The sequence below is a fragment of the Delphinus delphis genome, chromosome 20 (genome assembly GCF_949987515.2).
Source record: "Delphinus delphis chromosome 20, mDelDel1.2, whole genome shotgun sequence".
Taxonomy (NCBI): Eukaryota; Metazoa; Chordata; class Mammalia; order Artiodactyla; family Delphinidae; genus Delphinus; species Delphinus delphis.
Genome location: NC_082702.1, coordinates 30,300,074 through 30,432,962, shown reverse-complemented (window position 1 = coordinate 30,432,962; position 132,889 = coordinate 30,300,074). Strand labels below are relative to the sequence as shown.

Sequence of the window (132,889 nt, the reverse complement as noted above, 5' to 3'; positions counted from 1 at the left end):
CTGACCTCTGACTACGGGAAGAGAGCGAGACTCTCAGAAATAGTATCTAAGTCGCGGGGACGGGGAAAAGACTGGGGAGATCAACGACGGTTCAGTACCAGCTCTGTCATCCGCCGCAGGCCACTTAAACCACCTGGCCAGAGTTTCTCCACCAACAAAATGGGAATGTTCTGTTCAGTGCCTAGGAAGGCACACTGAGGGCCTGCAGGCCATTGGGTGGGTTTTGTTTAGCTGGCTCGAATTGAAAGGTCACAACTGGGCACTTACTCCTTCGTCTGTTTGTTATGGGCAGGCTAGCAAGGGATTTGAGGTTGTGACCCCTGTTGTATGAGGCTTAGAGTCGCTATTCATTCATCTATTCACCCATTCATGCACCCCTTTGCTCACGTGTTCCTACATATGCCTTTTATGTGCCAGGCACTGTTCTAGGCTCTTGAGACACACTAGTGGACAACTCAGTCAAAAATCTCTTAAAAAAAAAAATCCCTGACATGATGGTGTTTACAATCTGTCATAGGGAGTCAGGGGAAAACAAGAAACATAACAAGTAAACACATTATCATATAGTATATCAGAAGGTGATCTGTACTATGAGAGGATAGGGAGTGCTGTGTGGGGGGAGGGTGCAGTTGTAGTGTGACCAGGGAACTTGAGAAGGCGAGTTTAAACAAGTAAAGGAGTGAGCCATTTGGACCTGATATTCATTCATTCGTTTACCTGTTGGTTAATTTATTCATTCATCAGTAGATGCTGATCACCTGCTATATGCCTGAAGCGTGCTGGCTGGTGGAGCTATGGAGATAGTCCCTGGCTTTAAGGAGCTCTCAGTCCAGTGTGCAAAGAGTTGATCACAAATCAGCGTGGTCAGAATTAGTTGTGACCACAAGGGTGTGGAAATTGGGCGCAGCTGAATTAGCGAGTAAGGGGTGGGGTGGTGATCCAAGAAGGCCTCACAGAGGTGACAACTCTTAAGCAGGATAGGCAGGAGTTTGAATAAGCCCAGGCACACTGACCTTTCTTTTGTTTAAACATTCCAAGCTCAAACCCACCTCAGGACCTTTACACTTGCTGTTTCCTCTGCCTGAGTTGTTCAGGTCTCAGTTCAGTGGTCCCTTCCTGACCACTCAAATTTAAAGTGTATGCCCACTCTCTATCACATCACCCTATCATCCTATTTTATTCCTTTCATTACATCACTATCCAAATTTTAAAATTTGTTTATCTATTATATGTCTCCTCTTGGTGGCTTTTGAGCTCCATGGGGGCAGGGATCTTGGCTGTCCTATACACTACCATATTCCTAATATCTGGAACATACTAGGGCATCAGTTATATAAGGTGAATGAATTAATGGTGGTGCATGAGGGTGTTTAGAGCATTTTCATCAGGGTGACCAGCATGAGAGATGTCCTCTGTGAAGGATTCAGAGAGAAGAGAAAGGGAAAAATAGTGGGGTGGTGGGTCAGCCTTGGCCTTCTGGAGGCTGATGGTCAGAGAAAGGAGGAGGTTTCAGGAGGAAAGCCTGGAACCACACCCATCAAGGACGTTCATCTCCTCTGACCCGCAGACCATTTTGATAAGCCTGTGAGGAAAGCAGGAATGGAATCATCTTTCCAATCTGGGGGTCAGGAAACTGTGGCTGTGAAGTCTCACAGGTTGGAAGTGACAGAGTTGAAATGAGAACCCAGGTCTCCTGGCTCCCAGCCTGTGTCTCCTCCACCAGCTTATGGATGGAGACACTCAGAATCTCTCTGGGAGTCATGTTCCCCTCCTCTCTTCTACTCCATGTCCCATCCAACTGGTCCTGAGAATCCCACCTTTAAATCTGCTACGAAGCCCCATTCCCACTGCTGCAGCATCCCCACAGAGGGTCCCCACCCATCGCCTTCCACTGTAGCAGCCTCCTCGCTGGTTACCCTGTGTCCGGTATCTTTCCAGCCACATGATATTCACCAGCTGCCAGAGCCTTTTCTAAAACTCATCTGATCACCTCACTCTTCTGCATAAAACTCCTCTGAGAGACAACAACACATCAACGTGATTTAATTAACCCTGGATTTGAGGTAATTTTATTTTCTTCTTTATACTTCTCTTTATCTGACAACTTTTCTACAATGAGCATTTGATACTTATGCAATCAGAAAAAAGATAATTTCTTAAAATCTTCCAATCTTTCCAAGATAATATCAAAACACCTTCAGCTGTTCAGACAAGATTCTGCCTGCCTATTTAACCACATCTCTTGCTATTCCAATTCTCTCCTCATTCTTCTTAAAATTCCTTTACCATCTCCAAATTGTGCTTTATTCTCCAGCAACATGAGAGATACTCAACTATTAATGGTTCCTTGGACACCTTGTGCCTTTTTACACTTCTGGATTTTTAAGTAGGCTGTCCATCTTCCTCTTGTCTACCTGGAGAACTCCTATTCATCCTTTAAAACCTCAGATGTCACCTCCACTGTAAAGCCTTCCCCGATAACCACCTCCCACAATAGAGTAAACTCCCCCATTATATTGCTTTGTATTTTTGCCTAGTACTTTATCTGTGTGACTTCCCTACTAGGGAAAAGGACAGTACCTGATATATCCTGTTACATAGCTTGCACTCCAGAAATGTGTGCACAACAGAACTAGGTGAGATCTCAATTGTTGGCTGGGTTTGGTTGGGGTTTTTTCTGTTGGTTCTTCCAGAAACAGAACCTGAAACAAAGAATTGAATTCAAGACGTTTATTTAGGAGGGGATACTGGAAGCACTGATAGAGGAGGGGGGAGGTAAGAAAGGGAAGGAACCCAACAGAGGGGACGTTAAAAAGCAGTCACTACCAAATATAAAATCGATAGCTAGTGGGAAGCAGCCACATAGCACAGGGAGATCAGCTCGGTGCTTTGTGACCACCTAGAGGGATGGGATAAGGAGGGTGGAAGGGAGACACAAGAGGGAGGAGATATGGGGATATATGTATATGTATGGCTGATTCACCTTGTTATAATGCAGAAACTAACACACCATTTGTAGAGTAATTATACTCCAATAAATATGTTAAAAAAACAAAAAAGCAGTTACGGCTGTGGGCCGCTGTTGGTCAGTCTGCTGGGAACTTCTGGGAGACAGCATTGACCGTGCCTCGGAGTTGTCCCATCCCCGGGCAAGGAAGCTGGAGTATTTATCCATGAAGGCTGCTCCCTTCAGCCTTCTCTGGAAGGGTGCTAACTTCCCAGCATTCCCAGCCTGTCTGGTGTGTGGGCTGAGCGAGCTCCTGTTGCCAGAAAAAGTCTCCCATCAGAGTCCCAGGTACGGGCAGTAGGAAGCTTGTGGGTCAGGTCTGCGTTGGCAGGAATAGAGGATGACGAGTGGTGTTGGTGAGGCAGTGGAAGTGTTCACTACAGAGATGGAGGGAGACACCCTCCCATACATGCATATCACTGGAGGGGCCGCCAGCAAGTCCTGAGGGTTCCACTTTGTGGTTTCAGAGACTTCTGGAGGACAGCAGTGAGGATACCAGCCCGCGGCTGTGCTGAAGGGGAAGACATCTCTCTCCATCTCTGGCCCAGACTCCCTGCCCTCAGTTCCAAGAGCCATGGGGCCATGTGGCTTCTCTCTGTGCCCTGCCTCCTGCCCCTCCAGGTGGCCTGAGGGCAAGTGGGTGGGCAGGCGACTGGAGCATTATCAGAGCTACCGGGATCCCTGGGGAGGCGTCACTTCCACTTACCACGGCACTTGGTGACACAGGCCATGGGCACAAGGTGATGGCTGGTGCTGTCAGCCCAGCTCTGGCCATCTCCCTGCAGACACCAAGACCCTGACACACAAAGGCTGGTCTGGAGGTTATTTGGAATCCAAGTGGCTCAGTCCTGGAAGTGTCCTGAGGATACTATCAGAACCTGCACCTCTATTGCACTGATGAGGAAAATAAGGCCAGAGAGGAGGAGAGGTTCGTCTGTACATTTCCTCCCTTCCTTCTTTCCTCCTTCGCTCCTTCCTTCCCACCTTCCTTCCCTCCCTCCCTCCCTCCCTCTCTCTCTCTCTCTTTCTTTCCTTCTGTTTCTGTTTTTCTTTTTTTTCATCTTTTGATCAGGGGCGTTAGACTGATGTCCTTGCCACTGACCTGCCCTGCGTCATTGGTCATGGATATAGGTTAAACTGCATTTACAAATAGCAAAAAAGTGTCCTCAGTAAAAGACCCCTAGGAGCTGAAATCAGTCTCCTTCAGGACACCTCCCACTAAAGTCCCCCAGGTGTCCCTGAGGCTTCTAACCTACCCCGATGGGACTCATCTGGGTTAGAAGAGTCTAAGGACTCTTCTCTACGGAACTCCTACCCAACCTGGGACCACATCTGGGCACAGGCATTAAAGAGCGTCTATCCATTATTGACGATGGATACAACCATTTACATCCCCTGCCTGGATCTAAATACAGACCGACATCTCCACACGGGTAGTAAACGGCACCTGGAACTCCCATGTCCAAGATAGAATTCTTGGTGCCCCCTTGCTGACCTGCATGCACACCTGTTCCTCCTCACCTCCCTCATTCCAGGCGATGGCATATTTTTCCTTGTAGAGCCTCAGAGGCCAAAAACCTTGGAGTCCTGTTTCTCACGTTCCCACAACCAATCCTACTGCAAACTCTGTTGGCTCCGAATCAGATCCCACCTCCACACCTCCAAGGTCGCCACCTTGTTCCAGGCTATGTCATCCCTCACCTGGATTACTGTGGCAGCCTCTGAATGGCCTCCCTCACTTCTCCCTTTGCCCCCTGAAGTTTAAGCTCTACACAGCCACCAGGAAGACCTTTTGGAAGCGAGTTCAGATCCTATTCCTCCCTCTCTCCAGTGGCTCCCATCTCATTCAGAATAGAATCTGAAGCCCTTCCATGGGTGAGATGGATGAATGAGTAAACCATCCTTTTATGGATTTGCCAACACAAGCCCGGCCAAGCCTCGTGACCCTCTATGGGATGGACAGAGGCACTGGCAGGTGGGGTGGCAGAAAAAGCACAAGGCTGGGAGTCAGCACCCTGGGTTCTGACTCCTGCTCTGCTGCTTTCGGGCTTTTTGGTGAGGGCCAAGTCCATCAGCAAGATGGGGAGGGACAGTAGGAAGAAGAAAGACAGACAGAAGTTATGTCAGGACTGGAACTGCAGAAGGAGAAAGGAAAGGAGATGTTCGAGGCAAAGGAACTCAGTCTCCTGGGAGGAAAGGAGGACCTCCCTCTTCTGCATGAGCCACCAAATACATCCTTTGGCCTGAGGTGGTCACGTGAGTTATGGGGACAGAGGACTCACACCTGGTTTATATCCTGTTCCAAGGCAGAGAGGGGTTGAGGTCAGCTGACCAGGATGAGCCATAATCAGGCTGACACAAGGCCTCTGTCCGTCATGGGGATGAATATCAGAGCAGGATGGGACCACAGAAATCTTCATGCCCAGTTGTACTCTGTTAGAAGACCAGACACTCCTTAGATAACCCGATGAATGTGGACTCTCCCAGAAATATGCACGCACACACGGTATTTTAAAATTTAGTGTGAAATTTCTCATACATAAGAAAAAGTGTACAAAAATATATGAGCAATTTATAGTTTAAGTATCAATAATATGAACATACAAGAACCCACCCTGTTGGATTAAGAAATAGACCATTTCCGATACCCTATGAGCCCCTGTGTGCCCCACTCCAAGGTAAACCACTTTCCTGTATTTAGCAACTCATCAATTTCTTTGTTTTTCTTCACAGTATTGTCACCTATGAATCTATTCCTAACAATATATTGTTTAGTTTTATCCTTCTTTGAACTTTATCTAAAAGGAATCATACTACAGATACTGTTCTGTGACTCCTTTGGCTTGAATACAATATTTTTGAGATTCATCCATGATGATGGAGTTAGCTGTAGTTCACTCATTTTCACTGTTATATATATTCATTCTATTGTCTGAATTATAACAATTTGTTTATTCATTCAGCTAAGGACATTTGGATTGTTTCCAGTTTTTTAAATATTTTGAACAATGCTGCCTAGAAATTTTGCACAGACAGCTCCTACGCCCATGTGTAAGTTTCTCTAGGCTCTATACTTAGTGAAGTGCTGGAGGGCAGAGTATGTGTCTGTTCAGCTTCATCAAATAATGTCAAACTATTTTCTAAAGTGGTACCAGCTGAAACTCTAACACTGTTATTTCTTCACTTGCAATTTCTTTACATCCTCGCCAACCCTTGGCATTATCTGCCTTTTATTTTTTACCAATCTTTAAGATGTGATTTTGGGAATTCCCTGGTGGACCAGTGGTTAAGACTTGGCACTTGCACTGCAGTGGCCCAGGTTCAATCCCTGGTCAGGGAACGAAGATACTGCAAGCCGCACGGCACAGCCAAAAAACAAAAAAAAGATGTGATTTTAACATGCATTTCTCTGACTTCCAATGACCTGGACCATCTTTTCACATACGTGTGGGTCATCTGTGTTTCTTTTCTTCTGTGACATGATGACATGTTGTCTGTACAATTTTGTGTTGGCTTGTTTTTTTCTTATTGATTCACAGTAGTTCTTAATATACTGGGCCCAAATCTTTGTCACTTGTCACTTACGTTGCAAACATCTTGTCTTGGTTGTGTAAGTCTTTTTTCTCTATATGGTGATTTTGATAGAGGTTATTCATTTTAATGTATTTTAATGCAGCAATGCATTAAAATACATTATGTATTTATTTCAGAAACACTTCCCTACCTGATTTTTTCCTAAACTATAAATTTTGATAGTTTTTCCCTTCATATTTATATCGTTAATCCACATGGAGTTGATTTTGTGTAGGGTGTGAGGTAGGGATTCCACTTCACTATTTTTCATATGAATCACTGATAAACTGTCATGGCCCATTCATTAAGTACTTCTATCTTTCCTGCTCTGATTGGCAGAGAATGCTCACTCACCAACCAAGTCTCCTTGTACAGTTGCGTTTGTTTCTGGGCTCTTCATTCTGCCCCATTGGTCGGTTTTCTGTGTCCAAGCAATACCACATTGTCTTAATTAACATTGTTTTCCAGGTACAAACTTTCAGTCATAAGGTGACTAAGTTCTAGGGCTCTAAAGTATGGCATGGTGACTATAGCTAACAACACTCTATTGTATATTTGAAATTTGCAGAGAGTAGATCTTACATATTTCATCGCACACACACAAAAGGTAACTATGTGAGGTGATGGATGTGTCAATTAACTTAATTATGGTAACCATATCATGTTGTATGTGTATATCAAACCATCGCGTTATACACTTTAAATATATACAACTTTTTGTGAATTATACCCCAATAAAGCTGGGAAAACAAACAAACAACTTTGCCATATAATAAGTTTTTCCATCTGATGGGGCAAGACTCTCCAGCTCTTTTTCTTTGGAAGTGTCTTGGCAAACTCTTCTCTGCAAATTTCAGAATCAGCTTGTTGAGTTCCATGAAAAATCCCATTGGAATTTCAACTGTGATTACATTGAATCTATAAATCAATTTGGGGAGAATTGACATTTTTTTTTTACAGTATTCAGTATTCCTATCCAAGGTAAGTATTCCTTATCTCTGTGTATTTGTCATTTTTAATGTACACAGCATTTTAAATAGAGGTTTAGGGGACTTACAGATTCCTGCATGGACTCCATCTCAGAATCCCTGACATGACTGCCCACTAGTCTCTGTGTTCTGTTTTCTTTTCCATCAGGAAACACTCCCCAGTGGTGTCACTAGTCATACATAATACATACACATACAGCTACCTTCCCACCCCCTCCCCGCTTGTCTTTCTGGCCCTCTGATATCTATTCCTCAGAAACTTACCAAGTTAACCTTTTTCTGCAGTCTGGAGAGGGAGAATGGGTAAAAGCAGGAACTTAGGAGCCATATTGCATGAATTTTAATCTTGTCTCCACACTTATCTGTGAAATCTTGGTCAAGTTCTCCTTGTCTCAGTTTCCTCGTCTGTAAAATGGATAAGATGGTGATGCCAAATAGGACTTACCTCATAGAACTGTTGAGAGGATTAAATGAATAAATACATGCAAAGCACTTAGAACAGTGCCTGGTATAGCATATGTGTTACTGCTTCTTGCTGTTGTTTCAAAAACTTTAATGTTGGGCTTCCCTGGTGGCGCAGTGGTTGAGAGTCCGCCTGCCGATGCAGGGGACATGGGTTCGTGCCCTGGTCCGGGAGGATCCCACATGCCGCAGAGCGGCTGGGCCCGTGAGCCATGGCCGCTGAGCCTGCGCATCCGGAGCCCGTGCTCCGCAACGGGAGAGGCCACAACAGTGAGAGGCCCGCGTACCAAGGAAAAAAAAAAAAAAAAAAAAAAAAAAAAAAAACCTTTAATGTCTCCACATCTGTGGGAGGCGGGGATCATCTTCAGAATTTTAAGTTAGGTCTATCTGACTTCAAATTCCGAGGCTGGGGGACTTCCCTGGTGGTCCAGTGGTAAAGAATCTGCCTTACAATGCAGGAGATGCGGGTTCCATGCCTGGTCAGGGAACTAAGATCCCACATACTGTGGGGCAACCGGCACACGGCAACTACTGAGCTAGCGCGCCTCATCTAGAGCCCGCCGTACTGCAAACGCTCTGGAACCCGCGCACTACAACTACAGAGCCCACACACCTTGGAGCCTGTGCGCCACAACTAGAGAAGAGGAAAAACCCGTGCACCACAACTAGAGAGAAGCCTGCGCACGACAGGGAAGAACTTGCGCGCTACAACGAAAGATCCCACGTGCCTCAACTAAGATCCAATGCAGCCAAAAAAAAAAAAAAAAAAAAAAAAAAAATTCTGAGACTGGGATGAAGTAGCAAATATGGGTTGGTATAACAACTATGAGTGTGGATTTGCAGTTTAAAAAAAAAAAGCTGGGTGGGTTCAAAACTTGCTTCACCATTTGCCTGCTGAGTGACTTTGGTTTCTGAGCCTCAGGTTTCCCACCTGTAAAATGGAGATAACACAACTATTAAATAAAACAATCAATGGGATTGTTTTATTATTGTCCCACTACAGGAAGGGACTCGTTTATCAACGCTCTGTGACGTCAGTTACAGTCATGTCCTTGAAAGTAATCTGCTTCTTCCTAGAGTTCTGTTGCCTCTTTGCCACTTTCCCAGTTCACATTAGTCTAGCAGATTGTTTAAAGTGCAGATTCCTGGGCCTGCCCCAGAAATTTAGATTCAGTGGATCTGCATCTGCCTGTCTGTGGCATGTTTAATTCCTGTTAAAAAAATATATAATTCCAGTATTAGTGATATGTTTCATAAGCACAGTCCCAGTTTGAGAGTGGCTATAGCGATTCACACTGGCTTTGCCCTACCTGAGTGCCGTCTTTCCCGAGCACTGGGGCTTCTTCCCTTTGCTCTGGCTACACTTAGCAAAAAACTCGCAACCACTTCCTGGCCGAGCTGTCTTCTCCCTGGGAGGGGTGAACGGGTGCCCTCTAGGGCATGGAAGGAGAAGAGCTGCTTCCTGCTCACTGTCTAAGGGACAGTTGTAGAGGTACCAGGAGCAGCCATAGAACCCCCAGAGCAGGTGTGTGGGATGGGCAAGGGGATGGAGGTGGGAACTGCACCCTCATCAAGGTGATTGTCAGGAGGCCTCAGCCCAAGGAAGCCAAGGGCTGTGGGATCTGCCCCCAGCCTGGGCTGGTCCTGCTCCGCCCTCGTGCCCAGGAACCTGAATCTAATAAGCCACTTAGTGACGGCAGCACAAGCAGTAGCCACACTCTGTGCACCACAGACAGAAAACACCAGCCTGAGGCACGCCCTTACGAAGCCCGTCTCCTCCTCTGCCTGTACCCTTGACCCCCAAGATGAAAGTTGAGTGGTTTTAGGGCAAGGGCAGGGGAACTAGAGAGCAGGGCTCAGGGTAGTGATTTTCTGCCCCTCTTTATGGTAAACACCATCACCCTCCCCTCCTAGTTTCTCGGGAGACCCCTGACACACTGGCCTCCTTTATGTGACAAGCAGGCAGAGTGGCACTCAGCTTTCATACTAACTGCTTGGGGCTTCAAATCCTGGCTCTGTTCTTACTAGTTGTGTCAGCCTGGGCTGATGCGTGCCTCAGTGTTCTATACAATGGTACTCATCATAGTACTTACCTCACAGGGTACTCGTAAGGCTTAAATGCACCATGACTGCCAAATGCTTCGTGTTGGGCACATACTAAATACACAAAAGACATTTGCTATATATTTGGCAGTCTTTCCATTCATTGGTTTTAGGTACCACGCTAAGTATTATTTCATATAATACTCACTATTATTATCCCCATTTTACAGATTAAAGAATTAATGGTATTAACCAATAAAATTTTTAAAAATTTTCCAAAAAGAACAATAATGGTGAAAGTGGTTAAATGCCTTGCCCAGGGTCACATGGGTAGGGTGGGACAGAGGGTGGGATTTGAACCTAGAACTAGGCTGGCTCCAGGGCACACGTTCTTAACCATTGTTCTATCCTGGTGGCTCAGGGTCTCCCTCTTTGGTCCCCACCTTCTTCATCCTCCTCACCTTCTCACCTTCCCCCTTCCCCACTCAAGCTTCCCATTCTCAGCAGGGCTCCTCTCGCTTTTTGCCTGGGAACCCGGAGGCTGTGGCTGATGCAGTTCTGAACCCCAGCATTGTCTGTTTGCAGCCACCATCTTCTCTGGCCCTTTCTCCTCAGAGCTGGAGTCCTTCCCTCTCCAAGGCTTACCTCCTCTCCACTCCAGTCCCTTATGTCCCCCCACCTCTGGGACCTGCCCCAACACCATCCTGTTTCTCTTCTACTTCTCTTCTCTCCTCCCCTTCCCTCTGTCCTACCCAGGTCTTCTCCACCTGATGGCATCCCCCCTCCTTAGTGCTGTATCACGCTCCTTTCCCTTCCTCCCAGGTAACTCGAAGAAGAACCCCCCACTCACAGCTTCCGTGCCTCACCCCCAACCCCCAGGGTCACACAGAACAAGCGCTCAGACTCTGACTCCTGACATGTGGTCCAGGGCTCTTCCCACACGCCACATCTTCTCTGTGGAGCATTTATCAGACTAGGTAGTCTGGGCACACCCTGAAGGGATGAAACAAGGGACGGGGAAGCTGAGATGAGGAGGCTGGCGAGACTTTGAGGTCTCGGTGGAGGAGGGTCCAGGCTGGGCAGAATTCTGGGTGACAGAGTCGAACACAGGTCATCATTAGGTCATCCCTGCTTATTCCAGGGGACACAGAAATGCACATACTAACCCTCCAATGCACTGCTTTCCTTGTGAGGAGACCGGGTAGCCAGTTCATACTGCCCAGGCATAGATGGGGGCTGTTGAGTTGAAGTCAGTGCAGACACTCGGACACCCCCGCAAATATACTGCATATTTCTGCTTGCGTGTGTGCCGGGGAGTGTGAGGAGAGGGGGTGGTAGAGGGGCTTGTGGCCTTAGGAGACTGAGGGACAGACCTGCTGTCCTCATGGGGGACATGCAGTCAGAGAGGGGAGGTGGCAGTTATATTCTCTGTGACCCAAGAGCAGGATCAAAGCCCATAAACACACACTGCAGGGAGTCAGCCCCCAGCTCCCCGGAGCACAGGAGGGGGCTTAAAGAGCTGTACCGGGGTGGACGAGGCCCCCTTCCCAGGTGTGAGGGCCCGGCTCCCAGAGGCGTCCAGGCTGAGCCCCAGCGTGAGAACAAATCACATGGTGGGGACTGTTTGCCTGACAGTTTTCCAGGCACTCATGAGGCCTGGGAAGGGGGTCGCAGGAGGAAGGGGGCTCTTCCTCAAGGCTTTCCCAATTCTGCCAATCATTGCTAATCATTTTACTAATAATAATCCCTCCACTTTTGCCTCCCTGTCTCCCAGCCCACTCCTAACAAGACCTACTCCACTCCCCAAACCACTTAGAAGGCAGGACAGCCAGGGCTTAGAGGGACCTCGCTACCCTTTCCTGAAGTAGAGCAGCACAATGGGTCGTGAGATGTTGATGATTTAGGCCCATGCAGCCCCTGCTTTAAGTGGCTTTGCCTCTATAGGAAGAAAGTGTGACCCCCTTCCCACTGTAATAGAGAAGAACAAATCTGACTCCATATTAGATCTGTTTCTTCTGTTTTAACCTTTGTATTCTATTGCTTTTGCTTCCAGTTAAGAATGTTGCCTATAGCCTGAAATATACAGCACAGCCCATTCTCAAGGTCGTGACCTTTAAGGGTATAATACTTTCCCATTCATATAGAGATAAAAAGTTGCAGAACAGAGAGAATAACATTTTCTTCCTTGGAGGTTTACAGGAACATCCTGACCTGACCTACATGGACAGCTACAAGAACAAACGATTCTGACACCAAGAAGTTTGCAAGAACAAGCCACGCTCCTCCCTCACCTTGTCTTTAAAAATGCTTTGCTGAAACCCTTCGAGGAGTTTGGGGTCTTTTCAGGCATGAGCCACCTGTTCTCCTTGCATGGCCCTGCAATAAACCTTTCTCTGATCCGAACTCCAACGTTTCGTTTGGTAACACCATGTCCTTTTAACCCTGACTATTGAAGTAGCACCTCTCTCTCCTTCACTGATCCCCATTTCAACAGAGGGAAGTGGGGCTCAGGATCAGACCCTTCTAGCCCAAACAGTGTCAAAGTACAATTGAATAACAGTGTTTCATCTCATTGCATATCTATTGTTACGCTTACCATCTATTTATAGCATGTGGTAGTGGTTTTCGATTTCTGATATTATATAAAGTTTCTTTCATTATTTATTACTTAATGATTTTAAACTTATGACATATCTCAGACTTACATAAAATTATAGACACTCCTATAACAAACAACTAACTAACTTAAGAAATAAAAACATTAGAAATATGGTCGAAGTTCCTGAGTCTCTTTCCCAATTGTATTCCTCTCCCTCCCACCTGCCCTGGCCTGCCGCCATCCTTATATAATATTGATTATTCCCAAGCATGTATCTATGTTTTCACTAGATGGATGATAGATTGATAGGTAGATGGATGGATGGATGGATAAAGACAGAGACAGATATAGGGATATATAACTAAAATTGTATGTGTATACTCCTAAAATTATCTTACATATATGTGTGTGTGTCTATGAGGCTTAACACACACAGAAAAATACAGAAAAGTGCAATAATTATGAGTGCATTTTTTACATAATGAATATACTTTAAAAAAAATGACCAGCACCCCAGAATTCCCCTTTGTACCCCCTCTCCGTCACCATCTCCTCCCTCCTCCCCTCTAATGGCATGGACTAGTTTTGCCTGTCTAAACAACAGAAAGTATCGTTTTGCATTTTTTTTTAGTTTCTGCTTTATAGCAAAGTGAATCAGCTATACATATACATATATCCCCATATCTCCTCCTTCTTGCGTCTCCCTCTCACCCTCCCTATCCCACCACTCTAGGTGGTCACGTAGCACCGAGCTGATCTCCCTGTGCTACGTGGCTGCTTCCCACTAGCTATCTATTTCACATTTGGTAGTGTATATATGTCCATGCCACTCTCTCACTTTGTCCCAGCTTACCCTTCCCACTCCCTGTGTCCTCAAGTCCATTCTCTACATCTGCATCTTTATTCCTGTCCTGCCCCTAGGTTCTTCAGAACCATTTTTTTTTTTTTGCTAGCTGATTTTCCATGAATGGTTGCTAATATAGGGTCTAGCTCAAGAACAAACATTTTAGAACCAATTATATCTTTTTTTTCTTTTTTTTTTTAGATTCCATATATATGTGTTAGTATACGGTATTTGTTTTTCTCTTTCTGACTTACTTCACTCTGTGTGACAGACTCTAGGTCCATCCACCTCACTACAAATAACTTTGTAGCTTTTTATGACTGAGTAATATTGCATTGTATATATGTGCCACATCTTCTTTAACCATTCATCTGTCGATGGACACTTAGGTTGCTTCCATGTCCTGGCTATCGTAAATGGAGCTGCAGTGAACATTGTGGCACATGACTCTGCTTTTTTTGCGGTACGCGGGCCTCTCACTGTTGTGGCCTCTCCTGTTGCGGAGCACAGGCTCCGGACGCGCAGGCTCAGCGGCCATGGCTCACGGTCCCAGCCGCTCCACGGGATCCTCCCGGACCGGGGCACAAACCCGTGTCCCCTGTATCGGCAGGCGGACTCTCAACCACTGCACCACCAGGGAAGCCCCACATGACTCTTTTTGAATTATGGTTTTCTCAGGGTATATGTCCAGTAGTGGGATTGCTGGGTCATATGGTAGTTCTATTTTTAGTTTTTAAAGGAACCTCCATACTGTTCTCCATATGGCTGTATCAATTTACATTCCCACCAACAGTGCAAGAGGGTTCCCTTTTTTCCACACCCTCTCCAACATTTATTGTTTGTAGATTTTTTGATGATGGCCATTCTGGCTGGTGTGAGGTGATACCTCATTATAGTTTTGATTTGCATTTATCTAATAATTAGTGATGTTGAGCATCCTTTCATGTGTTTGTTGGCAATCTGTATATCTTCTTTGGAGAAATGTCTATTTAGGTCTTCTGCCCATTTTGGGATTGGGTTGTTTTTTTTATTACTGAGCTGCATGAGCTGCTTGTAAATTTTGGAGATTAATCCTTTGTCAGTTGCTTCATTTGAAAATATTTTCTCCCATTCTGAGGGTTGTCTTTTGGCCTTGTTTATGGTTTCCTTTGCTGTGCAAAAGCTTTTAAGTTTCATTAGGTCCCATTTGTTTATTTTTGTTTTTATTTCCATTTCTCTAGGAGGTGGGTCAAAAAGGATCTTTCTGTAATTTATGTCAAAGAGTGTTCTGTCTATGTTTTCCTCTAATAGTTTGATAGTGTCTGGCCTTACATATAGGTCTTTAATCCATTTTGAGTTTATTTTTGTGTATGGTGTTAGGGAGTGTTCTAATTTCATTCTTTTACATGTAGCTGTCCAGTTTTCCCAGCACCACTTATTGAAGAGGCTGTCTTTTCTCTATTGTATATTCTTGCCTCCTTTATCAAAGATAAGGTGACCATATGTGCATGGGTTTATCGCTTGGCTTTCTATCCTGTTCCATTGATCTATATTTCTGTTTTTGTGCCAGTACCATAGTGTCTTGATTACTGTAGCTTTGTAGTATAGTCTAAAGTCTGGGAGCCTGATTCTTCCAGCTCCGTTTTTCTTTCTCAAGATTGCTTTGGCTATTCAGGCCTTTTGTGTTTCCATACAAATTGTAAATTTTTTTGTTCTAGTTCTGTGAAAAATGCAAGTGGTAGTTTGATAGGGATTGCATTGAATCTGGAGATTGCTTTGGGTAGTAGAGTCATTTTCACAATGTTAATTATTCCAATCCAAGAACATGGTATATCTCTCCATCTGTTCATACCATCCTTAATTTCTTTCATCAGTGTCTTATAGTTTTCTGCGTACAGGTCTTTGTCTCCTTAGGTAGGTTTATTCCTAGTTATTTTATTCTTTTTGTTGCAATGGTAAATGGGAGTGTTTCCTTAATTTCTCTTTCAGATTTTTCATCATTAGTGTATAGGAATGCAAGAGATTTCTGTGCATTAATTTTGTATCCTGCTACTTTATCAAATTCATTGATTAGCTCTAGTAGTTTTCTGGTAGCATCTTTAGGATTCTCTATGTATAGTATCATGTCATCTGCAAACAGTGACAGCTTTACTTCTTCTTTTCCCATTTGGATTCCTTTTATTTCTTTTTCTTCTCTGATTGCTGTGGCTAAAACTTCCAAAACTATGTTGAATAATAGTGGTGAGAGTGGGCAACCTTGTCTTGTTCCTGATCTTAGAGGAAATGGTTTCAGTTTTTCACCATTGAGAACGATGTTGGCTGTGGGTTTGTCATACATGGCCTTTATTATGTTGAGGTAAGTTCCCTCTATTCCTATTTTCTGGAGGGTTTTTACCATAAATGGGTGTTGAATTTTGTCAAAAGCTTTTTCTGCATCTGTTGAGATGATCATATGGTTTTTCTCCTTCAATTTATTAGTCTGGTTTATCACATTGATTGATTTGTATATATTGAAGAATACTTGCATTCCTGGGATAAACCCCACTTGATCATGGTGTATGATCCTTTTAATGCGCTGTTGGATTCTGTTTGCTAGTATTTAGTTTTGCATGTTTAACATTTATACAAATGGCATCATTCTGCATGAATCTTTCTGCAAATGTTCTTGAGATTTTTTCATATTGATACTTGAGTTCCTTTCTAAAACAAATGTATTTAATTTAGAAGAGTGAGTTGATTTAAAGGAAAACATCAAGGGCACACAAGGACGAGTTGAACTTGGACGGCCAGAGGAACAATGGCTCTAACTCCACTGCCTTCCCCCCTTACAGATGTGAAAACTGAGGAGAGTAAAAGTCATACCCTCAGGTCACTTTGCAAGTTCGGGACACAACTGGGATGAGTGCCCCAGCTCCAAATGCTAGAGGCCAGAGATCTTTTCTACTGTGTCATGTTGGCAAGAACTGTCTCCCTCACCCCACCCCACGGCAAAAGATACCAACACTATTTTCTAGCCAGGGTTAGTTCTTAACCTTGAACTGCAGAAAGTAAACTGTTTTTGTGAGTTGATTGTTTGAGAATTAAGCCTGGGATTGGGGTGTGTCGTGTGGGGGGAACAAGACAGCTGTCCAGCCTTCAAAGTTATGACAAGGCTTCCACTTGGCAGCCCACCTCGGTGACCTATATTTTAATATGTGCTATTAGATTATTGCTAATGAGACATCTTAGGGATAAAAGAATTATGCTCGCTGCCTGGGCTGTGGTAAAAGTAGAATTGAATTAAGGGCTGAAATCGTTTAGGACTCTGCTAGACAACCTGTCCCCCAGGCTGGGCCTGAATGGAGATATTAAGCTTTGGAAATTACACAGGAAAAATAAGTATAATTGATCTAAGGTAACTTCACTCGTCTAAATTAAATAATGTGATTGTCACAGGCAGAAAGGATGGGGATGAGGAGCCGGACAGAAAAGGCTCACTATCTGCAAACAAAGTTATAAGTAAAAGCCGTAGGGAATTGACTTTCCCCTGATGAGCTGAGCACCCTCCCGATGGCTCCGAGTGTCCACTTGGGCATCAGCGGGAAATGGATCTAGTCTGGGCATCATAGAATAATCTGTGGTGTGGCAGGGACTCAGACCACCGTCTTTACCATCTCCTACCTAACACCTGAGCACTTCTTCCTCTCCTCGGCCTCCAGTGTGGGAAGCTCCTGCCCGCTCCAGCCCCCTAGTCAAGCTGTCCAGTGTCTGTGCTCTCGGTTAAAAGAGATTTCTCTGCTGGTGGCCAGCCAGCTGCTTTTGTGTAGCATGTGTCCAGCCACATGAGTCCTGCCCTCTGGAACACCAAAGGTTGGTGCAATGCCACCTCCCTGGAACAAGGTCCCACCCCCTCCTGAGCCACCTTCATCATAGCTCAGTTGTGTGTGCAGTGCCCACCTGAGGCCAGGTCTTGAGTGACATACTTCATTTGCATAACTTCAGAAGACCTGGGTCCCGTCTCCAAGGACCTCATGGGCTGAAGGAGGGAAATAAATTATATTCCTCGCTCTGACCTAAATATTTGCATTCCACCAGCTCTTTCATTGATTCTACGTTATTTGAGGGCAAGGCTGGTCCTAATGCTGTTTATACAATGGCAGATGCTACCATCACATGCCTGCCAGGCAGGGCCGATCCTGCCCACCTGTGAGGGCGGAGACTTCTCCCCTCCTCCATCCACTCCATCCAACCATCGCGCCCCACTGGCAGCTCCCTTTACCTCCCCAGCTCCTGTCTGTCCTCCCCTGGACCACAGAGCTGGCTGCCTGGAAGGTGAGACTGAGGGCTCCCCACCCCCAATCTGCCCCCCAATATTGCTGCTTATAATGCATTAAAACCCACAGTTAATCCTTTTGTTTTAGCTACTACCCTCTTCAAGCTAGACACCAACTAGTATATGTAGATATAAGAGGCTTCCTTTATCCTTTCTCTTTTTCTTCTCCCATTCTTCCACCCTCCCTCTTTCCTTCCTTCCCACAAGTATTTCTTGAGCAACTATTACACATCAGGAACGGTTCTATGAGCCAGGATTGTAATAATAAAGAAAACAGATGAGGTCCCTCTTAAACTCAAGCAGGGGGAAGACTAGAAAGAAATAAACAAGTAACTAAATCAGCTATCAACAGATACTGACAAAGCCTTGCAGACAATACCAGAGCAGTGGGTTAACTCAGAAAACCTGGGAAGGGCCCTTTAGTTGGGTGCTCGGGAACGCCTTCTCCAAGCCCTCCCCAATGAGACCAAAAGGTGAGAGGGACCTAGGTCGGCAGGGAGCAGGGAGGGATGACTCAGGTAGACGAAGCACCGTGTGGGTTGGAGGGAGCTAGCAGCAAGGGGCAGTGCCTCCCAGGGGTGTGGCCAAGGGCAAGGGAGAGGAAGTGGAGAGGTGGGCGGTGGCCTAATTTTAATCTGCTTCTTGGCCACCCTGAAGAGGATGGCATTTACTCAATGCAGTGAGAAAGCCACTGAGGCCTTTATACAGTGAGCAGCACAATCAAAATTGTATTGAAAGGGTCTGTCCAACACTGTGTGCAGAGTGCCGGGCAGGGATGGGGCAGAGGCCTGGTCAGGAGGTCCTGGAGTCACCGGAAGAGAAGAGGGGGCAGTGTGGAAGGGGGGCTGAGCCCTTCCTCACAGGCAGGAGAAGGAGGACAGCAGGCGCAAAGGGTGGTTTTAACGACGAGTCTAAATCACACCCCAAAAGAACAGTCTGGGGACATTTTCTGATCCTGAAAAAAGGTAAAGAAATACTGAAAGAGTAAATGGACCTGCTCTCTCTAGTTCCTTACACACGTGACCACCCTGGCTCAGAAAACTGCCTAACCTTCCCAGTCCTGCTGGGAACCCTGCTGGGCCTCTCTGTGTCTTTCAAAGTGGGCCAAACAGGTTCCATGCCCCTGAACCACCCAGGGATGGGCCTGCTCTCTGGGTGGGTCTGTGAACAGGGCAGAACACAGAGCCTGGTGGTACTTAAGAACATCCCCAAACCTCACCCTGTCAACAAAAACGTGACTTTTAGTGTGTGGGACAGGAGAAATCTCTACTTCTCAAAAGCCAGTTATTGAGTTGGAGAGACTCCCATATTAATCTCCAGAGATGATGTTTTTTAACGCAGAAGCGTGAGCTCTATCTTCAGTGCTGTGAACTTCTTTTCTATTAAGTTAGGAGAGAACATGAAGCGGCTCTTGCACATCTCAATCTTCCCTGTCGCACTTGGTACAGGGACCGTTCTTTGGGCCTCCGCTTTCCCTTCTGTACGATGCATGCAGTGTTTCCCAACATCTAGTCTACTTCTGTTCTGATGTTCTGCGTCCTTACTGAGGGGGAGTGATGAAATGGACTGCTCAACACTATAACTGGACGTGAAGAAGATCACTTGCGCAAATGGTGAGCCCCTGGTCTCGTTGGGTCCTGGGGTGGGTGTGAGGGCTGCTATTGACCGGGAAGGAATCCAGTGATAGGCGAAGGCCGGAGCAGGACGTCTGGCTGCCGTGAAGGACTCCCCTAGCAGGGTGTAATTAACTTTTCCTGACTTCTCCTGTTGTGTTCGTCACCAGGGGTCTCTGGAAAGCCTTCATTACTCTCCAAGTGTCGATTTTCTTTTTTCCATTTCTTATTTTTTCCTGTTACCTTCAGACTTGGAAATTATCTCAGTGACTCAGCCATTTGACTTCTTATTAATTCCAGGATTCCATGTCCTATCTGCCCATTTTCCTTCCTGTTTCTCAGAAGCCTGGCTTGTACTTTAGTTCTTCCCGGCAGCCACAAATTAAGGCACTGTCAGTGACTCCCTGCTACCTTCGCCTCGAAAGTGTCACGGTCCAGGGTCACTTTCCACTCCTCATAGTTCCTGTGCTGAGAGTTCTAAGTCCCATTTCTAGAGTGGAAAGAGAATTCTGAAGTTTCTGCATATCTTCTAAAACAAAACAAAATCAAATCCCAAACAAACAAAAAACAAGACCCCAAATAAAGCAGGTCAATTGAACTGTGACTAGTAAGATAAATCACAGAATTTCTAGGATGGATGGAACTCCAGAGTCTGTCCAAAGTGATGCTTCTCTCCACCATATAATCTCCAAACGGTGGGCACTGAACGTGTGCTTGGATGCCTCCCACGACGGAGTGCTCATTTCTTCCAAAGGCAAGCGACTCCACCTTTAGACCTCTGATTGCTAGGGAGTTGTTTCCCTATAACTTCCACCTGCTGGCCCTGGGTTTAACTCTTGGATCCTCACAAAAGAAGCTACTTCCCTCCAACTGTAACAACCGGCGGGTATTTGAGGACAGGGATAACTACTCCCTCTCCCTCCGTTTCACCACGCCCTCGCACCTTGGGTTTTCTCTTCTCTGGGCCAGGCATCCAGCCTCAATGCCTTTAAGTGTGTCTTAAGAGACTGATTCCTAATCATAGCTTCTGGAATTGCCTCTGGAATTCAGCAGCTGCTAGGGACATCAACGCTAATTGCTTAAGAGGCCACACGACACATTTCTTCCCCTCCTAGCCCTTGACTTTCTCAGGTTTCCTTGATCTGGTTTGTAATGATCGCATCCCAGTGAAATGCAAACATTCACACTGTTTCACTGCCCCAGAGAGACCTGCCCATTCTCCGCACCAGAGAAGGCCATAACCCTTTGTGATCACTTAGGAATGTGCCTAAGGGCCACTAAAGCAGCTGTGGCCACGCACAGCCAGATGTCAGGGTGGATGGTGGAAGGAGTTAGCCTCTGTTACAGAGCATCACCAACCAGTGCCTTTATGGGCCCACCTTGAGGTCCCAGTGTTTTACTTGGCCCACCCAGTGCTTTATAGATCAGGAAATTTCACATAAAAATCTAGGTCTCTGCAGAGAAAACAAACTTATTGTTATCAAAGGGGAAGGGATGTGGGGGGAGGGATAAATTGGAAGTATGGGATTGATAAGATGCACACTCCCATATATAAAATAGATATACAACAAGGATTTACTGTACAGCACAGGAATTATATTCAGCATCTTGTAATTCAGTATAATGGAAAAGAATAGAAAAAGAATTTGGATAACTGAATCACTTTGCTGTACACCTGAAACGAACACAATATTGTAAACAAACTATACTTCAATTAAGAAAAAAATCTTGGTCTCTGGCTTCCCATAAAGCTTGGGGAGTTATGTCTGGCCACCCTGAGTCTTGGAGAGGGCAGGAGCTCTCCAGATCACTCCAGACCCCTTATATCTTGACAGCCGTACTCACTTCCCTCTCTGCCGAGCCTCCGTGGCTTTTGAGTTTGCAACCACGGCCCTCGGCCCTTCCACTCCTTTGTCACCAGTGTTGCCCCCGCGATGTGGTGCTGCCTGGGAAAGAGTTATCGCTTTGCCTCTACACGGGGCTTTCCATGTGCACTGACCTCCCCAGCCATCGCTGGCCCTCTGTCTGAATTCCTACCTATGTCAGTGTTGCCAGGTGATTCCTGACCAGATCAGGTGCCTTTGGGCCATCCTCCTGGTCTAGCATTTGAACCTGATCAGATGTTCGGCTGAAATAGGCAGGAGGGATAGGGAAAGAACCATGGGTTACCAGGCTAATCTGAGTGTTAATTAACCAGTTGCCCTGAGAATGTGTGGTCACATGCTTCTCTGGTGGAGGCCTGGGAATCTGAAGGGCTGTTGCTGAATCTTGTTCAGCGCCATCTTTGGAAACAATACATTTACCAGAAAGGACTGTATGAATTTCCTAGGGCTGCTGTAACAAAGTACCACAAACTGGTGGCTTTAAACAACAGTTACTGTCTCATGATTCTGGAGGCTGGAAGTCTCAAATCAAGGTTTCTGCTGGGCCTTGCCCACTCTGAAGGCTCCAGGAAAGAATCCTTCCTTGCCTGAGGAAGTATGGGCCTTAGGTGTGGCTCAAGGGCTGCCATGTGAGGGATCAAAGCAAAGGAGGTCTCTTCAAGGTACCACTTCTACCCTTATGTGGACTTCACGAGCATCCTGAGCCCTCTCCCATCTCTTGTCGCGTCAGCTTTCTCCAAAGGCCCTGTGTGGTCGACAAAGCCATGATGATGATTTCCTTTTAGAGAGGCAGAAATTGAGCTCAGAGAGATGAAAGTGGCTTCTTGGTGGTGTGTGGGAATCAGAGTGGACCTGCGAGTTAGAGGACTTGGAACACTAAGCCAGCTTGGTCCCCAGAACTCTGCCCCCAGAGCTGGATCCGGCAGTGACTTCGCCTCATGGGGTCTCAGCTTCCTCATTTGTAAAGGAGGCCTAATGCTTCTTTTGAGACACTGCTAGTAGGACCCAAATAGGTAGCTTCATTTTGATAGTACCTTGAGGATCATTAAAAAAAAACCCCCAACTTTCTGGACCCATCATTCAAATGATCTACTGATTCAATGAATGAATGGAGACAAAGTTAAGGTATATGTGTGACTATTAGGAGTGAGCTCAAGGCAGAAAACAAAATCATTCTCCAAAAATGTCCTCTGAGGGTCAGGACCCCATGATCTGGTTCCTTCACTTCTGAGCCATTTATGGTTTACATTTGAATGTTCCCACAACTGTTCTGCATTTGCCAACATTTAATGCAGGCATTGCAGGGTGATGATGGGGAAAGGGGCAGTTCTGGCAGATTTAAAAGCAGCTTACTAGCAGGTTGGGTTTCTGTTTACACACAATTTAAACAAAGAGTCAAATTGTCACTGGGGAAAGTGACAGTGCTTCTCTCTCAGGATTTCTGTGTTTTGTTTCTTCACCAAGAAACTCTGAGGTTGAGAGTATTCAGTTACTTATTTGTCCAGAAATATCATGGCAGAGTTGAGGAGATAATGCGAGGCCCATAAATGTGGCAGAATTTGGATGAAGAGGAAATGTGCTATGTAAAGATGACACTGATACGGTATGGTAGGGTTGGGAGATTACTGAACAAATGTTGCATTCTATGGCAGGTTGAATCTATTGCCTGAGAAAACACCTTTGTTCAAATAAATTTCCTGTATCGGAAATCCGTTTTAGCCTCCTAAAATTTTCCCTGTTCATTTTATTTGACAAATCATTTGTTCTCCTCCACCCTGTGCATCTGAAAGGAAAGTAACCCTGAATGGAGTGAAAAGTGATTTCAGCAGGCCCCGTCAGTGCTGTTCATAAGGCCTGTGTTTACCTTTCAAAGGAAATTCCTTTTCCGTAACCCGTAACAATTGTGCAGAGCACAGAGATTTTGCTTCAATTATCTCAATTTAATTTGGAGCGCCTTCTAGTTTAAAACACTGACAAGTAGGTGATTGAATCTAAGAAACCTGGAAAAATTTGCAAGTTTATATTATGAATGTTTTTCACTGGAGAAAACTCTGTGTGTGTGTAAAATAAATTTAGGGGAAACTTTGGGCTTTTCTACTATAGAGAAGTGGATTACAATTCAGCAATGCTATTCAAACAACCACTTTGTAAGGGATTCTTTCCTTCCCCCACCTCCAGTTCCCCAAATTATCACTCACTCGAACTTTCTCCATCGGACACATATGCTTCATCTTTCTATATGGCAAAAATGCATCCAACAACTTGTGAAGCTATCTACTGGGAAAATCAGTCTGGGTTAAAACTTACTAATGTTAAGAATAAGAAAGTATATCATTAAGATTGTACAGACATCAAAAGGATAACACAGGAATATTAAGAACAAATTTATTGTAATAAATTCAACAACTTAAGTAAAATAAATAAATTCCTTGAAAAATGCAACTTATACTGACTCCACCAAATGCTAGTGAGAATGTAGAGCCTTCAGGGTTCTTATCTATTGCTGATGGAATGTAAACTGGTACAGCTACTTTGGGAAAAACGTCTTATAGTCTTATGCTTTTGGTGTCAAGTCTCAAAACTCTTTGCCTACCCACAGAGCCCAAAGATTTTCTCACACATTTTCCTCTGAAAGTTTTATAGTTTTTCATTTTACATTTAAATCTGTGATCATTTTGAGTTATTCTTTGTATAGGGTGTAAGGTTTAGGTTGAAGTTCATGTGATACTCTGCAAGTAAATTAACTACCTGGCAGAACAAAACTCAAAACTCTGTTAAGGATGATAGCCAAATCTAGACACTCAATACAGTGGCATCTATAATGTACAGGATATAGTACAAAATTACTTTCATAAGTAAACTGTACACATTTGTGTACAAAATAATTTGTATAAAGACACGTGAAGAAGGAAAATATGACCCATTACCAGGAGAAGAATCAGCCAATATAGACCCAGGAATGACAGAGATGATGAAATAGGAAACAAGGACTTTAAAACTACTATTATAAGTATATTCCAAAAGGTTAAGAAATCTATGAACATAATGAGGGAAAGAAATACGGATTTCTCATTAGCCAGGTAGAAACTAAGAACCAAATGAAAATTCTAGAAGCAAAAGTTGCAGTATCTGAAATGAAACATCTGCTGTGCAGATTAGATGAAGAAGAATCAGTGAACCTGAAATAAGAGCAACAGAAATGACCAAAATTAAAGTACACTGAGAAAGACTGAAAAAAAATCCCACCATTTGAGGTCCCACTCAGTGACCTGTGGGATAATCCAAGCAGTCTAACATATGTGTAATTGGAGGAGAGAAAAGAGAAATATGAGGGGCAGAAAAGTTATTTGAAAAATATAATAGCTGAAAAATTTTCCAATATGATGAACTCTAAACCTATAGATCCAAGAAGTTCAATAAACCCCTAGAGGATAGCATAAAGAAAATCACACCAAGGCAAATCACAATAAAATTTCTCAAAAATTTCTCAACAGTAATAAAGAAAAAAATGTTAAAAGTAGCCTGATGGTGAAAATACATTATATACAAGAGAGCTATGAAAAGAAATATTTCTAACTTTCATCAGAGACAATAAAAGGAAGAAGACAATGGGATCTTTAAAGTACTGAAAGGAAAAAAAATGTTAACCTAGAATTCTGTATCCAGCAAAAATATTCTTCAAAAAGGAAGGCAAAATAAAGACACATTTAGACAAAAGAAAGCTGAAAGAATTTATTGTCAGGAGACTTGCACTACAGGAGTTGTTTAAGGACATTCTCCAGGCTTAAGAAAAATGATGGAAAGGTGGAATTAGAATGCCAGGGACAGTAAATATGTAGATAAATAGACCTTTTTTTCTAAATTTTTAACTTGACTATTCAGAGCAAAAATGATAAAAGTGTCTTGTGGGATTTAAAACACACAGAAGATATATTACAATAGCACAAATGATGGGATGGAGTGAATTGGAAATATATTTGTAAGGTTCCTATGTTATAAGTGAAAAGTATACTATTATTTGAAAGTAAACCATATTAATTTAAAGATATCTATTGTAAGCTCTGGAGAAACCACTAAAAATAAATAAGTACAGCTAAGAAGGCAAAAGAAAATAAGATAATAAATGACCAAAAAATATTGATTAATCCAAAATAAATCAGGAAAGGAGGAAAAAAGATCAAAGAAAGTCAGACAAGATATAAAAGCAAGACCCAAACAGACCACAAAACACTCACTTAAGAGATGCATATTAAATATAAAGTAAAAAGATAGAAAAAGGTAAACATGCAAACACTAAGAAAGTTGGTATGGTTGAAGTGGCTATGTTAACAGAACAAGTATTACTGGAATTAAAGAGGAATATTCATGATGATAAAAAGGTTATTTTATCAAAACTATATAACAATTGAAAATGATTATAAACCAATGGCAAACTCCAGACAAACTGACAGTTGCTAAAACCACAATTACAGTTGGAGATTTCAACATCCCTCTTCAATAATTAATAGAACAAGTAGACAAAAAACAGTAAGAATAAAGGGGAGTTATACAACACTATCAAATAACTGGATCTAACTTATGTTTCTAAAACATTACACCCAACAACTGCAGAATACACATTCTTTTCTAGTACACATGGGATATTCACCAAGATATATCATAGGCTGGGCCATAAAATGAGTCTCAAAACATTTAAAAGAATTGAAAGTTTTAAAAAAGTTATCAGAGGAGGAGTTTTTCCCCCAAGCTAGAACCCAGGCCAGGACAGAAAACTTCCTCAGAGTCTTCCTTTACCAGAAGATGAATTTTCGCAGTTCATTATTTTACTGAGGGTGTAGCCCTTCAAGTGTCTTTTTTTTTTTTTCCTCCCCTGAGATCTCAGTTCCAAATCCCCACATCATATAAAAACCTTGTCTTTTGTTTCCCATAGCCACAAAATACAACCCTCTTTGTTACTAAGATTGATGAATATCCCCAGGTCAACTATAACTTATGCCTTCACACAGTGCTGGGGTCCAGCTCCCTTTTCATTTTTGGCCTTTGAGCATTTCCCTTAGTATTGTGCATGCTCAGCTACACATTTCAAATATGTTGGTGATATTTTGTTCAACATTCTAGGGGTTTTGTGGCCAGAGGGTTCTCAGATTATCTAGTTTCCACGTTTCTGGAACCTGAAGCTTGTCATATAAGTTTTTACTTACTTTATGGGTTCAGGTTACCTTGGCCTAATCAAAAGTCCCTTCACTTAGAGCCAGGCAGCCTTGGGTTTGAATTCCAGCCCTGGTACTCACCAATTATGTAACTCTGAGCAAGTGACAAAACCTCTCTGAGTCTTATTTTCTATATTAGTTTTAGGGATCATAATCCCAGGTTTTCAAGTTTGTTGTAAAGATGATCTCTATTCTAAATACAATACAAGGCACAGTAAGTGAAAGATAATGTTATCATTATTCATTCTTCAAATACTGAGTGTTCACTGTCAGGTACACCCTCTTAGTGCTATGAAAAAAAGACAATAAATACACGAATAATACATTATATAAACATATTTTAATATATAAATATATATTTGTTATATATATATATAAAACAATAACAACAAACCCCCCAGAAGTTTAAGTGCACTACCAAAAAGGATAATGGGATTGAGACTGCCCATAGAGACAGAGTGAGCTTTTTGATTAGGTGATAGGAGATTCCCATTTGATGGTGTGACATTTGATTTAAAATCTGAATGAAGTCAAGAATAAAAAATTTAGATGAGAGGTGATGGTTGCACAACTCTGTGAATATGCTAATAAAGCTGAATTGTAGGGCTTCCCTGGTGGTGCAGCGGTTGAGAGTCCGCCTGCCGATGCAGGGGACACGGGTTCGTGCCCCGGTCCGGGAAGATCCCACATGCCACAGAGCGGCTGGGCCCGTGAGCCATGGCCGCTGAGCCTGCGCATCTGGAGCCTGTGCTCCGCAACGGGAGAGGCCACAACAGTGAGAGGCCCGCGTACCGCAAAAAAAAACAAAAAAAAGCTGAATTGTATACGTTACATGGGTGAATTGTATGGTGTGTGAATCATATCTTGATGAAGCTGTGTTTCTTTAAGACTGAAGGAAGAAGAGAAAACAAGGTGAAAATCTTTGGGAAAGAGCACTCCAGCTAGAGGGAACGGCAGTACAGAGACCATGAGGTTGGAAGGGACTTTCATCAGTTGGAGGAAAAGAAAGATTGGGTGGTGGGAGTTTAGTTAGGGAGGAGATTGGAGATGGTGGAGATCTAGACTATGGTAGGGGACAGACCAGGCAGGGCCTTGTAGATCATGTTGAATACTTGAGATTTTATCCAAAGTGCAATGGGTAGCCCTTGAAAACATTTAACTGGAGAAGTGATATCTGGTTTATGCTTTCAAACAATAAACTTGTGCTTTCTGTATGGCAAGAGGATATATAGGAGGGCAAAAATATAAGCAGGGAGAGCAGCAAAGGGAATGCTTCACAATAGTTAGAACGCAGGTCCTAGATATTGCAATTCTGGCTTTGTCCTCGGTCCCTCAGACTCTCCTTTATTGATCATAAACTTTATTCTGAGAGCAGAGATGTGACAGAAAAGGCCACTGCAGCAGAGGGACCCATGAGAAGTAGAGAATTCATGCTCCACCACTACCCACAAAGGAAAAAGGTTACTGTAGTACCCTGGCATTCACCTCACCTTTGGTTTACAGTAACTTGTACTATTTCTACAGGAAGGTTTCAGGGTTTTCAGCTGATCTATCCTGGGCCACAATGAAGAGGGTCAGGAGGGTTCACTTTTCTAGGCTGGGGTTGGCCAATCTTTTTCCCCATCTCAGCCACTGCTTGGAACCATTCTGAACTACCTCTGTCTCTCTTTAAGAACTAAGTCAAGGGCTTCCCTGGTGACACAGTGGTTAAAAATCCACCTGCCAATGCAGGGGACACGGGTTTGATCCCCAGTCCAGGAAGATCCCACATGCCGTGGAACAACTGTGCGCCACAACTACCGAGCCTGAGCTCTAGAGCCCGTGAGCCACAACTGCTGAGCCCCCATGCCACAACTACTGAGGCCCGTGTGCCTAGAGCCCATGCACCTCAACAAGAGAAGCCACCGCAATGAGACGCCTGCACATCGCAACGAAGAGTAGCCCCCACTCGCCACAACTAGAGAAAGCCCACGTGCAGCAACAAAGACCCAATGCAGCCAAAAGATAAATACATAAAAAATAAAAAAAGAACTAAGTCAAAATTTCCCACAAGTAGAAAAATACACGGGCAGATGCTCAATCTATAAATTTTATAAATCAGGCAGCTTTGCTGCTTTATATAAATGATTAGAAGCATGGCCTTTGGAATCAGACAAAATTAGGTTTAATTGCAAGCTCTGCCACTTAATGAGTAACTTAGGGATAGTTCTAAATTTTGTTTAGTAAAACTAGGGACAACAATACCTATGCTTCATTGAGTGTTTAAATGTGTTGATGTCTGTAAATCACTTAGTACAATGCCTGATACATAGTAAGGATGCCAGATTGGTAGTATTATTATTATTACTTATTGTAATAATTAGTAAGTCTGTTACTTTTACAAAGGGAAAAATACCTTCAAAAAGATGAAGTCTACTTACCTTTAAAAGACATGAACCTGTTAACTACTACATGAGGTTAAAACTATGGAATCAAAAATAATCATTTCAATTTTTTCCTGTAATAAAATTAATTTAAAATAAAGTTAATAATTATAAAATCTTTAGCCAAAAAATTTTTCATTTTGGAATTCAGTAAGTATAAATAAGCCCCTTAGCAAACTATTCATAATTATAAACTATTATGGAGTATGGAGTTGATTATTTTTAATAGTCCCAAAATGAAAATCAAACTCACAGTTTCAATATTTGAAGAAAGATCACATATATACGATGTTATAGCTATATACTATGTTATAGCTATATACTATGTTATACTCTGAAGGAGTATTAGGTATACTTTTAAAAATTTACATTTCCAGGTAATTTTAATGATACTGGAAAATGTTATATTGCAAGTGAAAAAGCAGTATATAAATACCATCTACATTGTTTATGATATGTATACGTGATATGTATGTTGGATATAGGTCAAGAACTTTGTGAGGGCCTTCGCCTCTATCAACTCACAGCATGGCATCGATGGAATACTCTGGTATAACAATTTACCAAAAATGGAAAAGTCCATTCAAGTGAACAGAAAAGAAAAAAAGAATTATAAACATGTATGCTTTCCTAGGGGATGGCTTCTTACTAGTGTCTTTTAATCCTCTTTAGTGATTCCTTTATAAGAATTCCACAAGGACCTTTGTGGTCGAGAGCCCACTTGTTCCAATACAGGCAATGGTGTATCAATTAACTGGCATCAACTAACCACCTTGCATCTGTAACAGTCTGAAAGGGAGAGCTCCTGAGTCTGGGAGTCAGATATCTGTACTGCTGTGCCTCATGCAGACAGCAGACCATGTGTCTTCTAAAAGGGGCTCTTTTAAATATCCATTAGAGGTAGCACTACTAGCGATCACACTCAGCCTTCCAACACTCTAAAAGCATTGGCAAAGGAGAATTAAATATGCATAATGCAAGCAACTTGTTCTATAAGCATTCAGTATGTCGTTATCCTTCAATAGAACTGTTCTGATGGAAATTTTTATGGTCTTTATAGGTCTTAGGATCTAGTATTTCTCATTTCAAGGAGTAACCTCGTTTTTTCAAACTATTATATAAAACCACAGTGCATTTAACTGATTTAGTTAAATTTAATTTCTTACTTTAAATTCTAAGAGGAGAAAAAACTCTTTGAAGGAAATCTTTGTTTAGATGGCATAAAAGTAGAGGCCTCGTTGGTAGTAGTACTGACAGTCATGACTTGTGTTATTACATACACCCTACCAGTCAAAAGTCAACTTCTTTAGGAATAATAACTATTGCTGCTTTGGCTAAAATTTGAGTCTTTCATTAGAGTAAAATTATGTCTGACATTTCATAAAGCTTAAATGCAAACAAAAATGATTAATCACATTCATAAATATGCAAACTTACGTTCAAACCATGATATTAAAAAGGTATATTACATTTGAGACAAAATGGCAAAACCAGAATTTTTAATTGCCAAGAATTTTATGTAGCAAGTTTGTTCAGTAACATAATAAAATAGGAATATTACATTGGCAGAAGTGGAATTAAAGAACATAAAATATTACTTTAAAACAGGAAAACAATGGGATCACTTTCAAGAGCCTCACAGCAAGCTTATAATTTAAAATGCTACCTTTTCATGATTAATGGGATTAATATGTGGGTTTTCTGTGATAAAAATCATGGTACCTGAGTAATACATACATTCAATTGCATATGACAACCAATATTATAAAGATGTACTTTCCTAATTACTTAAGAAATTGTTTTCAGCTTATTCAATGCTCTGTCTAAATAGCTTAAGATATGTAAAAAGCAAACAATCATACTGTTTCATCCTTCATACTTAAGGATGAAACTTTTTAGTAAGCATGTGTGACTATAATAAAATAGCACTTGAGGGAAATTATTGCTTAACCTAAAGGAAAAAAATATCACCGTTAAATTCCTGCCTGGGGGTTAAATTGTGGTCTTGCATTAATAAAGTAGGTTTTTGGATTCCTTAGCTTTCGGTGATAATTTGGAACCTTTCGTATTTTCCCTGTAGATATTTCAGGCAAGCTCTAAAATTTGAGAGGACACAATAAAATAAAACTCCCACTTAGATGATAAAATATATTAATTCTAATAATATATAAATAAAGTAAATTTGATTCATTTACTGGGCAAGGGCTACATTCTAAACTACCCAACTCAAATTAAACTAAACTCTGTGGCAAACAATTTTTCTCGTTAGGCAATTAATGTTACCTTCGATAAGGCAATTCCCACACAGCCTTTGGCCATAGCTGTTGTCTTTAAAACAAAGTTCTAAATCTGTAGATCATGCAAAAGGTTATGATCTCCTTAGCAGGTGGTTAAGGAAATCTACAATAGGGATGCATGGTCAAGAGAATATGAGTTTTTAAGAAGTCTCATCTAATTAGCGGAGCTCTCCCTTCCAATCCCCCCATGTTTAGTGATCCAAGAAACTGAAATGCAAATGGAAAAAATGAATCTGTGAAGTTAAAGGTATAAAATTCTGCAACGTTCCTCAGACTCTTCATTCTTATTTCTAGAATGGGAAGGGATTAAAGCTAACCTTATTTCTTTAGAGGAAAGTAAATGAAAAATTATTTATACTTTTAAAACTTTTTGCAGCGTTGATTAATGCTCATCAGTAAATAAGGGAGACCATTTCATTCATTTGGATATGCAAATTAACCTGGAAAATCCATAAAAACATCTTTATTGCCAATAAGCCCATCAGTATAGCAAAATATAATGTAAAAGAAAATGAATATTACTTGATAAACACATGTGAATAGAAGCATTTCAATAAGAAAATCTATCATTTTTTTATAAAAAAGCTTTCTATTTTAAACATCATTACTCAATCACAAATAAAATACTATGAGTAAATGCCTTTGAAATTTCAAGTAAAAGCCACCGCATTTTCCTTATTAGGAATGTTTGCTTTCAGTCGTCCTTTTTGTCTGAGGTACTCTCTTCACGACTTTCAGGGCTGACTTTATTACTTACGACTGAGGGAGTTGCTTGGACTTCTTCTGGTAATGAAAACACATGGCACGTCTGGAGGTCTAAGTAGGTTGTAAATATCTTAGCATATTCTGGATGCTTTAGGGCAAAACTTTTAAATTCCTCTAAAAGAGGAAAAAAAACAAAATCCAATAAATTGAGGTGAATCTTCTTTTGGCATGATGCAGATTAACATATGATCTTAATAATACAATGATCGTAAAAGTCTATTACTCAACCCCTTTAAATTATACAACCACTTTGGAAGATAGTTTTTTCCATTAGCTAGTCAAGTTGAAGATATGCATACTTTACTCCAGGGTATATAAGTGAGAGAATTTGTGCGTATTGTGCTCTGGGAGACAGGTATGAGAATGTTCATAGCAACATTATTCATAATAGGTAAAAAATGGAAACAATTCACATGTTTGTCAACAGTTGGAATGGCTAAGTAAATCATGGCATATTTGTGGAACAAAGTGCTACACAGCAATGAAGATGAATGAATAGCTGTGTTGTAACAATGTGGATGAATCTTAAAACCATAATGTTGAATGAAAAAAGCCAGATGCAAAGGAACACATATTGTATGAGACCATTATGTAAAGTTCAAAAACTTAGGCAAAACTAAAATATATTTAAAGATGTGTACTTTTGTGGTGAAATGCTAAAACAGAGCAGGCAAAGATTCCTTTTTAAGTCAGGTCAGCAGTTCCCTCCTTTAAGACAGAAGAAGGGGTTCTATTTGGGAATAGGCACATGGAGGCTTCTAGAGTTATTGAAAAGCTCTATTCCTTGACCTGAGTGGTAGTTACACAAGGGTTCATTTGTAAAACTTTGTTGTGCTCTATGTTTATGTTTTATGTAATTTTATTATTTTTTTGTAATAGAAAATGTTAACAAAATTTATTACCCAGGACTCTCTATCACTGGCTTTTAAAACTATTTTAACCTTTAACTCTGGTAAAGAAATAAACCATCTTGAAAAGCTGAGCCCTGACTTATGATCAGTAAGGGCAAGTAGCGTGTACAATATTCACTAATCATATCACAAGACCCCTGAGTAGTAGGCCTCCTTTTATCTCAGGTGTTTGAGATTTAGGAAGTGAGGTAGAGTATAGAAGGCTTACAAAATTAACCATCAGAATTTGAACCCAAGCCTCCGGTAACCTGGAGTTTCTGAAATATGATGCTACCCTCAAGTTTGACATTTCTCTCTCCTCTTCTGTTTGGATGGAGAAAACTTTATTGAGCTTATATAGCAAAGTGAGCTTGGTCTTTGAATCAGCTTGCTATTTGACTCTATAATAAAAGGTTTTTAACCCAATATCCTATTTCTATCCATTCACTAAAAAAAAAAATCCTCTGATAACCAAGTGTCTACTTCATGGCACATTAGACTATCTAGCAACTCTTGAAGATAAAAACAGGTCTTAGTGATGAGGAAGTCACCAGATAGAGCCCAGATCATTCTTTGCAATTACAACATTATTTTGCATTGACAGAGCACTTTATATTTCCAAATCAGGCAAGCTATTAATTGTTCTTTCTTAACATCCAAAATAAAGATTTATCTGAATGAGTCTATTTCAATGACAAAGATACAGAGGACATAAGTGACTTCTAAGATACGTGGGCAGGAGTGTTGATCTACTGAAACCACGAGCTTTAATTTTAAGACTTGTGCTCTGGTCAAAAGATCAAGGCTCTCTGTCCTCTTTGGGGATGCTAGTGGCATTAAAGAGTAACTCATTTCTAGAAGTGCTGAGAGCTGGCAATAAGTAGAATTTGGGCATTAATTTGGCTAAAGGAAAACCAAGAATGAAAACAATTTAAACTACCACATTTAAATAATGTAAATGGATACATTCATGATACATTTCTATACCTATTCTTTCATAAAATCATACTTAAATACCTCAAACATTCCTGCAAAAAAAAGTGGGCTTGCATAATATTGGGGAAAGGGAAATATTCTGTGTATTCTAAAAAGAAAAAGGTTGAACTCCAAAAAACAGAGTAGATTTCCCTAAAAACATACTAAAACTGACAGGTAAAAATATGACTACCTACAAATAATTCTTAGTATTAGTTTCCATTGAAATAGCTATTCCAAATACTTTTTCAAAATTTGTAGTTTGGAGTAATACAGAGTATTAACTATGCAATGAAATGGTCAGCGAATTAGTACACATGGGGTTTTTGACTCTTAAGTTTTTTTTTTTTTTTTTTGTGTGTGTGTGGTATGCGGGCCTCTCACTGTTGTGGCCTCTCCCATTGCGGAGCACAGGTTCCGGATGCGCAGGCTCAGCGGCCATGGCTCACGGGCCCAGCCGCTCCGCAGCAATGTGGGATCTTCCCAGACCGGGGCACGAACCCGTGACCCCTGCATCGGCAGGCATACGTCAACCACTGCACCATCAGGGAAGCCCAGACTCTTAAGTTTTATATCAGTATCTACTTGCCATTTTATCTTTTTTTTTTTTAAATGAACTTAATAGATAAGTACACTTAATTACCTAAAATAGAATAAGGACAGCCAAAATGACAGTAATTAAAAACAGGAGAGTAGGGCTTCCTTGGTGGCACAGTAGTTGAGAGTCCGCCTGCCGATGAGGGGGACACGGGTTCATGCCCCGGTCCGGGAGGATCCCGTATGGGGCCCGTGAGCCATGGCCGCTGAGCCTGCGCATCCGGAGCCTGTGCTCCGCAACGGGAGAGGCCACAACAGTGAGAGGCCCGCATACCGCAAAAAACAAAACAAAACAAAACAAAAAACAGAAGAGTAAGAGAAGTCTATGAACTAATTCCCCCATCCCATGAAAGTTATCGGGTTGAAACTCTTTGAACACCAGAAGGAAAAAGGCATTCAAGAGGAATCCCCCTCTGGCCCATGAGAGAAGACTGGGGAAGATAAGCCACGCTGACAACTACGACCATATCAAAACTAAGGCAGAGGCCTCTCCACTGAGGTGTGTTTCCCAAGGACACTGTGAAACTGATGAACCATCCCTTCAGCCCTTAGGGGACTTGTCTTCATGTGTGGACTCGAGCCATCAGGAGAAAGGCTGGTCACTGGTGGACGGACCTGCCACTTGGCCACAAGGTCTTCCTCCACGATAGTCCCTACCTCACAGGGGTGCCATCAACATGATGTGAGATAATGAACGTGAAAGCTCATCTAAGCCACTAACAGGAAACATTAATAGATGGTTTAGCTACTGTTATTACTGTGGGTGCCTCAGTCCATATCCCTCTACTGTGGCTACAACTCTGACATTCTCTAGTAGATGATCTTAGGTAAGTCACCTAAATTCTTTGCATCTCAGTAACATAAGAATAATGAAGAGTACTGATTGAATAGGCTTGCTATAAAGAATAAATGAATTAATACATATAAAATGTGTGAAGAGTGCTTAGCATACGGTAAGTCCTCAATAATTAGCTTCTACCATTACACCACTACTACTATTATTACTATCATCATCATTGTTACTATTACTTCTATTGTTAACGTATTAGTGGGGGGAAACAACACTCTTGTATGAGGGTCAGTCATAGTCTGGATGTACACTGTATACTGTACAGTACACCGAACCAGGAGCCAAACTGCCTACTCACCATATGAAACAGAATCCCCCTGGGCTATTTCCTTGAAGAGACCAGAAACATCAAGGTCAGGCACTCCAAGGGAAGCCTGCATAATGGTGGCGAACTCTTCCTCTGTTATGAAGCCATCCTCGTCAACATCAAAGAGCTGAAGGAAAAAGAAAATAAAGCCTAAGAATGAGCTCCTCCAGAGCAATGGTGGTATGTAATAATCTTAAAAAATAAACTGTTTAGTAATTCAGACATTCATTGTGTGGGGGGTTAGGGATATATGTCCATAAGTATGGTATCTGCTGCCTTCACAATACTTATAGTTTAGTGGTAGAAAGAGATAGGATTAAAATAGGGGCTATAGGGACTTCCCTGGTGGTCCAGTGGTAAAGAATCTGCCTTATAATTCAGGGGTGCAGGTTCGATCCCTGGTGAGGGAACTGGGATTCCACATGCCGCAGGGCAACTAGGCCCGCACGCCACAACTACTGAGCTCTCGCGCCTTAACTAGAGAGACCCCATGCCACAAACTACAGAACCCACGCTCCCTGGAGCCTGTGTGCCACAACTAGAGAGAAGCCCGTGCGCTGCAACAAAAGATCTTGTGTGCCGCAGCCAAAAATAAATAAAATAATAAATAAATCTTTAAAGAAAAATATGGGCTACGACCATAGTAAGTACAAAAGCACATGGAAAAAATAGGGGATATAACCATAGTAAGTACAAAAGCACATGGGAGTCCTGTGTAAACAAGATGAATCCTACCCGGAGAGGTCAGGGAAGGCTTTATGACATTTGAGTTGGGTCTTAAAACATGAAGAGATGTTCCCAGAACATACAAGTACTGGCAGGCAATTGCCTGGGGCTCAAGTCAGGAGAGAGAAAGACAAGCAAGGATCAGATCATGATGGCCATATAAGCCCTCATCTACCCCTGCAGGATTATGATGGGAAGGGCTGTGGGGTGATTGCCTGTGAACTGAGGGAGCTCTGAGGCAAAGTGTGGAGGATGGAGAGAGGGCAGAAAGTTGAAAGGACTAGAGGCATGAAAAACAATTAAGAGTCTGGGGTGGAGAAGCAGGAAGGGCAGGAAGAGACAGAATTTATAAGGAAGCAAAGACAGGACTTACATATCAGTTAGAGGTCTGTAGTGATGGAAAAAAAGGAGCTAAAGACGGCTGAGGGATTCTAGCTTGGGCAAATGGGTGAAGGAGGGTTATGTTACCAAGAGTGGGAAAACAGGTTCCCAATGAGATCAAGGGTTAGACCTGGAGAGCTTAAATTTGAGTCAGAAGTGCCAGGAGGAAGTTAAGATTGAGCACATCAGCTCAGGAGAGTGATGAGGCTTCAGATATGAATTCAGGTAAAGATTGAAACTACAAGTGTGTTTGAGCTTCTCTGTGGAAAGTGCACAAAGTAAGGCAGAGCCCTGGGAACAGCAAGAGTTGAGGTGTGTGCAGGGAAGAGGAACCGGCCAGAAAAACTCAGAAGCAGCAGCCAGAGACATGGAGAAGCAGAAAGAAAGAGCATGCATCTTGGAAGCTACGGAAGGTTTTCAGCAAAGAGGAAGAAACTCTGAGTGTGGTAATGGCCAACAGAGTAAAATGGCATAGGAAGGCCAAGCAAGAAGCAAGAAGGTTTGCTGGATTTGGCAATTAGGAGATCCTGGCGACGGATGGTAACAGGAATCAAGCAATGATTAGAGAGGTGAGGCATGGAGGCAACAGGCATGGCTCTTCTTTTAAGAAATTATGGAATAAAGCACAGGAGATAAATGGGGTAATAACCACGTACAAAAGGAGGCTGCCTTCAGGAAGGGAGAGACAATATGTTTATAGGCAGAGGGGAAAGGGTGGGATAGTCTGAAAGTCAAGCAGCAATGCAGGGGTAACTGATAGATAATTAATATGCCATATTCATAATCCTCTCCAGGGTATTAACATTTTTTCATGATATCAACACTGACTCTTTGCAGGCACTGATCCAACATGTTCAAATCACTTTACACACTCATTGAACCCTAATAATAGTCTTATGTAAGGGGGGGTGTTGTTATTAGCCCTATCTCACAGATGAGAAAGCTGAGCAACAAGGAAGCCAGGTAACTTTCCCAAGGTCACACAGCTTGTAAATGGTCAAGCTGTCGCCCAAATGCAGGCAAATATCTACAGTTCCTGCTGTTAAGGTATCCACTTCTGACCAAATACACGATCAAAAACAGGCATTGGATGAGGTGTGATAATCATGAAAAGAACAATAAGCAAATACTGAATAGTGTTTTAATTGTTCACTAGGGTGGGGGGAGAAGAATATAATTCGAAGTTGTGATTTGCTGCTCCCAGATAAGAAGGCACTGGGACGCCTAGTCCATTTTCTACTACTCAGCCCCTAAATGGACGATAAGATAGCTGGAAAGCGCAAAGTGAATTAGCTAGCATTTGTTTTCACAACAGTAGCCCCGGGGCTCTTTATGGGCCTTGGACTTCAGGCGCTAACTGCCAGGATTCAGTCACAACCTCCCCCCACCTTCTCACAAACTCTAATTTTTCTGTAAAAGTCTTCCATTCCTAAAGAATTCTCACCAACTTATCAAATCATCTAAATTTGGTCCTTTGATGGCTCTTCCGTCTGTGTAAGTTTCCTTCACACGTCCATTCTGGGGACTTTTACTTCCTCTCCATTTGTCCTTTGTCACAACTACCCCACGAAAACCCCTCCATTTCTCTCAATTCCTCATCGCTCCCAATAGCCTCCCTACTACAGAGTTCCCAGATCTAAGGTAAATCTCATGATCTGGGCTCTGGTAGAAGTTTTAACACCCCATTTTCCTTGGAGAATGGGGGAGCGATATCTCCCCAGTGCACGGAATGCTGTGGGACTCTGCATCAAAACATCCTGTCTTTCCTAGCAAGCACATGGTCCAAGACCATTTGGACTCTGCCTGGAATTTGAATGATGAACAGCGTTGGAGTTTGCTCACTCTAACAGCAGTGCCCAAGGGAGATGTAGAGCAGCTCCCGCAGCTGGGACCTCTGGAGCTGCCTGCTTTGGAGTATTCCCTGGAGCCTGCTTGCTGTCCTCACAACTGATTCCTCCACCAGAGTCTATGCCGACTGCTTACAACTGAAGAATGCTGACTAATATTCTACCTCTAAAGGTCACCGTGATGATGAAATATGATCAAAGATGGGAAGTTAACTGTGAAGTGTTACCCAAATAAAAGGATGTGAATGCATTCTGTATATATACAAAATGATACTACTAAATGAAAAATAGAAGCATGCCAAAATAATTTTCAAAAACATCATACAGGGACTTCCCCGGTGGCACAGTGGTTAAGAATCTGCCCGCCAATGCAGGGGTCACTGGTTCGATCCCTGGTCCGGGAAGATCCCACATGCCGTGGAGCAACTAAGCCCGTGCGCCACAACTACTGAGCCTGCGCTCTAGAGCCCATGAGCCACAACTACTGAAGCCCACATGCCTAGAGCCTGTGCTCCACAACAAGAGAAGCCACTGCAGTGAGAAGCCCGTGCACCGCAACGAAGAGTAGCCCCTGCTCGACGCAACTAGAGAAAGCCTGCACACAGCAACGAAGACCCAACATAGCCAAAAAATAAATAAATAAAATAAAATAGGCAAATAGACACTTAAACAAAACAAAACAAAACGAAAAAACCAAAACATCATACACCCCTGAGAAGGATAAAAAAATAACCAAAGTAAAACATGACACTTGCTTTACTGAAGAAAAGAGCTAATTATAGTTTTAGGTTCTTCTTTCCTCTCCCTGTCCCCCCTCAAAACCAAGGTCTAGGCAAGAGAAAAATCTCAGGACTTCTTTAAAGACAATAATTACTATGATTAAGGGCCAAATTTTCTATCAGGTCTTTCACTGGTAAACCCAAAGTGACCACTTGCCCAGCTGACCTTATAATCACACAGACAATCTCAGAACAGAAACAGAAATGTCTGGGTTGGAATAAGTTAGCTATGTGTATAATTTTAGGTTTTATGATGAATAAGTCTGTAAAAGTTTTCAGCTTGGAAAGAGTTCTGGCCCTTGCCTTGAGACCATCTGCTAAGCATCAACCTCTTACGTTCTTTATAGGCCTAGCAGTTAACTCAGTTGAAACCAATCTGAAATAAAAAGTCAACTTGGGGACTCCTCTGTCAAGGACAGAACACATGGAAATTCGTGAGGCTAACCCAGGTGGCCTCTAAGACGTGAGAAAGGACTCTGGGAGGAAGAGAGTCTTTCTAGATGATAGAGGGGAAAACACTTGTTGAGGACACAGTGGGATATTCTTCTCAGAGAAAATAAGGAAGAAATAAGAGTAGGAAAGAGGCATGGGGAAGGTCCTCAGCTGTTATGGTGGATGAAGCAGAGACTCAAAGAGCTGTATGATAAGATTCCACATACACAGCTTGGTAAGTGAGATCAAGTTTTTGTTTTACTTGAGAGCAGATCATGTAAGATTAAAATATGGAAGGGAACATCCCATTCAAATACTAATTAGATAAAGCACGTTTCATCTCCAAAGAACCAAAACACACTTTGGGAATGTACTCTTCCCTCTCCTTTTTGCATATATAAGTGATAAAATGGAATCTGAGTTCTCATAATTCAAACCTCCATTAAGTTCTGCTAGGGATGGGCGACATGGATTTTATTCATCTGCCCCTCAACCCCCCATACTGCTGTGACAATATATGTGATATACAGGAAAACACATAGGGTGGAAACTTGAGACATTTATGATGGTATTCACCTGACACCACCACAACAAAGTAAACTCCATCGGGAAAAGATCACCTAAAATATCTCTGACATACAGAGTGAGAAAATAAGGATGGATCAGAACTTTCTGCCTGGTGAATTGGGATGACTATAGACAGGTGGTGTTTATTTATAAACCTCACTTTGGGGCTCCAAAATGGGGAGGCTGAAAAGAAATAATTTTTAAACTAATTTATGAAATCACCTGCTCTTCAATTTTAATGCTGTTAACTAGGCTGCTTCCAAAGACTTTCTTTTTGCTTAAATGGATGCTTGTCTTTTCTTTATTCTCGGTAGCGATTGTCTTAATCACATTGCCCTCGTGTACATGTCACAGCAGATCTATAAACACTCGTAATAGATGCACTGATTTTCAGATAATACACTTAGAGTCAACACTTGTTTACGAGACAGACCAAGATGATTTCAGTGGGGCTGACAGTACCTTAAATGCCACCTGGATGATCTCCTCTGTGTTGGCAGGGTTGCACAGGACAGCCAGGCCAATTACATACTCTCGGAAGTCGATACTGCCATCATGGTTCTGTGAAAGGATGGTAGAAATCAGTTAGCAGGGCCACTGGTTGAATGACTATTAATCACAGCCCACAAGGTGAAATTCAGACATGCCACGCAGCTCAGCCTCGTCATGCACTGAGCCAATTTGGAAAAATGTTCGCACTGAGATAGAACAGCTAGTGAGTGGCCCACCTATTCCCAACTCAGAAGGAAGAAAAATATATTACTGTTGAGTGATCAATATAAACATTTTATCACTGAGGCTCATTTAGACTGGCTCTATGGCACTCATTGTGGGTTCTTGAGCTCAGCCTTGATGGGAGCCTCTCTGGGAAGCAGGATGGGGGATTTCATCCTAGGTGGGACTGAAGCCTTCATTCCACCATCGATGGTGGGCCTGCCATGATGGCCAACACCAGTGGGTCACTAAGAGACTCTCTCCATGTAGGAGATAGAAGGGAAAGGAAAGGGGCAAATTGAGGCAATAGTCACAGCTACATTCTTTCTCCTTTCTGTGCTTACTCTGCAATAAAGCAGGAGAAAGTAAGCAAACCCAAGCAACTTCAAGGGCCCCTTAGTGATATCGGGCCCTGGAAGATCCTGCACTTCTAAGCCTTGGAAACTAAACCTAATTCGTATGATGTTTATATCTATACACTGCAGCAGGTATTTCTTGATGGTATTATAAAAGAAGGGGTTGATAATTCTAATCCATGCTGACCGAATACAGAGTTTTTCCTACACATGAACTACTCACCTAGATGGGAACACTGAGAAGATGAAATGGGGAGAAAGGAGAGAAAGCTTAAGGAAGAGAGGAAGAAAGGGAGAGAGAGGCAAGGCAGAGAAGGAGGGAGGATGGAAGGAAGAGAAAGAAGAGAGAGAACAAGAAGGAAAGGGGAAGAGGAGAAAGGAAAAGTGAGATGGAGAGTGGAAGAGAAAGATGGAGGGGGAAAGAGGAGGAGGAGGAGGAAGAAAGGAAGAGGACAATAAGCTCAATGATTATAATCCCAGGTGTGGAATCATTTTGGCAGCAAGATCTTCATGTTGTCAGATGAACTATGAACTAGTAACAACAAAGCTAAGTGTGATACTTGATAGGTTAGCAGATGTTTGGCACTGATGAGAGCGTAATCTTTAACTGTGACTGAGTGTCTACATTTCAACCATCAAGAGTTCCTCTAGGGCAGGGATTGCCTTCCTCTGTGCAGTGTATTCCCATTGCCTAGCACACACAGGTAGGTGCTAAAAAACGATGCTACCTTTTCCTCACCTACTCTCACCTACTACTGATACTTTGGGTTCACCTTAAGACACTTAGGCAGTGTTTTTCACTGGGGTTTCACAGATGAGCTTGAAAGGGAAGGCTGTGAAGCCTCTGAAAGGGTATGCCTTTTTTTTTGCTTTTTTGTTTTTGGCTGAGCCACAGGGCATGCGGGATCTTATTTCCCTGACCAGGGATCGAACCCTTGCCCCCTGCAATGGAAGCGTGGAGTCTTAACCCCTGACCAGGGATCGAACCCGTGTCCCGTGCAGTGGAAGCATGGAGTGTTAACCCCTGGACCGCCAGGGAAGTCCCAGCCCTTTTTATATGTACATTTTTCTAGGGAAAAAAAATCTTGTAGCTTTCCTCAGCTTCTCAAAGCAACCAAGACTCACTGTCACCATACTACTTTATCTTGCTGCAGGGTGGGAACTAAAAAGGAATAATTTACCTTCACTTTCTCATCGGAGAAGGTAGAAACAGAGGATTCAAGATTTCCCTAAAGTAACAGGGTTTCTTCCTAGGATTTAAAACTCAGGTCATCCGACTTCCATTTTTGTCTGATTACCAGCCTCTAAGACAGCTGTTTTCTGCCTTTCCTTTAATCGACTTTATTGAGGTATCAATTACAGTCAATAAAAAGCATCCATTTTAAGTGTACAGTTTGATGTTCTTTGAAAAAATGCAGACACCAGGGTAACCACCATCACAATTGATGGCTACGATATTTTCATCACCCCAGAAGTTTCAGAGTTTTAAGGGACATAATTTTCCTTGTGCCACTAACGTTTAATTTTCTTCTGTACTATGGAGGGCTGTTGTTCATTAGGCCTTAGAGGCTGAACAGCTTATGGTACCATGAATATATGCTCAATAAAGGTAAATTTATTCTGCAATTGGTTTTCTCCACTAAGCAACATAGAAGTCTTGAATAGAAGTTCTGAAGTATAATGAACCGGTTTGCAGGGCAGAAATAGAGACACAGATGTAGAGAACAAATGTATGGACACCAAGGGGGGAGAATGGCGGGGAGGTGGGTGGTGGTGGTGTGATGAATTGGGAGATTAGGATTGACATTTATACACTAATATGTATAAAATGGATAACTAATAAGAACCTGCTGTATAAAAAAAATAAAATTCTAAAATTCAAAAAAAAAGAAGTTCTGAAGTATAGATATAAGAATGACCTATGAATATATTCAATATCCTGTGATAAACCATAATGGAAAAGAATATGAAAATAAGTATATATATGTATAACTGAATCACTTTGTTGTACAGTGGAAATTAACACAACATTGTAAATCAACCATGCTTCAATTAAATAAATTAAAAAAAAAGAATGATCTATGGACACTGAAGATATGGTCATAGGTAATATGATTGGAAATACGCCTTTGATTTATTGTGAGGCATCCAGTTTTTATCTATATTACCGGACCCTATGTATAATACAGGTCAAGCATTATAGCTTATTTTTCAGATGGAGGAAGAGAAATGTAAAAGACCCTTAGTATTACTGCTATTCACGAATAAAGGTAATATTCTGGACCCCTGGTTTTCTTTAACAGTTTTATATGAGTGGCTTTGACCGACAAAAGAATATTAAAGCAGACTCTTGATACTCAATCACATGAGAAACTATATGTAAGTTTTCATCCTAGTAATGTGAAGGAAAAAAGGCAGCATAGAAATTATTCTGAGAGATTTCATTATAGGACTAATAAAATAATACATTTTAAGGTTCCAATTTCAGAATAATAAAATTTAGAACTGGGAGGAATCTTAGAAATCATCCGTTCAACTTCTTCATTTTTACTAATGAAAAATTGAGATGTAAGTTTTACTTGAGGTCACAAAACTCACTATTGCCACAATGACAATTAACATTTACCTAAACATTTACCTGACTCCCAATCATTCAAATTAAAGCAGGCAAGTTGATAAAATATATTCAAAAACAGATAATAAAAAAGTATACAGCAAAATACACTCCTTTAATTTTTCAAATTCAAATCAGTCCCATGGTAAAAAATTATTCCTCAAAGCTGTGGTTCTTTCCTTTAAAAACTAATGGAACTCCTCAGGAAGAGTATTATTATTCAAATTCAATAAATTCTCAGTTATCCAGGAGAGTCAGGGAAGAGGTATTCTGTTTACCTCAATATTCTTATTTAGAGCATATTTCTACCCACCTGCATAATTGTATTATCAATTTTCTAGGGATTAAATTGTTTTAATCTACTTAGCATTAAAAATAGACATTTTAAAAAAAGTAATTCTGAAAGCACTTCAAGATTAATATGTACATTAAGTATCAGTGCCCTGCAGGTGCCTCAGCAAATATTTTTTAAGGCCTGACTATGGGTTAGTTGTGCAATATTACTGATGAAATTTCTGATTGAAGTTGATACATAAATCAACTTTTAAATCACATGCACTATTACTCAAAAAATATTTTAAAAGTGACCTTTAAGACGATATACAAATTTTGAATGTTTTTGGACATTTGCTGTTCTTAGGTACAGAACACACAGTTCTTTTTCCTGCTATTATAGGTTACAGAATTCAGTGTATTAAATCAAGACTAAGGTGTTTTTCAAAATCATATGGGATATTTTGAAATTAAAAAATGTAGCTGTATAATTTCACATTTAAACAAAATCATTATTATTTTCAACTTACTACATTGATAGTATTGCTTTTAGAAATTTGAAAATGAGATGGAGTTATATTAATGAAAGCCCTTCATCTTAGGCTATCAGTAGTCTTCCATGTAGAAAAGGCAACATTTGAAAAAAATTATCAGGTGAATACTCCCTCTTACACTGAAGATGTGTCTTTAAAACACCAACTAAAACAAACAAACAAACAACAAAAAAACCCATTGGATGGAAATTAAGAAATTCAATCACTTGTTAGGCTATTGGTTCTACACAATGCCAAAGGTTTGTTTACTTGGAAAAATCCAGATTTCGGACTAAATTTTCTGGGATCCACTCTAGTGCCTGGGGATATTTGTCAAATTTTACACAAATTCAGAAAAGAACAAGAGAAACTTAGGTAACTTCAGGATGTTTTGCCCTGTGCATGCAGGAAGAGAATCATAAAAGTAGGTAATCCCTTAACTTGAAGAGCAAGAGAAATACTTAATACCACCCCTAGTGTGAGATAATTGTCTTAACTTTCATAAAACATTTAAAATGAAGTGAGGGGAGAAAAGTGGGGCTACGTTTTCTTTTCCCCAACCATCATGTGGAAAGATTAAATTATAAACTTAATATTCTGAGACCTTAAAAGGTATCTTGGCAGATTTCCCCTTTCCTGGCTATATTACTACAGCCATGCCTAACATACTAGTGGCCATATTCTAAAACAGGGATCCTGATATTAATGTGCGGTTGCAGCCTCATTCTAATATAACCACACCTGTTTTAAGTAGCTCCCCAGACCAAGTTTAAATTACAAGTCCCTTGAGGAAAGCGGATGTGATCTCTGGGCTTGGCTCAATTCAGAATTACACGCATGTGGTATTTCATAAATATTATGTGATGGTGATAATGGTGTCCACAGAGGCCAAATGCCAACCTGTCCTATTTTCACTGGGGATTTCTAACAGGCAGCTGAGGGCTGTTAACAGGCCAGTTACATCATTTCAACAGTTACAGCTTTCCTCTAAATGACTCGAAAAGGAAGGATTTATCTTCAAACTCAGGATGATCCTCCAAAGTAGATTGGGAGAGAGGGAATGCATTAAAACCCAGAGAAGCAGGAGGGTAGAAACCAATTAAATAGGCAGATGAACAGAGCACTTGAAAATGCAGCCTCTCTAGCTGAGTCTACTGGCCCGGGATTCCTGGATTCTCTTTGCCCCGTTATCACCACCTGAATCAAAATGAAAAAGCCAAACCAAGGGCCATTCACAAGAAAGGCACAACTACCCCTGCTTTTTGGGTGGCAGTTTCTCCATACTCCTATCTTCTTTTTTTTGGAAGCTGGCAACACTGACTCCTGTGGGGACCTCAGTTTTCAGCTGAGACTAATATGAAAAATACAGTGAAGACAGACTAACCTTAAAGCTGTGGCTGTCAACCTTGGTTGCTCATCAGAATCACCCGGGGAGCTTTAAAAAATACTTATCTCTGAGCTCCACCTCTAAAGATTTGTATTTAACTCATGTGGAGTGGGACTCAGCTCAAGAGCTCTCCCGGTGATTCTAAATTGCAGTCAGGGCTGAGAACCACTGCAATAAAGACTCAGCAACATTTATATATATTTATACATCTCTCTATCGCTTTAGATAGCAAATAACTGGTTATGATTTGTGTACATTTTCTTTGTTTACTTTTTTTCCTGTCTGCAGTTTTCAAACAAATGAAAGAATATTCTTTGCTCTGAGGCAGGGCAAGACGTGACAAGAGCTGGCTAACATCAGCAGGGCGTGCCTGATTTTGAGGTACATGTAAGAGCGATCACTTTGATTCATTAAGGCAACCAGAGACATTTCAACTATAAGTACACTCTTTCATTCCCCAATGCCCTGATTCTCTTTACAATTATATCAAAACAAAACTGTTACATGCTTATTTTGCTAGAGAAAAGGGACTAAAGAATTCTAGATTTTAGATAGTTGTTCCACCATTAAAAAAAATACTACCTTTTATAAAACTGCTTAATTTCACATTTCTGAACCTGTTTCTATACAGTTAAACAGGTTACCAGGAAAACACTTTTTTTTTTTAAAATGTAATAGAAAGACCTGATGTGAATTAACAGAAAAACAGGTTTTGAATTTCCTGCCTCCTCACCTTTTTTAAAGGAGAAAAATATATCTCCTGAGAGCTTTCTTGATTTATTCCAGGATTTTTTTCAAAATTTCATTCTTAACAATAACAACAACAGCTTTCCTGCTCTTTGGAATTCATTCACCAAATAAGAAATGATCTATTAACATCTACTCCATTACAGCCTGCCTTGCATTCCCATCACATATATAAGTCCATATTAATCCTGCGTCTCAAAAAGCTGACATACAAACCACTCAGAACATTTTTCATGAAAAATCTGTTTAATTAAGCAGTAAAGGGCAGCACAAGTTCAGAAATAGGTCGGGTTATGAAAGAACTCGGCAGGAAATGACAGCTTTGGATGGGGTAACCGCAACCGTGCAGAGAGCATGGCTAAGCTTCCAGCACTCCTGTCCCCCAGGGTAGTCCCGACTTAGTGTCCACTTTAGGAATACATGGTCAGCTGCAGCCATTCTTGGATAGACACCTGAATCAGGCCATCCGCATCTCTATCCAGGGATTTGAAGGCACGAAACATGGCATCCAGGCGAACCAGGCAGCTGATGAAGTTGTTAAAATCCATACTTCCATCCTCATTGGCATATCGGCGGACAATCATTTGGTAAAGTTGTTCCTTTAGCTGGAAGCCTGCTGCCTGCAGAGCCCCCCGCAGCTGAGAACTTCCCAGAGACCCAGAATGGTCCCTGTCATATTGCTTATAAACACGCTGCCATTTCTTGATGTTGCTCCAGAGATACTTAAATTCTTTGAAGCCCAGCTTTCCAGTTGTGTCACTGTCCATGATGGACACGATGCTCCGGCAGGTGTCAAGACTAAAGCCGTCAGACTTCAGATCCTTGTGCTTAGACAGGACTTTGTTGAGAATATTCATTAGGTGAGTGGCATCCACTTCCATGTCTGGTCCAGCCAGCTGTGCAAATTGTTGCCGAAACCGCCTAACTTCCTCACTTTCATTGGCCTCCACGTTGGTGAAATGCTGCTCAGTGGGTGGTGGTTCCGGGGTATACTGAGCAGCTGCAGTCTCGCTGATAAAATTCACAATTCCTCCAACTATCCCTCCAATATTTCCTGCTCCTCTACTTTTCTGACTGCCTCCTCCAAGAAGGTCTCCAAGAGCTTGTCCAAGACCTTGACCTTGATCTCCTCCTTCCAATAGAGACTTTACAAGAAACATGCTTTTGGTTTACCGAAAGGGTAAAGGGTAAAGGCTGCTGAAATCTTGGAGGTGGTATGAGAGCGATGAAATGGAGTCTAAGTAGTTTACATGTGGAAGAACTGGCTTTTCTGTACTTGCTTGCACTGTACAACACCCTGGGTGCACCTCCTACCCTAGTTGCCTGAATTCCACTAGGTCCTAGCACCTGCCATTTTTCAGAGGGCGTCAATAAAATACTCCTAAGTTATAGTATGTCTGACAAATTAGAAGAAATCATATTTTTAAGTGTAATATATTAAACTATACATTTCTATATGCTGTTAACTATTTTTAGTTCTCTTTCTCAGCACCTGAAAGATGATGTGGAGTTTCCTAACAGGAGAAGGTAAATGACTCAAGGATATCAAGAATTTCTTTTCTAAGGAATATTTATTGTTAGGGTACAACTGAAGAATTCTGGGGCACTGGAAAAATATTTACCTAATTCTCTTCCTTTAGCAAAGATCTGCAGCATCCAACGTTCTTAAGAAAAACTTGGAAGGGGGATTTTTAAAATGCAGGGTCCCCAGGTCCCATCCTCAGAGATTCTGATTCTGTATAGTCTGCTGTGGGGCTCATGATTTACGTTTCTGGAATCTTTTGGAAGTGTAACATTCACATAGAAAACTGTACAAATCACAAATATATAGCTCAAAGAATTTCATATATATATATATATATATATATATATATATATATGTATATATATACCCATGTCATACACCCCGATCAAGAAATAGAACATCATCAGGACTTCCAAAGCCTCTTCATGCCTCTTTCCAGTTATTCTCCTCTCCCAAGGGTAACTAACCATTGTCCTGACATCTAACACCACAGATTCATTTTTGTACCTTAAATAAATGGAATCATATAGCATATACTTTTTTGTATCTTGTTTTTAAATTTTTAATTAAAAAATTTTAAAATTGTGGTTAAATACATGTAATGTGCAATTTACCATTTTAACCATCTTTTAAAAAATATTTATTTATTTATTTGGTTGCACTGAGTCTTAGTTGCGGCAGGTGGCTCCCTAGTTAGTTGCGGCAGGCGGCTCCCTAGTTGGGCTCCTTAGTTGTGGCACATGGGCTCAACACTTGAGTTGCAGCTCGTGGCCTCCTTAGTTGTGGCAGGTGAACTCTTAGTTGTGGCATGCATGTGGGATCTAGTTCCCTGACCAGGGATCGAACCCGGGCCCCCTACACAGGGAGCGCAGAGTCTCAACCACTGTGCCACCAGGGAAGTCCCCCATTTTATAATAGTTTTAGCTCTTATGCTTAGGTCTTTGACCCATTTTGAGTTAAATTTTATATATGGCATAAGGTAAGAGTCCACTTCATTCTTCTGCATGTGGTTATCCAGTTTTCTCAGCACCATTTGTTGAAAAGACTGTTCTTTCCCCATTGAATGGTCTTGGCACCCTTATCGAAAATCATTTGTATGCACACACACAGGTTTATTTCTGGGCTCTCTATTCTATACCATTGGTTCATATGTCTGTCTTTATGCCAGTACCACACTATTTGGATTACTGTAGCTTTGTAGTAAGTTTTGAAATCAGGAAGTGTAAGACTTCCAACTTTGTTCTTGTGCAAGACTATTTTGTCTATTCAGCATCCTTTGAGATTCCATATGAATTTTAGGATGGATTTTCTGACTTCTGTAAAAAAAATTTTTGTCGGGATTTTGATAGGGATTGCACGGACTCTGTAGACCACTTTGGGTAGTATTGACTTCTTAACAAGATTAAGAATTCCAATCCATGAACACAGGATGTCTTTCCATTTATTTGCGTCTTTTTAAATTTCTTTGAACAACGCTTTGTAGTTTCCAGTGTACAAGTCTTCTACCTCCTTGGTTGTTTATTCCTATTTTATTCTTTTTAATGCTGCTGTAAATAGAGTCACTTTCTTAATTTCTTTTTCATATTGTTTATTGTTAGTGTATAGAAACACAACTAAGTTTTTTTTAAAAAAATAAATTTATTTATTTTTGGCTGCATTGGGTCTTCGGTGCGGTGCACAGGCTTCTCACTGCAGTGGCTTCTCTTGTTGCGGAGCGTGGGCTCTAAGCACGTGGGCTTCAGTACTTGTGGCATGCGGGCTCTAGAGTGCAGGGTCAGTAATTGCATTGCACGGGCTTAGTTGCTCCATAGCATGTGGGATCTTCTCAGACCAGTGATCGAAACTGTACCCCCTGCATTGGTAGGCAGATTTATTTATTTATTTATTTATTTATTTATTTATTTATGGCTGCATTGGGTCTTTGATGCTGCACGTGGGCTTCCTCTAGTTGTGGTGATCAGGGGCTACTCTTTGTCACGGTGCACGGGTTTCTCATTGTGGTGGCTTCTCTTGTTGTGGAGCATGGGCTCTAGGCTCGTGGGCTTCAGTAGTTGTGGCATGCAGGCTTCAGTAGTTGTGGCTTGCGGACTCTACAGCATAGGCTCAGTAGTTGTGGCGCACGGACTTAGTTGCTCTGCGGCATGTGGGATCTTCCCAGACCAGGGATCAAACCCGTGTCCCCTGCATTGGCAGGCGGATTCTTAACCACTGAGCCACCAGGGAAGTCCCCACAACTAAGTTTTGTGTGTGGATTTGTATCCTGCAACTCTGCTGAATTAGTTTATTAGTTCTAACAATTGTGTGTGTGTGTGTTGTCTGCAGGATTCTTTTACATATAAGATCATGTATTCTGTGAGCAGGGATAATTTTTCTTCTTCCTTTCCAGCTCATATTCCTTTCATTTCTTTTCTTGCCTAACTGTTTTGGCTAGGGCTTCCAGTACTATGCTGAATAGGAGTAGTGAAAGCAGGCATCCTTCTGTGTTCCTAATCTTAGAGGAAAGGTTTTCAGGCTCAAACCATTGAGTATGCTGTTGGCTGTGGGCTTTTCATATATGGTTTTTATTATGTTGAGGTACTTTTCTTCTATTCCTAGTTTGTTAAGTGTTTTTATCTGAAAGGGTGTTGAATTTTGTCAAATGCTTTTTCTGGATCGATTGAGGTAACTGTGTTTTTTCCCCTTTCATTCTGTTAATGTGGTTTATTACATTGATTGATTTTCATATGTTGAACCACCCTTGCGTTCAAGGAATAAATCCCACTTAGTCATGACGTAAAATCCTCTTTATGTGCTGTTGAATTCTGTTTGCTAGTATTTTGTTCAGAATTGTTGCATCAATATTCATATAGGGGACTTCCCTGGTAGTGCAGTAGTTAAGAATCTGCCTTCCAGTGCAAGGGAGATGGGTTCAATCCCTGGTCAGGAAACTAGATCCCACATGCATGCCACAACTAAGGAGCCCATGAGCCACAACTAAGGAGCACATGTGCTGCAATTAAGTAGCACACGTGCTGCAACTAAAGGAGCTGGCGAGCCGCAAGTAAGGAGCCCGCCTGCTGCAACTAAGACCAAAATAAATAAATAAATAAAAAATTCATATAGGACATTGGTCTGTAGTTTTCTTTTCATGTACCGTTGACACTTGAACAATATGGGTTTGAACTATGTGCCTTCATTTCTACTAGGATTTTATTCAATAAATACATACTACAGTACTACACTTGAGCTTGGTTGAATCTGTGGATGCAGAATCATGGATACATAGGGCCGCCTATAAAGTTATATGGAGATTTTCGACTGCATGGGGTTTGGTTCCCCTAACCCCTGTGTTGTTCAAGGGTCAACTGTACTATCTTTTTCTGACCTTGGTATCAGGATAATGTTGGCCTCATAGAATGAGTTGGGAAGTATTCCCTCCTCTTCAATTTTTGGGAAGAGTTTGAGAAGGATTAGTGTTAACTCTTCTTTAAACATTTGGTAGAATTCACTAGTGAAGCCATCTGGTCCTGGGATTTTCTTTGTTGGGAGTTTTAAAAAAAATTACTCATTCAATCTCCTTACTAGTTAGGTCTGTTCGTATTTTCTGTTTCTTCATGATTCAGTCCCGGTAGGTTGTACATTTCTAGGAATTTGTCCATTACATCTAGGTTAACCAATGTGTTGGCATACAGTTGCTCATAGTACTGTTTTATAATACTTTTTATTTCTGTAAATTTGGTAGTACTGTCCTCTCTTTTCTGATTTTGTGTGTCTGGATTCTCTTTGCTCAAAATTACATTTGTGAGATTTTATATTTTTAATAAGTATCTTCAGAAGTCAGTCTATGACAGATAGTCCCAGATAATACTTTGAGAAACCTCACCCTTGATACTAGGTAGAGTCAGGGTACAAGCCCTTCAGCAGTCTTTGGAAGTTCTATTGGTAAACTCAGGGAAAAGTGGCCAGGACATAACTAAGTCCTTATATCACTCAGCATTTTGGACCTTAATTTCAATCTGCAAACTGATGATAATAGTATCTCCCCTGCCTACTTCATAATGATTCAATTTCTTTTATTATGTTTCAGGACTTGGACTCAATATTTAGGAGAGAAAGATGAAAACATCAGGATTGCTGTCCTCAAGGATCAAAGAGACCCACAGAAAACTAGGTGTTGTAACTATAATCTGAGGTCTATTTTCACATTTCTACTATTAATACTAAACTATTACATTTGTATATAATATTCTTTGGTATATCGATTTTATAGAATTTCCATGAAAGACATAAAAGCATTTGAAATAAGGAAAGGAAAACTCAGAGAAGTTAAGCTACTTATAAAAGGTCACACAGCCAATATATTGTATAGGATTATCAAACCAATATGGGTGCCCAAAAGGGGAACAATAAGTTCTGCTGAGGAAAGGAAAGGAGAACATTTACCTACAGAAGAGGTAATGTGTAGGCCTGACCATAGGCTAAGTCAGAGTTCTCCAAAAAGACAAGATATATATATATATATAAAGGGGTGGTGTAGTGAAAAGATAGAGGAAGTAAAGCATGTGTGGTATTCAAGAGATAATGAGTAGTCCAGTGTGATGAGAGTTTACTGCTGAGAATGATGGGAGATAAAGGCAACTCAATAGAATAGAATGAAATTGGAAAGGACTCTGAACTGCCATGTGACAAAGTCTATCTCACAGGTTACTCTGGAAACTACTAAGGCTCAAATATGAAGTCAAAAGGAGATTAAACGTAAAATTACTTTATAAACTGTACAATTCTAGAATTAAATAATGATTATTCTAGCTATTATTAGGGAGAGAATAGTAGCTGGGAGACACTGCTCTGTGTAGGACATGAGAGCAATGTCTCCTGCCACACTTAGTGGTTTATAGAAAACTCTCCATCAACTGGTTTTATGGCACAATGACTCCAATAACTGGTCTCATGGGCACCGTGAAATGGTCTCTGTAAACACCAAAGGCCAAATGTCTTCCTTTACCACACTGAAGAAGCACCACAAAAGGACTTTCTTCCCTTTAGGGGATCACAAGGGGCCATCTGGCCTCAGACAGATTTAAATCCATTCATATAAGCTTCTGAGGAAATTACATGGGCTTTGTTTTTATAATATTGCAAATTAACTTGACAGCATCCATTGTCATATAAAATGTGCCTCCTTATGACCATCTGAAGTGTTTTTCGCTGAAGTTTAAATCCAATTCCTCTCATTTATTTTCTGCTAAGATGGAAAGCATTTGGCTAACAGTTTCTCATAAGCCATCATAGAATAAAAGACTGTTATTAGATTAACAAGCCTTTTCTTCTCTGGACTATTTAATCCCCTAAGGCTATTTATTAGAACATTAATAGGAACTTTGGTTGCTGTCTGGGGGAACTCTACTGTGCAGCTCTGGAGAAAAAGAGTAGGGGAAGAGGCCATATTCAATGGAAAATTTAACCCTCAATTTGAGGGGGAAGAGTTATTGAACTTAAAAAGTTAACAGTGACACACGAATGCTACTAGCAACACTATTCATAATAGTTCCAAAGTAGAAACAACCTAAATATCGACTAACAGGTGAATGAATAAACAAAATGTGATAAATTCATATAATGGAGTACTATTTGGCAATAAAAAGGGATGAATTACTGATACAGGCAACAACATGGATGGACCTCAAAAACTTACAATAAGTGATAAAAGCCAGACATGATACTGTATATTGTAAGATTCCATTATATGAAATGTCCAGAAAAGGCAAATCTATACAAGTCTCTATTCTAGTCTTTATTCTAGACCAGGTCTAGAACAACGCAGGAGGACTTACTATAGTGGTTGCCTAGGGTTGGGAGATAGGTAGGTGACAGGCATTAACAGTTAATGACACAAGGAATCATAATGGGGTGATGGAAAAACTCTAAAACTGATTTATGGTGCTGGTTGCACAACTTGGTAAATTTACTAAAAAATCATTGAACTGTATGCTTGAAATGGCTGAATGCTATGATATGTAAAATATGCCTCAAGAAAGTTATTTTTAACAAGTCCAGAGATGGTTTGTAGTAAAAAGAATACTGAACTAGGAGTTCCCAGTGCTGCAACTAACCAGCTCTGTAGCCTTGAGCATACAACTTCCTCTTTTGGGCTGGAAGCTTCCTGAGAAATGAGGAAGATGGGCAATTTGACACTAAACATCCTTTCAGCTCTAGAATGCTGTGAGTCTAGATCTTCACGTGCCATGAAGTGGTGACTGCAGCTTCGTTCTTACCTTGCATTCAGTTTCCTTCTCATGCCCAAGTATTTTTATGTTATATATGACTGTAATTTAATCTTTTTCTTGGGTCTGGTTCTACAACTTTTAAAGACATACTTACATACCCTTATCCTCACTTTGACGTATTGTCTGGTTTTCAAAAGTATTCTGGTAACCTATCAAATATGTTGCTCCTCCAGACAGAACTCCAAGGTGGGGGGACTGAAGCAGGTCTCGAATAACACAGGACACACAGCTCCCGCTGTCAGTGAGGGCTCTCTGTCAAGTGGGGCTTTCACCTAACTGCAACATGATCTGGACCAGACCTTCCTAATTTATTGATGAGAATGTCACGTTGGATGAAATCAAAAACCTTTCTAGAGTCCATATAGATAATATCTATTTCTTCTTCTTTATCATCTTGGACTGTCACTCTGTTATAGGAGGAAATTAAATTGGTCTGACACAATTTGCTCCTTATAAAGCCCTGTTCTTTACCTCTTTATGCTCTTGGAGGAGGCCACTGCTCACTTGTTCCAATAAAAAATCGAGGTTTAATCAATGCCCTCTCCTTTCGGTTTCCTCTAAGTGTCTCCTAGGTAGACTTGCATTGAGAAGCCAAAATGAAAGCGTACAATTCTCATGCTTAAAAGGATATTTCTAGTGTAAGAACACTCAGGGAGGGAAAATATTATGCTGGACTGCATGGGGGAGTTAAGTCACCGTGAGAATTGAAGAAGGAAATGGTCAGACATATAGGCCATCAAACTTGCAGGATGACTGGTACAACTGGATAGGAATGTTCATCTAGCCCACTCAGAAAGTTATAGCTTTCTTCTGTTAATTATATCATATGAGCTTTAGATTTCATATAACAAATCCTGATTAATTGAGATTGGAATCAAGATGAGTTCTTTTCACGTGAGCTATGAAATACTAAAGTACACATCAAACCTGAACTGGAAATTTAAAGGATAGAAGAAAGGGGAAGAGGGGGGTGGAGGAGGGATAAATTAGGAGCTTGGGATTAACAGATACACACTACTAGATATAAAGTAGATAAACAACGAGGTCCTAGTGTGTAGCACAGGGAAAAATATTCAATATCTTGTAATAACCTATAATGGAAAATAATCTGAAAAAGAATATATAAATATAACTGAATCACTTTGCTGTACACCAGAAACTGACACAACATTGTAAATCAGCTATACTTCAATTTAAAAAATAGGATAGAAGACTTTACTGTTGCAACTATTCACCTCTGGCACTGTATTATGAAAGCAGCCATAGACAGTACATAAACAAATGGGCATGGTTGGTGTCCCAATAAAGCTTTATTTACAAAATAGGCATCAGACTGGATCTGGTCTATCAGCTGTAGTTTGCTGACTGTCACCTGCTATATTTCCTAAACTGATGAAAATAAAGCATGCTGGTAAAATTTAAGGACTGATTGAAGGATTGCAGTCAAGGCTTATAGCCACCATCGTTCCACATCTGATTTAAAGGGGGTCATTCTGAATCTTTATTCTCACCAAATCTGTCTACTTCTTATTGACATCCTCCCCATTTCTAACTAGTGGTATATCTTCATCTTCACAGATGAGAGAGACTGATTTCTAATCACTCAGCTATAGTCTGGCATGAGATCACTCTCTTTTTACCAAAACCATTATGCACACAACAGACCACAGGCTAAGAAAATTTAGATAGTTGGTTACTATTTCCATTCTCTAAAAAATGTGAAAACTGTCCTGATTTTTCCCATTTCGGCCTTCTAACGGGTACTTGGTTCTTCTGGCATTACTATGTCCTTTGTTTAGATATTAGAACAGGAAAGTGTGTGTATACTTTAGCACTTTGACAATCCATCATTTTTGGCTATTCTGGAGATCTTTTATTACTCTTTTGCATTGTGTGGAATGAATGCGTTTCTTTATCTGAGTTCTTCCTGTCTGCCCTGTTCTTGGCATTAGTTCAAGTGTTAAACCATGAGCAAATAATGAGCATATAATAACAAGCATCCTTGCTTGCCCTTCCCTGTTAGAGAAGGTAGGGTGCTGTATTATGCAGATTTTCAAGCTGAGAGTTAGGACAGGGCATTTATGTGGCTTAAGTGACTGAAAATAAACAGAGAAATCTTTCTGAGTGGGGTGGATTAACTTTTCTATTCAGTTGTACAAATTATACTGAAAGTTTAGGACCAAATGTCCCACAAAGTCAAAAACATTTACAATCCTGCTCTTTGCTGAAAAAAGCCTGCTGATCCCTGAAATATAGCTTCGCCACCAGCGAATATACATACCGTTATGGTGATGTGTGCCAGATGGAACATGACCCTGAATGTATCATGAGATGTGCAGATGAGATGACTTGCCACTAGTAAGAGGTAAGAGGTAGATAACATGGTATACTGTCAAACTAGCAACAAAGATGATATGTGTGCTGCAATATTTGAGGACTTTGTCTCATAGGTATGTAAGATACTGCTGGCAGGGCAGCACATGGCTCTGCTCAATAACACAGCGTTGAAGAATGAATGAAATAAGGTGATGCTGTGTAGATATTCTTATAACTGTACAAATGTGTTATAATTATTTCTGACTTAGCCAGTGTTGTTTCTCAGTCCCATTAAGTGTATTTAAATGCCTTCAAGAGGGTTGGCAAAAAAATCTAGTCTTGAAAACTGAATTATGAATATAAAAAATGTTGAGAAGCCACTGTTTTAAACTACTGTCTCAGCTCTCAACTGTCTCTAACTCATGTGGACTTTTGACTAATCCCTATCAGCCTCTGATTCAGAGAGTTCAGTGTACATTTGGGAAAATAAAGAAGCTGAATGAAACCTAAAGATGAAAAGGGTCTTCTTTTCCTTTTTTTCAGAGATGAGACCTCTCCACAAAAAACTATCCTAATCCAATGAGCCATGCTATGCTTTGGATCATGAATGCCACATTTCTGTTGGACCTTGAAATCATCTGCCATCGCATATCTGACAATCTAAAAGAACACATCAGATTGTCAGAAGAAACTGAATGGACAGCACATTTTCTTTTTTTTAGGACAGACTGAGATGAAAACCATTATGAAGTTTTTGCAGACTTGCCAGGAATGTATGTGGGAAGAAGGAGTAAGGGGACATGGAGAGAGATACAGATCTCTCCCCTTCCCCAAAATACCAACCACAATTGCACCAGACCTGGGGAGAGATTGAGAGAAGAAAAGAAGGAAGGGGAAAAGTAGAATACAGTGGGAAAGGCACATGGGAGGAGCCCTCTGCCCTGCAAAAATTTATAGCTACTGAAATGAAAGAGCAAGAGGAACATCCCACCCTCTCTTTCCCACCCTTCTTCCTCCCCCACCCCTCATAAGTATTGAGTTTAGCAAGATAAGCTACTCAGAGAGAAATAAACTATGACGTTACTGAACTTCTTTGTCTTTTCCGTGGAACATTTCCCAGCTAAATCCCTCCAAGAGAGCATGGAAGTGGGGATGTGCACAGGGTGTGGCAACGATTACATAATTCAGCTTCTCAAAACAAAGCAAATCTTCACAGGCACAGACATGCAGGTATGTTAAAAACAAAAAAAAAGGAAAGCGAGAAAGACAGAGAGACAAAGAGAAGAGAAAAGGAAGAGGTAAAGAAAGGTCAAATGCATTAGTTGTTAATTCTCCAGATTATTTTCTCTACCTTCCAGTATGTTGGAGATCAAAAGTGTTTTAAAGACCAACTCATGGTCTATATCTAAAGCTAAGTCTATACACTATACAAAGAAGTGAAGAAAACTTAACAGTTACAATTGATACATGAGCTGATTGAAGCAGTCCATGCAGAAGTGTGATTGACCACACTGGCCACAAAGGCTCACCAGTCTCCAAACTGCTTGGAGCTAATTGTATTCTTTCGTTCAGAGTGAGTCAATCTGGCTAACTAGGGCTTATTGTAATCCTTGGTTTACACTCTCTTCCCCACTCCCAAATCTTACCACATATCCCAGTGCTATAGAAACAATGGGGCCACTGGCAGGTATCATCAGTCATCAAAAGACAGAACTGGTGTCAAAGCAATCCTGTTATTGCTGTTATGACAGTTTGACACCTGAAAGACAGGGCAACTTCTATGGAGACTATTTTTTTTTTTGCGGTACACGGGCCTCTCACTGCTGTGGCCTCTCCCGTTGCGGAGCACAGGCTCCGGACGTGCAGGCTCAGCGGCCATGACTCACGGGCCCAGCTGCTCCACGGCATGTGGGATCCTCTCGGACCGGGGCACGAACCCGCGTTGCCTGCATCGGCAGGCGGACTCTCAACCACTGCGCCACCAGGGAAGCCCTCTATGGAGACTATTTTTAATCTTGATTAAAAATCCTGATGAGCATAAAGTCTATGATGTGCTTTGAACTTCCCTCTTGGTCCCTGTTTCATGTCACTTCCCATTTCCCCATCTCCTGTTCTTATTTGTATGTCCCTGCCATATTCCTTCCTGTCACCAATTTCATATTTATAGAAACTTTATTTGAAATTGCTTGCATGGTTTCCAGAGCCATATTGAAAAATGCTATACAAATCTCACAGAAATACTAGTAACAGTACAAGTGAAAAGTGCCTGTATTTTCCCAACTTGCACTGTTACATACCATAATTTACATCTCCTTTTCCCTAAATCTTCATTACACTTTAAAGTAGCACTATTGCAGTGACACATTACCATTTCACGGACAAGGAAAAAATATTTGTATGCTGCAACAAGCACAGAAGAGAGGCTTGTGCACTCCATACGGAAGAAGGTTGCTTACCTGTATCATGTTAAAGAATAGTTCATCTAAGGGACATCCCTGGTGGCGCAGTGGTTAAGAATCCACCTGCCAACGCAGGGGACACAGGTTCGAGCCCTGGTCCGGGAAGATCCCACATGCCGCGGAGCAACTAAGCCCGCGAGCCACAACTACAGAGCCCACGTGCCACAACTACTGAAGCCCGCACACCCAGAGCCCGTGCTCCACAACAAAGAGAAGCCACCACAATGAGAGGCCTGCGCACCGCAACGAAGACTAGCCCCCGCTCGTCGCAACTAGAGAAAGCCCGGGCCCAGCAGCGAAGACCCAACGCAGCCAAAATTAAAATAAATTAAAAAAAAAAAGTTCATCTAAGAGAATAAGTCACAGAATAAGTCATTAGGAATGTTAGTGACCTCTGGGTAAGAAGAAAAAGAAAAGCTCTGTCCTGGTTTCTGTCAGCAGGCTATAATTTCTTTGCAAAGTATCTTTTCCCAGTGGTTGATAGAGACCTGGGACTTCTGGTGCCAGCCAGGATGGAATGAGCTTAGTTTAGCCTATCTCTCCTTCTCACTACAATTAGAAACTCTGATCGAAATACAAAAAGCACTACCTCTGGATAAAATACCATGGCAGGAGGAACTTGAAAAACAACCAGATAGGCCTGAAGGCAGCAGGATGAAATTATTAAATTGTTGAAAGTGAAGAACTCTATACAGAATTCCATATATGTACAACAAAAATATCCCTCAGGAATGAATGTGAAATAAAAAAGATAACAATCCTAAGTATTTACCCAACCCTAAGTATTTACCCAAGTAAAAGGAAAACTATATTCACTCAAAAACCTATACATGAACGCTTAGAACAGTTATATTCATAATTGTCCCAAGGTGGAAACAAACCAAATGTTCCTCAGTTGGGGAATGGATACACCAAGTATGGTACATCCACACAATGGAATACCACTCAGCAATAAAAGGAGACAAATTACAGATACATGCAATAACGTGGCTGAATCTCAGGTGCGTTATGCTGAGTGAAAGAAGCTGGACTCAAAAGGATATACTAAATGATTCCATTTGTATGGCATCTGGAAAAGGCAAACCTATAGGGATGGAGTGATTGCCAGTGGTTAAAGGTGAGGGAGGGGCTTGACTATAAAAGCCTAACTACAGGGAATTTTTTTTTTTGCAGTTGTATTATTATATTACTATTATTATTGCTACTACTACTATTAAGCTGAAAAACAAAATCATGCAATTAAACAATGGGCTCAGCCTTGCTTCTTCTAACACTGACCTAGCAAGTTTTTCTAATGCCTGCCATACTGATTTATACCCTGTGGGGACTCACGAAATAAAACTATTTGCATGTTAAAGATTAAACTTTAACCTACCCTGTCAAAGAGCGCAAAAAGTTGTCTCAAGACATCTGAAACAGGCAGCTTCAAATACTCCGCAAATTCTTCAATTCCGATTCTTCCTCCTTTAGAGGAACTTGCAATAGCGGCATATTCATCCAAATGCTTACGAATCCCATCCCAATCTAATCTAAACAAAGAGTTATGAAGATGTATTAGCGTTTTACAATCCACATGGACATTTTGTGAGTTTTGTTTTATTCATCTGTCTGAGGGAAAAATATATTCAGTGTTACATTTGAAAAGGAGAAGAAAACGAATTAAAAAATTTTTTTTTTGCGGTACACGGGCCTCTCACTGTTGTGGCCTCTCCCGTTGCGGGGTACAGGCTCTGGATGCTCAGGCTCAGTGGCCATGGCTCACGGGCCCAGCCGCTCCGCGCCATGTGGAATCTTCCCAGACCGGGGCACGAACCCGCGTCTCCTGCATCTGCAGGCAGACTCTCAACCAGTGCGCCACTAGGGAAGCCCCAAAAACGAATATTTTAAGGCACACTTTGAACATGGATACAGACTTCTAATTTTTTAAAGGATATTAACATAACTATAATTATCCCAAATATCTGAGGGAAAGAAAAGTAACTGGGAAAAGGAGCAATGTGGTAAGATAATAAATGACTCATGAGAAGAAAAAAAGAACTCACATTTTAATCTAAATATTACTTAGTAAGTCAACAGTACTTACTGAGTTGTTAAAAAAAGTATACAATTCTTGCTTTCAAGCTTTCCGGATGATAATGAATTCACATTTCACAAAATGTTGTGATGGGGGATTCATTAGACTTTGTACACTTCCTCCAATATTAGTTATAAAACACTTTAAAAAACACTGGAAAATATACTGTAGCTTACATCACATCCTGTAGAGTTAAACAGGTGACTTAACATATACTTCTACATCCAATTTCAGTAACTATCTAATTTTTTCAAATCTATTGGAATATTGTAAAAATATAACATCAAAACATTGCTATCTAGAAGATATAAATAATGTTTGCTACATCAGTTATCAAAAAATATTTTTTAATATTGAACTTTAATACAGTAACTGGTTCTGCAGCTCCCTCCTAGGGAGGATGCCAAGGTCTACTGAGTTAATAAATTCGGCAGATCCCTGTCAGGGCTGAAAACAATGAACTGTAATCAGAGAGGGATGTGGGAGTTACACCTTCATACCGGGAAGTTCAAAGGGAATGTTCTAAATGGTTTAAAACAGATCATTAAAATCACAATTTTTTTTTTTTTTGCCTTTTCAAAAAAATTATGTACCCAGAAGGAGATGGTTGATCTAGGGAAGTATTTAAAATTCAATGATAGTCAGAATTGCTGCTCTACAAGTCAATTCCTATTTCACATGAGGAGTTCTGACCACCTCGTGCCAGTACCATATAATTATGCCATCTTTCTTATAAGAAGGTGGCAGGACCAACTACTCAGCTGTTTCTGGGTAGGGAGGCAGATCTGTGCTGACTCGTGTTTACTATCTCGTTCTCCTCTCATGACCAACGCACATATTTCTAAGTTAGCTGTTCTTGAAAAAACAAAACTAGATGAACTAAATGGGAGATAAATTCACATCCCTGGCTTTCTTAATAAACACCACGTAGGCTCTAGAGTTTGAGCACTAATGAAAGCAGAGAAAATAAACATAAGAGGAGTTCAGGTCTCTTTTGGACACCTTTAGGAAAGCGTGGTAATTTTAAAATATGCTTACTTCAATTTCCGGCTGATTTTGGTAAATTCCACCAACCCAGCTTCCATAGGCAGTGTTAGCTGTCCTGCTGAAATCATCAATCTGCAGTCTTCATAGGTGTGATCTGTTACTGGAATTCTCAGAGCTCTAAAGTATTAAAAAACAAACAGATTCAACTTCTTAAAAAAGGTGATGGTTTTTCATTAGGCCTGAATTGGTCAACAAACGACAGTAAATGGAAAAGTATTTACTACTTTTTGAACCAGTGGCTTTGGCTTATTATTGCCAAAGAGACATATTTCTCTACTTCACAGACTTATTGTGGCTCGAGTTAATCTCCTTATGTCTGTGTGCTTCTGCCAGCTAGTCATTTTTGTTCTGTGTTTTGACTACAGTGATAATAATAGTTGAGTTCAGTCCATGGAAAGTAATGAGAAGACTTAGGTTCAAGTCCTATGGAGTCTTTTACCAGCTGGCACTTAACCTAAGCCTCACTTTTCTCATCTGCACATGGGAATAATCACTTCCTCCACAGGGTTATTTTAAGGACCAACTAAGAATGCCTGTGGAAGTGCCATTTAAACAGATAAATGGTACCTGTACATATTATAAGTGAATGGTCTATCCATATTGCTAGCTAGCTGCGTCTTTCCATCTTTTAAGACTGAAGATCACCTTCTTGCTACATAGCAATCTTCAAAAAATACTAATGAGGACTGATTATAAGATCATATTTCTTCCAAACCTAAACACCCTCCATCCTCAAAGGAGTGCACAATACCGACTACCTCCCTCCTGCTCAGAGATCTACTTATAGTGAAACAGATTTGGAAAAAATACATATTAACAAGAACTTGAAATAACACTGGAGTGACAAGAAGAAAATCTGTGCTGTACATAAAATAATTTCCTGCAGATCCCTCTTGGCTAAATTTTTATTCACACACATTCAGTGACAATCATAAAATTATGTCATCAACTGTTATTTGATTTTGTTGAATCATGGCTAAGAACATTCAATTTTCAATGAATGCAATATGAATAAACATTTTTTTCCTACCTGCCACTAAGTTGTTTTTGATTAATGACTATTTGGGTGTAAGAATATATAAGGAAAATAAAAATTAAAAACACTTCAGGAATTATGAGTAAATAGTAGAACAAAACAGTTAAGAGCTTGGGCTTTGGTAATAGGAAGCGTGAATTTGAATCCCAGCCCAGAAACTCTCACTACCTCAGAGCCTCCATTTTCTCACTTGCCTCAGAGCTGCTGTGAAGATTATGTTAGGTAACACAAGCAAATGGTCTAGCACAGGATTTGGTAAATATTTATTAGTGGTCGACCACCACTACTTACCTCGGCTTTGCTCTTTACCATTTTCAAATGCTTTTAACATTTCCTACTTGACTCTCATAATAACCAAAACTATGAGAAAAGCCAGGCAAGGATTAGAATTCCCACTTTACACATGAGGAAAGGAGCCTTGGAGGGGACTTATCCAAGGTTGTATAGCTAACTGAGGTCTTTCTTACTCTTTATCCAAGGCCCTTCTACCTCCACGCCTCCAAATCCAGGAAAAGGCTGCTTAAACAAACCTTTCCTGTTTTTAGGCAGGTTTTGGGAAGTCAAACTATCTGATGTAAATTCTCTCAGTTCCTAATACTTATCTTCCTTCCTAAATTTTGGACATAAGCTAGTATGAAAACATAATGGAAGAGGGAAGAAAACAATATCAAAGCAAATTTTGTAGCTGCTCTAGAAACTAGGTAAATCAAGTACATGTAGGGATACGTAGTAACAAAAGTTTTTCAGCCAAACACGTAAACATTTATTCTTTTTTGAAAATAAAGTTAGTCTCCTGTGAAATATTAATGTATGTAATATACATATAATATATATAATCTTGCTTATAATGCCAAATTCAGCTATGAAGCTAAATTCAGAGTTCTCATTGCATTTTTACTAAGAGAATAAATACTGCTGGCTTATTAGCTCCAAACCTACCGTTGGGCATGACTGAGGGAGGTGGTGCTTGGGGAGAGGGTGCACACCTGGAGGGTTCTGAGGCTGCCTGGGTGGTGGGGATAGTATAACACACTCTTTCATTACAGGAGGAGAGGTGATTTATCTAATCAGGATAGTGGCCAGTTCAAACTCCCTTAAGTGCAGGAAAATACTTGCCTTATGTTTTGCAGTTTCTAAATCCTAAATTTATAGCCATCCCCTTAATGAGGGTGACTTTCCCCCTTTTCTATGCATCTATTGCATTCCCTTGCAAACTTTTCCCTTTTTGGTGCTATAATCATTAATGCCTTTGAAACACGTGGCCTTGGCAGCTATATGGAGGCTGAGGGGATAGAAGGTGGGTCACAGCAGGAACCACTCAGACCACCATTAGCTTTGTCTGACAGCGACTGGCCAGCTTGGGAGAATTCACCCTTTGGAGGTCACTGGCTGGTTTCTCCTGGTTCATGTACCCTCCCTGTTCACCTTCTGGCAAAGCTACGTCTGCATTAGTTTGGGGTTACGTCAGGGAAAATATTTATAGATTGTCTTACTGACTGCATTCCTAGGCACATGATTTTTCCTTACTAAAATGAGTTGGGGAATGAGGCCCTCAGACAGAAAAAAACAAAGACAAAAAACAAAAAAACAAAAACAATGTTAAATGCCATTTACCAATAATTTTAAAACTATTTACTGATCATAATCACATATAGATACTTACTCTGCCATTAAATTCCGGACTGTACTGGCAAAAAGGACAGGATCACTTTTTTCTTCATCATTTGGTATTTGAACAGGCATAAACTGAAAGGCAAATATACCTTTCCATTACAATTGTGAGGCCTAAAACTTTAAATGCTAAATTAATTTATAAGCTGTCATTATATGAAATCCCCTGCCTTTCTAGCACACGGGTTATAGGATAGAATGTAAAGAGCACTGTGCTTGGACTCAAGAGATCTGAATCCAAGCTCTGGGTCTTTCTGTGTGTTAACTAGTATGACCTTTAACTTTTCTGAACTGTCTCCTCAACTCTGAAAGGAGGGCTATGACCACCTATGTCCTGGGTTGTGGTGAGGATGAAATGAACCAATGTCTGGAATTCTGGAAGTTGTAAAGCTGAAACTACTCAGATCTTACTCTCAAAGCTGCATTTTCTCCCACCTACCCTCTGTGTGAAAATGTTATTAGTGGTAGTACTTTGTTTTTTGTAGTTTATCTTCTCTATCCATTCCTATATCAGCCATATTTTTATCACTTAATCAAGCTTTATGTTTGATCATTTCTTCTGCTTGTTTTTGAACCCTTATATTGGTTTTCTACCATTTTTGCTTTATCATTTTAAATTTTACTCTTTTTTCTCCACTTGATAATCTGTGATACCTCATTTGTACTATTCTTGTTTTTAATTATAGTTTCCTAACATTAACAAGCTTTCAGTGCTATATTTAAGTCATTGTACATTTTTTGAGCACCTACTATATACCAGGCAAGATGAACAGGACCCTAATTCCCACTCTAAAGAAGATCCATATTTTAACAGGATAGACTGACACAACACACACTATCATTACCCCTAATGATAGGGCTTAAAAGCTTAATTAACTTACTTAAAGTTATATGGGTCACATGACTAGGATTCAGCTCAAGGCCTGTCAGACTTTAAAACCCTTGTTTTTCCCACTAAACCATCCTTCCTCGAGTATGAGCACAAGGGATAGGAAACGATTAATTTGGTCGGGGGCTGGGAAAAGCAACCAAAGAGGTTTTATAGAAGAGCTAATGCTTGATCTTGACTTTCTGAGGATAAACATGATCTTGCCAATTCCTACTGTTTATTAACTGAACCAGGCACCACGCTAGGTTTTTTATATGCATTATTTCATTTTACTAATCCTCCCAATTCTAGTCATAAGGAATTGGGGATCACAAAGATTAAAAGACGTGCTCAAGATTTCATGGCTCATTTCCATTCAACAAATCCTGCTTAAGCACACTGTTATATGCCAGGCATCACACTAAGCCTTGAAAACATGACAAGGAAGTTCTGCCCTCAAGGAGTTCTTCATGCAGTGGGGAATAAATGTGCGATACAGTGAGCTAAGTCCACCATTAAGGGCTACCATCCTTCAAGAACCTACTGTGTACTGGGTACTTTATATAAGGGGTTTTATGTGCGAAATCTTGCAACAATTTCTTGAGGCAAATTCTACCATTTCCCTTTGATAGGTAAAGAATGTGGCTCCAAGAGGTTAAACGATATAGCTAAGCCACACACAAATGGCAGGGTCACAATTTGAAAGAAAAGTAAGTATCTGTATAAATAACACCACTTTCAGACTCACATGGACCTGTTTTCAAGCTTGTTAACCATGTTTAAGAAGCCTACGGGGGGCTTCCCTGATGGCTCAGTGGTTAAGAATCTGCCTGCCAATGCAGGGGACATGGGTTCGAGCCCTTGTCTGGGAAGATCCCACATGCCGCGGAGCAACTAAGCCCGTGAGCCACAGCTACTGAGCCTGTGCTCTAGAGCCCGCGAGCCACAACTACTGAGCCTGCGTGCCGCAGCTACTGAAGCCCACGTGCCTAGAGCCCATGCTCCGCAACAAAGAAGCCACTGCAATGAGAAGCCCGTGCACCGCAACGGAGTAGCTCCCACTTACCGCAACTAGAGAAAGCCCTCGTGCAGCTATGAAGACCCAAAGTAGCCAAAAATAAAATAAATAAATTTATAAAAAAAAAAAAAAAAAAAAGAAGCCTACGGGCAATAGTGACTCAGAGATGAAGTTTAAGCAAGGGAGTGAAATGACCCGGTCAAAGTTTTTGAGCAGTAACTTTGGTGGCAGGGAGTGGATAACCAAAGAGGAAGAGGCTCGGAGCAGGGAGAACCCCTGGAGGCAACCACAATCACTCTGTGAGTGATGGTAAGACCATGAATAGAGGGAGGCAGGGAGGGTGTACAGGCCAGCATGGACCCAACTGGCATTTTTAGGATAAAGTGGACAGAAATCATAGGCTAATGTGCTATTTGTTATTTTACTTCTCACATTTATTTTATTAACATCCTCTCCAAGAGGACAGTGGCATGCTGCGGAGACAGCACTAGGCCTGGGTTGATGCCTTGGCTCTGCGATCCTGGAAAAGTCATTTAGACTTCATAGGCCTCAATTCCCTCTCTTGTCAAAGGAGAAGTTTGAGTAGGTGCCGTCTAAGGTCCTTTCCAACTGGACTTCTAAGTCTATCTTTTCGCTTAGTATCCAGTCATTCTTTAAGATGGAAAAATAAACTAAGCCACCAGAGGTCCCCACATCACTTATATATCCAGAGCAATGAAAAATCTTTGCAAATAAATATTTCTAAAAATTCCCTCCATCCTGTTCTAGTAAAATCTCTTATAGTTGCTTAGGATGAAATCCAAGGAAGAAAACTATGTTAAAATCAATGTTCATAAAAACCTAACAAAATAATACAATCAATTAAAGTTTTAAATTGCCATTTAATTCTTCATTAAAAAAAGCTAAATACTCATTTATAATATATTTGATTGGTAGGTCATAAAAGTTCATACTGAAAACCCTAAAAAATAATTGCTGTTACACTGTTAACCAAACACAATACAATGAACTATGGGTTTGGTTCCTTTTAGTGCAGGGAATATATTCCATAAAATGATTTTTAATAATGCTTATATTGGCATGGCATCTTATTCTTGAGGAAAATAATTCCCCTGAGAGTTCAAAATAGTTAAAAGCCTGGATTTGATACTCACTGGTCTTGGAGGCCCCCATGCCTCCTGAGAAGCAATTCAATGGAAATTCTAATAAAAAGTCATCTCTCCTTGGATAAGATCTTGCCCTCTATATCACATTTCCAATTTGTACAACGTCATTCAAGGGTCACAGCATGAACATATCTTTTACTTGGGAAGGAAGATCAGCCAGAGAGAGGGGAACATGATTGTCATTGTCTATTACTGAACGCTAATACACACCTAAATACCCCAGTGACCCCAGGACCACAAGTTATCCTTTCTACCTTTATCTTCTCTCGTTATCCCCAGTATCCACATTGATGGCCCATCTTGATTTCACACCCCTTCATCTGGCCACAGATATTCTCCTCAACTCTACCTTGGCCATGGAAAAAACATGCAATTCTAATTCCTCCTCTGACAAGTTCTTCCATGAGAGTTTCTCCTCATTATCTATTAGTGTTTACTTCACCCCTAACCTGGTCCTGCAGAGACCCCAAGAAACTGACGGTCACCCTCAGGAACTATTCATCCCTCTCTGCCACCCCCTGCTGACAACATCTGTCTGCCTATCTACACTGTACTTTGAGAATCAGACACTTCTCTATGACCCTTCTGTCACCTAGAATCTGTCACTTCTGCCACATACTCGGTCACCTCTCCTGATCCCGCCTCCCTAATCCTGTTAGAGAGTGATGCTAACTGAGAGATGCTAAACAAAGGTACAAAATCTTACTGGCTGAGGCTACTACAAATTCATGTTCAGTTCCTTGGAGCTGCTTGAAAAATTATGTAATTTCCCAAGGTGACCATGCTGCCTCCAAACATAAAAAAATACTTTTTTGTTTCTGTTGTCGAACATCTTCTTTTATCCTTCTAATCTGTGTAGGTGGGCCAAAATATGTGATCTTAACATTGGGTCTATTTCTTTAATGTTTATGTGATAGGTGAGGATCAAGTTACTTAAATCGAACCTCACTGCTGCTTGGCAGGCCTCTTCTGTCCTTCTTTGACCTGCTGCCATCATATTTTCCTGTTTCAAACGTGTTCCTTGCTTCTCAAGTTGCAATTCCACTTTCATCTCAATAATACTTCATTTTCAACTTTAGAAAGAAGACAGTGAAGGAGTTCAGGACATGCAACTGCAAAATGTGCCACTTGGGTATATCAATTATTTTGAGCTGTAGGCACTTAAAAACAGCACTGCAGGGAGAGGTTTTCTCTGAACTCCCCTTATCTGCCCATGACAGATCCTCCAAAAAGAACTCAATTGTCCTAAATGTGCTCCTGGGGAGTTTCATCAAACAGGGAAGACTGACTCTCATCAGAGGGGAGGAGACTAGAAGTCAACATCACACCCAGACAAACTTTATCACACACCATCATGTCTCCCATCTGTTCTAAAGGCCCACTCGTCTTTCTTAAAAATCATTTACTCTCCCCTAAGTGGCCTATGCCCTCCCTCCCCTGCTTCTTTTTTTCTTTTTCTTTAATTTGAAACTTTTATTTCTGCTATAAACTATGTGGAAGCTCTAATTCATCTTGTTTTTAAATTGGAGTAAAATTGCTTTACAATGTTGTGCTAGTTTCTGCTGTACAATGAAGTGAATCAGCTATATGTGTACCTATAACCCCTCTCTCTTGGACCTCCCTCCCTCCCCACCCCACCCATCTAGATTGTCACAGAGCACCAAGCTGAGCTCCCTGTGCTATACGGGAGGTTCACGCGTATTTACGTCAAACCTAATCTCCCAATCTCCCTCTTTTTCCCCGTGTCCATATGTCCATTCTCTACGTCTACGTCTCTATTTCTGCCCTACAAATAGGTTCATATGTACCATTTTTCTAGATTCCACATATATGCATTAATATATACTTGTTTTTCTCTTTCTGGCTTACTTCACTCTGTATGACAGACTCTAGGTCCATCCACATCTCTACAAATGACCCAATTTCGTTCCTTTTTATGGCTGAGTAATATTCCATTGTATATATGTACCACATCTTCTTTATCCATTCATCTATCGTTGGACATTTAGGTTGTTTCCACATCCTGGCTATTGTAAATAGTGCTGCAATCAACATTGGGGTACATGTGTCCTTTTGAATTATGGTTTTCTCAGGGTATATGCCCAGTAGTGGGATTGCTGGGTCGTATGGTAGTTCTATTTTTAGTTCTTTAAGGAACCTCCATACTGTTCTCCATAGTGGCTGTATCCCCTGCTTCTTTTAATATGGTATATAAGCTCTCAAATCTCACTTTTTTGGGTATTCACTTTTTATTCCCTGTGATGCCCTTGTGAATATCATATTAAAACTTAATAAATCTGTATATCTTTTCTGCTGTTAATCTGCCTATTATCAGTTTATTTCACAGACCCAGGAATCAGACCTGGGTGGGTAGAGGGAAGTCTTTCCTCCCTGACAGCATCCTGTGTAAACTCTGTCAGTTCCCTTTCCCGTTGCACCTGAGATGGGCTCCACAGCTCCAGCCCCCTCCTCACTGCAGTATCCCCTCTTCCCTCACCCTGCTTACTCTGTACCATCCTGACCCAGATGAGGAGGAGACTAACTGGCCTGTCTCCCACACCAGCACCTCTAGTTTGCACTTTTGGTCCCAGAGCCTCCTACCTCTTCTTGGGCCTTAGACTGCACACAAGATAAAGCCCAAATTCCCCTGCCTATTGTTTAAGACTCTCCATTACCCAGAGCCAGTCCTTTACATGAATACTCACTACCAGTGAGACTGGTGTATTCATTGTTTACTGACCACATCAAGCACATTCCTTTCTATTAAATAAGTGATGATGAGAGGGAGAAAGATTGAGGAGTGATGACGCTACAATCAACTTTTTCTTCTTCTAAGGAACAGAAAAGGATTTTAACAGGTGAATCTTAAGAAATGTGCAGTTCTGGGAATTCCCTGGCAGTCCAGTGGTTAGGACTTGGTGCTGTCACTGCTGGGCCTGGGGTTCAATCCCTGGTCAGGGAACTAAGATCCCGCAAGCCGCGTGGTTCAGCCAAAAAAAAATAAGAAGAAGAAGCAGCAGAAAAGTGCAGTTCTCGTTCTGCTCGTGATTCTCCTTTACAGTCTTCAAAAGGAGAAATGCAAAAGAAGAAAGGTTTTATGAACGTTAGCTCCTTCCTTCCCCAAAGAACAGGAAAATCTAGTTGATAAGGTGAATAAAGGTTAATGCCTAACTCACCACATACTAGCACACAAGCAACCTGATTAAATCCTCACAACCCTATAAAATAGGTATTAGTATCCCCCTTTGACCAGTGAGAACACAGGCTTAGAGTGGTTTAAGTAATTTGCTCAAGCAAATACAGGTAAGTACTAGCAGAACTGGAACAAAAACCCCAGCTAACGCTCTTCTTGTAGCACTCTATTTCTCCACTTACAAATTCCAGAATTCTACCAAGTTCCAGAAGAAATTACCTCTGTTAGAACAAGTACCTATGGGGTGTGTTGTGTGTGTATGTATGTATGTATTTGTGTGATGGTTTTCTAAAAGGCCCGTTTTAGATTAAAAACTACACATCATTTTAGTGCATTCGGATATTTAAATAAACTATATAAATGTATTTGAAACTTCTCTAAGTAATTAGCTTTAAGAGATTTAAAAAGTGATATATTTCTATAGGTGTTGATCATAACACTCATTATTATAATCCTTTCCTACATCAGAAATTTTTTAATGAAAAAAAAAACCTCTTTCTATCACAAGGCAATGAATTACCTACCATTAAGTAATGCCAGCAGCCACTAGAAGCTCACTATAAGCTTTGCCAAGGAAGTTTCCTAAAGCAAAATATGTATGTCTACAGACAAATCATTTTTATGTATCTCTAATATAATGGATGGCTTTAAAGTCAACATATTTTGAATGCAAACTAAGACACAGCCCATGAAAAAGGAAACTGATTGTAGAGTCAATGTGAATGTCATGTTTCCATTCAGAAACTAGCTGTTATCCACAGAGTGCTATATAGTCTGACTTTGCATATATTCTCTCTCATGAGATAAACTAGAAGGCTCTTTATTTATGTCATATTTTGGGATGTTCCCTACTAGCTAGCTTATTCCCTATGCCCCTAAGCCATATGCTTATTAAGGAATACTTGTGGAGTAGCTGGCTGATAAAAGTGATCACTAAAAGATGCTTTAAGTACACCCACTACGCCACATTATGATTCAAAGAATAACTTTCAAAAGAACCATTCTGTAGACACACATGGCATCATTGTTCAAAGATGCCACAAGAGCAATTACATAGGGCATGAGGTTTGGAACTTGTTGTATTTTTAAGATCCAAGAGTCAAGAAAATAATAACCTTTTCAAAAATAAGTCTTTTTGTTGGGGAAGCAGAGAAGGAGTGGGTAAGGAAATAGTCCTAAATACTATATTCCCTAGATTTTTAGATATCTGATCATTTTGGTAATTAAAGAGATTGATAATCATCATTAATGAGGGGAGACTTGTGAAACTAAAGGATACAGCCTTCAACATACTGAGAAGTCCTTGACTCACAAGAACAAGTGTGTCTAAATGGACATTTTAGTAACAATCCACTCATAGCTCATTTTAAAAACCATAAAGGTAAAGCTATATTCTTGAATAATACATCTTGAATTAGGTTTACCTAATTAATATTCAAGAAGGTCTAAAAACACATGTTAAAAATAATACCTAGGATTTCCATCCATTTTAAGAAAAAGGAAAGCAGAGGAGGTGCTTTTGAATAACCAAGACAACTGAAATTGTAGCAACTAAATGTACTGAGACTTCTGACTAAGCTGCATTGGGGCAGTTCAAGCTGGGCCTCCTTTGACGTGGTGGAAAAGCTGGAGCCTCAGAGCTAGTGCCCAGCCCCTGAGAGTCTTGAGCCAAGGTGTGGGTATACTTAGTGCCTGGCAGTCTGCTGGGATACATTTTCCAGTTACATCCCAACAGTGGGGAATTAAAATATTCAAAAATCATAAAGTAGTTAGGAGTCCCCTGGGTGAAAGGTAGACTCATAAATCTCAAATTAAATTACAGTTAAAATAAGAATACCCAATTTGAAGCCTAAAATTTCCATCTTCTTACCCTGCACCACAATTCTTATATATCAAATCCCTACCTATTCAGCTTTTTTCAACTGGTTGAAAGCCATTTTGTGTGTGAAGTTATCGAACAAAGGATATATTCTTTTATTTGCAGAAAATATTACCCAAACAGGTCTGAGGACAGGTTGGAGAATGCAAATATTGTAATTGAAAAGAAAGAAGGACAGCCATGACATGGAAAGGAAATGTGGTAATAGTGGTCAGGGCAAAAGCATGAGGAATTTGCAACCTCTGTTGTAACACAATTTGACCACTGACACACGTGCTAGACAAAAAAATGTACAGTTCTATGTGCATTTCCACATCTATTGCTAGATTTCATCTTAGCTAAAGAGGGGTAAATTCAGAGGAAGGAACAGCATATATATATAAACAATATCTTCCAAATGTGCAGAGAATATGGGTTTTCTTATTTATTTATTTATTTTTAGAGAAAGAAAACAGGGCTAGCTATCTGAGCAGCTTTTCAAGAAGGAAGAGCAGTGCTCAGTCGAAGTACTTAGAAATAATAAGATATTTCTTTCTACCGGGGTTTCCCAAAATGTATTCTATGGAAACTGGCTCTAGGAGGTATCCAGAGAAAAAGGGGTTCAGTGGTCAAACATTTCAAAGGCACTGAGAAGTCTTGAGAAAAGAAACCTGATTCATTTTATTTACCCTGGTACTTCCTAAACTTATTAGGATACAGATTAGTTTTTTTCTCTAGAAACATCTAACTATATTCCAAGATCTAGTGTTTTCTGGTCACACTGAGAGATACTGAGCTGGTTTTAAAAGTGGGGAGGTGTGGCATATAATTAGTAAACAGGTATTTTCAAGGCAGGCAGACAACCTGCAAGTCTCAAGAAAAATTTCACTGAAGTTAAATTCGCTTTGACATAATTTGCCCTCCTACATCATTTGGTAGTGCTGACAACAACTAAATGGCTGAACAACCAAGCTATCCAACAAAATAAAACAGGATTCTTGTGACTTCCATTCCACAGTCCTGTCACCTGGAGAACTGGCCCCCCGCTCAGAACTCTGAATTACATATGTAAACTTAAGGTTTTCATTACAAAAGCCACGGATGCAATTGGAAAATCCAGGCAAGAGTCTGGAGAACCACTATTCTGACCCTCTCTCTTCAGAGGCTACCTGAGGGTATCACTGAAGCCAACGAGATTCTGAATTCAGGGGTCCATTATTCCATGTCATTCCTGGAAACTAAGCATAGTTCTTGGAATCAACCTTCAGAGTCTTAAAAATCTGGTCAGAATTTTCAGAACATTCTAATCACTCCTCCAGTGTTACAGCCTGCTACTGTGACTTAAACTGAAAAACTGTCCTGTGAACGATGATATGAGCTGCCTTCACGGCTCATACAACATGATTTCCTCAGGCTCTCCAATGTGCAGATTGATTCCAAAAGTGAGGGTTTCTCACTCTGTACCTCTCCCGCAATCTCTCAGCTTTCACAGAACATACTTCTTCAAGAAGTTGTGGGGTTCTACCAGCTACTGTAGTCCTTTGGTCAGCATGTGAAGGCATATCATACAACTTGGCAGAGGTCAGCACTAAAAGGATTAAAAGATAGGAACGGGTGATGCAAATCTGGCCAGCCAGGGTGGTGACATGCTGGAAGTTCCCAGAAGTTAGGAAATTGTGTTTCCTAACACAGTTCTAAGGGCTAGGGTTGACAGATGGTTTAGGCACACAATTTGCAAAAGACCAGGGCTTATTTTCAAGGTGGCAGATTTAACTTCCAATCTTTCTACATCTGGTCTCTCTAGACTAAAAATTCACAATGAAAGGAAAGGCCAAATCTTAGGCTCCAAGGCTACATTTTGAACCACTTACCTCAACTTCCACCTTTGTGAAGGGCTGGCAGCAAGTGAGCACACAAAGTTGAATGCTGAGGAGAAAAAAAGAGAAGGCCATCTTTATGTGGTAATACAAGTACCATCTAATATTACTGAACAATCTTTTCTTTACATACAAGCAACCCCATGTCACTCTTTGTATGTATTCTGCATTTATAAATGCCACACTGTAGCTACAACACTTTTTGGGTTTAGAGAACTATTCTTGATATTCAAAAGTTAAATTGCTGAATGCAATACCAAATATGTATTTGTGGGTCAGAGCCGCAGCTCAGCAGACTAAACCCCAAATTTGAAGTCTTCTTGACAGCTAAGACTCATAGGCCTAGAGAAACTAACCATGGTCACATCTTAAGGTACATTAATATGTTTATAGAAAAACTGCTGAGTAGAACATTAGTAAATTCTTTTCTAATATTAAAAAAAACAAAAAACCAGTGGGCCTTTCCTTAAAAGCAGAAACTTTATCATCATTGTCCCAGTTATTAATAAATGTTTTAGCTATGGGGAAATTTTCTGAAAAGTTTCATATTTCATTGTAAAGCTAGACGACGGCTTTCTTTTTTTTTTCTTTTTTTTTTTTTTTTGCGGTACGCGGGCCTGTCACTGCCGTGGCCTCTCCTGCACGTGGGATTCTCCTGGACCAGGGCACGAACCCATGTCCCCTGCATTGGCAGGCGGACTCCCAACCACTGCACCAACAGGGAAGCCCGACAAAGGCTTTCTTTAAAGTGGTTATAATCAATCCTCTCAAAGATAATTTTTGAAATGGTTCCTACTTGCAGCTTTCCAGTGTATATTTAGACTCTCTGGCTAAGATTTCTACGAGATTTTTATTTCGCCTAATGTAGACGGATGACCCAGAAGTCAGGCAGGGTACATGTTTAAGAAAACAACCAACCAAGCTTTTTCTGCTATTAAGAAATTAAAATATGATTTACCTGTAAAAATTGCTTGAAGGGACTTACTTAAGACAAGGAATTTAGGAATTTAAACAAGGAATTTACTTAAAAGAAGGAATTTAGGAAACAGGCTTATTAATTCCATAATTCATTATAAATTGTTAATGTGTCAGTTCTCATATCTTCTGTTTGAAAGGGAAAGAATCTTTTACTATCAACTCCAAGCCACAAAGCCAATCCATATTATCTATCATTAAGTAAATTGTTCTTTAATGATTTAAATTGAGCTTTGGAATTCAATGACTTGAATACATATTTTGTTCTGAAAATTCTGAATGCTGTTAAAGAAAAAAAAAAATACACAAATGAAACCACACACAAGATCTCTTTAAACTTGACTTGTCCACACTACAGACAAACCAAACAACACTTCTTAGACTGACATGAAACAGCTTTTCCAAGGCTTTCCCTTCTTGATGGTTAGTCCCTGAGTCTCCTCTCCCCTAGGACATCTGCTTTGGTGTAAAATCCCTTCCCTAGATCCTGAGTCAGAGTAGTACTTGGAGCCAGGACAATTGAGAAAACTGATTTAGAAGTAAGAGACACAGATAAATATAACATGAAGACCAGAAGATAAAGGTGGAAACAAGAGGTTACCACACGTAAGTGTGATGTGGCACTTGGATAAAACAACGTTGTATCTTTAGAAGATTTTGTGTTTGTTTATAAATCCTAAGAAAACTTTAACTCTGAAAATAACTTTTTTTCCTCTCTTTCTTTGCTGAATTCTATTTTTCCCCCTCTGTCACACATTTCTCAGGTTAGAGCCTAGATTAACTCAACCACTCTATTTACCCCTGATCTCCCTTCCAGAAAAGCTTCCTATTTGACCTTCACATCCACCAGCCCAGCTGCAAAACCAAAAAAAGTCACAATGAACCCAAAGTCACTATCTCTATGAGGACTTAACTTGTAAAGGCCCCAAGGATGACACACCTCTGGAAATATAAATATGTTATCCCCTCAATTTTCAGGCACTTCTTTTTCTAAAATGCTCTCATACTACTTGTTTCTCCTACTTTCCCCTTGTATAGAAGTTGAAAACCAGGAATTCGTAATTAGTAATGACAGGAAATATGTATTCTAGCCAAGGGAATAGACTGATTTCCTGTAGGGTTAAAGATAGCATAATGTCTAGATACCTTTTACAATTTATGTTCCTTATTTTTGGTGTTGTTTACTTAACTTCAACTACCAGGGACTGAAGTATAACAGGAACATAAATGTCTCAGGCGTATCAATGTTTATTAACACATGTAATTGGCCCATCTATTCTGATTTAAATGTATCATTTCAAAGCAACTTACATACACAAAAAAATGGAGAAAATAAGTATGTTTTAGTTAAAAAAATCTAATTTTCAGAAGTTGTTTGGATTGTCTACAATGTACTTGAAGGCAAATGATGATTTCTTTTAAATATTTCCAAGTGATCGTCACCTATCCATCAATAATTTGAGCTCTGTGTATAACAGTACCAAAAGGCATTATTTCATAAGTCCTGGGAAAGTCCTCAAATCCAAAATATAAACAGGCTGTCTTTTTAAAATTTTTTTAAGTTTGGGGAAGGTTTATTATTTTTTTTCTCTTCTGCCACCCAAAGCCAGCCAGGCTCCTTGAGGTGAACATAGATGGGTGTCGACACTCTCCATGCAGGTAAAGGACCAAAGGAGGCACGTAAACAGGCAGGGGAGCCAAACAAAAGAACTTCTTGAGAGTAAGTAAGATTCTACATGTTCTGCTCTTTTTAAAAGGTCTAGTTCACTTCAGCTAGCTTAACAGTGAAACTGTATTCTTCTCTTCAACATTTATAGAAACTGCTGATCCTTAGGCTCTTAAAATCCAAGAGTGGAAGTGAAAGTTTGGTTAGCTATTTCCTCAACTCAAATCAGACACATCACAACTATTTCAGGCCATATGACTAAAATGCTCTGGACTGTTTAAATGAATACAGTAAAATAAAGATGGAGACACCAGATAATGCTAAATTTGCAATGGGAATGAAATTACAAAATTTAAGCTGAGTAGGATTCAAATGAGATCACTGGAATGTTTCTTAAGAATAGGTAGATAAACACTTGAGACCCATTAGAACATGACAAACAACTAGAATTCTGCACATGGCAGACACTGGGGTTTAATGGGCAAGATAGTTATGCTCTCTACAGAAACTTCTCAGTTACAAGATTCAAGGATCTGATTAGAAATCTTTACTTCTACAAAAACAAGGCTTTTTTTTTTTAAAAAAGAACAAATTCTTTTTCTTCACTCAAAAAAAATTTATATAAACTAATAATAATATAAGCAACTTACAATTTATATCCTTGCCATGTCCATGTCACAGTATCCTAGAATAACAATAGTATTAAACTGTTAGTTCAGAGAAAAAATACCAAATAAAACAAAAATTTTATTTTGATACTGAATATACTTTCTTTCTGAATGAAAAGCAATATGCTGAAAAGTAAGACAAGCATACTATTATTGTTAAACAAGAGTGAACTGATCTATAAATTCTTGGATCACATATCTACATGGCAAAGATCTGTCTTCCATATGTAACCACCTATCTTTTTATGGAATTAAGTTGCTTTGAATTTTTTTAAAAACTTGTGCATGCTTAACTATTTTTCTCCTAATATGAACATATCTGGGTAATTAATTGGCTTACAAAAACCAGAATACATCAGTTCTTAAAAAAAAAAAAGTTTATTTGGGGAAAAAAGACTACAGTAGTGAGGTAGTGCACAGTGAAAGAATTTGAGTAAATGACAAATGCAAACCCACAGGTAGAAGTACGCTGAGTAAAAATTTGATGAATTTTAATTTTTTAACTACAAGTGTCCAAGGTTGAGAAATAAGCCGCTGATAGAAAGTTGAATGGATTAAGAACTCAATCTTAAATGACACAGATGATTAATAATTACATCCTGCCTTTTAATGTAAATTCTCTAGTAAAGAAAGCTCCTCTCCAAAACAGAACATCCCTCCCCCTGCCAAAAAACCACTTTTTTTAGGAAAATGGTGACGCAGTCAATACCCAGAAAAAGACAAAGCTCCTCGCTGGAGCAGAAGAGTATTTCCTGAGCCCACATGGACTTTCTATAGGATGTTAGGTTCTTTTCAGATATTTCCTTATTTAAGCTACTTGCCAAGTGTCACACAGCTACGAAGTACTGAGCCCGTAATTAAACACCAAGCCTCTTCCAAATTTATCCTACTACTTCAATCCTTCTCCACTAGTAATGACCAGTGAATCAGGAGATTTCTCCTTCTAAGCTTAGTGAAAACTACAAATTTATGAGAGTTTTCTGAAGTCCAGTCTAAGAGACCCTGAATCTGAGACTTAACCATACCATCACAGTGACTACAGGGTAGAAGCTAAGGAAATATCTTCCTATAGCTTAGTAATAGCAAAAGCAATATGTCAAATTGGTATCAACCAATATGTTCCTATCTTGCAAATTTTTAAAAACTAAATTATAGCAAGGAGAATGAGTCTGCCCATCTGCTCCCACCATTTATCTATTCATCTATTTTATTTTTTCAAACAAAAGGGGTCCTAGAGAATTTGTGCTGTTTGGAATGTTGAGATTCTTCCCATAGTAAACTATGATGCTTACCAGCTTGTTTGGGTATCTGAGGAGAACTGGCTGTACTGGAACTCCTGGAATGAAGGCCCCTATAACCATATAGTGAAATTTTATAACATGCTCTTTATATGAACACAAACTTTACAGTGAATTAAAAAATTAATAATAAATGATGTAAATATGTTAAATGTTTTAAGAGTACATATAAACTATTGGCTAAATGTTGGTAAATCCCTAGTGTTAGCCAAAATGACAGATTTTTGAATTCAGAATTATATAAGCAAAATATTAAATGTTATGCCTAAGTCACTTAAAATATTACTTATATCTCCATTTGTTTTCATTTGCCAAATACCTATTATTCAACAGGATTAAAAAAAACAGTAATGATGAAACCAAGACAAAGAGAAAATAAAGAGAAGAAAATCTAGTTGAAACCAAATGCTTGAACCCTAAACTATCACACTTGCTAGAATTGAGTTCTAACTTTGGCTCTGAGCATTCTAGCAGCCAATACGAAAACATTTTAAAGTATTAATAATTACTGTGAAATGACATATGAAATTACAAATTACTATAAAATTCACAACTTCATAATATATATATATATATTTTTTGCGGTACGTGGGCCTCTCACTGTTGTGGCCTCCACTGTTGCGGAGCACAGACTCTGGATCTGCAGGCTCCGCGGCATGTGGGATCTTCCCAGACCGGGGCACGAACCCGTGTCCCCTGCATCGGCAGGTGGACTCTCAACCACTGCGCCACCAGGGAAGCCTTCATAATATTTTAAAAAGGAGTGAACCTTAGAAGGAACTGAAGGTATTTTAATGATAATTGAAGTAGGTTTTCTAACTTGATGACACAGGACCCCAAGTGTCTGTGAGGGTTATCTTTGGAGGAGAAGAAAAATCTGCTAGTGGCTTCTGCTCAAACACACACACACACACACACACACACACACACACACACACACACACACACACACACACACACACACACACGGGACATTCCAAGGAAGAAGGGGTTATGATACCAAAAGAGAAAGCAAAGGAGTGAGTTCTGTGGATCCACATCATTCAAAACATTTTATCAGAAAATAAGAAATGCTCCAAGCAAACTGACAAGTTATTTTGTATATTTATTATCAGATCATTGAGAAATCTTCCATACTACTTTGTCACAATACATAATTTAATTGATCTCACCTGGTTTAAAAGTAATCAAACAGGAACGATTAGTACAAGTACCTTCTGGGAAAACTAGTATCTTGGGAGAAAAGGAATAGATTTAATATTTCAGTCTAATTAATAGATTAGCTCTTTACTTGCTTTCTTAAGACTTTGCAAATAGTTGCCAATTTTTATAAAGCAAAAATAAAATAAAAGGCTAACACCTGATTCTAGTGAAAGCTAGAATCTGATTATTTGGTTTTGCTCTAAAAGAAGTGTAGTCTGACCATTAAGATAACTAGAAAATGAATTAAAGCTTTGAAGAGAAAATACACATAGTAAATATTTCTTAATGATGATGCTAATGATCTGAATAGACTTCGAAGAAGATGTAGACCCTGAATCATGGTCAAAGTGTACATTTTAGGCAATATTAAATGCCTTCTTCTACTGCTGTACACCCTTAACCAAATCATTTCCTACTTCTTTGTTTCAGTTTTCCCATTAAATGATATTCCCTCTTACAACATATAGCTTTGGGACGTACTGAGAAAAAAGGAGGAAATGCCTACAATATGCTTTATGCTTACTTCAATTCGTTGACATATGGAATACAATTTAATGTCCTTTTTTGAGGAGGTGTTTTTAGCTTTTAATATACTTCTTTATGTTTTCCACACAAAAGACAGGCAGTACAGTTCCTCATTAACTGAACAGCATAGCAGCTTCATTTCTCTGAAGCTTTTAGAATTTAGCAATGAGTAAATTGCTAGGCACATAAAACAAAAAAGAAAATCCCTGCACTAACAGCAGTTACTAATGGGTATTTTATAATAATTAGAGAAGGAAAACATTATTAAGCTAAATTGTCACAATAACAAGTTATTTGTAAAATAAAAATTGTGAATAGGTGCAGTTCCATCCTCCAATTAAAAAAAAACCAGGTTTCTTACCCCAATCGGATACAGTATCAAATATGATTCATGGAGTGGATATTCTATATACTATGAACAATAAATTAATATAGAGTAAATCATAAAATCTCAAGAACTGGATGGGGCATTAAAAGTCATATAGCATCTCTAATGCTTGAATTCTTTTTACAATATCCCACCCAAGTTGTTGCTTAGCCAGTGCCTGAACATTCCAGAAAGAGATTCCAAATCAGACCATTCTAATTCTGGACAGAAAACTTGAGATGAGCAAAATGAACTGAAATCTACCTACTTGTTAACTTTCACCCACAAGTCCTAGATACATTCCTTGGAGCCAAGAGCAAAATCACACCCTTATTCCAAATGTCATTTCTTCCCAGTGACTTTTTAAATCATTCCTTACATGCCTTGGTTTCTAAAACCTCCTGGTTGGTCATATGCCTCTTGGTACTTTAACAACTACAAATCACCATGAGTGGCCAGACCACCTCAGGACCATGAGTTCTGCTAGAGATCACTTGTTTTCACCTGGGCAAAGATAGAGGGGTACTTATCAGAATCATCCATGAGGCTCCATTTATGCAATAAATGTTGCCCCTTCCACACCTTCAAAAAGCATTCCAGGGGAAGGAGGTGGTGGGATGGTAAAATGTGAAAAAGTTCTACAGGTGATTCTGATATGTCCCTGAACTAAAAAGGCTGTCTAAATACACTTCAGATAAACTTAAGATTTTAATCATTTCCAAAATAAACCCACCATATTGTTGAGTATAACTGAGCTTCAGTATCTCATCTTTAAAAGGGTAAATAAATTCAGAGGTAGAGAATTACTTTTTATTAGACAAAGTAAAAACCAGTTCAAAGAGTTTGGAGAATAAAAAAGAATGATACATTTAATTCCACAGAGTATCTCATGGGGAAGAGGACTTTTTAATATTCACTCATTTATTCTGCTTCTAGACATCTAGCAGAAGGTGTCCCCCAGTATTGGATCTGTGGATCCAAATGAGTATGTATACAAGTGTACAATAAATAAATTTTCAATATATTTAAATAAACATCTACTATGTTTTACCTGGGGCCATTCCCCTCCTGATGTGGCCCGCCTTATTATTTCATTTATTGTGTTTTTTCGAGAATCTGGATCTACACGGGACACCAACACTGGTTGCAGAGCCCGCAATATTCCTTTAAAACAAATGAAAAGTCACAACTAAGTCATTTTTGGGGCTAAAGCTACGACAGCAATGATACCAGATAAATCATAAAACAAATTGTATGGAAAATTAAAATGACAGCAAATCAAAGAGAACAACTTAAAAAAGCCCTCTAATTTAAAGTTTATTAGAACTTAGCTTCCAGTTTCAAAAGGATAGGTGGATATTTAGACCTAAAAATATTTCACTGATTTAACAGAAGTTAGCAGCAGGAATATGAAAAGAAGCAAATGCAGTTTTCTCCCTAAAAGACTTCTTCCTCAATTGACATTAAACATTTGGAATATACTATAAGATTATCTTGTTTTATTTCAGGAATATCCTGCAAACCGATTATGTGAAGTCATAGTACACGTGGGTAGGAGGCAATTATTATTTATCTTACTAAAATTTTCAGCGCAATAGTCTTTTAAGTAGGTAGCTTCCTAGCACATGCAAAATAAACCTCAATTTACCAAAAGACTATTGCTAAACAACTTTTGGGGAAAATGTCATATTACACAAAGCAAGGTGGTTACCTTAAGAAAAAAGAGAGAGAGAGAGAGAGAGTCTGTCTTTCTTAGATGAATGACAAAGCTGTAAGAACTACTATTATTTCTCCAGAGTACCAAGGCAACATCAGGCAGTTTTCACACGCACTTTCTCACCACTTGATGCTTGGCAATAACCTTGGGACAACTGGTAGCAGTTACTTGGAGACTAATCCCCTGGGGAGAGAGCAAAGCATCTGGTGGGAAAAACATTTCACTTGCTTCATTATTTTTTATGGCAGGAAGCATTAATTTTTCCACATCATAATTTTCAAAGAGTTACACATTTGTCCCTCATGGAGATCTGGACAATAATGAAGAAAACAGAGTTAGGAGAAAAGACTTAGTGCATTTATTTATCAGTCTAATACGCTAAAGAGAAATTCACTGAAATAGCATGTAACCAGTGCTTTCACAGATTCTTAGATTAAATTCTCTCTCCAAAAAATCTACCATGTTTGGTATTTAAAAACTGTTCTTTTTGGCTATATTTAGGAGCAGAAAGAGGTGATGGTGCAGTGACAGAGTTTAGACTTAAAAAGAATGATAAGGGTACAGATACGGAAGTCTTTAATCTTTTTTCATAAATTCATTCTTGTGATATAGTACCTCATTAAAAGCAAGGAAATATGTTTGAAGTGTTTTATTATTTTAAAGTTTTTAAAAAGCCTACCAATGAACTATACATGATTTTCTAAATTGAAAGCATGAACATGAAAATATTTTATCTCTGTTATCTTATAAAGTACTTACTGCCAATCAGAGGCACCTGCACATTCTCATGTCGAGATACTATAGAAGGTAACCCAGCCACAACACAGGCAATTCCATCAAAGAATGTTGAATGAGGGGCAACAACAAAAATTGGTGCTTCCACAGGACTTGCGATCTTTCCTTTCACGGTAACTATAAATCCCATTGAAAAGAACATGGCATGGCCTAGAAACTTCAAGACTGGCTGAGTAATTGTCCTTTGGAAATAAATACAAAAAAGGACATAATTAGCTTTGCCAACTGCAGCTAACAGCAGGGTTTTACTCTAAAGCACAATGCAAAAACCAAGACAAGCTGGAGCACTTCATTTTAAAACGTGAGCTAAGAAGAATAGCTAACACTTCAGTGGAGCTCTTTCTGCCAGGCACTGTTCTAAGTAATTTATGCATATTAATTTCTTTAATCCTTAGCCCAATTTTATGAAATAGATAGCATTTATTATTATCCCCATTTTACAGACATGAAAACTGAGTCCCAGAGAAGTAATTTTCCCAAGGCCATGTGGCTAATAAGTGGCTCCTTTATTCTGTGACTATAAAGTAATAAGAATGAATCTTCAACATGCATCCACCACTGAGAAATCCAAATCAGTACTGTCCTTCAAAGGAGTCACCTTGGAAATCTATATTTGTGTAACAAGGATGCTGCTACCTCCCAAAACACTTTTAGAACCGGCATGTGGAAATTGTCCTCAGAATTATTTTAGGAATAAAATTTTAAAAGTAAGCCTTATTACCTATATCATTATAGCCCTTAGACATCATCAAGAATCTTAAGAAGTAAATTTACCATCTCACTTCTCTGGAACAAAGAAATTTCAATTCCAGAAATTGAATTATTTACTCTTTAAAAAGAACCTGTCATTAAAGATTAGTTAATTCATCAAATTGTGCCAGGAATTGTGTTGGACACACAAGACAAGTAAGATCCAGGTCTCTGTCCTTGATAAACTCAGTTGAGTAGAGAAACAAAAAAATAGCCCTGGAAGTACAAACACATGACAGACATCTCAGTATGTGAATAAGCGTTATAGCTTTGCATGAAAAATGTCTCCCATAAGACATCCAGTGGGAGCTTTAAAAAATGGGCTTCCTATAGAATTCTCTCAAAATTCACATAATAATATAGCGAGGCGCTATTAAGCAACTAACTCCTGGGAAGTTTCTCTAACTTTAATTTCACGGTAAGGAGAAGTGAGACACAGAAAACCAAAGAACTTTTCCAGAGGGCACAGGGAAATGACCGATCTCTCCTTGCCCTGTAGTTTAGAGTTGAGATCTCTATTTATTTAAAGATAAAGAGCTTATCCCTTCACAGAATTTCCATACCTCTTATTTTTTATTTTTAGTGACATAGCCTGTAAAAACTATATTCCAAAATATCCTATATTCAGAGTCATAATTGTTGTTCACTGACTAAACTTTGACAAACCCTTCTTTATCTTGATTTTCCTAATATTTAGACATAGTTATTTCTTACCTCTTCCAACCAGTTATTGGGTGGGTCAGCTTTTCAGGACAGCATGTTGTTGAAATTGCAGCAAATAGCCACGCCAGTAATAAAATTAATGCAAGCAACAGGGCACGAATTGGAAGCAGGATAATTCCAAGAAAGAAAATCTGAAATCAAAGTTGATTAAGAAAACAGATGACATTATTTTAATGCTGTAGTTATCAAACAGAAATACATAAGAGGAAAATCTTATGCTATTCATGCATTCATTCAAAGATGAATTGGGCATTACCCTATACCAGACAAGGATCTAAGCACAAAGAAAATAAGACATTGTATCTGACCTCACAAAGCCTACAAAGCAGCAAAAGAAACAGGGAAGAAAACCAAGTACTGCCTGATCTGTATATCAATGAACGTGAATAGGGCTGCTGAGGGAACAAAGAAAAGGTTTGTTGGACTTAGTAGTCAGGGAAAGCTTCCTGGAGGAGTTGAAGCTGAAACGTCTTGCTTTAAGAAGCAAGCAGAAGCTGGCAAGGTAAGAGGGGGAAATAGTTTTTTGAGAGCTATAAGTAGGATGAATATTAGTAAAGGCATTAGAGTGTGAAGAAGTAAATGTATTATTTTATATACCTGCCAGTCCTTTATAACTAACAATAAGGAGATGGGGGAGGAAATACAAGAAATAATAAAAACTAAATAAGAATAAGAATAAAAACTACATAAATAAGAACAGCAAATAATACTGAGTGCTTACTATGTACCAGGCACTCTAAGCACTTGGCATGTAGTAACTTATCTGAGTCTTACAACCTTAAGCTGTTTTACATACAAGAAAGGAGTGGCACAGAGGGAATTAAGTTAAACTGCTTAAGATCACACAGTAAGTGGCAGAACCAGGATTTGAAACCAATGTGGTTATAAAACTCTTGCTCTTAATCCTATCCCATAATGTCTTTCAAGTGAAATAAACTATCCTTATATATCACAAATTGTCTTCTTTTTTTTTTAGCCAATTACACTACTCAGACAGTGCAGCCCTTCTTGTCTCTATTGGCCCGTAATGTGAATCTGAGCATCATCAAATAATTTATGAGAAATGCCAAAAATATTGTAGTTATCAGATCTCTCAAATTATATGTGTACATGTGTATGACTGAATTAAAAATTACATACAGGGCTTCCCTGGTGGCGCAGTGGTTGAGAGTCCGCCTGCCGATGCAGAGGACGTGGGTTCGTGCCCCAGTCCGGGAGGATCCCACATGCCGTGGAGCGGCTGGGCCCGTGAATCATGGCCGCTGAGCCTGTGCATCCGGAGCCTGTGCTCCGCAACGGGAGAGGTCGCAACAGTGAGAGGCCCGCGTACCGCCAAAAAAAAAAAAAAAAAAAAAAAAAACATACAAGGAAATATACAGATCTTAAATGTATAATCAATGAGTTTTGATAAATGTGTACTCTTGTAAACATCACCTCAATCAAGATACAGAACACGTCTGCCACTCAGAAAGTTGCCTCATACCTCTTTCAGTCAATACTTATCCTCTTAGGCAACGAATGCTGGATGTTTATCATCATATATTATTAGTTTTGCATGTTCTTGAGTGTCATATAAATGGAATCATACATTATGCATTCTTATGTGTCTCACTTCTTCCACTTAACATAATGTTTTTGAAATTCAACTATGTTGCTTTCGATGTCAGTAAGTCATTCTTTCTGACTGCAGAGTATTATTCTACTATATGACCATATGACAATCTGTCTATTCTCCTGTTGATGAACATTTGGGCTGTTTCCAGTTGTGGGCTATTATGAATACAGCCACTACAAACATTCTTCTACAAGCCTTTTTGGGAATAGTTGCTTTCGTTTCTCTTAGGTAAATACCTAGGAGTGGAATTGCTGGGTCATAGATGTAGTTTAACTTTATAAGAAACTGGCCAAACAATTTTCCAAAGTGGCTGTATCACTTTAAAGTGTCACTGGTAGTGTATGAGAATTTCAGTTACTGTACATCCTTGCTGACATTTGGTGTTTGTAGTCTTTTATAAAAATCAATTTTACTAAGGCATAATTTACATAAAATAAAATGCACCTATTTTAAGTATGAGGTTTTCAAATGCATAACCCTATGCAGACACCACTATAATCAAGATATAGATCATTTCCATCATCCAGAAAAGTTCCCTTGTGTCTCTTTGGTTTTTTTTTTGTTTTTTTTTTTGCGGTACACGGGCCTCTCACTGTTGTGGCCTCTCACGTTGCGGAGCACAGGCTCCGGACGTGCAGGCTTAGTGGCCATGGCTCACGGGTCTAGCCGCTCCGCAGCATGTGGGATCTCCCCAGACCAGGGCATGAACCCGTGTCCCCTGCATCGGCAGGCAGACTCTCAACCACTGCGCCACCAGGGAAGCCCCCCTTGTGCCTCTTTGCAGTCAATATATCCTCAGTGTATAGCAACCACTGACAGTCAGTCTTTCCTTCACTATAGTTTTTGCCTGTTCTATATTTTCATATAAATGAAACCACACAGTATGTACTCTTTTATGTCTGGCTTCTTTCACTTCATATTTTTGAGATTCAACCATGTTGTCATATGTATCAGTAGTATAGTCTTTTTAATTGCAGAGTAATATTCCATTGTATGAATATATCATATTTAATCTATCCATTAATCTGTTCAGGGACATTTAGCCTATTATAAGTTTTTAGCTCTTATGAGTAAACATTAATGTTTGAGTCTCTATGCGGACATACATTTCCATTTCAAGGGGAGTGAAATTGTTGGGCCAGGATATGCCAAACTGTTTTCCAAAGTAGTTGTATCATTTTATATCTCCACCAACAAAGTATGACATTTCCTGTTGCTTCACATCCTCATCAACATTCAGTGTTGTCAGTCTTTGTAGCCATTCTAGTGGGTGTAAAATGATATCTCACTGTGGTTTTAATTCATATTTCCTTGATGAACAATGATGGTGAGCACATTTTTTCATGTGCTTATTGGTCATCCCTTTAACCTAACTGTCTGTTCGAGTCTTTGGCCCATTTTTATTGGGTAGTTAGTCCTTTTCTTATCAATTTGTAGGAGTTCTTTATATGTTCTGTTTACAAGCCCTTTTTCAATACATGTATTGAAAATATTTTCTCCCATTTCATGGCGTGCCTTTTCATTTTCTTTATTTTTTTTTAAACTTAATTTATTTATTTTTGTCTGTGTTGGGTCTTTGTTGCTGTGTGTGGGCTTTCTCTAGTTGCGGTGAGCCGGGGCTTCTCTTCATTGTGGTACACGGGCTTCTCTCTGTGGTGGCTTCTCTTTGTTGCGGAGCCTGGGCTCTAGGTGCACAGGCTTCAGTAGTTGTGGCACACTGGCTCAGTAGTTGTGGCTCACGGGCTCTAGAGCGCAGGCTCAGTAGTTGTGGCACACAGGCTTAGTTGCTCCATGGCATGTGGGATCTTTCCGGACCAGGGCTCAAACCCGTGTCTCCTGCATTGGCAGGCGGATTCTTAACCACTGAGCACCAGGGAAGTCCGCCTTTTCATTTTTTTAATGGTATCCTTTGATGAGAAGAATTTTAATTCTGATGAAGACTAATTTATCAATTTTTATTTTCTGTTTAGTTCTCTTCTGCATCCTTTCTAAGAAATCTTTACCTATCTCAAGATCATGAAGATATTTTATATTTTCTTCTTCTTCTAGAAGATATATGAGTTTTGCTTTTATGTTCAAGACTATGATCCACCTTAAATTACTTTCTGTGTAGTGTGCAGAAGGGATCAAGTTTCTTTTTTTTCCGTATGCGGGCCTCTCACTGTTGTGGCCTCTCCCGTTGCGGAGCACAGGCTCCGGACGCGCAGGCTCAGCGGCCATGGCTCACAGGCCCAGCAGCTCCACGGCACGTGGGATCCTCCCGGACTGGGGCACGAACCTGCGTCCCCCGCATCGGCAGGCGGACCCCCAACCACTGCGCCACCAGGGAAGCCCGTCAAGTTTCATTTTTATCCATAGATTTATCTACTTGTTCCAGAACCAATTCCATCCCCCCTCCTTTTTTTTTTTGGCTGTGCTGCCGCTTGCGGGATCTTAGTTCCCCAACCAGGGATTGAACCCTGGTCCCAGCAATGAAAGTGCCGAGTCCTAACCACTGGACCGCCAGGGAATTCCCCAGAACCAATTTTTGAAAAGACTTGACATTCCCCGATAAATTCTCTTGGCCACTTTGTCAAAAATCAATTGAACATACATGTGGGCTCTCTATTCTGTTCAATTGATCTATTCATCTGTCCTTCTGTTGATACTACCCTACCCTCTTAATTGCTGTAGCTTTCTAGTAATTCTTGACATAAGGTAGTGTATGTCCTCCAACTTTTTCTTTTTCAAGCTTTTTTTGGGCTAATATAGATCCTTTGCATTTCCACATAAATTTCAGAATTAGTCAGCTTCCACACAAACAAAAAGCCTGTTGGGATTTTTGTTGAGATTTCAATGAATCTATAGATCAATTTGGGAGGAATTATCATCTTAATAATGTCGATTCTTCAAACTTATAAACATGGTATATCTCTTCATTTTACGTAAATCTTCATTAATTTCTCACAATGGTATTTTGTTGTTTTCATTGTAGTGGTCTTACATGCTTTTGGTTAATATATTCCTACGTATTTCAGGTCATTTTATTGCTATTACGAGATTATTTAATTTCATTTTGCAATTGTTTGCTGCTAGTATATACACAAAGTTGATTTAAAATTTTAATCTTTAAACATTATTAAGATGACAAAATCAATTCTGAGTAACTCTGTCGAATTAAAAGGATTACCCATTATATTGCCATTTGCTAATATGTCATCTCTGTAGGAAGGCCTTCTTTCAACACTCTATTGGGATTATTTTCCTCTCTGGATTTACTTCATAGCACTTACTAAAACATGGAATTATATATTTCTATACTTGCTTGTTTAACTTTTTCAGTGAAATACAAGCTTTAAATGAGCAGGGTCCTTATTTCTCTTGTTCATTGCTATGTCTCCGGGGATTAACAGTGTGCCTGGCACATAGTAGGCATCCAACAAATATTTTTGGTATGGTAAATGACCCCACAATTACAACCACTCATTTTAATTCCATATTCTATTGAGGAAATAGAAGCTAGGCTAATTTTTTATATGCCATTGTGTAGCAGACCCTTAAACGGTCATAAAAGAGAAGGGGAGCAATAAAGCTAAGCCCTATAATGAGACACAAAAGTCACAACAGTCCTTAAGCAAGACATTGATCATCATTTAGGATTAAATTTAGTCTGATTTAATCATATCAAATCATACTTAAATGCAAGTATATCAATCTTTTAAACTGGATAATACAGACAACATTGTTTTTCAATCATGTCTATTTAAATTTTCCTTTTACCCAGACTGTTCAAGCCATTGAAACTACCTTGGAATCTCTGGTCTACATGCATTTTTAATTTTTTTTTTTGAGGTATGCGGGTCTCTCACTGTTGTGGCCTCTCACGTTGCAGAGCACAGGCTCTGGACGCGCAGGCTCAGTGGCCATGGCTCACGGGCCCAGCCGCTCCGCGGCATGTGGGATCTTCCCAGACCGGGGCACGAACCCGTGTCCCCTGCATCGGCAGGCGGACTCTCAACCACTGCGCCACCAGGGAAGCCCAAATTTTTAATTTTTTAAAAAATATCGAGATTATATTCATTTCTATCCAATCCAAGTGGTAAATTTTAAGTGCAGTATACAATTGTAGATAACAAAGAGCATTAACTATCAATATTAAGATCAGCAAACAATACCAGATTCTTTCACACATTATCTCACTTAAATTTTAATCCCTCTTCCATGTATTATTATTCCAATTTAATAGATGAGGAAAGTGAAGTTCAGAGAGGTTAAGTGACTTGGCCAAAGCTATACAACTAATAAATGGCAGGGCCTGAGCAGGTTTTCTGACTAAGACTAGTGATCTTTCCATCATCCTACAACTCTTGCAGGGTTATTTGAAAGTGCTCTCAAAATGGTTGCAGGCATGCTATTAAAAAAAAAACAAAAACTCAAAAACTTAATAATTTACTCCAGGTACAATATAAATACTTATAAATATGCCACTTTGAACCTCTCTCCAAAACATGAAGCCAAATAGACGGACATGACTTTCATTTAAGTATGACCGATTTGACTGAATCAGACCAAAAGGAACCTTGAATGATAGTCAATGTATTTATTGTTTCAGAAGTTTTAAGATATAAAGGGAATATCTATCCATTTAAAGACATGAAGATCAAATTTTTAAACATTTAGTTTCTTTACAAAGAGGTATTACTACATTCACTATCTTCCTCTTCCTCTCTCACACCTTTCTTCAACCAGACACCCATCTACCATTATTCTAACCACCACCCCATGCTGCTTAGCCAAAAAGCGCGTATGCGTTTTTTCCTGAATATATTCATTTATATATATACACTTAACCTGCTTCCATCGTAGAGAACAACAGTCTCAGGGCACACAAGTATGCCGTGCAAAAATGACACTATTTCAAATCCAAAGTAAATAAATGAGTGAGATGGACAGGAAAATATTAAAACCATTTTTTCCACGCAGAACACAAAGGACAAACGTAGCTTGCATAGTCTATCTTGTTCTCTGATCACTAACTTCACCAAACAGGAAGTCCAAAGAGCGAGTATTACAAGAAAGAGCAGCATTTTACAAGAAAAAGGAAAGGACAGGAAACTTCCTTTTTGTATGTAGCTGTTTTTAAGAATGAAAGAAAGTCTGAGCTGCTTCTCATCCTTGAATGTAGAAGTGTTTGGGCGAAAACTGACTCAGGACCAAAAACTCTTGACTACCTTGAGCTGCCCCACAGAATCCCTTTTCTTAGACTGTGATTTCCCGTCCTTGATGCCCCTGCTCAGCCGGAGCATCCCAGCCTTTCTTCTTGTTCTAATTCCAGACCTGGGTTCCCTGCCTTCTCCCTTACTCTTCCCATCCCAAACTGACTCCTCTCCTTCCCTGCGGCAAAGCGAAAACTTCCCCAAACCCGCTCTCCTGGGCTACGATGACCTCCCACTAGACTTTCACACACTCCAGTCGAAGTTCTCCCACAGTCGTTGCCTCTTCTCAGCATGGAATGTTTCCTCTGCCAACGGCCCGCCTGCTCGGCCTCCTCCTGTCTAGGACCTTCCTCCAAGGCCCACCTGTTCTTTGCGTCTTCTTTTCTCACACACGCCCCCAGACCATCCTCCAAGGGCCCTCAGTTTTCAGTCCCGCATCTCTGTCCCCTGCAGACTCATGGCCCCTTCAAAAGCCCTCTCCCCTCAGATCTACATCCCTGTCTTCCTCAGAGCCTTGCTTCCCAGACTCATGCCCTCCTCAGCCACTCCCCTCTGACAACAACCTCCCCTGACAGGCCCAAGCTCCCCTCAGACTGCCTCCTCTCTCAGACCCACGTCCCTCCCCTGAATCTGCGTCCCCTGTCAGACGTCCCTCCCCTGGATCTGCGTCCCCTGTCAGCCGCCCCTCACCTGGATCTGCGTCCCCTGTCAGACGCTCCTCACCTGAATCTGCGTCCCCTGTCAGACGCCCCTCCCCTGGATCTGCGTCCCCTGTCAGCCGCCCCTCACCTGGATCTGCGTCCCCTGTCAGCCGCCCCTCACCTGAACCTGCGTCCCCTGTCAGACCCTCGCCCCGCACCTGGATGCGCCTCGCCGCGCCCAGCCGTGTCTGCTGCACGAAGGGGTTGCGCACGGGCGGCGGGAAGAAGGACGCCTGGCGGGGCACTCTGGGCGGCCGCTGCCCCGCGTTCCCGACGCCCGCGCCGGGTCCCGAGGCCGCCACCGCCGCCGCCTCAGCGCACCGGTTCATGGCCGAGCCCGGCGCCTCACAGGAGCGAAGAGACCCAAGCGTTGCGCGCGAGCTGCCGCTGCCGCCAAGGCTTGAGGGGGATCAGCTTAGGAGTCCGGGGTCTTTGCGCAGGCGCCAAAGTTACCTACCCGCCCTCCGGTCTCGCCCCGCCCCCTCCGGCTCTGAACACGCCCAGGTCCTGGCCCCACCCCCTGAGCACACCCCCACCCTTTTAGGTTGTCCGGCTCTTCCTCTTGGAGTTAATAGCTCAGCCTCCTTGGGGGTGAAGGTTTTTCCTTCAGAGCCAGGCACCCCACAATGAGAGACAGTTTAGGCTGAGTTCTCTGCTTTAGGGTCAGGCGGACCTGGATTTCCTTTTGCTTTTTTTTTTTTAAGAAATTTATTTATTTATTTATTTTTGGGTGCGTTGAGTCTTCCTTGCTGCCCACGGGCTAGCTTTAGTTGCGGCGAGCGGGGGCTGCTCATCGCGGTGGCTTCTCCCATTGCAGAGCACGGGCTCTAGGCGTGCAGGCTCAGTAGTTGCTCCGCGGCATATGGGATCTTCCTGGACCAGGGCTCGAACCCATGTTCCCTATATTGGCAGGTGGATTCTTGACCACTGCGCTACCAGGGAAGCCCTTCCTTTCGCGTTTACTGGCTCTTTGACGTTGGTCAAATCACTGTCTCCATGAGACTCCGCTGCCCCCTTCGTAATCGGGGATAAATGGAGCTCACATAAACAACCTGAATCCAGCAATTCAAGTAGCAACCCCTGGGCTGTTCCTGTGAGAGGGTTAATTATCCAGGGTGGGTTTGATTTCTGGTGTATGTTTTGGCTTTGCTTAAACCCGTTTGGGTGGGATATTTATCAGTTACCGCTAAGACTCCTGACTAATATAGAAATTGGTACCAGGAGTGGAATCTCTTTCACTCAAAACATGGACTGACAATGGGGAGATAGTTCTCCAAAGGAAAATTGAAGCTGTAATTACTAGAAAATGACAAAACCACCACTGCCCTCTGCACTAGATGAGGAACCTGGCCTCAAAAAGGGAAGTGACTTGGGCTGTGGTTCCACTTCACCCTGAAGAAGTTCAAGGGCCTATCTGGACCTTTGTTGGTGGGGCTGAGGGGGAGGATTTTCCCAGGACCTGAGATCAGTTGGTCAAGCCCTGAGTGGCTGAGAGGCAGATGGAGATGGTGAATGATTTATCTTTACTGGTCAACTGCTCACAGCAGGCTGGAGGCATGATGAGAATCTGACTCTGGGCCCTGGGACAGCTGCTCCTTCCAAGGTGTCCACTGTAGAATCTCAGAATCTTCCAACCCTACCAGATAGATGCAGCCTTCAGCTACTCACTTAACCTCTCTGAGCTTGCATACTCATCTCAGAATGGGAAGACTAATTCCTAACCCATAGGATTGTATTGGGTTGGCCAAAAAGTTTGTTTGGGTTTTTCCACACCATGCTATGGAAAAGCCCAAACGAACTTTTTGGCCAACCCAGTAGTATCAATTAAGTAAAATAATGCATGGGTAGTGTTCATAGAAAAGCACTCAAGAAATGGCACCTTTTAGGTATTACATAGTGGAGCAGCTGAATTTTCTCAGTATTTAACAGAGAACCTTAATAACAACATATTACAGCCATGATATAAAGTGCCCCAGCTTTGGGGTCTTCAAGTAGAGGGTGGCAGACCCTTATGGTTCTTTAGCACAGAAGGCAGTCTCTCCAAGAGCCCTCAAGGACCGGAGCGATTGGGCAGGCCACAGGAGAAAACAGGACTCCACCAAGGTCACTTTCAGAGAGACCTGTGCACTCATCATCCGCTTCCCTACCAGCCCCACCATGAGAGGCCTGAAGTAATAGTCTATCGGAGCCAGAAAGGGCCTCTGAAATAACCCCAGGCCTTAAGTTTCTGTTCTGTAGCAGCTCCAGAATTTCTATATAGGAAGGGATTAAAGATGGGCAATCTGCTGGAGAGGAAGGTAAGGAGCTTACGCATTAATAGAAGCTGTGTTTAGAAAGCACACACATTTCTCCCCTAGTTGAGTTTGCTTAGAGGGTTTTGGGGGAGGTGAAGGTTAATGCTGCTGAGGGAGATACTCAGCTTCCGGCTAAACCTTCTTCTCTAGGTCATCTTTGGCCTTGAGTCAGGATGTTACCCAGTATCTATGGTATCCTGGGAAAATCACTTTTCTCCAAGCCTTAGTTTCCTTATCAATAAAAATTGACTAATAATATTCTCCCTTCTTTAGGTTGGTATAAAGGTTAAATGAAGTGATGCACGTGAAGTGCCTGGCATGTAGTAAGCATTCTATTAATGGAAGGGGTATTACTGTTGTTCACTGTTATTAGTATTAGAATTGGTGTTACTGTCAACAAAGAAACAGACTCAAGAAGAGAGGAAACCTTGAACAAGGACCTGCAATTAAATAACAGAAACGCTGCTGTTCCAGGGCTCTTTCCACGGGACAGAGGGACTCCAGCTCACCCACCCTGAGTCTCTCGCTGTTTATTTGGGCATCTGTGACCTTTCCAGCATATGTTACCTGTATGCTGCAGGGAGCGAAGATTTAGACTTTCTAAGTTTCCTCTTCTGGCTGGGGCTGGGGCCCCTCTCTAGTCTCTGCTAAAACAGCCGGCCAACATGGCCACTCAATCGGTGTCTTTATTCATACTTGTTGATTTTTCCCACGGGGAAACTGCTGAAGGGAGAGGAGGGGAGACTGGGTGAGGAGCCAGGGTTTGGTTTTCCTCCATCCAGTGGAGTAAGTGACAGAGGAGGGACATACTAAATAGAGTGACCAAGGGGACCATCACTACGTGGGCTGAGATGCATTGTGCAGTGACTTCAGATAACCTGAGTCCTTCTGTCAGGAAACGCAATTTCAAAGTGGAAAAATAGATCAAAACAAAAACAAAAACAAAGTGCATACAAAGCAAACTGCTAATGTAGGGACGGTTCTAAGGCAGCCAGCAGTGAGAAGGCCAGGTGTCTGGCGTGGCCACCGGGCCATGCCCCTCTCCCACTTCCCCATGCCAGGCCAGGCTGTCGGGCCACCAGTGCCCTCTTCAGACAGTCTCTGTTGGCTCCAAGGGTGCTGTAAAGCCACAGAAGGTTGTGGAAGGAGAAGAGCCTGAAGGGTGGCAGCACCAGGGCAGCCCAAGACAAGGCTGCATTGAGAATATCAAAGCATCTCTTTGGGGGTGGCTCTGGAGGGCTGGTGAGGTGTGAAGGGGGAGGGGCACCTGGGACGGGTACAATCAGCACCTTTCTTGGAGCACAGGGCAGAGCCACTCTGTGGATTCTTAAGTTACCAGGTGGGAGTGAGAATGCTGATTAACTACAGAGCTGAGGGCTGCCAGGCCCATCCGGGTCCTTCCCTGGTGCTCAGGGCCCGGTGTGCAGAAAGTGATAGAGAGGCAGGCCCTGGGGGAGGCAGAGACAGCTCAGCAGCCCAGCCAGTCGGACTTGATGCTTCCAAACTTCACGCTCTTCAGACTTTGGTTCTCCAACTTCAGGTAATACGCGCCCTTGAAGAAGTAGCTGTGACCTGGGATGAGAAAGAGAAGAGGCTGTGACCAAGCCATCCTCAGGCATTATGGCACAGGGAAGGTTCCTGAGAGTTTTACAAGTCTGCCTGCCATAGGGAAGAAGCTTTTAAATCACAGGAGACCCCTGTGAGGCTGGAAGAAGGGAAACGGCTGTGGAATTATGCTCTCTGAGTCTTTGTTTCTTCATCTTTAAGATGTGGATAACGATACCACCTCTTAAGGCTTCTGAGGATTAAATGAGATGATATATGCTATAATTAAGATAAATAACAGAACTCCACTGAGCACAAGCTCCAAACTAGGCACTTTCCTTTTCCAGAGGTGGCAAACCAGGAGGCTGCTAGCCCCATCGGGCCCACAGATTGGTTTTATTTAGCTCACACAGTTTTTTCTTTTGTTTTGTTTTGAATAACTGGCCAACATGTAAACATCTGGAAATTTCATATGAAAATACAGATTTCTCACTTCCTTTTAAAAGAGTTAGAATATCTAATAACACTGCTCCCCTTTTCTTGCAGGGCAGAGATCGCCAGAAGCCGAGAAGCAACTGTCCCCTGAAAATGAGCCATGTGCTCTCTGGTGCTCCACAGACCCCACCACTCCCTACTGTCTGCCCTGCCTGCATCACTTAGTCAGGCCACCAGCTTGGCCCCTGTGGGCTTTGGAATTTCTTACTCTGAACATATATGATCTCATTTTCTTCCTTTCAAACCCTGGCATATAGTACGTGCTCAGTAGACGTTTATTTCTGAAGATAATCTTTAACCTAGCACCTGATTGTATACTGCTTTTTCCTGGACATGTAAGACCTTTAGCCCCTGGAGGTCAGGGCCATGTGCTTAGCGTGTGATAGGAACTCAAGAAGCATCTTTGCGAAATTTAATTGAAATCTCCTCTAAAAAGCCAAACTGGACTCATTTCCAGGGCCCTAGAGACCTCCCAGAAGCCTCCTCAGGAATATGGTTTCCAAACTCCAAACTCTATCCCTCGCTGGTTTGGTGTTTCATTCAGCAAGGGACCCGGGACAAATTGAGCCGATGGGCTATCTCTGCCACCTCAGCAGCAGGGCCTAACAAAGTCTGTGCTGTCTCAAATGGAGCCATCCTTCTGCTAATAGGAAGCAGTCACAAGGCCCCTTGCGGAACCCAAAAGGGCCTGGATCAAACCCCAGAATGAATCCAGGGCACTGAGCCCAGGTTTCTCGCTCCCAGCAGGCCTCCCGCCCTCCCTGCTCCCTGGCTCCAGGCTCTGCAGCTGTGAGGGGCCTTTCTGGGTCTTATAGCCTGGAGCCAGCTGAGTGAGCAGAGGTCAGGGGTCTGGATGCCTTCCCAGCACTGGGTTGAAGGGGCTGGTTTGTTTTCCCGGGGCGCCGCATGCTTTCCTGCACAATAAGGGAGTGTGTGCTTGCGAGGAGCAGGGCCCTGGCTGGGGGGCAGGGAGTCCTAGAAAGTGGACAGAGGCCTGGGCAGCTCACCCCCGCCCTGCAGGTCCACCACGGCATCCAGGTTATCAGGGATGGCGTTCCAGGCATCTGCGATGAGCTTGGGGAAGCCGGGATCCATTTTCTTCTTCACCTCATTGTATCTGCAAGGAAATGGCCATGGTGAACTTGTGGGAATCCCTAAAGGCCAGCCCTTCCCCAACTTGATGGGAGGGCAGGGATGATGGCTCCTGCGTGAGCCTGGGAAGCCAGACCTAGCCCTTCAGGGAGGCCATTGACTGGAGCTGAGGGGCAGGGAGTCAGACCTGGGTGAATCCTAATTCCACTACTCACTAATCAGGTGACTTTGGACAGCCCCATGAAAACAATCTTGTGATTACTGCTCACGTTTTTTTTTTTTTTTTTTTTTTTTTTTTTTTTTTTTGCGGTACACGGGCCTCTCACTGTTGTGGCCTCTCCCGTTGCGGAGCACGGGCTCCGGACTCACAGGCTCAGCGGCTATGGCTCACAGGCCCAGCCGCTCCGCGGCACGTGGGATCTTCCCAGACCGGGGCACGAACCCGTATCCCCTGCATCGGCGGGCGGACTCTCAACCACTGCGCCACCGGGGAAGCCCACTGCTCACGTTTAAGCAGTGTGTTACCCACCTTCCATATACTTTCTCAATCCTTTCGACAACGCTAAGACACAGTCACTACCATAATACCCATTTTACAGACCAGAGGCTTAAAAAGGGCACCCAGTTTCTAAGTGGGAGTCCAACCCTGGCCTATCTGGCTCAGGGCAGCAAACTGCTCTCTGGGCCTCAGTTTTACCATCTGTAAAATGGGTTATAATTAATTTAATGTATTTAATTAACACATATGTGAAACAGAGTAAAACATGCAAAGTGCCTATCCCAGTATCTGGTACTGGGTAGGTATCTGGGAAATGTTAGTTCCCTTACAAACTCTGATCCCTGCTGCAGTACAAACAGCACTGGCCCAGGAGCCCAGAGACAGGGTCCGGCCCCATCACTGCCCTTCACGGCTCAGCTTGGACAAATACTGCTTCTTCATCTGTCAAGTGGAGTTGACAGTCCACAACCTGGGCAATGATCTTGGCTGGGACAGTGAGGTTACAGTACAAGGTGGTGTGTGAACCCAAGCCCTGTCAGTCACAGGGTGACTTCCTGCCACCTCAGTCCCAATTGCAGTTCTCAGGGCAAGTCGTTATCTTGGGCTCTGCCTTTAATTTATGTAAATACCTTGAGTATGAGTTGGCATATTCTTCTTTCTGGCTAGCAACATCTGTGTCTTTTTAATTTGGAGGGAGAACTTTTTAAATGCTGGGGTTATTTTGATTCCATTGCTTCTCCACTTACACACAATATATTTATTATTCTGTAAATATTTAATGAGCTCCCACCATGTCGCTGTGGATATTGTAATCAACAAGATAAAGTCTTGCCCTCATGATGCTGATTTTCTAGATAGATCTGTGTTTGAATGCCATCCCGGTGACAGCCAAGCATCAGCCTCATAGCTGACTCTCTTCTTCCCTACAGCCAGCCTGACGACCTCCGCCCCAGATGCCAAAAACAGCTTCCTCTCTGAGTCCCCTTCTACAGGGGTCTTCCCCCTCTGCCCATCACCCTCAGAACTGCCAGAAAAGCCTTCCTAATCCCAGTTCTGTCATGAAACTTCTTCTTGCCAAAACCTAGCATGCTTCCTCATGACCTGGGGTACCAAAACCAAGTTTCCCACCTCAAAATTCTAGCAATCCATCCATGTCACCTGCACTGACCTCCCAAACTACATTCTCTAGAGTGATGATGGCTGAGAGCTATGTGTCCTTGAACTTGCCCTCATTTCTTTCTCACTCTACCCACAGAAGGTAGGGATAGCAGGAAGCAACCCCATTTGATGGATGAGGGAACTGAGGCTTGGAGAAGTGAACCAATTTGCTTCCAAGTTCTTTTCCTCCAGGAATAGTACAGCATGGAGCCATCAGAACATGTTGGCTCTGAACAGAACCACACCTCTTCACATTCCTCTCTGTCCCCAGAGCCTCCTCTGGGAGCCTCCTTTCCTGCTCGCTGGTACACTCTTTTGAAAGGCTTCTCTGTGACCCTCTGAACTTCTCCCTCCTGGCTGTAGAATTGCAGTGCAGAGCAGGTGTTAAGAACACAGACATCGGGCTTCCCTGGTGGCGCAGTGGTTGAGAGTCCACCTGCCGATGCAGGGGACATGGGTTTGTGCCCTGGTCCGGGAAGATCCCACATGCCGCGGAGCGGCTGGGCCCGTGAGCCATGGCCACTGAGCCTGCGCATCCGGAGCCCGTGCTCCGCAACGGGAGAGGCCACAACAGGGAGAGGTACGCGTACCGCAAAAAAAAAAAAAAAAAAAGAACACAGACATTTGTGTCCAAGCTTTTTCAAAGGTATATCCTTGAGGCACTTCAGCCTGAGTTTCTACACTTAGAAAATGGAGTTAATAATAGCATCTACCTTAAATGAGAAATACAGGTGAAATGCACAGCCCTGGGATGTGGTACAGGTCCCATCACAAGAGCCATCACTATTTTATTTGTATGTGTTTATGTCTCTTCCCCTCACGATATTGTAAGTTCTACCAGGCAGAGAGAGACTATTTCTTGACAGCTGTCTTCCAGCACCTAGGTAATTGTCTGGCACATAGGAGATATTGAATATATTATTGTGGGTTTAGTGGAAGCTTCTAGAAGCAAGGGCTGAGCACTCCCTGGCATGACCTAGGGTTTGCCCAGTCTGGAAGCAGCTGCTCGTCCTCTGTCATTCTGGAGCGCTCTCTCCTTCTCCAGAAAGGAGGCCTGGGAATCGGCAGACTCCACCAGGACCAATGTCTCGAGCTCATTAACTACCTCTCTTGGGAAAAAGATCTGTCTCCTTTGGAAACCCCGCCCAGATCCTCCAGTAGATGTTTCAGTTCTGCTGCTTTTAAGGAAGATTCACAGAACTTCCTCTGTGGAACAGTCTGTCCATCCCAGATCCAGGCTTTGTGAGGTGGGCTTGCTGTGGAAAAGGACTGGGAAGCAGATAACTCTGCCCAAAACCCAGCAAGGTACCACCACAGCGTGAGCATCAGTGTGTGTGTGTGTGTGTGTGTGTGTGTGTGTGTGTGTGTGCACGCGCGCGCATGGACACGTCTGTTCTCATATGTTTACATTCACCGTACGTGCTGGGGGTGATTATAAATGTCCTCTCAACACCATGATTCAAAGGCAAGGGGTCTATGATTTTGCTCTGTGCGGCTGGGCCTCTTGCTGTGCGCGATGCTAAGATCTGGAGATTCGGAGCGCCTCCTGTGCCGAGATGCCCTTCCCCAGTACGTGCGCGTGCCTGAGTGTTCTGGAGCCTGTGGGCAGAGTGCCTGCTCCGCGTTTTCCTGGCTGACTGTTTCCTTTCTTGAGGCTTGAGATATCAATCAGCTTAAGTTGCTAAGCATCTTAGCAATATGTCTGGAATTCCACCCTGCCACGGCAGCCTGGGACATAAACAGCTCCTGAATGCAGGGCAGCTGGGGGCGGGTGGTGGGGAGGAGACGGGAGGAGAGAGGCCTTGGGAGGGAAGCAGGATTGTTCCAGGGGTGGCAGACAAAGGTCCAGATGCAGCCACGGGAGGAAACGTGGGGACGCGAGGAGGGAAGGAGGAAGACCACCCCTCCCCCACCGACCCGATGACCCTGAGGGTACAGTGCAGGGGGCCCAGGGTTAGAAACCAGAAGAAGCGGTTATAATCCTATAATCTGTGGCCAACACACTTGCCTATAAATAACTTAAGACAAGTTGGTTCATTTCTATGGACCTCAGATTCCTCATCTAGGAAATGTGAAGATTTAAAATCAAACTCCTGAGGTCTGGGCTGCCTCTCACTAACCTTTCCTGGAGATCAGGCTCCCTGACCCTCAGGCCTGACCGTGGCCTCTCAGAATCAGACCCTTCCCTTTAGACGAGTTGGAGCGGAGAGTTACCTGCTTCCACACTGGCCCTCGGCCAGCCTGTGCCCACAGCTACTGAGCCTGCGGCAGATGGGCCAGAGGGTGCCGCTGTTTTCACTGAGGCTGAATTTGGATGCTGGCTCCAGTGGACACCCGTCTCAGTTTTCATCCTATGTTTGCTATCTGCCATCCCTGCCTCCACCACCCCCATCTCTTGGGACCCCACTATCTCAGGTATAGTGTAGAAAAGTGAAGAATGTTCTCTGGGAGCCAGAATTCCAGGGTTTAAATCCCAGCCTGCCACTACTTGGCTGTGTGACTTTAAGCTAGACACTTAACCTCTCTGAACCTCTTTCTTCACCTGTAAAATGGGAGGAATAGTAATAATAATATCCACCTCATAAAGCCTTTGGAATGGTGTCTGGCACATAGCATCAGAGTAGCAGCTATTATCTTTATTTTTATCACTCCCTTCTTCAGTGATTCACTCTAAAATATGGGGCTCCAGACCAGATGGACATGGGCCCAATCCAAAGACTTCTGAGAAGGGAAAGGAGGATCTAACCAGAATTGTACCAGTAATGTGCCCAAGAATAGCTCACCCTTTGGTGACTTTTCAGAGGGCCAATAACCCTGGCAGATTAGAGACCAGAGAGGGGGCATCCATGGTCCACCAGCCTCCAGACTTAACCCAGGAGGCTCAAAGCCCGTGTCTTCTCTCTGTCCACACAGCTGGTGGTGCCGCTTTCCTTCGCACCGCCCTCCCTTACCTCCAGAATTTGTCTCCAGCGAAGATGTACGTCTTCTTGTTCTTGCTCCAGTTAAAGGCAGCATCCACTTTTTGGACATCAGGAGGAAGCCCCAAGCTGGTCAGCGGCTTGGGGTACCCTCGCTCCAGGGTGCTGGCTGAATAGACCCAGTATTCATTCCCTGGGGTGGAAGAAGAGGGTGGGCTGGTGGCAGGTGCTAGAGGCTGTTCCTCCCACCATCCATCTGCTAGGGACCCCACTGTGGCCTTTCTCAGCAGGGACACGAGTTCTGCCCAGTTCCGCATTCAGTGTCCGGAATCAGGGTCCACATATAAGGTTTTACAAATCGGTTATGGAAGGTCCCCGGCCAAGAAGGTAAGTGGGAGTGAGTCCCAGCCTGGCTCCTCTTACCAAGCCAGAGACTCTAAGTGCCACACCTGTTGTGAAGAGGCACCTTTTTCTAATTTGCACAAAGGTCCCCTGTGAGCCAGCAGCTGCTCTCGTCACTCTGGGCTGGAGGAGCTGGGAAGCCGGCTGGTGGAACACGCACCCGTGGTGCTTCAGTGCCCCCAGGAAGCCACCCCTGGGCCTCCACCGCAGCCCTTCCTGAGCTCCCTCCTAACAGCCTGGTTTTCTGTCTCCCCCACTAGTTCATGAGCTCCTTGAGAGCAGGGACTGCATCTCTGGCACATGATAGGTGCTCAAATAAAGATTAAATGAGCAGGGTTTCCCAAATGTTACCCATGTGACCCTACCTCGGTGATTTTTACCACTTATAGAGTCTCCTCATATTACTTAACTCGAATTAACGTTTTGCTTTCAAGGAATTCATTTTGAAGTCTATAGAAATAAATTTAAACATTAAAAATGAAAACAAATAAGTGTTTAAAAAATTCTAATTAAAATTGTCATCTGCCAAAGGCACTAGCATTAGGAAGGTGTTAAAGACACCAGAACTAAAGTGTCATTTTCCCTCTGGAAAAGGAATCAGAAGGATTGAAAAGGGATTAAAAGGTTATTGAAATGGTCGTTCTGTGGGCCAGTGCTAGTTGATACTGGGTGTCTGAACCCATCTCCCAGATGATGGTTGAAAGAGTGGATCCCTAAAGGAGAGGGAACACCCACCAGTGCACAGGAATCACGGTGCAGTGCCGCCTGGAGCCCAGGGCCAGGCAGCTCCCCTCCCACACACCTGCAAAGAATACAGCCTTCTCCTCCTGTGGGGCCTCGTATACAGCATCGATCTTTTCCGGGAGCTCAGGCCAGAATGTGGCCACCAGCAGGGGCCCCATGGGCTTGTCACGTGGTGTCACTGTTCGCCAAATGAACCTGGGTGGGGGAAGGGGACACAGGAAACCAAACCTTCAGTCACTCTGCAGTTGTAACTGCACATGCCTCTATAAGCCCTCTCAGAAACATCCCTGGATGATTCCCTGGGAGGTGGGGAGGTAAGATCAAAGAAAGGGTGGAGAAGGACTGGAGAATGGGCAGAGCCCCCTCTGCAAGATGCCAGGGCTGAGAAGCAACCTTTTGCTCGCCCTCCTGCTCCCTCCTCCAGGAAGCCTTCCCTAACTACTTCTGTCCCTTACTGTGTTCTCCCTCCTCTGAGCCTCTTAAAATCGTCAACACTGAGTGCCCAGAAGAGTAGTTTGATTGTTTTTTTAAGTGTCTTATCTTTCCTGTCAGTTTCAAAGCCAATTCAGGCAGAGGCTGATGGCGCTCAAAAGTATTTCCTGAATTGAAATGATGGATTCAGGCACTTTGGCAGGAGTAGTAAAGAGCCATCGTTTATTGAGGGCCTACTAAGTGCCAAGCACTTTATGTGGCTTATAAGATGTCGATTTCAATGTCAATATTATAAGATAATATGCACTCTCAGTGGTCTACCCAGCATCTATTATCTTATTTCCCTATCATCCTCCCTCACAAAATTCCCACATTTATGGCCCCTCCTTTCCTATAGGTGGACCCAATCCCCATTCTGATGAGTTTAAGCTACTGGTTCTCAAAGTGTGAGCTCCAGACCAACACCTGGAACTCATTAGAAATGCAAATTATTGGACCCGGCTCAGGACCCATGAATCAGACTCTGGGCTTGGGGCCCAGTAATCTGTGTCTTAAGAGCCTTCCAGATGATTCTAATGCATGCCAAAGTTTGAGAACCGCTGATCTAAGCCTATCGGAGCTTAGCATTCCCCGGCAACTGTTACTGATTCAGCAGTGGCCATGTGTCCTATGTTGGCACAATAAGATTGAACACATACACTTATAGTTCACATCTGGAGATCTGTCTCTCTCTTTCTTTTCTCCTGGATGTTTGCAAGGAAGTTTATAGCCCCAGTTGCCACTGGCAGCCATTGTGTGACCCTGAGGGACCCAGTCTTAGGATGAAGACAATGCCAAGGAGAGCAGTGGACGAAGACATCATTGAATCAGTGACCCTCTTTCTGCCCCTGGAGGCAGCCCTACCCCTGGACTTTGTACCACGTGGGAGTAATTTCTTTCCATTGTTTAAGCTGGTTTCAGCTGGGATTCTCTGTTACTTGCAGCCAAAACATCCTGATACAGGAAAGTATCACAATCCTTATTTGGCACATGACGCTCAGAGAGGTAATGGAATTACCAGGATTCAAATCCACATCTGACTCCAAAGTCTGAGTTTAATTATCCTACAATACTGCCTTTCTTGTCCCCCACAATGCCTAGCACCAATTTCTGCATATGGTCAGAGCTTAAATTTTTTTTTTTTTTTTGGTGATACGCGGGCCTCTCACTGTTGTGGCCTCTCCCGTTGCGGAGCACAGGCTCCAGACGCACAGGCTCAGCGGCCATGGGTCACGGGCCCAGCCGCTCCGCGGCATGCGGGATCTTCCCGGACCGGGGCATGAACCTGTGTTCCCTGCATCGGCAGGCGGACTCTCAACCACTGTGCCACCAGGGAAGCCCAGAGCTTAAATATTTACTGATTAATTCAAGGAGTCCGTTAAACACTCATCAACTTCCTTTGAAAGAAAGTGTGATGTGTCAGGCCAGGGATGGCTCCGACCTGGGCCTAGGCACTGCACCCTTTCCCAACTCTGTACTCAGATCCGCACGTGTGGTCAGGGCTTCTTTAGGGAGAAGTGCTCCAGACCAAGGGTGGTGCTGGGGCACGGAGCCCCTGGGCTCACCTCTTCCCCAGCCCTGTAATGGGGGCTGCAGGACAGCACTGACATCTGTTGTTACATGTCCTGGTTTGGGCATTCATGGCCTGATGGACCTGACTTCTCATTGCATTTTGGGTCTCATCTCACTCTGTATTCTTGCCCTCTCTCTCCCTACTGGCATCTGCCCCCCGGCACCTAGCCCAGCGCCTGGAGCAGAGGAGCCCCTTCACAAGAGCTTCTGGAACATCTTCAGCCTCACCAGGCTCTCCCGGGGAAAGCCAGGAACTTTCACATCTCTATGGCTTTGTTCTTGCAGTTCCCTCATCTCAAACACGCTCCCACCCTGCCAGCCCCATCACGTCCATCCGCATCTGCTTCTCCTTTAATGTTTCCCCTTGAGCGCTGCTTCACCTGCAGAGCTCTTCCTTCACGTGGACGTGTCCACAAAGCATTTTGCTAATGTCTCTTGCAGTCACATCTCTTTCATTCTGCCATGTCAGTCCTCTATGCCTCTATTCCCTAAACCAGACTGGGGTTGCTCAAACTTTAATGTGCATCAGAATCACTGGGGAAATTTTCTTTTTTTTCTTTTTTGGCTGTGCCACATGGCTTGTGAGATCTTAGTTCCCCTGCCAGGGATTGAACCCAGGCCCTCGGCAGTGGAAGCTCAGAGTCCTAACCACTGGACCGCCAGGGAATTCCCATGGGGAAATTTTCTTAAATGCAGACGCCTGGGACCCATTCCCAGAGATTCCAGCCAGAGGGCCTGAGGGTGAGGACAGAAACCCACACGTTTAACCCTCACACTCTAGGTGGTTTCTGTGTGGGAGATCCACTGACCTCTTTTTGAAGACACCGATTCAGGCATTAAGCAGCCCCTCCACCCCTGGAACAACACCTTGCACCCCCAGCTCCCAAAGCCTAGCAAAGGATTTGGCACAGTAGATGGCAGGTAATTATTTGTCGATAATAACAGCTAGTATACTTGAACGCACTTAGTCTGTGTCAGGCACTGTTTTAAGCACTAAGCTCACCTAATCCTTACAACAGCCCTGTGAGATAGGTTGGAATATTCATCCCATTTTAGAGATGAGGAAATTGAGGTTAAAAAGAGATACACAGGGTTTCCCTGGTGGCGCAGTGGTTGAGAGTCCGCCTGCTGATGCAGGGGACACAGGTTCATGCCCCGGTCCGGGAAGATCCCGCATGCCGCGGAGCGGCTGGGCCCGTGAGCCATGGCCGCTGAGCCTGCGCGTCCGGAGCCTGTGCTCCGCAACGGGAGAGGCCACAACAGTGAGAGGCCCGCGTACCGCAAAAAAAAAAAAAAAAGAGATACACAATTAACTTGCCTATAATCATGCAACTGGTTAGTAGCAGGTCCAGGATTCTAACCCAGGCAATCTGGCTCCAGAACCATTCTCTCAGCTATTATGCTCTATGGATGGACAGACGGATGGATGATGAATGGCTTGATGATGGATATGGACAATGGATGATGGATGGACAGATAATGGATAGATGGATGGATGATGGACCCTTTAATGTAGTCCTAGATTCTGCCTGCCTTTAGGATGGCTGGGTGAGTCTTAGTCCCTGATGGATTGAGTCGGGGCCACATTTATAGCACGAAGGACACCACTTCTTTCTACTCTGTGGTTACTTGCTCCCATACATAGAACATTTTAGGTCAAGGCCATTCCAGGAGAAGGCCTGTGGTAGGCTGGATTATTGTTCCTAATTCTTCCCTCCATCCCTAGTTTAGAAGTATACATCCACGTGTGTTGTCCCACGACTACGCAGTACCATCCCCTAGAGTAGGTATTGGGCTTGGCCATGTGATTTGCTTGAGCCAGTGGAATATGCTCAAACACGCTGAGACTGAAGGCTTTAAATGTGCTTGTGTGGTTTGATTCGGCCTCTTGTGCTCCTGCCACGTGCCACAAGTCGCCGCTAATCCCAGGAGAATGAGTGACACACAGAGCATACCTGAGCCCAAACTGCAGCCCGAAGCCAAGGCACCTGGTAGACCCACAGACTAGAAGAGGGCACAAGACATGCCTGTTGTGTAGCCACCAGGATCTACCTGACACGCAGCAAAAATGGTCTCATACAGGCCATTCTGTGAAGCCCACAGTAGGATCCTTGAGCAAGAGATGGGCACGAGAATAACAGAGAAGGGGCAGAGGGCAAGGAGGACAAGAAGCGAGATCCCGCACTTACCGGTCCTTGAAGAAGAAGATCTCCCCACGGATCTGAGAGATGCCATCAAAGACGATGTCCTGTTTGCAGATCTCAGGAGTGATGGGGCCCAGTGTGGGCGTGGGGCCGGTGCCAGTGTCAATGTCAGGGGAGGCCCCTGGGGGAGGACACCTGACCTCAGACTCAGACTCTCCCCAGCTCCAGGGGTTCTCCCTACCAGGCTGAGCCCCTAGGCTGGCCCACCCAACCTGCGAAGCATCAGAAGAATAGTATTCTGGCCTCGGTGTCAGCCCAGGGAAGACGGGGGACGAGGCCTGGACTTGGAGAGAGGAGACTGAACAGAAACCGGAATCCTGTGGCCCTTCGCCTTCTACAAATGCTCTTCCCTGACATCGTCAGAATCAGGCCTCTCTACATCCCTAAGAGGTAGGCATCATTATTACCCCCATTTTACAGATGAGGAAACTGAGGCCCAGAAAGGTTGTATATGACTTGCCCAAATATTTAAACCCAAAGCTCATGTTAGTAAGCCCACAAGAGAGTCACGGTGGTCAGAGGGGATACTCGTGTGTCCAGCACTGGGGGGTGTGGTACTTCCTTCACTCCTTAGGATAACCAGCCGCAGTTTAGAGATGAAGAAACTGAGTCGAAAGAGGTAAAGACCGGCTCCATCTTTTGCGGCTGGTGAGTGGCAGAGGCAGCACTCGAACCCACAGCCTGTCACTCTACTGCAGTTCTTTCCCGAGTCCAATGTTCCCCACACTTCATCACTCCAGAGCCAGTTCCATGATTTCAGCTTTGTCCAGGTACCACCAGTACTATTCCATATTGACTTTTCTTTTATTAAAATGGAGTTACTTTGTAAACTCTGGCCTCACTGTAAGCATTAATATAAATAAAATCCCTAGTTTCAGGTACTAGTTGTATTGATCCTATTACACGTTAAAATAGAAGAATCGTTAGGAAGACTAGAAACTTGCACCCCTGTATCACTAAGGGCATTCCAGGCACTGGGAAACTCTACCCTGTGTTTAGCTAATTCTCCTGGATTCTAAACCTCACTTGGATACATAAACCTGGTTGATCTTGGGCCAGAGGGTTACCTTTCTCATATCTCAGTTGACCCGACTAGAAAATGGAGAGCCCATTTCTGCCCCGCCTGCCTCACAGCATGGCTCTGGGGAACCAAGTGGGGCACAGACACTGGTGTTATTTGGAAAGGAAAGGGCTGTCCAAGGGCCCCCTTGGAGAGTTGCTCTGACACACCCAGACCAGGTTAACACTCCTGCCCTTGTCTCCTGCAGTCCTAGACAAATGGGACCTGGATGGTTCCGCTCCCTGGGCCTCCATCCCCGGTGGCATGACCTCCCCAGATCCCTGCCCCAGGGACCCCAAGCTGAGGCTTACCATAGAGCTCTTGAATGCCCTTGATGTCATCATGCGACAGGCGGAAGTTCTTGGTGTAGGTGTAAATGGGGGCCATCAGGGCTCCGGGATCCTCTGAGTGTTCCAGCCCCATTGCATGGCCAAACTCATGGGCTGCCACGAGGAACAGGCTGTACCCTGAGGCCCGCAGGGAGGGGAGGAGGGACAGAGAGACAGGGAGAAAGATGAGAGAGAAGTCAGGCCTGGCCCCGGCGATGGCGACACTTGGGACGGAGCATGGAGGTGACATGTACTGATTTTTCCTTCTCCCAAGAATTCTGGGGTTAACAGACCATGCCTATGGTTTTCAAGGAGAGTCAACCAAAGTCCGCTTGTCCCTTTCCAGGTGGGCTGCACGTGTGCTAGAAAGGGGAGCACGTAGCATCGGCAAATCCTCTATGTAGAGACCCATTCGTTAAAAATCCTGTTTCCTGGCTCTTTGTTTCTCTATAAAGACTTAGGACAAAACCTGCTCTGTGGGTTCTCCAGAGAGGTAACCCCTGGGACCACCATTTCTGCTCCAGGGGAAGCAGTAAAAAGATTCTTACTTGGAGTGGTTGTCCAAGCTCAAGCCAGACAGTGGGCAAACCCTACTGTCACACCCTGCTGTGTATTGAATTGTGTCCCTCCAAACCCCACGTACCTGTGACTATGACCTTATTCGGTAATAGAGTCTTTGCAGATAAATTAAGATGCAAGTTAAAATGAAGCCCTACTGCAGTAGGGTGGACCCTTAATCCAATGTGACCCATGTCCTTATAAGAAAAGAAGATACTTAGAGATGAACATATAAGGTCAAATAACAACAGAGGCAGAGATTGGAGGGATACAGCCTCTAGAGGGAATGTGGCCTTACCCACACCTTGATTTTGGACTTCTAGATGACTCCAGAAGTGCAAGAGAATAAATTTCTGTTGTTTGAAGCCACCTGGTTGGCGGTACTCTGTTATGGCGGCCCTAGGACACGAATACACCGCCCCCCAGGTGCACCACACCTGCTCTGGAGCCTCAAACCACTCCGGTAGGTGGAGAATCCCACCTTTAGGTAGAGACTGCAGCAGGTAAAATCAGGATATGTCTTAGCACGGCACTTGGTGGAGGATGAGAAAAACTCCTTTGGCCAGCCTCTGTCAGCTGGCGTTCTCCAAGTTCCATCTCATTGAGAGTAAAAAGAAGAAAAGTAACTTAAAGAGAGGCTGACCTAATTCTGGCTGGCCCAGGACCAGCACTCTCACCTGGCTATCTGGGGCCTTGAACCCAATGACACTGGGCCCTGCAGCCTAGACTGGGCACAGTGTCCCCAAGGATTCTGTTCATTGCAGTGACCACACAGTACGGTCATGACCTGTCTCCTGGTCACTCTCTCGCTCCAGCCTGTGAGTCCTGGAGGGCAGAGAACTGTCCCAGGTAGCTGTGTTTTCAACACCCAGCACTGACGAGGACCCCTCCATTCACAACTTGGCAAAGGACGGTGCCCGTGGGGCAGGAGGGCTGTGGACGCAAGGACGGTGCCCGTGGGGCAGGAGGGCTGTGGACGCTTCCCCGTGCTGCATGCAGGGTGGGGAGAGCAAGGATGAGGCTCCTCCTGTTTTCCTCTCTTCTGCCCACCTGGCTCCCTGTTGGAGTGAGAATGCCTCGCAGGAGAATCATCTCTCTGGGGCAGGGCTCCCTGTGCCCAGCATTGAGACATTTTGGGGTTTGACAGACCCACCTGGAGGGGTACAGATGTGGGAGGGAAAAGCAGCATCTCCTCGGGAAAGCTGGTTCCCACCCAGGAATCGGGTACTGGGATGGATGGGGTCTTATTTCGGAGGCCATGTCTCTGCCCAGAGAAACAAGGCCAAGGCAGGGACACTGTCTCCACGAGGAACGGACAGCATCTCTGCCAAGTGGGTGGGTCTGTTGTGGGCAGTGTCTCTACCAGGGTAGGTGGGTGTCTGGGGGGCAGTGTCTGTGGCTGAGGTGGGTGGGGACTCTGGAAGATTTCCAGCCCAGTTGTGGGCGGGGCGGGGTGTGCAGTGTCTTTGCCCAATGGCCAGGGCTCCTACCTTGGTCGGGGCAGAAGCCCCACTTGCGGTCATCGTCGTAGTTGGCCGTGGTCGCGCACCACAACTTCCCATCGCTGCGGCCGGCGCTGGTGCAGCTCTCGTGCTTGTTGCCCAGGAAGGTGAAGGGGAAGACACAGGGGGCACCTTCCGAGTTCCCGCCCACAGTGGACATGGCTGTGGGGTTAGGGACATGGGTCAGCGGGCAGCAACGGGTCTGGGGCCACCGACAGGGAGCAATGATATGATGCAGCCATTAACAAACCAGGCTTACTGAGTACTCGCTCAGTCTGGGGCACGTGGTCAAGTGCTTTACACACTGCTCACCCGCTTGGCCCCCTCCAACAGCCCTGTGTGGTTGGGACCCTAGGTTAACCCCCATTTCATGGATGGGGTGACTGGAGCTCAGAGAGATTAAGTAACTTGCCTGGGCACATGCTGCTAGGAAGTGGCAGGGCTGGGATGCAAACCCAGGCAGCCAGATTCCAGAGCTTTAATTAGCCTCCCATGGATGGGACCACAGCGGCTAGAGGCAAAGGGGGCTGGGCAGAGCTGAAGGTGTCAACACGTTTCCCGAGACCGGGAGCTCCATCACACATGGTCTCGTGGGAGACCTACCTGTGTCTCCTGCAGAGAGCAGGGCTCAGCAAATGTCTGCTGAAGGAAAGGAGGAAGAAAAGAAGGGAAGGAGGGAGGGAGTCCTTATTGAAAAACAGAGACCAAAGGAGATACAGACTAAGACAAAGACAGGCAGGCAATAGAGACATTGAGATCAGAGAGAGGAAGAGACAATTGCCAGGGAGGCTGCGAGAGTGCGGGTCCTTCAGAGGGTCCTGGGTGGACCTGACATCACCAACCGATTCAGCTGAACTGGCTGTCGGTGCCCAGCGTCTGTCCTGATTTTGGTGTTCGTGCTGGACCAGCTGCTACGCACCCTGACTAGCGCCCCGGTCCTGGGGAAAGGAGGTGGGGACAGGGCTCCCGTGGGCTTGCTATCGAAGGACAGGGAGAGGCGTGACACCTACCGGTCTCGGGGCAGAAGCCGTACTTCTTGTCGCGGTCGAAGTCCTCGGTGGTACCACACCAGCGGTAGCCATCGGTGCGGCCCTCTGTGGTGCAGCTGCTATAGGATGTACCCTGGAAGCGGAACGGGAACTTGCAGGGCTGTCCGTCGGCGTTGCCACCCATGGTGAACAGGGCTGGGGTGCAGGAGAGAGGGGGAGGGTGCGAATGTGAGGGAGACCGCCCACCTGCCCACGGGAGCATCCGCTGGGCACCTGCATGGGCGCAGAGCTGCTGCCCACCTGCCTGCTCATACCAGGGAAGTTGTAGCATTGGTAAAACGTTAATTCTGAGCTCCCAGGGTATAATTACCCCTGCCTACACGGCCAACCCCATCCTTCCCCTGGGACGTTATGGACGGCCCCTCCACACCAGCAATAAAATAGTAAACACCTGGCACACAGTGGGGCCCTCAGATCCCTGCCCCAGCCCCAGGGTCACTGTCCACTCTGCCTGGTTGTTGCCCACATCCCTGCGGATTGCTAAATATATCATCCATGGTGGGCAGGATGGCAAGAGTCTCTCCATTTGATAGATCGGGAAACTGAGGTTTGCAGAAGCTGGTTCCAGAACTGCTTATGGTCATAGAAACGGAAAAACTGGATGAGGGCTGTAACTGAAAACTACAAAACACACTTAACCGCAATTTCTCCCTTCCTCGCTCTGTCACACACGCTCGTGCACACAGAGAAAGCTTCACCTCCTTTCAACCCCAGGCCCTCTCCTGGATGCTGCAGTCCCTGCACGAGGGAGGAGGACAGGAGAAGGAGGGCACGACAGGGAGGTGGTGTTTTGGGGGACCTTTCAAGACACACCCCAGGCTCCCACTCTGACCTCCCCAAGACATGGGCCATGACTGGAGAGTTCAGGGCAGACAGTGGGATTAAGAGTCTGGGCTTGTCTGTCTTGGGTTCTTCCCCTGCTCCCCCTACCCTCATCCACCCTAAAGCTACAAAATGGTGTGTCTTTGGATTTGCCAACTAGCAAAACCACAAGTGCGTAACAAGGACCATCTGTGCACTACAGCGCCAGAGGTGACCTCACCAGCCCCCGTTAACTCCGCCATGGCCAGAATTGAGCCCAGTCCATGGCGCCCCCAGCGCAGGTCTTGGGGCCCCATACCCTCACTGCTCCCGTCTCCCCAGCCTAGTGACCTTCTCCTGCAACGCCAGAAACAACGGGACGAATGGAGGAAGAAACACTGAGGCCAGATGCCTTGGTGACCTCAGAGTGGGAAAGGCAATTGTTAAATGTGTCATCCATGGTGGGCAGGATGGTGTTAACCTCAATGGAGGCCAGTCTCCACCTCCGGCCTTCCATCAGCTGCATTTCTACCACCCAGGAAGCCCCCATCTCCTCTCAGATCCTGCCCCCAAAGGGATGGAGAGAAGCAGACGCTGACTCAGCAGTCAGGAGGGGCTGAGTAACCAGAACCTCTGCCCCAAGACCCAAACACGTGCATGTCGTGCGTACTTGCATCTGGCTAAAGACCAAATCAATGGCTAATGTTCAGGGCAGGGAAAAACCCTTCCCTGACTTATGAATTCCAGCTGTTTCTACTTCTATTATCAAGACATTCTGTTCTAAACACAGGGGTTGACACATGGGAGGGTTAACGCCATCCAAACCCCTACCGGGAAATGCAAGGTACATTAAATATTTTTGGTTTTAAATATTTCTGACTTATTGATGGTCAATGCCTTGAACTCTTAATACAAAGTATTGCGTGCACTTTGGTACCAAAAGCGTAAACAGGAACACAGTTAACCAGGTCTTTGTTTTTTTCCTTCTGTCAACATGGCTGTACTTAGGGTTCAGTTGCAATAGTCACAAGAGATTCACAAACATGTAAAATTACAGCCAAGAAGACAGAGGCATCTATAGATCGAGGAGTCTTTATGGGATAGTGAATACTTTTAAAAAGTATTTTAAAAGGTTTTGGACTTTCTCCCCTTTTCCCCAAACTTTCTCAGCTTTCAATTTCTAGAATCATTAAACACGATGACTTGAAAGAGTATGAAGTACGTATGCTGTCCTTTTATGATTTCTGATTATGAAGTGTGTCAAGGATAGATAGATGAAAAAGGATTGAGTGTGTATGTCAACACCCTCACCTTTTTAAAAACTTTTCCCTCTACGTTGCTTCAAAATATCTGAAGCTTATGTCTGAAGCACACACAAATACTGTGTCAAACCTAATGCCTTTGCCAAGACACAGAGATGCAGCCACAAGCAAAGACAGATGGAGACCAAGAAAGGCAGACGCAACAGCTCCCAGACACTCCCCCACCCCCACACACATACTCAGAGTCCAAATCAGAACCAGAAGTGATGGCTGAAATTCCCCAGGTTGACGTCCCCAAGCCGGGCTGGGTACCAGGCCTTGGTGTCTGAGTCTTGCCTCCCAATCCCACTGCTAGGCTTCTCATCTACCCCCAAGCCTCTCCTCATGCCCTTGAACCTCCAATCCTGCTGGAGGGTAGAGAGTGGTTCTCTAGAGATCCGCTGGGCATTTTAATCATTCTAAGTTCCGCTAACGCATGTTAGAAAAAAATAATTAGTGCATCAAACTGGTGAGTTCAAAAATATTATTACGAATGATAAAACTTAAAGAAAAAAAGGAATTGATTTAATGAAAGTATTAACTGAATAGTGGAACAGACGAGAGGGGCACAGTGATGGCTCAGATCAGGACATGGGGCCTGAAGAAGGGGACACTGGTTCCCTGGCAGTGCCAGGCCCGGGGAGTGTGGAGGCCAGGAAGGTGGAGGCCTGGGGCCAGGAGGACACTCACCTTCATGGGGGCAGAAGCCGTACTTGCCGTCCTTGTCGAAGTTGTAAGTGGTGGAACACCAGAGGAAGCCGTCGCTGCGGCCCGTGTCCGTGCAGCTGGTGTACTCCTTGCCGTTGAACAGGAAAGGGAACTTGCAGTACTCCCCGTCGGCGTTCCCATACTTCACGCGGACCACTGAGGGGCCACACAGGGTGGAGGGTGAACCTCTCCAGGCCTTTCTTTAGAGACCAGGATTGTGACTCACCAGGGTGTGTGACCTCCCTCCCCCTCCCATCTGAGCAGATGGAGGGGTCCGCGGTTGCCAGGGAAGCCAAAGTCCTTGTTGCTAGGTGACAGGGAGGCATGCAGAGGACCGGCGAGGAGGCTTGGGCACGTGGATGGTCACTTTCTTACCTTGCCCTTCTCCCAGGGTCCACAGCTCATCGTCATCAAAGTGAGAGTCTCCCCCAACGCCAGGGCCTGGGGCGAAGGCGTGAGCCAGAAGCCCGTCTTTGCCGTCGAAAGGGTACCCATCTCCATGCTCTGAAACACACTGGATCTCAGCTTCTAGCTACCCCGCTGGGCACTGAAACCCAAGCACATGCCATCCATGGTTGGGGCCCTTTAGCCCACCTAGCATGTGTCCCCTTCCCTTGTCCTGTTGGGTTATCCAGGACAGGGGACACAGTGAGTCTAGAGGATTGCCTACTTGACTGTCACCATCCTATGGTCTACACTACTCCCTCAAGTCTACACAGCCTTCAGAATCTCTGCAACCAACCTTCACTGTCTACACTACTGCCAATGACACTACAGCTATCCACACACCTACACTACCATACCAGTCTCCTCACCACCCACCCTCCTTGTCCACAGTGTCTATACCATCTACTCTCAATCCACACTGCTCTCTCTTAGCTGTATCACCTCCCTTCACGTCACACTATCCAGTGGCCACAATACTAACCCTCATAACCGCTTTGCCACCCAGGGCCACATGCCTACACTGTCTCCTGTGACTGTGCCACTTACCCTCATCACATACCACTCACAATGTCTACACTGCCTACCTTCGTGTCTACACTACTGCCAGTGTTCCTACCCCAACACACACGGCACCCTGGACCCTGGGTTCTATTCCACTTACTCTCATGTCTGCACTGGTCCAGCTGCCCCACTCCCATATCTAGAGTTCCTCAGTGTCTCTGAGTGTCATCCAACAGAACTTCCTGCCATGATGGGAATGTTCCTTGCCCAACTTAATAGTCTGATGTGTCTACTGAAATCTGACTAGTGTGACGGAGAAACTGAATTTCAAATTTTATTGAATTTTAACTAATTTAAAAGTAAGTAGCCCTATGGATGCAGGGGCTACCATGCTGGACAGGAGATGGGGAGCCACATGTTTTCAGGTTCACACCGCCTCCAGGGAGTCACGTCACTGCCTTCCCATCAACGCGGCTCTCCAGTGTCTGCATCTTCTGCCCTCCTAGCTAAGCTGGAAAGGAGTCCCCTGTGGCTCTCTGATGTCTGGATCGCCCCCTTGTCTCTGCACTGAGTCCCCTGCTGGCCCCTCTTCTGCCTACCCCAGCGGCCAAAGTTGATCATGATGTCAGCTTCTCCATCATGGGTCCGAGAAAACCGCAGTGGAGTCACATCACTCCAGACTCGGAAGGCACGAGCGAAGGCATTGTCCACTGTCTCGGGGTCCAGATCAGGGGTGTAGCCAATGATCCTGGAGGTAGCAGAAGTGCATGTGAGTGTGTATGGGTATGCAAGGGAACGTGAGCGTACCTATGCATGTGAGTGTGTGTGCATGTGTGCAAGGGTGTGTGTGTGTATGCAAGTGTGTGCATACATGGGAGGGGTGTGAGAGTCTGTGTGCACGAGCGTGTGCATGTGAGTGTGGATACACAGGCAGACGATGTGTGTGCATGTTGAGTAGAGCTCCCTGGGAGAGGAGCCCGCCCAGAGTGCCTTGAGGTCCCGCGGTGCCTCAGATCAGCCTGTATGTTCAGGCCCTGCCTCAGGCGTCTCTTCCCTCCCTCTGGCCGAGGGAGAAGGATGGGGGTGTAAATAGTGCATTATGGAACACAGCACAGAGATCTCATCCTTGGAGTCCAACATGAGCCGTACGGAACAGAGCCTGCAGCCCAATTAACAACCAACTATAACAACTCTATAATACAATAACAAACCCAATTAGCAACCAATCATCAAGTTCCCTTTACCCGCCCCAATGACCTCATCTGATAATAATAGTGACTAGCATTTATTACACTCTTACTACATGCTGGACACTGAAAGCCCTTTATACATATGATCCAGTTCCCAAGCCGTAAGTTAGGCTTCGTTTTAACCCCATTTGGCAGATTGGAAAGTCAAGGCTCAGGGCGCTGAAAAGGAAGGAGTCCAATGCCGCACAGCCAGTAAGCGTGAGATTCAAGTCCTGGTCTGTCTTATTCCAGGTCCTAAGAATTCTGCATGCAAGCTCCTTAACAGGCCAAGTCCTCCCAAGATAGCTCCCGGGTCCCCGGAGCGGGGAGGCAACGCCCAATGAGACGCGGTGTCCCTTGGCCCAGGGCCCTGCCTCCCGCAGCCCTGCCCCAGCACCTGTAGGTGATCTGGTTCTTGTCCCACTTGGGCTTGCGGGGGAAGAAGTTGTAGTTGGCCACGTCGGGGTTGCCACAGCGCGGCTTCCGCATGGTCTCGATGGTGCTCTGGTCCAGTTCACCTGTCTGGGGTAGCCCGAAGAACTTCTGCATCTTCTTCAGCGTGTCCTTCAGCACAAACAGGTTACAACTCTCCTTGGGGCAGCCATAGAAGGTGTTCAGGTATTGCTGGAAGAAGTAAGCACCCCGGCACAGGCAGCCACGTTAGGATGGCATAGTACTGATCAAAGGAGTCAGGGACCCAAGGGCACTGGGTGGAGTCCTAGGTTCCCAAACCAGCCCTGTCACCCACTAGCCGAGTGACATAAAAGCTGTAGAGAGCACGGCTTGGGAGCACGTGTTGAGTGCTTACAATGGGCCCAGGCACTAATGTCAGCTTGTGTTAACTCACTGAATGCTCACAGCAACTCTATCATGTAGACAGTCCATCATACAGGAGGAAACCAAAGCACAGAGAGGTTAAGAAACTTGCCTAAGATCACACAGCTCACAAATGGCAGAACTGAATTTGGACCCAAGCAAACTGGCTCCAGAGGCCAGGCTTAGAACTGTACCTCTCTACCACCCCTCTGTACCTCCATCATCTCTTTTAATCCACCAAACTGCTGATGACATAGGGATTACTTTCCTCACTTTTCTTTAAAGAGATTCAAGGGCTATGTGCCTGAGCTCCAGCAGCAGTCAGTCCTGGGTTCAAATCCTGAATCTGCCAATTTCCCAGAAGAAAACAGTCCCGTCCTTCAGGTCCTGTGCAGCGGGCTCTGCCCGAACGGAGGCCAAAACCAAACAGGCCCCTGCAGGGCATCGGGGACCCATCAGCTCACTTATTTGTTGAACAAATACTTTTTGACACATACCAGGTGCCAAGCCTGGTGCTAGTGCTGGGGTTCAAGTGGTGAGCACGACAGATGTTTCTAGTCTCTAGGGTTCAAATCCCAGTGTGGGGAGGCTGATGGACCACAAAGAAGTGAAAAGTTAAATATGTGATAGGAATGGTGGGAGAAGCCAGGAGATCTCATTACTGGGGCCCTAACCTTGTTTGAGAGGGTAGTTAGGAAAGAAGAAATAAAGGGTATAAGAATAATAATGATAATAACAATATAATGACTAATACTTATTGAGCACTTACCATGTCCCAGGTACCCTTCAAAGTGTCTAAGATTACCTCTCCTCGAACCCCAAGACAGGTACCATTATTACCCTCAGTTGGCGGAAGCAGTTGAGAGAAGTTAAGTCACTTGCCCAAGATTTACTAGGCCAGTTGGTTCGTGCACCCCCAGATTTGAGGCCAGGCAGACTAAGTTCAAAGCCTGGCTTCTCAAGCCCCGGTCCCCACTGCATTGCCTCTGGGCAACAGGGACTTCCATATGCTGTAGAAAGCATGGGGACCCAGGTAGCTTTGTCAGTGCTCCAAAGCTCCACCCTCCCCCTCAGCCATAGCCCCCTCACTATGCAGACCACCTCCTATGCAGACCCTTGAGAAAAATAGCCCCCTAAAAACGTAAGGTCTCCCAACCCGTTTGTCCAGAGAAGGCAGAGACCTAGATGCTGGAAAGGGGGCAGGGGTGGTGTCACATCCAGAGAAGGGGCCCCCAGGTGACCAGGGGGCACGAAGATCCTGTCCTGGGCAGTTTGGAGACCACGCTGAAGGCGAATAGGGGCTTTCTAAGGTGGCTGAAGCAACACGTGGCAGATGTCTTGTGCGCTGGAAAGAACATCTTGAGGGGTCCCCAGCCCGAGGCGCTTACAGGGTGAGGGGGAGTGCCGTTCAGCTGCCCGCATCTCTGCTTGTGCAATGTGGTGGCCTGGATGCCTCTCTGGCCAGGCGCGCGCGCCCGCAGCCGCGCGCGCTCGCAAAACAACATCTGAGCCGCAGCTCGGAGCCCTGCCAGGAGGGAGGGCTCCCTGGCCGCTCTCCGACCCCAGCCGGCCTCAGTCCGCCCCCGCCCCACGCGCCAGGGCCCTCGTGCCGCCCCTCCCTCCGCCCTGCCGGCCAATTCTCTCCTTCTGTCCTCCGACCCTTCTGGAGAAGTTCGAGGAAACTTTCTGAGGTCCAACTCTTGACCCTCCTTGACCAACTTGCTCATTGAGCCACTGGAAAAAGCGCTGTCCTCTTCCCTCCTGCCCCCAATACTTGCCAAAAGGTCCCGGGGAGCGGTTTGTCCAAGGCCCCTCTCCAGATGTGTGCCAAAGGTTCCCAGACGTTTGCCAAAGTTCCGCTTTGCCCAGAGCTCCCACCCTCACGCGTGCAAAAACTTATCCAAATTGTGTGCCAAAGGCCCCTCTTCTCTAAGTCCCACAGGGGTTTAAAGGATCCTCCACCGTTTGCAAGAGACCCCTTTCGGCTTTTTGCCAAAGGCCTATGAGGACGCTGGCCAACGGCCTCGTTAGCCAACCCCCCAGATGTGTCCAAGAGATGCATACAAAGCCGCCCCCCTTTGCCAAATCCCGGATACTAGTCAATGTCCTTACTATTTGCAAAGGGGGCCCATTCCAGCGGTTTGCCAAAGCACCCCCCGCGCCCCCCGCTGTGTCCCGAAAGTTGCCAAATTGGGCTTCTCTTACCACAACTCCTCACCCCCTCCTCCTGCGAACCAGACCACCCCATGCTGTTTGCTGAAGCCCCTCCCCCACGCTGTGTGTCCTCCGTGGCGATGGGGGAGGGGTGGCCCTTCCTCTACCTCCGAAGTTTGTCTAAACTCGGTTGGATGAGGCTCGCTTCGGAACTCACCACAGCCAACTCTTTGTCCGTTTTGGGGGCGACATCTCCAGGAAACTTGATGATGGGCGACGGCGCGGCGGTGGCGCGGCCCAACAGGCAGCCCAGGACGCAGAGCGCCCGCAGGGGGCCGGCCAGCGGGCCCCGAGCCACTCGCGCCTCGGTCATTGCGCTCCCGGGCCCCGCGCGTCGCCCGGGGGGTTGCTGGCTCGGTGCGTGTGGCCGCGTCGCCGCCTGGCTGGCGCCTGCTCCCCCGCGCAGCGCTGCGCCCCCAGGGGCTGTTCGACTCGGTCTCCTCGGCTTTGCCCGGCTCAGCGGCGCATGGTCCGGCCCCCAGCCCTCGCCGCCGCCGCCAGCTCTCGCCGGTCCTGGCAAAGCCTTTGTATGTTTAAAGCCCCAGATGCGTAGCTCCAGCCACCGCCGGAGGAAGTCTGGATGCAGCGGAAACAAGGGAGGGCAGCCGCCAGATGTGGCCGGCTGGGCTGGGAGGGCGCTGGCAGTGCGGCGCCGGGTGGAGGGGGAGCGCTCAGGCCCGCCCCTCTCCGCCCCATTCTCCCTCTCGCCCTCCTCCTCTTTTCTCCTTTCTTCTCCTTTCTCCGCCTCTTTTCCCCTCAGCCAGAGCTTTGGGCCTCTTCGAGAACCATCAGTGCGGCGACCTTCCAACCTTTACTCCCCAATCCGGGCGCAAAACCTATGGAACCTCTGCTGGGAAACATCTGGCGCGACCACTCTAGACACTTGAAGTCCTGAGGCTGGAGAGCAGCGGTTCTTGGAGGGGCACACGGCGGGGGGCCGGACGGCCTGCACTCCCAGGGGTATAGGTCAGAGATGGGGAGGAAGGGTCAGGAACAGATGATCAGCTGCACCTGTAGATCGTCAGAGAAAGAGATTTTAGATGATTAGAGATGGAGACAGAGAGATGAGAGAGATAGGCAGAAATGGGAAGAGATACAGAGATGGAAACAAAGTGAAGGCCCCTCCTTCCTCATCTCCCTCCTCCCTCCCCCTCCCCTCCCTCCTTCCTTCCTTCCTTCCTTCCTTCCTTCCTTCCTTCCTTCCTTCTCCTTCCCCTCTTCTTCCTTCTATGACTATTTAAGCATTTACTTGGCCTCAGGCATAATGCTAGGTGCTAGATAAACGCTTGGAAACCCAGCAGTCCTGGTCTCTGTCCCTGAGGAATGTCCCCTTCCTCCCTCAGGAAGGAGAATTCATTAGGTGCTAAGCTGTGATGGGGAACTCCAGCAGGTGTGGGAACACCTGACCTCAGTCCCTAAACTAGTATAGGTGGTCAGGGAAGGCTCCCTGGAAGAAGGGACTTCTGGGCTGACACCTGAAGAGCTACAAGACTTGAGAGTATTGGGGTGGGGGGAGGGATGTGGAAGGCACAGTCTAAGGAACAACATTTACAAAGGTCCAGAGGTGAAGGACAGCAAGAGGCACTGGAGAAGGACGTTCCCTCTATCTGAAAACTGGGGGGGAGGGGGGAGGGTGAGGAGATGGGACTGGGGGTCGGCAGGGACCAATTTGAGGAGAAGAGTCATGGGCTGAAAGGGTCAGCAACAAGCTGCCTGCGAGGGCCTTGGAAGTCAGGGTGATGAATCTGGTCTGTATCGTAAGAACCAGAAAAGCTTCTGCAGCTTGGGTGTCAGTGGGTTTCAGAGAAGTACAGGCTTGCCTGGCAGGCATGTGCTGCTGGCTGGCCAGGAGTCAACCTGAAAGGCACCCCTTGGGAAGGACTTTGCTCCACAGGAGGAGCCCAGCCCAGCATCCTGACCCAGGGAGAAACCTTGGCTATTTGGGGGAGGGTGAGTCTGAGGTCAGTGGGAGAGGGGGTTGCCTCCTGGCTAGGCCCCATTTGGCTCAGGTCCACATCCTCTGGATAACCAGAGAGCCAAGTTGGAGAGCAGAGAGCTAGGAGTGAAAATGGAAAAAGTTGTCTCACTGAAGCAGGGCTTACAAACTCGTGGCCTGTGGGCTGAATCCCGCCTGAACAGCACTTTGAAACTTGGGACACTTCATCTAAAAATCTGACTTTCTGGTTTGCTTTCAGAAATCCCCCCAAATCTGGCAATACTGGGTGCCGATGTCCACATGGCAACAATTAGCTGAGGCATGTACTTTGGTTTGCCACAGTCCCCACCATTCTCTATTGCCTTGCATGTGACTCAGCTCAGTTTTGCTCATTTACATCACTTGTCCCATTTGAGGTTTAACATTTTCCCGAAAACCTTTGTGAGACATTGGGTACTTCTGGCACAGGGCAGCTGTAACTGTGCCTCTTCACAGTCTGTGTAGTTTGGGCATTCCAAGGGCATTGGTGCCCAGTGTAGGTGCTTGGTGTCCATTTAGAGATGGTGACAGCTGCAGAAGCAGGTGTCCATTGTACCCAGCAGAGCAGTGGCGGTGCGCAGTAGTGACTAAGGCCCAGGGGACCAGGAGATCATAGGCAGTATCTAGTGGAAATGAACTTGTCGGCGAGTGCACGCGATACACTCCAGGACCCCTGTGTATCCCTTTAGCTCTCTCTGCCTTGGCAACCTGCCATGGTCACCCTGGGAGCCATGGTAACCCCGGGAGCCCCATGGTGATGTGGCAGAACCACAAAATGAAAGCAACCAGTCCCCCTGTAGACTTGGTAAGTGGAAAAAGAAACTTTGACATAATACTATAAACCACTGACATCTGGGGATACCGTTGGTATTGCAGCATCTTTCAGCCCATACTAATACAGGTAAAAATTGTGGGCCCCCCCAAAAGGTATGTTCTACTCCTAACCGCCAGTACCTGTAAATGTGCCCTCATTTGGAAATAGAGTCTTTGCAGATATCACCAAGTTAAGATGAGGTCATACTGGATTAGGGTGGGCCCTAATCCAATGACTGGTGTCCTTATAAAAGAAGAAATTTGCACACAGAGACACACATGTGACCATGGAGGCAGAGTTTGAAGTGACACAGCTGCAAGACAAGGAATCCCAAGGACTGGCAGGAGCCCCAGAAGCTGGGAGAGATGAGGAAGCATTTTTCTCTAGAGCCTTTGACGAGAGCATGGGTCTGACAACACCTTGATTTTGGACTTCTAGCCTCCAGAATTATGATAGAATAAATTTCTGACGTTTTAAGCCACCCAGTTTGTGCTACTTGGTTACAGCAGCCCCAAGAAATTAATGCAGGCTTCAATGAAGTGACACCAGGATATGGCATCGGTTTCTGCCATGCATTCATTTATTCATTCATTCATTCAGGAAAACTTTAATGAACACTGTTCCAGGTGCTGGGGTACAGCAGCATCAAGATAAAATTTGAATTGATGAAGAGGGAAAACAAGGATGGGAGATACCAAACAGGAGAAGACTGGGCCCTGGGGAAGGTAGTGGCCATCTGTTGTTTATTGCTTCCCAAGATCCTGTCCTCCTCCTTTTGGTAGCGGCCCCTTAATTTTCCTTTGAGGAAACCTCCTCTAAGCAATTCTTGGTCTATGAGGTTCAGTGGATGTGACCTACCTCCTGGATCGTGGGTCCATGTGACCCAGGCCTGGCTAAAAAGCAGATCCAATGTCACTGGCTAGATGCTGGTCCAGAAGGAGGCTTATGAGTCCATTGGAGCCCATGAAAAGTAATTCTGGGACATTCACTGGAGGTATTTGGGATGTAGCCTATACTTTCAGCTATAAATGGTATGAGGCAATGGTGGAGGAGCCCTTAAGGACAGAGGCTTCCTAAGATTGAAACTACACCAAAGAGAACAGAAATGGTGATGCTGAGCTCCTGCTGGCATCGGCTGAACTCCTGGATCCAGCCCTGCCTGCAGCCAATATATCCTGAGCTTTTTCGTTTGTGAGTCTATATAGCCTCTCCTCCTAACTTTGTATGTGGTTTCTTTGTTTTTTGCTTAAGTCTGTTTGAGTTGAGTTTCTGTTGCTTGCAACCTGAGATTCCTGACTGATACAGTGAAAGACTTAGCTGAGAAATCAGCACCAGTCAGATCCTCTGCCTGAGGTCACAGCCCTCCCTCATTTTGTCTCTGTCTCTGGTCCCAGGGACATCTGAGAAGCAGTCCTGGGGGCACAGGAGTGTGCCAACACACTCCATCCTAGAGGAGCATAGCAGGACCTTCTCTGGGGCCAGGGAACCCCAGGTACCTTTTGGTTTCCTGCTGGGACCCCAACCCTAGGCCCAGGCCTATAGATTCCAAACCATGTCCTCTCCATACAGTCAGGAGCCCAGGAGGGAGCAGGTGGCACTCTTGCAGGAGGCTAATTCCAGGAGTGCTTAGTGAGGAAGGGATTAAATACAAAGTGTGCGGGTGGAAGGTAGGGGGGACTAATGGGCCAGAAGCAGGACCGTGATCATCTGGCCCAGAAGGTTGACCGGAGGGCGCAGTTATGGGAGAGCAGGTGCCTTTAACGAAACGACAGCCCAAGAGACCTCCTGCCGAGGGATCCAGGAATAAACACCCTCCTTTGTTCTCTTCCTTCCCTCCCTCCTTTGCGGGGCTCCCCAGCGCGGGAGGAGCGGGCCCCAGCAGTCCAAGGGGGAGGGAGGTGGAGCGCCACCTGGAGGAGCAAATGGAAATTGACCAGCGCGCCCGCCATCTCCTCCCTCCTGCACTTTTTATCTGCAGCTAAGCTGGCTTTCTCTCTGTTCCTGAAAGATGGCAACCCTCTGTGACAGCCATAGATTTTCTTTCAAGGAAGAACATGCTGTTCAGTGGCAAAGAGTGCAGTGAGCTGACTGCCTACAGCTGTAGGAATCAGCCCGAGCTTTTGAGCCTACACCGTGTTCGTTTGGTCAAAGCCCCAGATGATGACTGAGCACATAGGGTACCAGGGCTCCAGAGCTCCCCTCTGGGGCCACTTGATCTTTTTGGAGGAGTGCCTTGGAGGCTGAGACTCTCTGCCCCATCCTGCTTCCCACTCTTTTTCTTTCTCTGGTCTTATCCTCCAAAACTCCTTGAACTCCTGACCCCATCCCAGAATGTACTTCCTGGAGGGCCCAACTGACATGCCTGTCCTCTTGGCCTGCAAGTCTTCTCATCTGTTAGGTCTCAGCTCAGATGCTGCCTCCCCAGGGAAGCCTTCCTTGACTGACCAGCCACAGAAAGGATCCACCCCCTGTGTTTTTTCCTTCCAAGCAGCTACAGCTGTCTTGAAACAATCTTGTTAACTTTAATTTCTTGTTTGATTATTGACTCCTGTACTGTGGCCCTAGTACCTGGAACAGGGTTTGCGTATAGAAGGTATTGAATTAATACTTGTCAAATAAATGGTTGAATACGTTAATGAATCAGCCCTAGATGTGGGGAGATGGAAGGGCAGGCCCAGTGAGCAGAGGTGGGAATGGTGTGGTGGTCCCCAAGTAGAAAGAAAGGCCAGAATGAGCACCCGGGGCTTTGACCTGGAGTCATTTTGGATGACTCAAAACTCTGGGGCTTCTCTTGTGTTATAAAGACACAGGTGGCCATCCTAAGTCTTCCCTTTTCTGCCATGTGGAGGTCAGGTGAGAACAGATTGCTTTAGGTTTTGGAGAGCCGCAGGGCAGAGTTGTTAATTTGTAACCAACAGCAGGAGAAACTCAGGGTAGATGTCAGGTAGACTTCCCAACAGTGAAGAGAAGGAATGAGGCCTTAAAGGGCCCATAAGTTAGGCTGAGACAACGGCTTCCCTAAGGGACCTCGGGGAGACAGAGGACAGGTGAAACCCTGTTTGGCCTAACCTAGACTAGTTGAGCGGACACAAAGACCTGCAGACAGCAAAACGATCTTGACTAGGCTGAGAAAGACAAGTGGGCCATCGACTTCCGTCCTTGTCATCCCCACCTTGCCCATCGGCCCTCCATTCCCTTGCCACCACACCCACACGGGGTCTCTGAGTCCCCGGGTCACCGCCTCCCCTGGGGCTCTGCCCCTGCCCACTCCCCCTGCCTTTGCTCTTGTCTAGATGCGTGGCTTCTGGCCATGATCATCAGGACAGAATGTAGTATGGGCGCAGCCCTTGTTTGTGCCTGCTTGGCCCCCATTCTCCTTTCTCGTGCACAGCACACTGGGTTCTCATTTGGGAAACCATACCTTCCTCCCACGTGGCCCAGGCCTGGCCAGTTGGAGTATCCAGCCCTTGGGGCACAGGAGCCACTTGCCAGCTTCTATCTGGAGGGTAAATCCGGCCTCACAGTGGGGGCAGAAGAAGACGACACAGACTGGGGGGCACTACTTTAGACCCTGGATCCAGCTTTACCTGAAATCATCTCGCCTTGGATTTCTTAGTCTGAGGAACCCTTTTAGACTTCATCTGATTTGGGTAGCATTTCCGTTATTTGTACCTGAAAGTGTGCAGGGGAATCCCCGTGATACCTGGGAAGGTTTACCACTGAGGTGCTTCTGCTGGCAGGATGCAGCCCCGGGGTAAGCGTGCTCAGTGGACGAGACTGTGATGATATCGACTTGGCTGTCTGTCTGCACATCGCCAAGCCAGGCAGAGAACCCCCTTCCTCAGCTCCTGGGGGTCGGTCTTCCTGTGCAGGCGCCACGCGGTGGAAGAGATGGCAGAGTGCAGATCTGCCCCGTGGGCTCCAAGGCATCTGCGAGGAAGGGTCTACATTCCCACCGCTGCTTGAATGGCCCCGAGAAGCGTGGGTTACAGGTAGGTAGATGGAAACCAGGCAGTGAGCTCCCTGTACTTGTACTTGGACGTGTTCAAACAGGCTGCCCCTGCCCCACCCACCCACCCCATTCAGGGAGGCTGCAGAGAGGAGTCCTGAGTGATACCCTGCTGTGGGTGCAGTGGTGTCCACATATTTGTCATCAGCAGCCTTTGCAGGCTGCCTTTCTGTAGGGTGGGAGGCCACGGGCAGTCCGGGAAAGGGGAGGCCCAAATCGTAGCATAGTCTGCGGTTATGGGGCTTGCCCGAGCACTCAGGGTACCCCAGATGACAGGCAGGTATAATAGGGGGGGAAAAAGAGAAAAGGAATTAAGAGGCTGTCAGCTAAAGAAAAAACTAACGAGCATGTCAGATCTCCACGGATCCTTGAGAAGGTCTCATTACACCTTGAAGTTTAATGCAAGTCACCACTGGAAGGGAACCTGAGTGCTGACTGCACGTCAGGCACTGGGTCAGGTCTTTTATGGGCGTTGAATTCCCACGGTGCTCTTTTGACACAGGTCACGTGGTTAGCATCTCCGATTTACAGTGGAAGAAATGAGGCAGAGAGAGGAGGACTTTGCTAAGGTCATTGCATGCAGCATCAGCACCAGGATACCCCTCGGGGCTCTCTGACACCAGGGTCTTTGCACCCAACCACCACACTACATGGACACCCTGGAGAGATGGGGGAAACGGAGGCACACGGGAAGATTTGCCCAGGCCACACAAGGGAAAGAAAATGAGCCACCCCCAGGGGCTCAATTTGTTCCAAGGACTGAGTGAGGCAGGCACCTTCACACAGGTCACTGTACTCAGTCCTCCCAATGCACTTGTGACTAGGCTACGAATATGAGGGGAAAATGAGCCCAGAGAAGGCAAGTAGCTTGACCAAGGACACACAGCATATAACGCTGGAACCTGAGTCTAGTGAGTCTTTCCCCCGTAGCAGCTGCTACTCCCCCACCTGCTGGGTCCTGTCAGCCCAACACCCCAATCCCACTGTCTTCCACCTCCTTCTAGCACCCCTGCAGCCAAACCTCCCCCTGCCCTCTGCTGCCCTCAGCTCACCGGTTTCACCCTTGCTCAGGGGTATTCTCCAAATGTCCTCCCTCCATGACTCTACCCTGCTTGTAAAACCAGCTCAAAACTCACCCCCAGGGAGCCCTTGATTCAGAGCCCTTGTTCTGTAACTACAGTCAAGTGCTGACTATGACTTACTGACCCTGTGACTCCAGATGCCTTCACCTCATGGAGGAGCTCTCTCTTTTTTGTCCAATAGTCATTATAATCATCTCTCAGGGCTGGGTATAGAATATGTTAGTGTTTATGAAATACTTAACACAGAGTCTGGGGAATTCCCTGGCGGTCCAGTGGTTAGGACTCTGTCTTTCCACCGCAGGGGGCAAGGGTTCGCTCCCTGATCAGGGAACTAAGATCCTGCATGCTGCACAGCCAAAAAAAAAAAAAAAAGTATATACAAAAAGAACATTAAAATAAAAGTGTCTGGCATGCATGCAGTAGGCACTTAATAATTGATCCCTGTAATGACTGTGCTCCCCACAGGGCTCATCAAGCAGGTCTCTGTGTGTGTGTGTGTATGTGTGTGTGTGTGTGTGTGTGTGTAGGTGGGGTGGGGAGGGTATCGGCTCAAGTGATCAAAAGTCTTTGTTGAGCACCTACTGAATGCAAGGCCTTTACACTGGGGCAAGTGCCAAGACGGGCAGACGAGGTTCTGATGGAACAGGAGGGGTTGGATGTTCATAACCCTGAAATAAAACTAGGTCTCCCCTGACCCCAGATCTCCATCTTGGGGCTATAACCCACCTCAGCAGGGAAGTTTGTACCTCTCAAACCACTGGGATAGTGAGGCCAGGCTATCCTGCACCCAACCCCGCACCGTGGAGGAGCGGCTCCTTCTGCAGACGGGCTGCGCCATCTGGTGGCCACTCTTGGTGAAGCAGCCTCAGGGCTCGGAGCCCGCTGGGTTAGACCGTTATTTAGGCTTGTGGCTCTATCTAGTGGCATTAGTGCGCAACCACACTCAATCAGCTTCAACCTCAGAAATCACCCGAGGAGGTTCGATAAACACTCCAGGACTCCACTTAAGAACTAACGAGCCAGATTTGGGGGGCGTGACTCTGAACTCAAGGAAAGTTTACGTTTGAGAAGCAGGACCGTAAAGGGACTTCTACCAATGTATTTGTACCTGCTCCCCGCCTGTTCAGTAATAAAATCATCAACCTACTTCATATATGAGATTCTCATTTTCGCGTTTAAAGGGGAGGAAACCGAGGTCCACAAAGCGGCAGTCACTCGTCCATGACCACACAGCGAGCCAGAAGACATCTCCCCTCCCAGCTCTAGGGCAGGAAGGAAGCATGTTTGCCATCAGGAGACCTGGCATCTGTTACCTACTATTTGCGAATAAATGAAGGGCTCGGCCAAGGTGAGCTAGATCACTGTGGCAGGATCTCCCGGCCTCTGGTCTTATGATGCTGCAGTTTGTTTGTCTGTTGGATTATTACTATAACTATCTTGCTTGCCTCTTCTTCATCCTGGTTGGCATGAGGGTGGGATGGGACACTGATCTGTCAGGGATAAGGACACAGAAGGTCTAGAATAGTAAGAACTTGCATTACGATAATGTCAGGCTCTGCCCTAAGCACCTTCTACGTATTAGTTCATCTGATCCTACAAACACGCCCCTGAGAATATATTATTCTGATTATCCCTTTACACAGAGAGATATCCCTTTGCACAGAGGAAACTGAGGTACAGTTAGTGAGCACTGCCCCAGGCAATCTGCTCTGGGCCCATGCTTTTAGCCAGGGGCCATCCAGTGCCCCAGAGCAGGTAAGGTTTGGCTTCTGCATTTTTGAGGACATCAACATCTTCTCTCTGATCATCCTTGGCCAAGCAACCTTCTCTGTCTGGGTCTCTTTGTCCTTATTTGTTTGTTTCCCTGGTAAATGTTTATTAAAGCCTTGCACTGGGCACTGGATATACAGCAGTGATTAACTACAGTAATTGCTCTCATGGTGCTTACATTCTGGTGGCGGGGGGTGGGGCGGGATAGACAATACAAAGCAGACAAATTAATAAACTAATAAACAAGGTAATGTTCGATGGTTGGAAGACCTGTGAAGATGGGATTGTAACAGGGAAGAGCAAAATCTGATTCCACGTTGGCTCTGTTTCTTTTACTTTAACCTTTGCTTTTCGTTGCTTTTGTTATTATAATCACTAAAAGGATGCTGTCTGTAGCTGTAAACATACATGATGGCCTGCCACAGGAATCCCTGCCCACCTGTGAATGGCTTAAGAAAAGAAGAAATTAATACATCCCCTCCCTGATGTGGGCCAAGCCAGGAGATATCTTGCAAGATTAATGGCCATTTTACTTTACTTCCTCCCCTCCTCCCCCTCTCTGTTCTATAAGAGAAACTGGCATCCAGACCCCTGATAAGATGATTTTGGGGGACACTAGGACTCGGTCTGCCAGCTTTCCAAATAAAGTCATTATTCCTTGTCTAAACACCTTGTCTCCCGATGTATTGCCTGTCGTGTGGTGAGCAGAGCGAGCCTGGACTCGGTAACCGGATCAAGATGATCTGATGGGGAAAACTTGAGAATGGGTGGTCAGGAAGGGCCTTTCAGAGAAGCTGATGTGAGATCTGAGTCCTGAAGGATGAAAAGGAACCAGACATGTGCAGAATCAGGGACAGGATGTTCAAGGCAGAGAAGATGGCAGGTGCAAAGGCCCTGTGGTGGGAGCAGAGTGAAGGACACACGAGACATTCATGGGTTTGGTCTGCAAACATCTGCCCATCCCCTTTTTGGGGATACTTCTCTCCTTCCACTGAGGACAGTGTTGCTGGGGAACTTCTCTCTTGCTGGGAAAACAGACTGGGGTACCTGCCTTCCCTTTTCAGAAGTCACATGGGTCCTTGGTGCCTTCTTGGGCCAGGCTCCTTCCTCTGGGTACACGTCCTCTGTTACAAGCAGGGGTGGGCTTGTGATCTGGGCTCAGCCAATGGGACACTCAGGGAATCTTGAATGACATAAATATAAACAGAACACTGGGAGGCCAGGCATGCCAACTGTGGGGTCCCTCGGACCTGGTGTTCCCATCTTGGTGCCTGCCCTGGTTGTCTAGCTTTTGCCACCACGGCTATTATTAGTCCAATAAATGCCCACTTGTTTGAAGTTAGCCAGCATCAATTTCTGTTGCTTGCACCCAAATAACCCTAATGAAGCAGTGTAGGAACAAAGGGAGGTGAAGCTGGGGACAGATCCTGCTGTTTGGCCAAGCTAAGGAGTTGGACTGTGTTCTGATGACTATGGGATCCTGTGGATTCCTCTGACACTGCCCTTCTGAGATCTCTTGATTACGTGCAGGTGGCTTCTTACCCGCAGGGATGACCTTTCTTCTACCAACCCTCATCCAGAATTTCTCCCTTCCCCACCCAAGCCAGGTCCCTACCCCTCTCTATGATTAGCAAGCAGCTGCCCTCAGGCAGAGAGCAGAAAGCCAATGGCTTTGAGCTTGAGACGATTTATCTGTTTCCTGTGCCCCCCCGACACCCACAAATGGTCCCTCCATGGCTTAGATAAATATGCCTCTAAGACTTTATCCCCTGCCACATTCCAGT

At 43.7% G+C, this 132,889-nt stretch overlaps 3 protein-coding genes across 3 annotated transcripts; all 3 read right to left on the bottom strand.

Moving 5' to 3' along the window:
• Positions 1-31,682: 31,682 nt before the first annotated feature.
• Positions 31,683-93,975, bottom strand: LPCAT2 (lysophosphatidylcholine acyltransferase 2). Its single transcript, XM_060000411.1, has 14 exons — positions 93,705-93,975; positions 86,027-86,166; positions 84,527-84,744; positions 83,102-83,214; positions 81,128-81,188; positions 79,950-80,008; positions 78,640-78,674; positions 75,343-75,397; positions 65,361-65,443; positions 62,653-62,778; positions 60,916-61,069; positions 40,813-40,911; positions 35,610-35,745; positions 31,683-32,113 (listed from the first exon to the last, which is right to left on the bottom strand). Exons 1-14 carry the CDS (start codon positions 93,873-93,875, stop codon positions 31,929-31,931), a joined length of 1,635 nt encoding a protein of 544 aa, XP_059856394.1. The 5' UTR covers positions 93,876-93,975; the 3' UTR covers positions 31,683-31,928.
• CAPNS2 (calpain small subunit 2) lies at positions 47,208-48,230 on the bottom strand. The gene has a single exon (XM_059999076.1). The coding sequence runs from the start codon at positions 48,132-48,134 to the stop codon at positions 47,385-47,387; it is 750 nt and encodes a 249-aa protein (XP_059855059.1). The 5' UTR covers positions 48,135-48,230; the 3' UTR covers positions 47,208-47,384.
• Positions 93,976-95,395: 1,420 nt separating the features above from the next.
• On the bottom strand, positions 95,396-122,034 carry MMP2 (matrix metallopeptidase 2). The gene is made up of 13 exons (XM_060000832.1): positions 121,613-122,034; positions 118,823-119,049; positions 117,796-117,944; positions 116,624-116,752; positions 116,231-116,404; positions 113,400-113,573; positions 112,378-112,551; positions 110,312-110,467; positions 108,926-109,061; positions 104,752-104,888; positions 103,581-103,740; positions 98,888-98,997; positions 95,396-97,412 (listed from the first exon to the last, which is right to left on the bottom strand). Exons 1-13 carry the CDS (start codon positions 121,766-121,768, stop codon positions 97,309-97,311), a joined length of 1,986 nt encoding a protein of 661 aa, XP_059856815.1. The 5' UTR covers positions 121,769-122,034; the 3' UTR covers positions 95,396-97,308.
• Between the last annotated feature and the right edge of the window lie 10,855 nt (positions 122,035-132,889).

Coding starts and splice junctions, on each gene's coding strand:
- CAPNS2 (XM_059999076.1), bottom strand. CDS start 48,134: ATGTTTCTTGTAAAGTCTCTATTGGAAGGAGGAGATCAAGGTCAAGGT.
- LPCAT2 (XM_060000411.1), bottom strand. CDS start 93,875: ATGAACCGGTGCGCTGAGGCGGCGGCGGTGGCGGCCTCGGGACCCGGC. Junction 80,009..81,127: donor TTTGATTACTTTTAAACCAG/GTGAGATCAATT, acceptor ATATGGTTATAG/GGGCCTTCATTCCAGGAGTT. Junction 78,675..79,949: donor TCAGATACCCAAACAAGCTG/GTAAGCATCATA, acceptor TTGTTATTCTAG/GATACTGTGACATGGACATG.
- MMP2 (XM_060000832.1), bottom strand. CDS start 121,768: ATGACCGAGGCGCGAGTGGCTCGGGGCCCGCTGGCCGGCCCCCTGCGG. Junction 113,574..116,230: donor CGGCTTCTGCCCCCATGAAG/GTGAGTGTCCTC, acceptor CCTGCACCCCAG/CCCTGTTCACCATGGGTGGC. Junction 103,741..104,751: donor GAAGGCTGTATTCTTTGCAG/GTGTGTGGGAGG, acceptor CTTCCACCCCAG/GGAATGAATACTGGGTCTAT.